This window comes from Primulina tabacum, chromosome 13 (genome assembly GCF_025594145.1).
Source record: "Primulina tabacum isolate GXHZ01 chromosome 13, ASM2559414v2, whole genome shotgun sequence".
In the NCBI taxonomy this organism is placed as follows: domain Eukaryota; kingdom Viridiplantae; phylum Streptophyta; class Magnoliopsida; order Lamiales; family Gesneriaceae; genus Primulina; species Primulina tabacum.
This window is the reverse complement of record NC_134562.1, coordinates 36468994-36578761: the sequence shown is the minus strand read 5'-3', so window position 1 is coordinate 36578761 and position 109768 is coordinate 36468994. Positions and strand designations below refer to the sequence as shown.

The window sequence follows — 109768 nt, the reverse complement described above, 5'->3', positions numbered from 1 at the left end:
AAATTTTAATTTGTGATATAATTTTTTCTTAAATATTATTAATATAAATTTAAAAGTAACTTCAATAATTTATTTATTTTAAAATAATTTTTTACCGTGTAGTGACTAATTTTTTTTAAAAAAAATTATTTTAGCGATGCAAAATCGTCAGATTGTCGTCTCTATCCTTAGTCACTAAAAAGAATAGTGATTATTCAAATTTCATTTAAAAAAATCAGTTTGATGTTGACTTCAAATTTCGTTTTTCTTTCTACTCAATTTAATTAGTTAGTTTATTTTGATTATTTAAAAATAATTATGATATTTTGGTAAATAAAAAAAAGTTATGGACGTTCTTATCATTTATTTATAGACACTGTTAATAATTCTGGGCAGACATCCATCCACATTTATTACAGATTCACAAAGATTCTTGGAATCAAAGACGCTTAGACGAGCGTAAAAAACCCGCCTCCGTTACTTGGGTGTTGGATAATGTCAGCATAATTGGTTCAGGAATACAAAACTGTATAAAAAAAAGGAAAGCCGAAAACCCATTTTCAGTCCCTTTTCTCCGATTGTCTTCTGGTATGTGTAGCTAAAATGTTATCTTTGCTTCTATCTTTCCTATTCTTTCTTTTTATCTGGTTTCCCCGTGTGATGTTGTGTTGATTACATCCTCTGATCATGATTACATGTAGTAATTTGTTATGTTGTTGCGGGGGTGCTCTTCTTTAATCGTGATTACTGGATTGCCTGAAAAGTTTCTTGGGTTTGTTTCTTTTGTCTTAATGAAGAGCATGCAATTCCCTCTTCTATTGATATTTGTATAATCTGTAACAAGGGATGCTTGACTTATCTTTGATTTTATTCTATGCTTCTAGTTTTGTTTTTAGTGCAAGGACGATGTTAATTGGGAGCCAATTTTGAGGAAACTTTAACAATAAAGCAACTATTGTGTTGAAGCAGGAACATATATTGACGCTGCCATTTTAAGAAACTAATATGGTGATCAGATCTACCCAAAGCATAGTTGAGCTGCTTCCACAGGACTATGTATTTACCGATTCCCTTGTTGTCTACTCTTCTGTCATCATTGGCATTATTGCTTGCAAAATGGTATGAACACATAAGTCCTTTCCATGAATCAAATCTCAGTATTTTTGGACCAATTATGTTCGTTGAACCACGTCCCTTTTTTGGTTAATGATCTCCTATTCTCCTTAGCTCTAGAATGCACGAAATCGTTCATACTTATCATAATGGGTTGTTTTGTTTTAAAATTCATTGATGTTTAGGTTTATGGTCTTAGCCGGCTGGTTGGTGCAGTTTACTTCAAAAGCTATTTTGGCCTTTCAGAATCTCCACAAATTGAATGGAATAACCGGTGACCTTTAGCCCCTGAACTTCACCTTAATTTCTTTGCTTGAATTTTAAATTATGTTTACCTATTTTGCAGAGCCATGTCGACACTTCATGCCATATTTATTACAAATGCATCACTGTACTTTGTATTCTGGTCGGATCTCTATTCAAACGACGAGTTTGTTGGTCCAATTACTCTTCGACGTTCGACATTGTCGTCATTTACTTTGGGAGTGAGTATATCTTTTCAAGATATTAAATTTTCAGTGTATTAGTATGCTGAGTTCAACTTTATGAGAGGAGAAGCATCCATTTCTGAAATATATCTGATACAACTCTAAGAGCTCCACTGCAGCAACACACAGAATTATGAAAAAAAAGAGACGGATCTCATGATTGAACTAAAAGAACAATGCTATGTTCAGTAGTCTTGCAGGACTAAGAAAAGAAAATACAATGAACTAAACTCTCCACACTCAAGAAGGAAATCCTCCTTGCCCTATCGAAGCTAGCTCTCACAAAACTAAATTCTCGTCTCTCTCTCAAACTCCCCCTCCCCCTCTTTTATGTCCCATGGCCATGCATAACCGTCTACTGCTCTCTCTTTCCCTTGTGCTTTTTTGGGCCCTCTTTGGTAGGCCCTATAGATTATGGCATCCTCTCTTGGGTTTCTGTTTCTCTTCCGGGCTTGAGCTCAATGATATTTCTTCCGGTAACAATATCTTTGACTATGATGGGAGGTTAGTGATTTGAACTTTGTTATACATGTTCCTTGAGTTCCATGTTTCCGGCGGGCTTGTGATATTTACACAATTACTTAATGAACTGAAAAAAATATTGCAGGCAAATGCCTTCAATCTCCAAAATTTGTCGTGTGTGAGATGCAATTTTAGACTTGAATATTCCGGGAATTCATTTTCATCTTTCTTTGATAGGTTTCTACCGGTTATTTCTTTTCTGATCTTGGCATGATATTTTGGTTTTATCCTTCTTTAGGTGGGATGGAATATGTAAGTGCCTTTGCTTCATTTAAGTACTCTGCTATGAACAGTCCACACAAAACTTTCAAAAATGGTATTGGCTTTCGATCATTCAGGTCATTCACCATCTTCTCTCTGTGGTGGGCTTGAGGTACGCCATGTTGACCGGTGAGGGACAGCTTTACAGTTACATGGTATTAATATCCGAGGCAACCACACCTTGGATCAATTTGAGATGGTAAAATTTCAGCTTTTGTGAGAAGTTTGGTCGCATCTGCAATCCTTTGATGTTCTTCGATTCTTTCTTTTGAACAGGTATCTAGATAAAGCTGGAATGAAGAATTGCAGTGTATATCTTAAGAATGGAATCATTATATTCATATCATGGCTGGTAAAAGAAGCAATTATGCCTTTTCTATTTTCCTTTTATGGATCAATTTCATTTGCAAAACCTTGTCTAGTTAGCATCTAAGCATGGTTTTTTAAACGCCATGTTAGCAGGTTGCAAGAATTTTATTGTCCGTTTACCTGTTTTATCATGTGTATGTGCATTATGGTCAGGTAATCCCGCCAACTTCATAATGCTGCCATAAATTTATTATGACATATTTGATTTTTTATGTTTCTTTACTCCATTTTTACATTGTATTAATCAACGGTGCATTTGGATCGAGACTGGAAATCTATGATTTAGAATGCATTTTCATTGTTTACATTACTTAAATAATGAAAATCAAATAGATCTCCTACTTATTTACAATACAATAGTATTATCACAATGAAAATGACACTGGTATTATATGAATATGAAATCTATCGTGATTAGTACAATTTATAGTATAATCAAGCCGGAGATGAATTTGAATTTCCTTTGTTTAAATTAACTGAACAATAAAAAAGCATTCGAAACTCGATCCAAATGCACTCTGAATGATAAACGAAGGATTCCATTCGTGTTATCCTCCTTGTTGGAATACAACAGGTGAAGCAAATGCATACAACTGGAGTGATGTATGCTACTTGTGGTTCCCTCTGCTTTATCTGTGATGAATTTGCTATGGTTTGGGAAAATATTCAAAGGGTTGAAGAAAACGTTAGCAAGAAGGAAGAAGAGCCCGTGAATAGGGATTGTGAATTTAATATTTTCTCAATAAATCTGTGAATAATTTGGAGAAGAAAAAAAAGAAAGAAGATGAGATAATAAATCATATATTTCTGTATATGTTACTTGAGACCTTTCATATATTTATAGATTCAGACAGTGACTTGCACTCACTTAATGGTTTTATTTCCCTAAATGGCCTTAAAGGAAATAACAGTATTTCCAAAGTTAAAATTGATCTGATAAACAAAAGTCTGATAAAAAAAAAAATCGACAAAACGTGTTCCCAGATTTTCAAATAATAGAGAAAATATTAGAACTATGCCTTATCTAATCTAATCTAAAAATATCTATTTATTATCTATATCTATACTAATATAAACGAATAATAGATATATGATTTTGAATTGTGAATTTTTTGCTTTAAATGTGACTAAATAATGTTCGGTCATTGATATACATTGAGTTATTGGTTTTTGTGTGGCTTAGCTTCTGTCTTGGATTGCTAATACTAAAATAATTTTCTTAGATAAATTTAATTAATTGTTATTATTGATACGGTTTTTGTGTCTTACTAATACTTAAAATATTAAAATTAAATTTGTCTTGCTAATAACGGTTTTGTCATGGCTCGATAATATATATTAAAATAATTTCCTTGGATTATTTTTATTAATTAATTATTAATTGAATTTTAATTATTAAAATTTCTGTTTTGTATGGCTTATTACTAATTATTGTATATTCTGCACGTGCAAAACACATATATATGATATAAGAAGTTTTATATTATAATATTTATTATATGGTGTTTTGTATGTGTGAGTTGAACCATTCATACATATTTTATTAATCATGTCAAACAGTACCTTGTCTATTTATTCAATTTTTAATAAGTTCATGAATTTCGAAAATTGATTTATTACATTAGAATATAATATCAAAATTGAGTAATTTAGCAGGATACAAAAAAAAAATATTTCTTCGCCGTTCATCTGTTCAGATATTGGCGACAAAACAGCCAATCCAAGAGCTTCTGGTTCAAAGAATCCAGACATCTTAATTCACGTATTGCATGTGCCATTACGCACACACGTATACACATATAGAAATAGTAATAAGGCGTGTATGATCCCTAAACATGTTTTGTGGTTGTTCACTCGTAGGAAACTATTTACTTGAGACAGATTGGTATTTGTCACTGACAAATCTTGTGTTCTTTGCGGTGCTGCGGAAGAATCGGCCGTACACTTGTTCTTTGATTGCCAAATTTCCAACCGATATGCGATGATATTCGCAACTGGTTAGGGATGAAGAAAAACATGGGTTCACCGAGTACCATTCTCAAGGCTTTTCGTAACCAGTACAATGGATCCTCCACTCTAGCTAGAATGAGAATTATGACTTTGGCAGGCTAATGTTTATCACGTTTAGAACATGCGCAAAAGAGTAACGTTTGAGAACATTCAACTGAACTATTAATGACATCATTAAGAGAATTAAGATTCACATCTTTAGGTGTATATCGAGTGCTACTAATATAGTTCTTGTAGGCGATGCTCGGTGTAGTTGTATTTATATTATTTTTTATCTAATTTAATAAAAGTAATTTCATTTAAAAAAAAAAGTAGTAATAATTCTATATTTGGTCAATCGTAATTAGACATGGAGAGAGAAAAGTTAAGGTTGGATTTGGTCAGCATAGCCCGTCTACTTGGAGCAAAGAAACAAACACAGCAGCTCCCCAATCCGACTCCTGATCCGTACGACCTTCACTGTCGTTTCCCAGAAACTCATTCATTAACATTTTTTACTCCATTTTTCTCAACTTTGAACGCAAGTAGTTATTGTATACGTGACCCTTTTACAGCAAAGTCAACTATCGCCACAACCCATGAACTTATTGGTTATTGAACAAATACTGCAGGTAACTTGGTAGAATTTTGCTACTTCTTTTCTGGGAAGTTCGGGAAGATTGTATTATATTCACCTTTCACGTTGGTTTAACTCTGTTGACTTGGGTTTTTATTTATTGAACTTTACAGGAAGCTTACTGTGACAATCAGGCGGGATCGTGATGAATAGTTTCATTCTTTAGAGGATAATTTGCTAGCTAGAAGAGCTGATCATGAGCCTATTTGTGGGCCCAAAAATTTAATTTTGTCTTTGCATATTGCTTGGCTTATCGGTGTGTAGCTTGTGATAATGAATAATTGAGGCGCTGACTTGCGGGCTGCCTGGGTTACTTTTGAGGTTTTGAGGAATTAGGAGTGCTGGAGCTTATAATATTGTACAATATTTTTTGCCTTATGTTATTAAAAAAAATCTAATTTTGGGTAAATAAAATCCAAGGAGCCTTAAATATGGAATATGACAGCGAGCTCAATTCATCATTGAGCTTTGCCTCCAACTCTCTCTTGTCAAATGGCTCAACTAGCAACAATATATCTTCCGCTGCTAGCTCCGAAGTGGGGACGAGTCTTGAATTACTGAGTTTGAGTAGACTAAGTACCGGCCTTGAGAAGCTCTTGCTTGGTGGTGACTTAGACTACAGTGATGCCGAAATAGAAGTTGAGGGGCACATTGTGGGTGTCCATCGCTGTATTTTAGCCTCCCAGAGTCAATTTTTTCACAAACTATTCAAAAATGTGAGTGTAGAATCTGTTAAGGAACAAAAACCGAAGTATGTTATGTCTGAATTGTTGCCTCATGGAAGAGTAGGATACGAAGCATTCATTGTTGTCTTGAATTATTTGTATACTGGAAAGATGAAGGCGAATCCAACCAAGGTATCAACCTGTGTTGATGAATCTTGTGCTCATGATTCCTGTGGCCCTGCCATCGATTATGCTGTGCAGATGATGTATGCTTCTGCTATATTTCAGATTAAAGAACTTGTGATGGTTGTTCAGGTCAGTTTGGCACTTGTCTCTGAATGCTGTGGTGACTATAATCTTGTCTCATATGCTTTTTTTCGGAGATGTGGATTCTGATAATTGTCTCTCTGTTTACTTGTAGCGTCGCCTTCTTAATTTTGTTGACAAAGCTTTTGTGGAAGACGTAATTCCAATTCTTGTGGTGGCATTTCATTGTGAGTCGAAGCAACTTCTTGCACATTGTGTCCAAAGATTAGCACGATCAGAACTCGACAACATTGCCATGGAGAAGGAGCTGCCCCGTGAGGTGTTGGCCGATGTCAAATCACTCTGCGTCCACTCTAAGAAAGAAGAAGAAGACTCGATCATAGCGGACTCGGTGAATGAGAAGAGAATCAGGAGAATTCACAGAGCACTTGATTCTGATGACGTTGTATTAGTGAAGTTACTTTTGGATGAATCCGATATCACCTTAGATGCAGCTTGTGCTCTTCATTATGCTGCTGCATATTGCAATCCTAAGCTTATGAATGAGGTTTTGAACTTGAAGAATGCTGATATTAACCTCAGAAATTCTCAAGGGTACACTGTACTTCATGTAGCTGCAAGACGCAAGGACCCATCCATAGTTCTTGGATTGCTTGCCGAGGGTGCATCTGTGTTTGATAGGACATGGGATGGACGTACAGCTGTGACGATATGCAGGATGTTGACGCGTCCTAAGGATTTTAACGAGGAGATGAAGCATGGCCAGGAGACGAATAAGGACCGATTGTGTGTAGAAATGCTGGCGAGAGAGATGTACAGGAATCCATTGGCTGGATATGTGTCAATGTCATGCATGATGGTGGCCGATGATCTGCACATGAGGCTTCTTCTTCTTGAGAATAGAGGTAATGATAAGTTATTAACTCAATATGCGTTGCCATGTCATATTTGTCCTTTTTTTTCCCGGGAAAACGATCGCAAACATGCATCAGGGACAGGGCTAGAAATTATAGTTAGGAAGTGAAATTATAAATAGTTGATCCTCACAAAAGTTGCTAGAATTGTGAGTTTGTTTGGAGCAGAAATTATCCGTGAATTTTGAAATGTTGGAGTCATATCATCATAACTTTGGACACAATGGCGGCAGTTTGATTCTATAACTGAACTCAGAGGCAATAATGATGAATTGTTAGTTGGGGGCAATTATGGGATATGGATAAGTAGAAATAGAAGTCCTATAGTCGTGTGTTGCTACCTATGTGCCTATGTGGTGTAATGATTGGTATATGATGATATGATTGTTGTACAGTTACAAATTTCTAAGCTGCAGCTTATACTTTATTCATCCAGCTCTAACGGATTCTTGCATGTATTCCGAGTCAATAGCCAACCAATTATCCAATATAGTTCTTTATAAAATTGGTGTTTACATAACAGTTGCAATGGCACGGACCTTATTTCCATTGGAAGCAAGATTAGCTATGCAGATAGCACATGCAGATTTGACACTGGAGTTTGCTGGGCTTTCGACATCCGAAGGTTCCTATGGGAACTTTAGGGAGGTAGATTTGAATGAAATACCGACTGAGCATGTTAAAAGGCTCCAGCAGAGGTTGCAAGCCCTGCAAAAAACCGGTAAGACACCGGCTCAAAAGTATTTCTTGAACTTAAAAGCATTCCACATTCACTTCCCTGTCGAATGCCACAAATTTTAGGATGCAAATTACATCTGAAAATTTATGTACGTTATAGCTCAGTGAATTAAGATTCAATTCTTGTTAAATGGCAGTGGAGACGGGGCGGCGATATTTCCCCTAACTGCTCGGAAGTTCTTGATAGACTGTTGGAGGACGACACTTTAGGGGCTCTATTACTGGAGAAGGGCACTCCAGAAGAACAAAGAACGAAAAAGATGCGCTTCATGGAACTCAAGGCGGATGTGATGAAAGCATTTGGCAAAGACATGGCTGAACATAAGCGGACAGGCTTTACAACTCGTTCCACTGTTTCATCTTCTCCAAAGGGTAGTGCAATAAATAATAAGGTTAGAAAAAGATACGAGAGAAAGAGAGTGTGAGTGTGTGTGTGTGTGTGTGTGAGAGAGAGCGTGCTTGAATTATCCAATCTTCTGAGTTGGCCTTAAATTGTAGAGCATAGAAATAATTCAAAGCTTAACAGGCATATAGCACTGGTGGATTTTTGTTATATGTACGTACACCTCTGTCTCAAGTTAGTAGGTATGTGAAGTGGAGCTGCACTCGATTGTGCAACTTATCTTTTGAATAGAACAAAATAATGAAGACTTAAATCAGTCGGATTAAATTAAACACAAGAAAAAGTTATATAAACATTCAAAGCATGTAAATAACATAAAGGTCCAACATCCGCATGGACTAATATCCATACTAATAAAATGTAATTTCAAACTGATGCAAGATCAGTTTTTTTTTATCAGTCTGTAATGAATCTCCTCTCTCGACAAAATGTGCCATCCAGATAAGGTAGATCCGATTTTTATCCTTCCTCTTGGGAATCACTCCATGACATTGCTTAGACTTTCATGATAACTCAAGCTTCAATTTCCAAGATCGTACGTCCCCAATATTTTTTTGTTATTAAAACTCCATCCATGGCAATATCAAAAGAATCTTTGATCCTCCCAAATTCACATTGGGCCTTGAATACAAGAATCCAAGAATGAAATCAATATTTTCCTCCCTCATTCTCTCCACCTCTTCTCTGTTATATTTCTCCAGAAACTTGAGTAGAAATCGAACGCTTGTTTAACTCTCAAATCATTGTTGATTTTTCAACGTGTCGCCTCACAAATGCAACCAAAAAAAAAAAAGAAAAAAGAGAAGGCCGAATCTTTCTCTTGACCTTACAGAACTCTTGCCATATACTGATATCGGATTTGGATTGGTAACAAGTAGGCCGAATCTTTCTCCTATAACTCATTACTATATTTGTTCGTTTTGTTCCAAGTGAATTTATTATCTAATATTTTTTTATGTAATAATTGATGTGTCATTACTGATTAATATAAATAATTATTTAAATACTCGATTAGTTCCTTTTCGTATATATCCTGCGTTTTTTAAAATGAAAAACAACTCTTCAAACTAAAAGGGAAAACATATAATTAAAGGCAAAAACTTGTGTGAGACGTTTTAAAAAGTCGTATTTTGTGAGACGAATCTCTTATTTGGGTCATCCATGAAAAAATATTACTCTTTATGTTAAGAGTATTACTTTTATTTATTTTTTTCATTTTGACTGTATATATTGTCATATAAAAAAACATTTATACTAAACCCATCATGGCACCAATGAAATTATCATCTCAGATAAATTATTTTACAAAAATATTTTTAACCATTTTTTTAAAATATATCTACTATATTAAGGGTGAGTAATGAGTATAAATAAATCACGAAATATATTGTATGTTCGTAAATAGACGAATAGGATATTAAATAATATGCATTGTTTTTAAAAATTATGAAGAATCGTCCAAGCGCACGCTTTCTATCTGGTATAATGAAGTAGAGGTAAATAATTAAAATACAGGTGAGAAATGTATGTGGTAAATGGCATCATATGGTTATTTTTTTAAATCACCATTAGCTTTGCTCCAAGAACTCTGGCAAATGAATGCCAAAAAATACATGAACAAACAAGTGAATAGACATCAAATATTTTTTCCCCTGAACAAATAATTTTCTATATTTGCGAAATTTGTTTTGAATTATCGATACATATGTGTGCGAGCGGGGTCTGTAAGTTTATATATTCCTATTACTAGGATTTTGTAATACTGTTGCCCATCACACAGAAGACGCATTAAGCAGAAAGTGGCTTCTATACCATTCAACTTTTTTTTTTAATACAGTTCAAACTTCAAGAACATGACTACACCGCCTGGAACTCGTGATTTCAGGACAGAACATTAAGGGAGAATTGGATCGATGATCTTACATGAATTTGAATTTTTTTTAAAAATAACCTGCGTCGTGTGTTTTTAGCAAGAGAAGATAATAATTAACTAATTGTGGAAAGAATGCTATAAATTTAAACTACCTGCTGCATTAATCAGTCTCAACTGCTAAATGTATTCAATCATATAGCTGAGTTCTATTGTGTATCAAGCGAAGTAACGCCAGTGTCAGACTAGCTGTCATGATATATGTTGAAGGCAGGAAAGTAAATTCAAAATGTAGAAGAGAGTAACCATGACATAAACCCCCAAGGCATCCGTCAATGTAGAACTAATAAGATGCCATTAAAGGCTGCCCATTCTTGGTTCAAAGATTCTGGCCCTGTAGTTGGTGAAGCAAGGAAAGCTGCTTCTAACTCCTTGTAAATGAGAAGATTTTGGTTCCCAGTTGATCATCTAAGTCCATTGCCACGCTGCCGCTTAGAACATTTTCCCTTTGAGGGAGTCTCATAAACGACTGATTCATGTGCAACCGCAGAGGAGCTTTGTGGCGCAAGCTTCTGACTTCTATTCATGCCACCTGTAGAGATAGAAGGTACCGGCATGATAACATTTAGATGGATTCTTACTATTCGCTAAGTTATAGTTACATGGGATTTACCTCCTTGATGAGAGGCAAAGTTCTGATGCCTGCCATGGTATGTGGAATTGTGTTTTGGCAACTGATTCATCCCCGTTTTCTTCCCATGATTTGGGTTACTGATATCAGTAGCACTAATCATCGAAGCGAGTGAGTCAACAGGCTCCAGTGGCAAAGTGATCCCTGACATACCATCATACGATAGGCTACAGGCTATTGCATACAAAGAGGCACCAAGATGTTCCGGAAGTAGTTTTCGAGGATGTCTGACCTACAAAGAACATGATAATCAACAAACTGTATCATGAAACATGAGCGATTCTATTAGTTCAGCCTCAAGAGGTCTGGGATTTGAAATGCAACGAAAAAAAAGTGAATTAGCAAGAAAATTACTTTGAACAAAATTGCAGAAGAAAGTCGCTCTCTCAGACAGTAAATTTGAGCAACATCAAGTGCTGTCGACTCAAAAGGAAGCCAACTATCAATGACAACTTTAACACCATTGTCGGGTGAGCTCATAAATTTCTCACCATGCTGAAAATTTGGTAAATCATAACTCCCTGTTTTATCTTCATCACTCTCAGCATCATCATCTTCATAGTCACTTTCATCATCTTCATCGTCATTTTCATTTGAGGGAGCCACTACAATCTCTTTGGCCAACAATAGTAATGGTAGTGGACCCACCACAGTACAGTTTCTAATGTGTAATCCACCGTCTCCACGGGTAATCTCATCAAATATGATCAGAGGTTGAGGAGTACATTTCCTCAGTGATAGCCTGAAATTGGTTGAATGGGGGTGCAACCTAACCTTATTGCCACCTGCAGTCTCCACGATAGCTCTCTTACAACTTTTGGTAGGAGCAAGCAGTCTTCCGACCAATGGATATAAACCAGCAACAACGATAGCGTGAATAATTCCAGGGTCCCGTGCATTTAAGCTACAACGAGACGCATCTTCAAGTATAAAACCAGATTGGACTAGTTCAGCCTCCAGTTGCTTGCGCATTCCTGATATCATTTTCATAGTGCTTGGAGATATGAAGTATCGAGAGCAAAATCTAGCTTCATCGCCGTTTTCACAGGCCATTTTCCAGCACTCAAAGGCTGCAATAATAGCTAGCTGGTCACCATGCCCACCATAAAATGAAGCCAGCTCCAATTTAGCAGCTGCAGCTCTCTTCCTTTCATTAGGTAATATGGGTAAAATGAATGGATCTCTATAATCAGAAGCACAAGCCAATGTCAGAGCCGGGTCAAGGCAGTTCAACAATATAGCGACAAATAGCATCTTGCTTGTTAATGGATGAACTGGCAGAGATCCAAGCTTCTCCCCAAGATCTGTGAGTTTTTCATCAGGCGTAAGTGCTCCGATATCTTGAAGAACAGTGATTGCATTATGTATTGTTTCATAAACTGGAGAATCTAATGTTTTCTGCAAAAAATCTTCTATTTTGCAAGATGGATCAACCAGCTTCACCTGTCAGGGAAAAACAAGAAAAATTGCAAGATTTCACATAAACTTGAGACTCGCTTATTTGGAAAACACAAGGAACCTGAGGCAGAAAAATTTGCAAAAGTCAGCCACTTTCTTTTTCTCCCTCTTTTTATTTAGCTTCATTTAACGGCACTAGTGAACGATAAAGAAGGAAAATCGCCAAGTGACTCTTCCCCAGGAAAATATTAAAGCCAGCAGTAATGAATTGCATCATACATTGATCTTTGAGAGATATTTTGCATTCCATCACATGTATGGATGGAATAAGTACCTGTAAACATAGCTCTTCTATTGGCATTCTCTTAATCTCCGGAACCTGAAAATCAGGCAGTGAAGAAGCACGGAGTTTTGAATAAAGATGATAACAAATTCCTGGTTGGCACCTTCCTGCGCGTCCCTCTCTTTGTTTTGCACTTGCTTTCGAAATCCAAGAAGAATGAAGAGTGGATACATTATTATAAGGGTCGTAACTTTTTTCTTTCATTCGTCCACTGTCTATAACATAAACAACATCCTCAATGGTGACAGATGTCTCAGCTATATTAGTTGACAGAACTATTTTGCGGCATCCTGGAGCAGGCCTTCTGAAGACTTTCTTTTGCTCCACTGCTGGCACCAAAGAATGAAGAGATATAATTACAAACTTGGACGAATCTTTGAAAAAATGACTAGCTAGTAACCTCTCTCTTGTTCTATTTATGTCATCCCAACCCGGAAGAAAAATGAGAATAGCTCCGTCCTTCGAGTCATCACATATTCTCCTCAGTAATTTTTCAATGAGCACAAAATCAATTAGCTCAGGGTCAACATTGGCCATGTACTTCTCAAGCAATATTTTATCCTTGTCTGAATAGGACAAGGGTTTCTCCATATGTTTTTTAATAATTTCGGCAGCCTCCCTATGATTATCTTGTTCAGCAAAATCTAGAGCAGTCTTATCAAACTTGGATCGTAAATGACAATCCACACCAAAAGAGAGAAGCATGCAAATATCTGCCACTCTTCCTTTCTGCGCAAATACCATTAGAGGTGTTTCTCCAGTTTTGGAGTGCTGGTAATTAAAGACTTTGGGATCTCCTTCTGATGATATAAACTCAAGGAGGGGATCAAACTCATCACTTGACAAAGCCAAGTCAACAGCCTCATCAAGAGCAATTTTGTATTCCTCGGTTAGTATTGAGCTCTCCGTGTCTTCGACATTTGTCAAGCATGCAACATCATTATTCCCAGTTGGTTGCACAATCGATAGTACATCCTCTAGGTAAAAAGCTTTTACCTGAAAGAGAACACTTATATATTAACATCATAAAAGTAAATAAAGACGAATTCTTAGAAAGAACAAACTTACAGGATAAGTAAACCCAGGGACTTGAACAATTGGGCAGCCACCAAAGTACTTTGAGAATCTCTCTGCATCAATTGTGGCACTCATTAATACCTGTTCAAAGTGAAAAAACTATCAGATCAGTTGAGCAAAAGCAACACCTGCAATAATGGAATGAACTTAGAAAAAAGGTAGACACTTTGCAAGTAAAATAAGATTTACCCTCATAAGGTACTAACCAGACGCAGATGAGGATATGAATGTAGCATGTCTCTGGAGAAAAAAGTATCAGAATCAGCAGAAATATTATTTAGCATAAGAGATAAAAAAAATTACATTTAATAGGTCTTTCAAATTAAGACCCGCCTATACAGTAACAATATTTAATTATAAAAATTAATCCTGATAGGATACCAAAATAAAATATTGTAAAACGATCCATCACAAGTCATTGGCAATTCAATCTAAAATGAAAATTTTGATAATCGATAGTAGGCAAGGCACCTGATTATTGCTAGCATAAAATCAGAGAAGCGGTCTCTTTCATGAATTTCATCCTACAAGTGAAAAGAAAAACAAATAAAGCCTGATTAATAGATCTGATAAACTCTTCTCATTTTTATGATTTATTAAGACAGCGTGAACACTGGTAGAGACATCCAATCTTAGAATTATATGAAACTTCAAAAAATTGAAGAAGGAAGGTATAATTGCTTCCAACAACACACTAGAGGCCATATAAACGAGTCAAAATCGGTCTAGATCATACTATAGTCAATTTGAATATAATCCGCCACAGAGGATTTCAGTGACTAAATTGGGTGAGGCCAGATCAATAAAATAATGGCAAGTCATACAGCAAGTTGTAAAAGCTTTAGAGCACTAGGATAATGGTAAACAATACATCTGCGATGACAATTTGTTTGGATGAATTTAGAGACACTGAAGAAAATAATTCAGAGAATTCCGCAAGAAAATTTGATGGTGTCAGAACTTTAAAAGAGAGTAATTATGCAATATGCGGCAGCTCATAAATTGAAGCATGAAACAGATATAGATTACAAGCAAATCCATGAAAAATAGTAGAAAGCAAAATAGTTCTGGTTTCAATAAACAGTTGCAGGGACAGAAGGTAAAAATAGAAATTTAGATGAGTTAAAAAAGAAGCAGTACCACAATAATGTGGGTTATGTCAGAGACCCCATTTGCCATTTTTTTGGAATCTTTTTTGTTTGTTCTGCCAATTCCTTTACCAATTAAAACCCTCAACAGCACCCCATTGGTGCAGAATACAAGAGATGAATGCCTCCCACCTTTGCTCTCCAGCCGTATCTAGCATGTTTCATGAAGTAGTCATTACGAATGTGCATGACTAGCATGACGATACAAAATTGGAAAATGTGATAAGATACAAGAGCATTAATAAACCAAGATGATGATGCTTGAAAGGAATAGATGGATCGTCACAATTTCCATATTTACCCCCTTTTTCCTAGCAACATATTTTCTAATAACATGCAATTCAGGCAACCTTCCGATTCTACCATCTATTAGCTAGAAATAACATATTTTTTCAATTCCTCTACTCTAAATCTTAATTTTCCTGCATCGAAAACCTAGGTAATAGATGAACATTATCTATTTGCTCAACTAATGTAATGACATGATTTGGTGTTCTTAGCAGTCGGGAATGTGTAAAATTACCACATCAGTAGATCATGTTTTGTTTAGTGCCATCCAAGTCCAAAAGGCATTTAAATAAGTAGTGTGCTCAGAAAGCACAAACAAGAAACATACAATCATATAGAATCAGAATATGGTAGATGTTCACAATCTTTGGTAAGCTAGGTAATTAAATGAAGTCAAGGAAATGGGAGTCATCTGGGTTGAGGGTCTGAGGCCTATTAAAACTAGGCATGTTGTTAATTTATCAGCAGTAACAAGACAGCAAATAGCCAGATCATGGAGTACCTTGTACCCCACGGAATTTCCAACATTTTCACCTCTTTCTGAAGCAATTCTTTCAGCCACTGCGCTTGGAAATAAGGTATTAGGCATTTACTAACAAGTGAAAATAAAAAGAACATAAAAGAGAACATTTGCATATTCAGGACATAGACAAATTTTAATATCAACCTGATGTGGCAGATATTCGCCTTGGCTGCGTACAAACTATTTTACATGTCTCTCCTTTACTCCATGCATGATCCAGAAGAAACTGTGGAACCTGAAATATTTTGACGGTGATGATATTCACTTGAACAATTACATAGGATATTTGAAGAGAAATAGTTAACGAAGTCCTATACAACCTCGGTTTGAGACAAGCAACAGGAGTACTTTTAGTCATAGAGAATGCACAACATGAAGCTTAAACTTTATTTCCAAGTAGATGACTATTTGTTTGAGAACCAATTGCATCCTTCCTTCTGCCTTATCTCACTCCCCCCGTACATACACAAGAGTATCAAGAAAAAGTTCTCCAGAAGAGGAAAATTTACAAGCTTTGAAACTTGAGAAGATAACACTTCTTGACCACTGTTACTACTACACTCTCTTATTCTATAACTTAAAAAACTCACGCCTCGTCCAAGAAGTAGTGCTATCTTTATACCATTTTCCTACAGTACTTACAGACCAGAGCAATGCACCAAATATACTGGATCACATGAACTTTTGGCATATAAAGTGAAGGGTTTTATGACTGCCTCAGAGAACAACAATTTAAACTGACTGATTCATCTAAAAAGGAATCTCTAGTGAGAGAATTTTTCAAAATGCTCTCTCCCACCGTTAGCCCATACCATTCGGATTCCTCTTCCATCAACCTAGATTCTTAACCCACTGAGCTTCAACTTTTCAATTTCCACTGTCGTCGGCGCCGGCTGACGGTCGTCGACGGGCCCCTTTTTCCGTTTTCAAATTTCAAATTTCAAAATCCAAAATTCGAATCTTGACGGTCCTATCTTGGAGTAACCAAGAGTTAATAGGCTGGGTTTCAAGATCTTCTCCGATCCGGCATTTTTCAGCAGCGGTCTACAATTTTTTCAGGATTTAATCTTTCGCCAGTGTCTACAGTGATAATGGCAACCAGATTCCAACAACGGGATAGAGAGGAAACAGTTAAGATCGAGTTTAAAGTGTTCTCGTTCGGGATGGTTAAAGGAGGCTCTTCCATTCGTTGTTTGGAAAGAACAAGGAATGCAAGCTATTTAATGGATTTAGATCGGGAGGAGGCTAGTTGGTTCAACTCAAAAATCAAGCAATTTATACTTAATTCCCAGTCTTCATCGGAGTTTTATCGATTCAGGGGTAGGAATGCGATAGTCACTTTACAGAAATTTGCTAATAGTAGAGGAAGATTCTTAGAGATCTCAAGATTTAATTCGTTGGGGAGGAAACAGATCATCATAGTGCCAAGCGGTCCCAACTCTCAAGGGTGGCTTAGAATCTCAATATTTTCAAAAAATTATTGGAAAGGAATGCTCAAAGGGGGGTTGATCCGACAACAGAACAAGCAACTAGTGAGCGTAGAAAAGGCCCATTCAGAGGTGATAATACTAAACAGGCAGCTCGGAATGAAGAAGGAAGGTACTGCCGAGAATTGACGAAGAATGATAAGGATAGTGGAACGAATACAACTCAAAGGAATTGGAAAGAGGCTCTGATTGTCACTAAAGGAAGGGCTAACCTATCATGGGAAAAGATTGCAGCGGTATTAGGCAAGGATGTCAAGAGAAGGGTCGTCATTTACCCGTTCAAAGAAAATAAAGCAGTTTGGTGGCCTGCAAATTTGAAGGAATTTTCCTACTTTGTTAATCTGCGACGAGGATTCTTTGAAGGTGGAATTTCATTATCTTTTGAAGAGTGGAGCCCTAATATCAACTCAGTTGATACGGTTTACAAGTGTTGTAATAGTTGGATCAGGATTTTTGGCTTATCATGGCATCTATGGACGATTGAAAATTTCAGAGTTATTGGAGAACGATGCGGGGGATTGTTGGAGATCAGCAAAGATACGTTAAATTTCAGACAACTAGGTGCAGCCAAGATAAAGGTTAAAGGAAATAGAGAAGGGTTTATTCAGAACAGAATGTCTATACTCTTGAATGGGGAACGTTCGGATGTTACAATTTTTGTTGACTCATTCGATATTAAGGCGTACGAAGCTTACACAAAACAAACTTACGCCCAAGCATTGATTAATGGCAAAAATACAGTGGCAGGGTGGGGAAATTCAAATGTCCCCAGGACTAGCAAGGATAAGGGGGAGCCTACTTGCTGTCACAAGGATAAGATGGGGGAAAAGCAAGGGATTTCGCATTCAACCTCAGCAAAAGCAGGGGTAGCAGTCAGCTCTGTGTCGGCTAATCATCGGATGGGAAGGAAGGTGGAGAAGATACTAAAAAGAATAGTACCAAAAGAGATACAGGACTTTACACATACTCCAATCCAATCAGTGTCAATTCAAGAAGTTGAAGAGACTAACCTACTAAATTTCAACGAGGTCGGAGGAAGGGTGAACATGGAGGAAGTTAACGAGGATGTTCTGAGCAAGACAGGGGAAATCGATCTCAATGATGAAGTTGATTTTAATTTCGATGATCAATAAGACGACATTAGGGAAGACAATCTTTATTTTTCGGAGGATGGAAGCGAAATATCATCATATTCAAACATCAAAACCAACACCGACACAGAGGATGTGGAGATTCATGAACTGTTCAAACAGGAAGATGAAATCCAAGAGCCACCTATTCTGGACAACACCAAACCTTTAGTGGGAAAGGTATTTTTCTGTTTCCCTTCATCGAGTCTTAATCATTCTTTCAAGCTTCACGTTCTTTTTCCCTCGTCTTTTCCTGCTTTGGGGTTTTCTAGTGGGTTGTTAAGAGGAGTGCAATCATACATACATGACAAGTCGGGTTCCGAGATTGAGGCTTCCAAAAGAATTGTGGTGGAGGTCAGTTGTAGGGCTAAAAAGGAAATTGGGAATGAGAGAACAGTGTACAATTCAAAAAATGGTGTTAAAAAGATTTCGGGCAGTTTAAGCAAAGAATTGAGCAGGCTTCAATGGGGGATCAATTATGAGAAAGGCTCGAATTCGAGGGGAGCAAACCGTTTGATATGAAAATATGCTCTTGGAACATTAGAGGGGGAGGGTCTTCCAGGAGAAGGGAACTAGTTCGAACAGTTATTAGAAAGGAAAATCCAGATATCGTTGTGGTTTTAGAGACCAAGAAAATGTTGGTTGATCGTTGCTTCGTGGCAAGTTTGTGGAAATCGAGATTCGTAGATTGGGTTACTTTACCGGCGGAAGGAAGATCAGGGGGAATATTGGTGATGTGGGATCCTAAAGTAGTCTTGGTAACTGACAATTTGATTGGGGATTTCTCACTCTCTATTGAAATCAAGTGGAAAGATGACTTCAAGTGGTGGTTCACTGCAGTGTACGGGCCATGTAAGCCAAGACTGAGAGATTTTTTCTGGGATGAATTAGCGGGTTTGCATTCCATTTGTGGAGAGAGGTGGTGCGTAGGAGGAGATTTTAATGTGGTTCGCAATTTGAGCGAAAAATTGAACAGCAATTCTTTTACCCCTAGTATGTATTGTTTTGACAATCTTATACAGGATTTGGAATTGTACGACCCTCCTCTATTGAATGCTAAGTTTACTTGGTCCAACTTCAGGACCAATCCAATCTGTTGCAGACTTGATAGGTTCTTCGTAACAGGGGGGTGGATGGATATATTTCCTTCATTCAGACATACGGTGCCACCAAGAATCACATCTGATCACAACCCTATTTTGTTAGACACGGCGAGACTGAGATGGGGTCCTACACCAGTTCAGGTTCGAGAATGCTTGGTTGTTGCACCACAAATTCAAAAAAGATGTCGAAGCATGGTGGAATACAGGTAACATACTGGGGTGGGAGGGTTTCAAGTTCATGAGCAAACTCAAAGAAATAAAATCAAAAGTCAAAAAATGGAACTTCGAGGTATTCGGTGATGTCAATGTAAGAATTTCGGAGTTGCAAAACAAAATTTCACAATTGGATGCGAGAGAGCAGGGGGGAAATTCGTATCCCAACTTACAAGAGCACCGAAGAGAGGCAAAATGTGAGCTGGAAACTTTAAACATCCGAAAATTTCAAATGGAGAGTCAAAAAGCAAAAGTCAAATGGCTACAAGAAGGGGACCAAAACACTAAGTTTTTCCACACATTGTTGACCGGCCGAAGGAATAGAGCAATTATCGAAAAGATAGAATTAGAGGATGGGTCGTTGGTTTCAGAAGAAGATGCAATTGAGAACACCATTGTTGGTTTTTACAAAAATCTGTATAGGGCATCGGAAGGAGACGGGACGGGTATTGAGGGGTTGGAGTGGAGTCCATTAGATTCGGTTGATGCTGAACATTTGGTGGTTAACTTTTCAGAGGATGAGATCAAAGGAGCAGTGTTTGAATGCGATGGAAACAAAGCACCGGGCCCGGATGGTTTCACGTTGGCCTTTTATCAGAAAAATTGGGATACAATTAAATCGGATCTTTTCAAAGTGTTCGCTGAATTTTTTGAGGGAGGAATTGTCAATGCATCTACGAATGAAACATATATCTGCCTTATTCCAAAGCTACAAGAGGCAATGAAGATTAAAGATTTCCGGCCAATCAGTCTAACAACAAGTTTATACAAAATCTTGGCAAAAGTATTGACTAACAGATTAAAGGCAGTGATGAGTAACACAGTAGCGGAAAATCAGTGTGCATTCATAAAAGGAAGACAAATAACGGATTGTTGTCTAATCGCAAACGAAGTTGTGGAGGAGTATAGAAGGAAAAAGAAGAAATGGTAGATTTTGAAAGTTGATTTGGAAAAAGCTTACGACAATGTAGACAGGAGATTTGTTGACTTTGTTCTTACAAAGAAAGGCTTCGGAGAAAAGCGGAGGAAGTGGATTAAGGGATGTATCTCTAATGTTGCTTTCTCGATATTTATCAACGGAAGGCCGAGAGGGAAATTTAAAGGGGAAAGGGGGCTCAGACAAGGAGACCCTTTATCTCCATTCCTGTTCAATCTGGTTATTGATGGTTTGGGGCGGTTGATCGACAAGGCCAAGCTGGAAAGTGTTGTAAGAGGACTTGTGATTGGGAGGGACAAAGTCGAAATTTCACGCATACAGTTTGCCGATGACACGCTCTTCCTTGTCCAATCCGAAAGTCATTTGATGGAAGCTGTGAGATTATTGAAATTGTTTTGCATGAAATCGGGGCTCAAAATCAACTTCGAAAAAACCTCAGTACTAGGCTTGAACTACTCGGATGAAGAGGTAGATGAGGTGGCAAGAAATATTGGGTGCAAGAAAGAGCAATGGCCAATCAAGTATCTTGGGGCACCTTTGGGAGGCAATCCAATGAAAATGGAATTCTGGGCACCCGTGATTTCCAGAATGTCAAAAAAATTGTCGAGTTGGAAAAAATCCTTCCTATCAAGAGGTGGAAGGTTGACATTAATTAAATCGGTCTTAAGTGCCATGCCAACTTACTTCATGTCCCTCTTCAAGGTACCTACTAGGGTGGCACAACTTATATAAAAAATGATGCGGGACTTTTTGTGGGATGGACCCGATGGGGAGGTTCAATCCCATGTTGTCGGTTGGGAGCAAGTGTGCAAGCCGAAAGAGAGAGGAGGACTTGGTTTGGGGAACATACGGATGAGAAACTTGGCGCTTTTAGGTAAATGGTGGTGGAGATGCGTGGTGGAACAGGAATCTTTGTGGAAAAAAGTCTTGGCAAGCATTTACGGGACTCAGGAAAATGGAAGCGATGGTGAAGAACTCGACTTTTAGAAGCCCATGGAAGTTTATTTCTCGTTCTTACTCGACTTGTCATCAGTTGATTGGCACGGTACTTAAGGAGGGGAATTTCTTACGTTTCTGGGAGGATATGTAGGTGGGTGTGGTGTCCTTTCAAGAGTTGTTTCCTAATCTGTTACGCATTTCTTTGTCGATTAACAAACCAATCAAACACTTCTATTATATTTTAGATTCTCAGGGTGTATCTAATATTCAATGGGATGTGAGGTTCAGAAGAGGGTTAAACGACGTAGAGTTGGGAGAGTTCACTGATCTTTTAGGTGTCTTAGATTCAGTTAGATTGAGCGTCAGGTTAGTGGACGTCCGGGTTTGGTTAGGAGATCCTTCTGGTGCTTTCTCTGTGTCATCTCTTTATAACTCTTTCTTTTCGAATAGTTCTATAGATGAGTTCCCATACTATTCTAATATCTGGCAAATACATGTACCACTAAAGGTAAAGGTGTTTTCTTGGATTGTGGCTTTGGGTAAATTGCAGACTTGTGATGCGGTGCAGAGACGAAGGCCTGTCTTTACATTATCACCACAGTGGTGTACTCTATGCAAGAAAGCTGAAGAAAACCAAGATCATATTTTAGTGCATTGTTCTTTTACGAATGGAATCTGGAACAAAGTCATGAACCACTTGGGATTCGAGTGGATTTTCCCAATGAGATCGAAAGAAATGTTCATCATGGAGTCAGGCTTCCTAAAGGGAAAGGGACTGAAGAAATTCTGGTACATAGTCGTACATTGCATCTTTTGGTCTATATGGTTGGAAAGAAACGGTAGAATCTTCAGGGATACAGAACAATCTTCGGAAGATTTATGGGAGACAATCAAATTTAGAGTGGCGACATGGACAATCAGTATACCACAATTTCAGCATATGTCGGTCTCGTACCTTGTTAGGGATTGGAATTTTGTCTATTGCTAGTTGTGTTTTCATAGGTGATACAAGGACTCTGTTGTATGCGCATTAAGCCTATGTAATGTGGAACACTCATCCACTGCACTTGTAACATTTTTACCAATATATTTAATCATAGTTTCTGATAAAAAAAAAACAATTTAAACTGACTGATTGGATTTTCTTTCAATTTTTTAAATCCATTATCTGCATTCTGTTCACTTATCCAACGGAACAATAGTAGACAAGGATTAAAGTGTGCTGTTCACAACTTTAACTTATCTAAGAAAAGTAACGTTCCATTAAGCAAATTCATAACAGCGAGAAAGGGAAAAAAGAACCAGAAAAAAAAAAGAATAAACCATGAAATTGCGTTATAACTCGTACTGGTCACTACCATGTCTTTTATGAGAGAAGGAGATGAAAAATAATAAAAAGTCAAGGGAAAAATGGCTGGCAACCTGTGTTGTTTTTCCACATCCAGTTTCGCCACAAATCAGCACAACCTGTTTCTCAAGATAAAGGCAAATATAATCTATCAGGGATAACAGGAACATAAGAGAACTCAAAAGGATTTCTAAGAGCATAGTGAACAAGTCGGCGTAGCAGAAAAAGTTCAAACCTAGCAGTGCCAGAAAACCAGCGGTCTCATCCAGCCAACAATTGAAATTTAAAAGTATATTTATTCTCTGTTTCTAGAGTATGTTGTGCACAGCTATTTCGACATTTGATTCTTTTCGTAATTGTAACTGTCATGATTGCATACTAACATGATTCACCACCCAGGAGAAGCATCAATGCATCATACACAAACATTTAAATTGCACAGAATTTAAGATTAACAAAGGACAACCTGATGAGACTCCACTGTGCGCGTAATAACATCCTTGAAAGGTACAATCGGAAGCTTGGACCTCTTTCCTGCAATCTGTGTAATGTAATTATAATAACTTGATATAATATTTGCAGCTAAACGTGATAATACTAGCACAACCACAAGATTAAAGAATCAAACGAACAAAGGAAAAAGAGACCTGTCTCAAGTTTGGGTCCTTCTCTATTCTGGAAGAAAGTGTTTCCAACTTATTTGCAATTTCAGAATTGGTCATCTGAGATTTAGCAAAGATATCGTCTCTCTTTCCTCTCACTTTATGGCTTGTTCCACTGCTTTCTACATGTTTATTATCAGCCACCTCCGCAGCATCAGGGGGATAGCGAGAGAAAAAATCCTGCAAAACATCTTTTGTATCTTTTGAAAATCTAAAAGAAACAACATTTTCTTTCCCTTTAACGGGGTCCAATCCCTTTTTGGTCTTATAAACAGACACACGTCGCTGCTCCCCCCGCCTACATTGAGCGTCATTCTTCAGAAAACGAAGAGGCTAGCCCCAAAAGTTTAGAGGCATAAGTCATAATAATCAGGACGCATATCAGCTTACTAACAGCCTTACCCAGAACTTTTGGAACTCATACCCATTTTCCTGCATAACATATGCACTGAAGCTCGCCCACGATTTGTCAGGTTTTCTTGAAATGTGTACACTGTACAAAAAACTTCAGATCTAAATCATTTTCTTCCAGAGAACTCACCAAGTTGCAGCTTTTAACGGTGGTAGAAAGAAGTAGCCCAAATAAGTTAATAATGTCATGCTTAAATATGAAATTTGGAAGTGATAAACCAAAGGTCAACTTTCTGAAGTGACAATCCAACTAGGAAAACTATAATCATGCTAACTGAGAAGAGACTTTCTAGCTAGCACTTAGCAGGCATGTGATGTTGGATAATGTCAATAATTTCATAAATTTCAACTACAAATCAATCATGCGCCAGATGATGCTATATTACAGAACATTCATTCGAAGAGGGATGATCATTCACTAGTTAATCATAATACATCAATGAACATAAACATACAGTCAATAACTCAAGAGGCCTCGATAGAATAAGAATATAGCAAATAGTAAAAGGTAAAAAAATTGCATCAAAAACACGCAGACAGAATTGACAAGCGCCCAACAGAAAAATGGAAACTAAAGAAGGGGTTTCGTCTCTTTGAAATCTGAAATATTACTCACCGTCATCGTTGGAAGTTCTAAAATTCTCAAGAATCTGGGCGATTTGAATGCGAGTGGATTCGGCCACGTTTGTGACCTCTTGGGGGTTTCTAGCTTTCTTCTGCCTCTTCTTACCTATTCCCCCGGCGGACGAACTAGTAGCCATTCTTTCTGATTCTGACAGACCTGTGTTTCTTGGGGTTGCTTCTTCTTCCCACTGCAGTCAGCTTCGGCTCTGATTGTGAGATTTTAGACATAACTCAATAAACGAGTAATCGACATTTAACCCTACTACTTTCAATAACTTTCATTCTACCAGTTTCGCAATTTTAACCAATTACCCCTTCAGAAATTTTACTAATTCCTCATGTTATATACCAAATTTTATGTAAAAGTTGAACTAATTCAATATATATATATATATATATATATATATAATTATCTGTGACGATTACGGAGCGCTAGTATATAGAATCTTTTTATTCATGTATATTAAATTCTTATATAAATTTAATTAAATATGATTTTATTATATTTACTTTAATTCATTTAGATAAAAAGAATTTACTTACCACTACAATATCTAATCTACTTTAAAAATTTAAAAATTCACATATTATCTCTACAATTACATATTTAATATAATTTCATTAATTATCAACTAAAAAAATTAATTTATTAATATCGTTATCCAAATAATAATCAAAACTAAAAAACAAAATGAAACAACTTGATCTATTAATGATAATAATTGATATAGTTAATATTTATTATTATTTTACGTACACATTGTATAAAGTAGTTCGATGTATCGTGTGTAAGGTGGTTCGCTGGTATGTATAATACATACCTTACTAGGGAGAAAATGGTCAAAATCTTTTTTATGAAAATGCTAGCTTCTGTCAAGGCAATCTGTACATTTCCTGTGGCATCCCTTTTGATTTGGGGGGTGGGGAAGAATACCGGTGCTCATGTTTCGAATGAGAATGACATTCGCCAAAATTCACAAAAAACAGCTCGTTTTTACTAGTAGCATCGCTAGAAATCAACAAATGAAAAATACATCGCTCAGATATAGGATTTCATATCCAAATTTCTATGCTCTCGATGTCGTTGCTTTTGGTAAAAAATGATTTACAAGTTTTCCCACGCGTTGAGGCGTTATGCCCCATATACGTATTGTATGGTCATCGCTTCCGGAAGCCAGCATTTGGGGATCTGCCGGATTCCAGCTAACGCAATTCACAACTCCAGTATGCCCAGCCAACTTAGAAATGGGGGTCGACCTCCTTTTGTGCCATATATAAACCTGGAAAAAGAGGCTTAACTTAACTATGTGACACGAGATGTATAGCAAGTGAGTCAGTGTAATAAAGAACAGTGATAAACCTGGGAGTCCTCACTTCCACTGGCAATAAACCTTTCCCTTACACCACCAAAACAAGACCGCACGACGAATCGAGAACGCTTGTGACCCCTAAAATCATTTAAGAAATGGATGGTAGCCATGGGGCCAGCTATATTCCAAAGTTGGAGTCTTTCATCCAGTAGGCTGACGAGCAAACTCTTGTTGTCTTGGGATAGTGTGCAAGAAACTATTGGTTGGTCCGATACAATGTATCTCGCGGACTTCGACATCAACTCGAACAAAAGTATCCTGCTTTGGTCGCAAACAGTTATAAGCTCTTTCCCATCGGACGTGACGCACAGGTCGGAAATCCTCATAGTTCTATGCCCTGGCAAATGTTCTACCTCCTTTCCTTCCGGATCCCACATGATGATCCTTTTGTCATCGACACCGGAATATATACTCTTCCCATCCGGAGCCCATTCACAGGAGACTAGACCAAGATTGGGTTCAGTATCAGTTACCCGATATATATGTTGGCATTCACCAGAGGCCACATCCCACCGTCTAACTGTCTCCTCCTCACCACATGTAAGAAGCCGATTATCGTCACGGCTCCATGAAATATACGAGACAGGTTTCTCATGACCAGATAATCTATGTTTCAAAGAAACTTGTCCATCAACTTCAACCTACAGAAAGTAACAAGACTATGAATAACATGAAGCCTTTGAACAGCATGCCCAAAATTTGTTTATATACTGGAAGAATGAACTTTTAGTTTCAAGACACAGAAAACAGTCTAGAGCAACTACTTGAATCTTTTTTATGTGTTTCCAAACGATTAATTTGGGATATGTATATGAAACAAGGCAGAAGAAGAGTCGGAAGAAAACTAATTACCGACAAGTTCACATATTTGGAGATTCAAGAGTGTGTTAAGCTCCAAGAAGAGCTTGCAGGTTTCAATCGACTAGCATAAAGATTCTTGACAAGTTCACTAATATTGGTAATTTCAATTAACTAGCATAAAGATGATATTAACTACTTCACGATTTTGTGCATTCCAGGTCATGTTTCAGGTTTTAACGTGATTGTGATTTCTGCTGTAGTGGACAGGACAAGGAAAGTGACAACAGCAGCGGCATCAACTATAACCAAGTAGATAGCGATAACAATTTGTAATGTGCAATGGCTTTTAGTATAATGGACTAAATGGAGTTGGAGAAATGATTTAGCATTCAACTCCATAAGCAATTGATTTTTTTTAAAATTTGCGGATAAACGTTTTTTGGATCTTTCAGTTCACATTGGTACACATAGTTACAATATTATTTGCATTTTCAACTACTTGTTCCGATTCATGAAACATTTGTGAAAAAATGCTGTGAAAGTGTATCATGTATGAGACCACAGGTCACCCCGAAGTCAATCGCATAAACAAATTAATATGAAACTAGACTGTGTACCTCCCATATAATCACCAGACAATCACTGCATGAAGAGGCTAAGTATTTCCCATTGTGTGAAAATTTCAAGAACCAGACTTCACCTTTATGCTCTTGTAATACCTGCATGGTTGAAAAAGTAAACGGGAAAACCGGTTATCACAATATTGAGAGAAGGTAATAGTTTTTTATTAAAAAAATAAAAGTTAAAACAATCAACGACTTCTAACAAGTGTCAAATTCAAAGATTGCACACTTTTTATAAAAAGAATCATATCAACACTAGAATGCCATGCATCACATAAAGCATGATGACATCCATTGCAACACATGATGCTAGCTAAGAGTTGAGTGTCGGTAAGGGAAGAATGTGTTAATAATTTTTATGAGTAAGGGAAGTGCCAAAGTTAAAATCTAAAGAATGAAAAATTTAGATGGAGGTCATGCATACGGAACAATAAGGGAAGAATGTGTCAATAATTCTTTTGCAATAGCACCCAAAAAGGAGTTTTATCTTTTTTTTGGCAAGCTCTTGCCAATGATAAAAAGGAAAAACCTGCACGGTACGATGGGGAATCTGGTCCATTTTACAATCTTGATGAGTAAGCAATGACATCTTTCCAATGGGTAAGTTGTGTAACCAACACCTCTTATTTTGGAAGTCAATACCCTGTTCAACAAGATGCACCAATCGGTTCTCAGGAAACAAAACCGATGGGGGAAGCAACATTTTAAATTCCTCCAGAAACTCTTTACGAGAAAAGAGCCAATACCCTTCACCAAAAGTTCCATTTAGTAATATCCGAGAGGGAGACACAATGAAGGAACATAGCTCACGAACTACGCCATCGTGCACACCAAGCGGTAGGATCCCATACCTCAGTGTGTGCAAAGCATCCATGAATTTTTCTCCAGCCAAAAGTTCAAAAAACTTACGCTGCAATATGATAACAGATGCCAACTTAATTCTAGTTTCATCCATTAGACCAAATTGACGTAAAGTTGCGACACTTTCATCCCATTGACCATCAAGGATTTGCTGCTTAAACAACCTCGCTTCACTGGAGTACAAACTTATTCCTGACTCGTCCTCTAGTTGCTTCCCTGTCTCTGAATAGCCAAGAGAGTACAATGCATCTGCTATTGCTCTGACAAATTCATTTTTCCTGACAACACCTTTTGAACCAACAAATTCGTGGTCTCCTTCCGATTCTTGCGGCCCAGCCATTCACCCTAAGAGAAAATATATAGTTTGAAACGCTGGCCGAGTAGCCAGATGATACTATCAAGTTAATTTCCTGGAAATATATTTACGCAGAGGAAGGACAGTTATAACCTATACAAGTACACAAATTAGCAGTCCTCAAAATTCATCGACCCACATATTCCCAAACCAAAATTCCGATGGGAGTCAAAATAGTATAATTCATCCCAAAAGTATTTTAATCAAGATTGATATACAAACTTTAGACCAAATATATATATGCACGAGAACTCGTTAATTTAATAATCAAGAATATCGGTGTAAGTACTTAAAATCTACCAACTCACAGAACCGCGGAGAAGAACGTCAGATTAAGAAACGCGCGAGGAAAAAATGGCCGCACCCAATCTTCAATGGCGAAGGCAGGAGAGCGATCAATCAGAGAGGAGAGGGATTTAGAGATTGGATCGTGGAGAATTTCAGTTTTTCTGTTCCAAAAGTGGTTATTATGGCGGGCATGCAACTACGTTTTGAATCTCATATTTATTGGCTAAAACTATATATATAATAAATCATAAGTATCGAAATGATTATAAATTAATATTTTTTTAAAATGCTGCAATCTTCTAAATAATATCTTGTAACTAAAATATAATTTAATTCAGTAATTAATTTTTCCATATTTTGAGAAATTAAATTTCATTATTATACTTCAACAATTATTTGTTTCTGTTAGAGTATTTTTATTGTTAAGAGTTTGTATAGAAAGTTATCGATAGATTTAACAAGACTCGTTCATTAATAAATGTAGAAATTATAATTCAATGTTTATGTATTCAATTCTTTCTGAGAAGCTGCTATGTTAGCCCAACGAGTTTGAACAGAAAGATAACCACAACGAAGTTTTCAAGTTATAAAAAAATAAAGACTAATGATTATAATTACAAATTTTAAAAGTAAGCAAAATATAGAAATATTATTACCAGAAGTTAGAAAATGTGATAACTGTAGCAATATATATCGAAGCACACAATTTGGAAAATTCACATGAACAGTTTAAAAAATGGTTGCCGAAATTCCGATCACCAAACAAGAACTCAAGCTCATCACAAACCAGCCACAGCGGATTCTTCCTCTGCCGTTGCTCGAAATTTTGTCCGCCGCCGCCTCGTCGTAGTCGGTGGACGGAGCTGGAGCTTCGGCGCTCTTCGATTTTGATAACGGATCCGCCTTGAACAGCTGCCTCGGCAATAAAACCCTGTCGATCTTAAAAACCGACAGAGGATCTGCAGTCGATTAGAGTTCCTTTTATCGTAGCCGTGTCGACTTTTGTTTCCAGTTTTACGTTGTCTCCGTCGTTTAGAACGGTGAGATCGTATTTGTTCGGTCCTTCAGTGGCTAAAGTGTTCACCACTCCGTTGCTCGATCTGAGCATTCCGAGTGAATTGTAGGTTGGGATGGCGTGATACAGGACCACCGAAGTTTTCCCGTCGGAGGTTAAATTTTTGTAGCTAGGCATGAATGATTTCAGGGCGTCGTCGGAAGGGCAGAAGACCGTTAATCCGCCTACGACACTTTGAAGAAAAGTTTCTTCGACCCCTTCCGCTCGGATCAAATCGGAAAACGCTTTGCAACCTTGCTTCACCATGAGCGAGGTTACGTTCACGTCAGTTGGTGCGGAAGACGGAGCTTCAGCTTCCGGCGACGTCAGAATGTGACTGATTTGGATAACCGAGATATCATACGGCAAATCTCCTATGGTCTTCACAAAGGTCGCCATCGGCTGATCTTCGCTGCTGTCGACAGGTAAGAAACCAACTTTCCCGCCTTTCATGTCAGTGATGTCGACGTATCCAGACGTCCCGGCCGCCTCTCCCGTTGCCTGAAACAGGGAGGATGTGGTGATGGATCCCTTTGGCATCTGGTGGAGCTTCTTGGAGCTGAAGTAATCAGCAAAGATGTGAAGGGAAAGAATGTTCTTGATGGTGTAGAGTGGATAGTTCTTGGAAAGGATGTCGGTCATGGCTGCATTATCAACAGCACACACCGTGATGGTGCGGCGGCGGTTGATCTCCGCCGCCAAGTGCGTGACGGTGAGGTAGTGGTTGAAGGTGGACAAGTCCGGGTCCCCGGCAAGTATATGGGTGATGTTGTGTGCATGCACGGTTGCCGAAAGGACTAGCACCAGTGGAAGAATCAAGATTCTTAGCTCCATGGTTTCCAATAATCTTCGCCCGTTGACGATTAAAAATGGTACCAAGGTATGTATATGCATTATATAATAATCACATAATTAAAGTTAATTTGGTTTTCAATTTGTCGGTAACTAAATTTTTTTCCCCAAATGGGTACTATGTTGTTGTCACAGCATTTAACCGAAGGTATTATGTAGTTTTCGTCATTTTATAATTTTCATCAGGCTCACTTTTTTTCTCCAAATTATGCGACCATAGATCCCAAATAATACAATACAATAATTTTTTAATTTTTTTTTTTACACACCCATTTAATTGTTTGGCCAATGTATCAAAATAGTAATTTCAATAAATTAATAAGAATATATTTTTTCGAAAGACCGTTATATAAAGACAAAAACTTGTGTGAGACGGTCTCACGGTTCGTATTTTGTTAGACGGATATCTTATTTGGGTGATCCATGAAAAAGTATTATTTTTTATGCTAAGAATATTACTTTTTATTGTGAATATCGGTAGAGTTTACCCGTCTCACAGATAAAGTTCCGTGAGTCTTAATTTTACTGTATATATCTTTAGAACAGACGGTTACGTACCATGAATTCAAAAATTGGTTTATATTTTAGTAATTTTTATAGCTATTAGATCCCAAAAGATTGTTTTGAATTGTTTTTTTTTCTGTTGATTAAATACTGAAAATTTCATAATTGTGGGAATCTTGATTCAAGCCAGATCAATCACCAATAATAATGAAAGGTCGTTTATATGATAAATATTCAACACCTAATTAACAATTTTTTTATTATTTTCTATTGAAAGAAAATAATTGTGAAGAAGAAAATGGTGAAATGGCAATCTAATTTTGTGGTGGTTTAGCAGTGGAAATCATCCGAGCTGTCATCTAGTTAAAACTTTTTGTCATTGTAACACTATACAATTATTATTTGAAAATAACACACTAATTAGGATGGGTGTATGATTTGTTCAATCAGTGATCGAGAAATTATCCATTTTGCAAGTTGGAAAGTACACTAAAAAAAACAGTCATTAGCGACGAATTTAATTCCTCGCTAAAATAACCGCGCTCATCTATCGATGTGTAGTTATGGTTTTTTAAAACCGTCCCTAGATTTAACAATGGTCATTTAACACAATAGCTAATTCTAAACGGTTTTGAAAAACTGTCGCTAAGTTTAGCCACGATTATAGAAAATCGATGCAAAATAGTTCAACAATTTGTCGAAAGTGTTGTTGATATCGATAACGTAGCTAATCTGAGCAACGATTAAAAAAAAACCGTATAAGAACATAGCTAATCGATAGAGCCATATTAGCTCATTCTTGTGAAGAAGAGATGAAGACTTTAGAATTTGACAAACAATTAGCTCATTCTTGTTATCTAGTTGTGTTCCACTTCGATAACATCGCATAGTACTGGGAAATTAAGGCAATGTACGTGACAAACAATTAGAGATATTCATATTAATATCATATATATCTAAGGATTAATAAATATTATTACGCTGCAAAATCATAATAATATGTTTTTAATGAAAATACAATGGCAATTCGTATAATAAAAACATTAATATACCTGATACATTATTTAAAATAATAATAACTATTATATATATATATATATACTATTTTAAAAAAATAAATGTATCGAATCGATATATGTTGTATCTATATATATATACACACACACAAAACAAAATGTTTAAATGCGTTTATCAGATGAAAAACGACAAAATCTCGATACCAATCAGAGCAAAGAGGTGACAAATGCTGGAGAAAATGAAGGGTTCGACGCCTATATAAATGGCATTAGGTCGCCATGAAGAACAATCAACGATGAAATTAACATATAAATTTCGTCGTTGATCAAAATTTGAAATCTAGATTCAGCTTCACGACAATTTTTTGAAAAACCGTTGCAAAACTGCAATGGTTTACTAAAAATCATCGCTAGATTGCGATGGTTTATTGGAATTTCGTTGCTGTGTGTTCTTTGTGAGCGACGTTATGCTTGAACCATCTCAACTTTTAGGTAATATTCATTTTGCGACAGTTCAAAATAAACTGATGTATCTAGCCAAGGTTTTACGCAACTATGGCTATGTTGCGGATATAGTAAACCGTTGCACATTTGTCACGGTTTTATTAAATGTGGCAAACTTTGGTGACAGTTTTTCAAACTGTAGCTATCTTTAGCAAAGGTTTCTCAAAATGTTGCTAAATTTAGCTACAATTTCTATTAAATTGTCTCTAGTAATCGTGGTTTAAACTGTTTTTAAATTTAGCTATGGTTTTTATAACCGTAGCAAATTTAGTCGTATTTAACAACAATTAGAATAACTCTGACTAGCAACGATCTTCAAAAACCGTAGTAGAACCTCCCATTTTTTTTGTGGTAATAAAACTTAAGAAAAATGTTGGATGGAATAAATATATGTAATCAAACAATACATGATCATTCACATCAAACAATACATAAAATGTCGTTCATTAGTACTCACCGTAGACAATTCTCATGTCAAGAGCCAATAATTAAAGTATTGTGGGTTTTTTTTTAAATTTAACTTTCCCTCGAAACAAGTATCACAGACACGCGCGCGCACATATATACCAGCCACAAGTAGGACAAAGTAGAGTGGAACACAGTTGAAAATTATTTCAAATACTTCAATTCTCAAACCACCTGCAAGCTTTTAGCATATTCATCAGTGTCATAATAGCCTAAAACATTTTATTCAAAAATAATGGATAATGTATTCCTCACTTCCTCCATCATCCTTCCCATCGTATGCAAAATTTCTAAGAGTTCAAATCGGGCATGGGCTCTAGTTATCAACAACCTCAACAAGGGTTGTCTCATAATCGCTAGGCGCCTCAAATCCATGCAAGTTCATTACAGTTGCAGCAACATTTGCTAGACCACCAGTGGGAACATCTTTGCGGAATTTCACACCGGGCGCCAGCCCAGGGCCACCAATAGCAATTGGAACCTACATAGAAGTTAAATATCCTGAATTTGGTTGAACCATAATGAGTATAATGTATTGGATTATTTCCTATATAGACTTCTAAATGATCGATATGCATGGTTCATACCCGACCCACCATAGAATATATCCATAAGAACATATCTTTCCAATTTTTTTTCTCAAGTCACATGCCAAGTTATGGTCAAGGCAACTGTTGTCAATAATGTGTGGCAGCCACCATCAGCAATTCACACGCAGCACAATTTTTTCTCCATAGTAGTTAAATCACAGCACGAAAATGTTCACAATGGAGATTTTACGAGAAGTATGAGGGCTTAAATCACTCACTGGTTCCAGAGTGTGAGAAGTAAGTATTTGAATCTTGCCATCTTTGTCAAGAAGTGGCTCGCCCTTCTTGTTTCTTTTCACCATGTCCTCAGCATTTCCATGATCAGCAGTAACAACATAGATTCCACCCACTTGCTCTATTGCGTCAAGGATCATCTAGCCAAATCAGAACAATTAACAGGTCATATAAATAAGTTCAAGAACAGAAATTTTCAACAGGTTGATCATGTAAGTTGTAACATGTTAAGTGCAGCATACAAGTAGGCAAGCCAGTAGTCTCTTCAAGTCACGTAACATCACATCAACATGAATTTTATATTTATCAAGCATTTTGGAGGAATTTAGAACAAAAGGTGATCAAATCATACTTTCTCAAAACTCCAGGAATATTTCAGTTTTCACGTGAAAAAAGTTATCTTGGACTCTTAAACCTCGGAAATACAATGTATGCAAAAGATTAGGACATTCAAACTACAAGTTCTGAGATACACCCTAAAGGTCAATTACTGCTACTCGTACAAAATTTACATGGGACCAGATGACTGTTATATGAGCCCACAAAAACTACATTAATAACAGTAATTAGGATTAGGCATGTATCATGCCACATGCAGCATAAAAGTCATATATACTCGCCAATGTGTAAAAATAGCATGGGAAACTATGTTTGAGGGCGGGGGGGGGTGGGCACCTCCATTAAATGTATGCTACTACAATAGCAGAATCAACATACCTTTACAGCTTCATCAGCAGCCTTGCAAGCCACAACTGTTGCTTCAATATCACCAGTATGTCCCACCATGTCACCATTAGGCAGGTTAACGCGTACCTTCGGAATAAATCACATTAGAACTTTTACCAACTTGCCAGCAAGATTCTTCCTCAACAAGCAATTGAAGAAAACCAAGAAGTTGATGGATTACCTGGTCAAATTTACGGCTAAGAATTGCATCCCTTGCCTTCTCAGCAATCTCCAAGGCCTTCATCTTCGGCTTGGCATTGAAGGTGATACCACTATCACTGGGAATTTCAACATATTCTTCCATTGCAGGGTTGAAGTATCCTGAGCGATTCCCATTCCAGAAAAAGGTGACATGACCAAATTTAACTGTTTCACTGTAAAAACCAAGGAAAACACCTAAATTGAATAGCAGGCAAAAATGGAATCTACTAGGCGACATACACGATGAACGTAAAGCATGAATCTGCATACAAAAGCTAGGCAGATATATCAATTATTAAGAATAAAATCTTCATAATTTTAGTGAGAGGGAGACATGAGGCCATTAGGTTTGTGCTTCTTTTTTTAAAGAGCTTTGTGTGTATTCTAAGGTAAATAAAACTTGGAAGTTTTAATCGTTACCAAATTACCTGCAAGCAAAAGTACGGATGCCATTATTCACCAAATATTCTCCAGATGTTCGTTCAATCTCTGGAGGAGAAACAAGGTAGCGATTTGGAAGTTTGAGCTCACCATCATATTGAAGCATTCCAGCGTAACGAATTTTAGGAAATCGAACTCGATCAAATTTATCGAAGTCCTCGTACTCAAGGGCCTTAGCTATCATTACCACACGATCAGCCCGAAAATTGAAAGTCACAACTGCGTCACCATCGACAATAGGCCCGACAGCTTTTCCACTGTCATTAACAATAACAAATGGAGGTAAATACTGATCATTTGTGTTAGGAATCTCTCTCAGCTTCTTGACAGCTTCAACAGCACTCTTAAACTTGTGTGGCGCTTCTCCAAGCACTTGGGCATCCCAACCTCGTTTTACAACATCCCAATCATTCTGCAAATGTTTAGAAAAATACGAGTGCATGAGAAACAGAACCAAAGACTTGGTAACCAACTAGATGGTATTATGTGTAATCAGACATATCTACAGCAGTCATCAAATAGAAATAAGTCAACAAGAGTCATATTAACTGTGACATCCTCTAATCCAAGCCTAATGGTCAAAAGATGAGGTATTATAAGATGAGGCATTATAAAACAGAGCAGGACAGACAACAATCACATGAAGCAGCATCCACGACAAGCATTGCAAAGAAATACAAAGTGGAGACGAAGGATGAGGTCGAAGTAGAAATAACTGCAAGTGATAACAAAGAGGCTAGTCCAGCAAACATGAACTTCGAGATAAATGTCACATGACCCTCAAAGTAAAACAAGACAAAGGAATTATGGGCCTAATAATTATCTTTTGCTTCTACGGTAAAAATAGGTGGGGTCGAGAATTTCTGCCCAATTAAACCTTCTCATAAACTCAAAAGGTGCAATTTTCGAGTGCAGGTTGGTTTGGTCATAGAAGTCAAGCAATTCTTAGATTCGTAAAGAATGATTAGGCCAAAACAGAAAACGAATGCTTCACCTCATAACGATCCATCGTAACATACATGCGACCTCCACCAGATGCAATCTGGGCATCAACACCTTTGTGACGCAGTTCTGCAAGATCTTTTTCAAGAGTTTCAGTGAAACCTACACTTGAACCATCCAAAACATCACGTCCGTCCGTGAGAATATGAACACGAATTCTTTTAGCACCACGCTCACTAACTCCTTTAAGCAGCAACTGCAAACCCAATAGTAAGTTCACATAAATTTTTTCTTACACATTAAAACGCTATGTCCGCATAAGGAGGGGGAAAAGGAAAAACAATCAAGGATTTAAGAAATTTGAAGCAATGAAAGCAGAGGAAGAAAATTACGATTTTCTAGATGGAACACAGAAGTGCGTAATATTTAAACTCGTGGAATACCTGCAACTGGTTGAGCCTAGAGTGGACGCCTCCATCACTTAATAATCCAATGAGGTGTAGAGTTCCTGTTGCAAATGATTCTTTGATGTACTTGAAACCGTCTCCTTCAAAGAGTTTGCCAGATTCCAGAGCAAGATCCACAAGCTTTGCTCTATATCGAGAAACACACAAACAAAGATTAATGCATGACAACCTTCATGTACACAAACTCGAGCAAGAAAGATTTTTCCATTCCCATTTGGTAAGATAAAAAGGCAATATTTATTGGGCAACTAAACCTTTCAAAAGCTGATGGAATAATTTCAGCAACTGTGCACAGAGGAAAAATAATGATCAAACAGTAACATATTTTTCTTCATTCCACTTAACTACCATGCTTTTCGATCTTGACCTAAGCATTCATATGCGTGAGAACATGAATCAAAAGAATCAACCAATCAGTGATTTGCATATCTAGTCTGCCTAACCAACTGACACTTGCGTGAGTGTGAAACATCTCCACATACAGAAATTTAACTTTCTAGCAGCTTTCATAATGTTTGTACTTGATCCAATTCTATAAAGATAGCAACTCCACTCACATAAAAAAAATAGAATTGCTCCCTTTTTTAGTCCAAGAACTTCTCTCGGTCAGCCATATAAACGATAATTTCACTGCAATTATACCCTCTCTTTTTTTTAAGAAAATCACATTATAGCGAAGCAAAACCAGCATAAGTCGATTGAGGACAAAGTCATAAAAGCATGATGTCTTAGACGTCAAACTTGTAAATACTATTGATTGGACTAACTATCTGTCATACGATCTGCAGATTAGAGAGATAAACATCCGAGAACAGTTAGTTTTCAATATCATTTTTTCCCGGTTGACTACAATAACTTCAATGAAGTAAAGAACAAGCAAAAGGAAGTTCACCCTTGGGCGTAAATCCGGCCAGCACCAAGAGCATTGTGACCAACTTCACTGTTACCCATGTCATCTTCTGTGGGAAGCCCCACAGCATTACCGTGCGCTTTCACCAATCTCCACTTCTCTGGGGCACCCTTCAACACATTTCGAATAAAACAAATAACTCGATCGGTCGATCCCATTCAGTATTTTAGGGGAAAATATTAAAAATTTCAACATATTGACATAATTAATATACCTAATTATCAAGTATTTCTCTTGTTCCAACAATCTAGATGACCAAAATTCAGAACCCAAAAAAAATTTAGATGCGAAATAGTGTAAAAAACCGAATAAAAAGTTGGATCTCAGAGCCCGAGTTTATATCTTCACCAATGCAGTACCGAGTCATTTAGTAAGAAAAATCCGGAACCCAGTATATTTAAGACGTCAAAAATACTAAAAAATAGAAAAAAAATTACATTTTTAAGTGAATCCATGGTTGGGGTCTCCGCGACGTGGATGCAGTTGTACTGATCGGGTTTGGCTTCACCCCACCCATCCAAAACAACCATCGCGATGGTCTTCCCCTTCGGAAGCTTGGGGTGATCCTTCAATTTCCATGAAAATCCAGAGCTGCCCATCCTCCTTTACTATTTTCAAGACCAAAAAACAATAAAAACTTGAGAAAACAGATCTCCGATTAGCAAACAGGCAAATAGAAAGACGAGAAACAGAGATCTATAGCGTAGAGAGAAACCTTGCGATTCCTGATGTAAAACGCAGAAAAATTGGGTGTGAATACCGATGAAAGTGGTTGGTCCAAGTGTGTGAAGAAAACAAATGGGAATTGAGAACCGAGATTGGAGGAAGATTTATTGAGGGCGAGACACGTGCCACATCCACGTGACTCGGAGCCTTTTTTCATTTTCTTGCTCTTTATACAGATTAATGTATGTATAAAAATAATAATAGAAGGAATCTTTTTGGTGGGTTTAGGGAATATGCTGATTATTCAATTGTAATCTTGATAATCAAGAAAAAAAATAGTTTTTATTTGATTCTCATATTTGATATATTATAATTATAATGTAAATTTTCTTTAAATTTTATTTTATATCCTATCTTTCAATTTATATTTTTAAAATTTTCAAAAAAAAAAACTACGTCATTTTTTTTTATTTTTTTACGAAATACATAGAGTACATTGTGTGAATTTCGCATTCATTTATTAATTTATGTAATTGTGATGGTAATTGCGACGAATTTGAAAAACACTCATTTAAATATCATCGAGTAAGGATCTTATCAAATTGTATGTTTAAATAGTTTTTTTTTCTTTTGTTTGGATATCATTTTGAAACAAAATATTTGATTATTGAATTAAATAAAGGGGCAAGATCATTAAATTATTGATCTTAATTAGTTGAATTTGTCTTGTCGTTAATATAAATAATAGATATATAAATAGAAGGCAGATAGCACGCATGAACAAGAGCGTCCCTTTTATGCGCCCGTGCTTGCTCACGCTACCAAGCACGGGTGTGACTGGAATATACTGCTTCGCTGTACAATTTATCGACCACAATAATTATTTATTATTGCATTATGTCGTTTTTATATATAATTATATTTTTTATATATATAATCAGGTTCTGCTTGAATGGATTGATTTCATTTGAAGTGATGGTATGTAATTTAAGTAAGATATGGAAAATTTATTTCTAATGACATTCATTTTTGGTATATTTTAATTGTTGGTATATGATTCCAAGTATCAATATAAAAAAAAAAAATTTGATGTTAGTGTTAAACACTGTTTCATTTAGAAAATTTTGTCTCACTTTAGATTTTATGGAAACAGGCAATATTCTCCCAAGTCCCAACATATAAAAATTTCAACTTGTGATAATAATATAGTAATTCACGAGTTCATTGACTATAAAATAATAAAACTTTCAATTTATTGTTTGCGGGAAGAACACACACCAATATGATGTGCAAATGTGTCAAAATCTGAATAATAATAATGTAGAATGAATTATATATGCTATTCTATTAGTATTGTTAATACATGGACATGTTGTTTCAACATATAGAGTATCTTTTGGTTCAGAAGGTTTGACGATATCACCAAATGACACAAATGAAATTAAATTCTATCAGAAAATTTACAGAATGTCCACATCATTTCATAAAACAATGTTACAAATGTCATTTTTCGGATACCTCCTGTATATTTGGGCAGATGCCCAAATATAGGCTCCCAAGAGGAGGTGCCCTAGCCCTCCAACGCCTTCTTCATTGTTGGATTCATCCATCCAATTCCATCAAAACATGAAGTCATTTCAATGATTTCGTCAGCTATTTAATCAAATCAAAATCCACATATCAAAACACAACTCCAATGAATTTGAAAATTCATCAATTCGATGACAACTTTAAGCAGAAGGTACACATCATTTCATGAAACAATGCTGCAAACGCCATTTTTTCGGTCGTCTATTGCATACTTAAGAAAATGCCCAAATAGCAGCGTGAGCTCCCAAAAGAAGGCGCCCTGGGCCCCCAATGCTTCCTTTGTTGTTGGATTCGTGCAGACAACACCATAAGCATTGGGGCATCCGTGCTGCTTGAGAATTTCTCATACAAGTTTTAGACACTGATTTTTCAATTTGTCAAGTTTAATCATCTTTTTTGCTTAATTTCAATTCACTAAACTTAAAATTTTCCAATTTAAATGTACTCAGCATTTTGTCTATCCAAGCAATTCAATGAAGCAATTGGATTTATGGTTGTAAAGTTAGAGATTTCAAATCCATAATAACTAATAAATTGGTTAGGCTCCAAACCCACTTGATAACGGATTTCAAATCTCAAATAATAATTATTTTAGTTATGGTAGTGAAAACCATATTCATCCCAACATGAAGTCACTTCAATGATTTATTCAAATATTTAATCAAATCAAAATATTTAGAGAAAACACAACTCTAATGAATTTGAAAATTTATCATCTCAAATTCACCAATTCAATCACAATTTCAAGTTAAACGCCAAAGTTTAATTTGGGTCGATCGCACATCGGTGACTTATTTGTTAGTCACATGTTGTAAAATTTTGTCTCGACTCCCAATTTTCATTTGCTTTTTATTCAACTACTTGAATTTCGAAAACCGATCATCAATAAGTAGTTCAAAAGCAGACGAATTGAAATATTTATTTATACAACTAAAAAAATATATTCAATTCTAAAATTATATATCATTATTTATACAACTAAAAAAATATATTCAATTCTAAAATTATATATCCAAAATAAAAAATTTTAATTTTTTTTTACCAGAGTCCAATGTTTAGCTAAATGTCGATGATACGAGGATGATAAACTGAAAAATATATAAAAGAAAATCAAATGATAGATAAAATAAGAACATATAATCTGATCACATATCAGTTGCAAGTCAAAGTGCCATGTGCGTACTAAATCAATCACAAGTCAAAAATGATTTGTTTGGGTGTTTTTGTCATTTCACATCGAATATATCCAACGGCCGAAGTGGTTTTATTTGCTTCGTCCTCGATAAGCCCTAGCAAAACCCTCCATAGGGTTTATTCATTCCTTTTTCCCGTGACAGCTTTAATAAATTCAAGAAATGGGTAGCCTCCTCTTGCTCAGGAAATCATCATCTTCTACTTCATCGAAGAGGTTGGCTCTCACCGCTCTCGGCCATTTCTTCGCGGAGAATCAAACACCGTTTTCGTCAAATGCCCTCATTTCTCCGCAGATTCCCGCTACCATAGCTCTCCCTAAGGCTTCGTCGTTTTTTCAGTTAATCCGTAGGGAAATTCATACTGGCCGGGCTTTGTGGGCTGAGTGTGCCATCGCTGACTTATCCGATTACGGTCCAGCTGATGATGGGCTTGAGATTTCCAAGCTCGGGATATCGCAGGAGATTGTCTCTGCCTTGGCTCGGAAGGCTATTAATAGGCTTTTCCCCATTCAGGTAAACTTGATAGTCTCAAGAAAAAATGTTGTTTCTTAATTTTTCTAACAAATTTCGTTCTTCGGGACCTTCAGGCCTTGGGTGCCCCCTAAAAATGAAGGGGATGTGCATACTTAAAGCACGATAAAAAAGAATAGAACTTTGCTGATAATGGAGAGAAGGGGCTGCTAGGAAGCAACAGATCTTACCCACTAGTTTGAGACTTTGAGCTGAAATGTAGTCTGTTTTCGTATTTCTTTTTCTTGTTTTTTTCCTTGAACTTTTGGGGTGATGAAATATGAACTAAATTGTTAGTGTGTTTGAATTCATAAATTGGAATTGAAACGAAGGGATTAGCATTTGAGTGGAAATAACCTAGTGGACAATAGATTTTACAGGTTATGTGTTTCTTTTGGGTTGCCCTTTCTTTTGTATGTCATCTCTTAAAGCGGTTGCTCTTTTCAATTTATGAATAAGATGATACTTTTTTATTCGTTGGCAATTGTAGAGGGCTGTTTTGGAACCTGCTATGCAGGGGCGCGACATGATTGGCCGAGCAAGGACGGGAACCGGGAAGACTCTAGCTTTCGGAATTCCCATCATGGATAAAATACTTCGATACAATGAGAAGCATGGGTCGGTTATATGTGATGAAAAGTTTGAGTGTTTCAGTTTGTGTTAGTTGATTTAGAATCATCAGTTGTTCTAGGCTAAATCTTCTGTTTATGCTTATTGTTATTCAGGCAGGGTCGGAATCCTCTGGCACTTGTATTGGCTCCTACCAGAGAACTTGCTCGTCAAGTGGACAAAGAGTTTTCCGAGTCTGCGCCAAAATTAGATACTCTATGCGTCTATGGTGGTGTGCCGATTTCTAGCCAAATGAGTTCTCTTGACCATGGTGTTGATGTGATTGTTGGCACTCCTGGCCGTGTCATTGATTTGATTAAGCGTGGTGCTTTAAATCTGTCAGAGGTGCAGTTTGTTGTCCTTGATGAAGCTGATCAAATGCTTAATGTGGGATTCGCGGACGACGTTGAGGTTATCTTGGGATATATTACGCAGAAGCATCAAACCTTGATGTTTTCAGCTACAATGCCAAATTGGATTTTGAGACTTACGCAGAAGTTTTTGAAAAACCCAGTTACCATTGATCTTGTGAGATGAAGACTGTTCTTTTGTATTGAATTTTTTTTGTTTGCTTTGAGCAAGTTCTACAGATAGCATATTTGGATTACTTCCAGCCCTTTTTTATATTATTATTATTATTATTATTTTAATTTTTTTTTTTATCTTCACTTGAATTTATTGATTGCAAATGTGTACAGGTGGGAGAATCTGATCAGAAATTAGCAGATGGCATTTCCTTGTATGCGATTACGGCCGACAATCGCGAGAAACCAGCTATCATTGGACCTTTAATAACAGTATGAAAATAGATCTTCAATCGACTGACCATGATTGACTGGATATTTATTCTGGCAACTTCATTTACTCTGGTGTTTATTAACTTTATTAAGAGGCTATTATCATCTGAAGTCAAAATCTTTTATTCTTGATATCGGCTTCCAGGAACATGCGAAGGGAGGTAAATGTATTGTTTTCACACAAACCAAGCGTGATGCTGATCAATTGGCATGTGCTATGCAAAGAAACTTTAAGTGTGAAGCATTGCATGGTGATATTTCACAGAACCAAAGGGAAAGAACTTTATCTGCTTTTCGAGATGGGCGCTTTAATACTTTAGTGGCTACTGATGTCGCTGCCCGTGGCCTTGATGTACCCAATGTTGATCTGGTGATTCTTCTTACTATACTTATATGTGCTTATTTACTTGTTTATGGTGCATTCTATTTGTAATCATAGGTTATTACACAGAGAAAATGGACGAAATACATTAGTTTCCATTTTCTACTGTCTACTTTTAACTTTTAATATCCATAGTTATAAATGAGCTCGATTAGATTTCAGTTGCAGTTGTGGTGTTCTTATACTATATGAATGTTTTTAATGCTTGAAAAGAGACCTTTAGCATGATTTTTGATAGGAATCATCATTAGTTTACGAGTGTTAACTGACTACAGTTTTGTGGCTCTTTTGGCAATTAATCAACTGAGTCTTCTATCTTCATTATATGAGGTAACTAATGTTTGTGATGCATCCTATAATTTCAATCCTGTATCATCTAAAGCATAATAATGGTTATACCCATAGTAGAGGCAGCTCAATGGGGATGTAATATTAGTGTTGCCTTTGTTGGAACTCTTGTCGTTTCCTTTCTTTGTTCCTAGAACTGGGGTTAAAATGATGGGTTATTCTGGTCAGGTGATACATTATGAACTCCCAAACTCTTCAGAGATTTTTGTTCATCGATCTGGGAGAACCGGTCGTGCTGGGAAGAAAGGTAGTGCAATTCTCATATATTCTTCACACCAATACAGGGAAATTAAGGGTATAGAGCGCGAAATTGGATGCCGGTTCGTTGAGGTAAGTTGTCAGTTATGTATACTTACAATTATAAGAGGCGTGTCTCATATGTGGTATCTGACACCCAAACTTTCAGATCAGCCGAAGAAGTCTAGTTATTAATCGCTTGCATGTTGGTTTGATCACATGACTAAATTCTTTACAATTTGCCCGTGTTAGCTTCCAAAAATAGCTGTTGATGCTGGAGCCTTGGACATGTGTGGTGGAATGGATCGTGGTGGTCGTTTTGGTAATATTGGAAGTAAGGGAGGTGGGCGACGTGATTCTGGATTTGGACGTTCTGGTGGTTTTGGCAATTCTGGCAGTTTTGGTAGTCCTGGTGGTGGCCGTTTTGGTGGGAACGCTGGTTCTTATGGTGGTGGTCGTGCTGGGGGATTTGATTCAGGACGTTCGGGAGGATCTGGATCTGGTGGACAGGGTTCTGGCCGCTCTGGCAATTTCGGCAGTTTTGGGTCTGGCCGTTCAAGTGGTTTTGGAGAGCTAGGCGGCTCAGTTCGTAACAGCGGATCTGGAAATTTTGGTGGTTTTAGTCGCTCAAGTGGTTTTGGGGATTTGGGTTCAGATCGATTCAGTGGATTTGGCAGTTCACAATCTGGGGAGAATCGGTCAAGCCGTGTCGGTGCTTTTTCTGAAGAAAATAACGATGATAATCAGAATACGGGGAGGAGATTCTTTTGATGCAATCGAAGGTAAGTTTTTAAATATCTACATATCATACGGCTTGCAAGATCTCTCAGGCTTGAGAGAGAATTTGTGTCAGCTTCAGTCACTTTTGACTCTTATTTTTTTTACAATTTATCAATGTGATTATTATTTAGTCATTTTTTTGTAATTTTGTATGTGGTTATATTATTGATTTGAATATCACCGTTGTTGTTTATATTTATGTGTTCTTGTTATTGTTTTTAATGAGATGGCATGTGTTCATGGAATTTTTGTAGACGGTGCAAACTCCATACTAGGAAAGACTAAAGGTTGCTTTTGAGGACTGGACTTTGTCTAGTGATTTGCCATCTCGAATCCACCTTCAGATGAGTCTTGCTTTGGATCCCACCAGTCATCCAACTACCTTGATGGTAATCGAAGAAAGTTGCTTCCATTGTGGTTTAGTAAGGGCTCTTACATGTAATTTTGTTATAACCTCCTAGGTTCTTGTTTTTAATCAACTATATCCGCTGGTGCCAGTCAAGCTTGGAATGACATCACAGGAAACAAAAATAGTCCATGCTTCAGAATATATAGGAAGAGAGAGTGATTGATGTAGGATGACATATCTAATGGTGTTATTATTCCAACACGTATGGGTTTTGCTGTGTTGGTTTTTGTTGTGCAAGCGTTTGCACTGAATCTTTATCAAGCTGTCATTTTCACTTCATATGGGATAGTTCACATAAGTAGGATATAAATATTTTCTATGGTATAAGATTTAATTTCTTGTTCATTTACCCGAATAATGAACCTGAAGATACAAGATTCCTTCGGTGACTCATTATGTGTCACCTTTGAAGATTACAAAGATGATTGTACAAAAGCAGACGTCTGAAATTGTATTGCACTGCAAATCCATAACAAATAAAAGGGGAAATCGAATTACAAATCTGCTCGAACTTGGTTCACTGGAAATAGGCTCTCTTTATGAACGATAACCTCCAATCTATCTCTTCTCCCTTGAAGTCCAAGATTCTTGATTTCTTTGTTACGAGGATTATAAAGAACCAACTCGCCACTACTACTTTCCAGGATCCATTCCCCATCATTCCAAAATCCCAATGGCCTATGAATTCTTGGAAGAGGGCCGATACTTGACACCTTAGTCCAAGAACTTGCAGCACCTGTTAAGTTATCCAGTACCCATATGTTTAAACTTTTGTCAACTTGCTTGATAGGATACACAATCAAAGCAATTGATTCTTTTAGGGGGAAAATTGCTCTTGTTATCCTGTCTTCTCCTCCCAAAGCGTCAATCCCCGACGGCAAAGGCACTGTTTCAAATATTTCTAGGCTCATATTGAACGAAAGTATCACTTCAGTACTCCTCTCTTGAGCCCACCAACAAAAGGTTTCATTCTTGTAAACCATACTCCATGTGTTATAGTACATAATATTTGCTGGCATGTTACTGCCATGTTTCTTCCATGAATTTGTCTTTGAAGAATATATCTCAACTTGATTAATTAGGCGACTCTCGTGAGACACACAGAATAAGATCTGTATGATTTTTAAATCGTTCGTGATGGGATCAAAACCTATTCCAAGATCACCACCACGTATTCTGGCATCAGAAGGACGTGATACTTGTGATGCAAACAATACTTTAGATCTCTAATAACTGGATTCCATAAAGCAATATTGTCATGAAAACCATATAAAGCAACAATTCCATTACAAGGGCCTATCAGTCTAACATGACCGAACGTGTTATTAAAAAATTTGGGAAAGTCTCGATCAGCTAAAGTCTCATCTCCATCATTTTTTAACAATGAGATGACTCTTTCATTTGTAGTATTGTCACGTTTAATGACAAGTAAATGATCTCCTTCTTTAGATGACAAATATTTATAGTGTTTAGTAATGAATATAGGATCTCTAACAAGGACATACCATGATTTGCACACACATCTGAATCTGATCAATGATTTTACCGGTAATCTTGATAAAATTTCTATGATTACATCTTCTGATAAGTTCATAGTCAAAATCTCTCTTACACAATCTTTCGACTTTTTCGAGATGTTATGTTCATTACTTTCACTTCATTTCCATTTTAATCCTTGGTGAAAGTATCCATTTTAATCCTTAGTGAAAGGATCGGTAGAGCGTAATTGAGAAACAAACCAAACTACCTTGCAAATTCTAAACCTTCCACGTATTTAGCATTTTCCTTGGAATATGGAGGACCTTGAAGCATGCGCACATCTCTAGAACTGAAAACGAGAAAAATGCGCAATCGTACCTTCACATCATTCATAATAAAAAGGTAATTGAGAAAAAAAAAAATAAAAAATAAAAAATCATTCGTCCACGTATCTTTAAAATCACAACAATTCAAAATAATAATATAGGGTCCATTTTTCACAAGCTACTGTTTTGTTCATTTTTTTAGTGTTTTATGTATTACTACTAATATTTACGGCAAAAACTTGTGTGAGAAGGTCTCACGTGTCGTATTTTGTGAGACAAGATCTCTTATTTAAGTTATCCATGAAAAAAATATTACTTTTTATGCTAATAGTATTACTTTTTATTGTTAATATCACTATGATTGATCTGTCTCACATATAAAAATTCGTGAAACTATTTCACAATAGACCTACACAATATTTACATTGCTGGTTGTTGGGGACATGCATATACGAACATGTGCTCATTTTTATGTAACCAATAGTTACTGGGAAAAATAAACATCGAGGAGCATTTGAATTAGGATTTGGATCATTTGGCAAATCTCAAATAGCCCAACACATGTCAACTACGACAGATTTGTTCAAAAACATTCTTGCTTCATCATCAACCTTAAAAAGATGCAATGGAATTGCAATAAAAGCTAAACTATTGTATTTGCATTCAATTACCTTATTAAAGCCTCGTATCCTTATTAAAGCCTCGTATTATAAATTCTTGTAATAATAGATCACTATCAAAATTAAGATAATTGAATGAACATTTATAGAACAAATTTTATTTTATCTGTCTTTCGTTCTATCTGATATAACTTGATCTGTACCATGTTACATAAACATAAAAATACTAGTAAAAGATGCACACACGTTGTATATATTATTATTATTATTATTAATTTAATCAAATAATTAAGATGAAATTATTTTCAATTTAGAAGAGTTGTTCAATTTAAAATGGAAGTTTTGTTTTATTTTGTTTTGTTTTTTATGTAAAATATGGAGTGATTTGATGATATTTTTAGTAGGGTAAGAAGAGTAATTATGAAACTAAATATTTTAATGTCTTTTAAAATAGTTATTCTAATAATCTCATACTTAATAATACAATATAGATGACTCGTATCGTTTGAAACTATGATTCGTGACCATTCGGATGTGGTGTAGATTCTATTTTTGAAATTAAAATACAGTTTTCTCAATAAAACTGTTAGATTATTCGATATTTATGTTAATTTTTTTTTATTAAAATACTGCGAGCTTATTCTTAACATTCCTAAATTTATGATTTTAGTTGACATGTTTTTATTACATAGAGATGGAATAAAACTTTTTATTTATTTCAAAGAAAACGATATATAAAATCTAAAAAAAGGACAAATTCCCATTTTTACCATGGACTGGACTCTGGAAGAGCATTTCAGACTTCATAAAGACTCGAGTTTCACCATGCCATGAAATCTTGTACAGATTAAAGTTAGATCTTGCGATGTCGAACAAGATTTCAATAATTGATATACTTTCCTAAATAAACTTCTCTACGGCATTTCGCTTCTTTGTGCTTTTCATTCTTCTTTGAGCACCTCCGCCTCATTGAAAAAAAAGATGGGTTGTAAAAAAAAGGGAGAATAGTTCGAAGATCTGAAGCTCATTTAAGCTATCAGCACACACAAAGATCTTGATAGTGGCGAAAAGCTACTCATTATCTTCTTCCTTTGCTCTTACTTACTTTAGTTCATTTATTCCTCGGACCGGTCCTCTTCTTTCCTTTTTCTCTTTTCTTGTACGAGTGTTTTTAAACTTGCTGTATAAACTTCAAGATCTGCTTTACTTTTTGTTTTCCTTGAAGCCCTGGTGAAGTTTTTGGTGGTTGTAATCTGCTTCATTTCTCCTTTTCCCATTGTTTGAGCTAAAAAAGGCAAATATTGTAGAGTGATGGGCGGCTCGTGTGAGTTTGGATGAAAAAGTTGACTCTTTTTGTTCGTTAAGGGAGCGAGGTGGGTGGGGGTGGGGGTGGGGTGGGGTGAGATGGGAGTTTCAGGTCCGATGCCTTTCGAAGTATGTGATTGTTGATGAAGCCCTTTTGTTTTTAGGGCTATTGTTTCTTGGGTTCTGGCAGTTGTCATTTTATTTGGAATATGAAGTTATCTTCTTCGTCTTTCACGTCGGGCTTTGATATGCAGCCGGGGGAAGGTGTGCTGGTTTCTCTATTTTTACTTTTTGTTTCGAGAATGTTCTTTTAGCATTTATTTGCAGTATTTTTTATACGTGTGCTTCTTATGTGAGTGGTAGAGGAGAAGAAATGCTTGAATTCGGAGCTGTGGCACGCATGCGCAGGTCCTCTGGTATCGCTTCCACAAATGGGGAGTCGGGTTGTGTATTTTCCTCAAGGACACAGCGAACAGGTTTCTTAAATTTCAGTCGCAAGTTCTCTGGTTCAATTTAGGATTAAATTTTTTGTAGTATTGGCGTATCAATGTGATTTTCATGGAATGAATCTATGGCTGGTTGGTAGTTTTTGTAGTTAGTTTATTTGATATGTCACCATGGTTCGGCAAAACTGGCACAATAACCACTGTTCCAATTCCCATAGCGATACCACGGAATGGTTGTGGTTGTTTTAACTTCCTTTCTGTTAAACTCTCCATATTTTTTAAATTTCAAAACATTTTTAAGCTGTTAGTAATGTTTAATTTTATTTTAACAGATTAACTACCAAGCATCAAAGGTAATGGAGTATGAGGGCATTCCAATCATTTAAAAACACATTTAAGCATCTTTGACCTCCTAAAAATAAAACTAGTGGTTTAGTAACATCAGTTACACTAAAGGCCTGGTGTCATAAATGTCTAGGCGATAGTTGACGAATTGGTCCACTACAAGAACGAGATTTCATTAGTCAAGGGACTTGAGAATGTAATAAAAAACGGGAAGACTCCACGGTGTTTGAAAGTGAGTTGTGGCTTTGTTGAAAAGACTGTAATTACTTGCAAACATATCCCAGCGGATTAAATATATGCCAGGGTTACCTGAGATTGTAATCATCATTGATCAACTTGTCAATTGATGAGCTAAAATTTTAAATTAAATTTTTTTATGTTGAAGTACTTATTAAGTCAATCAATACATATCAGTGAAAATGTAATAAAAATACAGAATATCCAAAAGAATGATGATGTTCATAAGACTAGAGGCAGCGCCTTTTAGAGCACAAGAATGATGATGTTCATAAGACTAAGGTGCCCGTAGTGTAATTTTGATCAGTGATTCGTGTACAGGTTACTGCCTCGACGAACAAGGAAGTAGATGCAACTATGCCTAACTATCCTGGCTTGTCACCGCAACTAATCTGCCAGCTTCACAATGTTACAATGCATGTATGTCACTTTTTTATATATGTTTCTTCTTTTGACCAAAACCATTTTTATTCATGGTCTAAATTCTCATGTTGCAGGCTGATGTTGAAACAGAAGGAAGTATACGCTCAGATGACTTTGCAACCACTTAGCCCTGTATTACACTTAACTTAGCATTTATGAATTCTATCTAGTCACTGTTGGTCAATAACTACTAACCTTTCAATTTTGGTTAGCAAGACCAAAAGGACATATGCCTGCTGCCGGCAGAACTTGGCTCGCCAAGCAAACAGCCAACCAACTATTTCTGTAAAACATTGACGGCTAGTGATACCAGCACTCATGGAGGATTCTCTGTTCCTCGCCGAGCAGCTGAGAAAGTTTTTCCTCCTCTTGTAGGTTCCATCAGAACTTATGTTTACTGGTTTTCCCTTGCAATTTTTATTAATTTCAGACTGTTGGTTCAATTTATAAATGTATTTTCAGGATTACTCTCTGACGCCTCCTGCACAAGAATTAATTGCAAAAGATCTTCATGGCAATGAATGGAAGTTCAGACATATCTTCCGAGGTTTGTTTCAAGAATAGTTTGTCCCAAATTGCTTCAATGCTTTTTAGTAACCGTTGTTAAAGAATTGATTTGGCACTTGTTGATTCACATTTCTTTATGATGTCATTAAACTTAAAGAGTTTTCTATGGCAAAATGAAATCCTAATTGCATTACTTAGTGATCGACATCTTAAAATTATGATTTTTGAGGTTGATGTGTGTTTGTATGTATGTTCCGAGTTTGATAAAGAGAGGGAATAGAGCTCAATCACAAGAAATATTGAACAGCTGATGAGTTGGTTGTACTTTGAATACTTTGAATAATTAACATATGATGTTGTGCATATTTGATTTGATAAGAACATCTGAGGAGATTTTAGCCACATTCACGTTTTGTGAATTGACATTGCTAATTTGTTGGTATGACACACATTTTGGACTTTCCTACAAGAGTAGATTTTTTTTATAGAATTGATTGATCGAGCAGGTTGTAGTGTTCTTTCAACATTTTATTCTGAGAGGTTTCATTTATGGGGGCTACTGATAGGATACTGAAATAATAGCACTTGCTTATCAAATATGTTGGCAAATTTTTTTAGGTGGAATTTTAGTTCTGTAGTTGTTTATAGATTGATTTACATATACAGGTCAGCCAAAAAGACATCTCCTTACTACAGGATGGAGTGTTTTTGTGAGTGCAAAAAGAATTGTTGCTGGAGATTCTGTTATATTCATTTGGTATGTTGTCTGGATTTTGTGCATCCTTCCTAGAGATAAGCTAAGGAGCTTTTTCATGATCGTGCTTTGTTCCTGATTCGACTTGGAGCTTTCTGTTTAGTTGTTAAATTTCAATAACCTAGATTAATATAACAAAGAGATTTAACATACAATTTTGGTCCCAATTCCCAAAATTATTTAGGAACGGAGTGGGATAATGTTGTTTTGAGGTTGAAATGACGATTTATCTTTTAATCATATTAACTGTCACAAGGCAAATCACCTGCACCAGACACAATATTATTATTCTCAAATCTCTCTCATCATATACAATAACTTAATCATCATGGCATGATTTCGTAATCATTAAATTCTTCTTCACTTTTGTTTTTGTTTTTGCTGTTTTAACTCTTTTATCAGGAATGAAAATAATCAGTTGCTCTTGGGGATTCGACATGCTAATCGTTCCCAGACTGTTATGCCTTCATCTGTCTTGTCAAGCGACAGTATGCACATTGGTCTTCTTGCAGCAGCTGCCCATGCTGCAGCAACAAATAGTCGTTTCACTATCTTTTACAATCCAAGGTGTGTTTCTAAATTTTATTATTTTAGGTAACTTTCTCCTTCACATGTTTGGTTATTCTATTCTCAGGGCTAGTCCATCTGAGTTTGTGATACCTCTGGCAAAGTATGCCAAAGCAGTTTATCATACCCGAGTTTCTGTGGGGATGCGCTTTCGGATGCTGTTTGAAACAGAGGAGTCCAGTGTCCGTCGGTATGTCTAAATGTTCCTGCATTTTAAATGCACGCAGCAAATGAGAAAGAAGTCCACTTTTTTAATCTTCATCCTCATTTTTTTTCGAACTTGTGCATTTTGAATTTGTGCAATTTTGTGTCTGGAACACTCTATTTTGTGTATAAACATAAATCCTGTAGCCTTTTATTGAGTGAAAGGATTTTAGTCTGGTTGCACTTAATTTTTTTTTTTTTACCTTTCGGATATATATTCCAGCGGACACAAGCAAGGTTGACACCTGTTCAAATGCACTTATCACGTCATCATATATTTTCCCTTTTTTTTTTGTAAAAAAAACAAGCTTGTACCTTATTTTCCAAAGCATATCAACTTTAAAAAAACATGCTATTTAAACCTTATTCTCATACTTTAGAAGCAAAGGCATCACCATGTCTTCAAGAATTTTACTTTGGAGAAGCAAAACCCGATAATGAATATAAAAAACTTATGAGAATATGTGCAAATATTTCTGCGGTCACTTGAAAATATTAATTATATGTATACTCATGGATGGATGAAGTGGCATGCACACTACTGAAATTTGTACATTTGAACATAGGTACATGGGTACAATCACCAGCATAAGCGATTTAGATCCTGTTCGTTGGCCGAATTCACATTGGCGCTCAGTAAAGGTATATCCGTCGCATTTTCTCATTTGTTGTTTCTGCTACTGAGAGGAAACCAAAATACCAAAACAAGACCCGCTATGTGAAGGCAGAAGTTACATCACAAAATGTGATGGCTCTAACGCTGCTGCTTCAGCTTCTGAATCCCTTTTTCAATCTTTTCAATGTCCTTGAATAAAGAATTCGCCTCTTTTTAATCTAGAATCCCTTTTAAAGCACGCCTGACTCCTGAACTGTATTTTGGTCCTTTTTGTCATTTTTTTGATATGTTTTCCCCCAATTGTGGAACTAGAAATACTGGTGATACTTAAACCAGTGATTGTTGTGGTGCTGTTTTATGGTTCTCATGAGTGGTGTACTCGTGTTCTTTTTATGTGAATGGCTCCTTGGGATGGTTTAGACTTAAAGTAGCCACAAAATCATGAACTTGCAAGAGTCCTTAGCCTCGAGCCGTTTATCTCCTTGAGATCCGCGCTCTGAGATGTTTGTCGAATCAACTTATCTTTTATTTGTGTCATATGTAGCTTTCCACAGGACACTTGTGCATCTTTTCTGTGTTGTCTTGAAAATTTTGAAAATTTTAATTTTGGACATATCCTGCATTTTCTTATTTCAGGTGGGGTGGGATGAATCAACTGCTGGGGAGAAGCAACCTAGAGTTTCTTTGTGGGAAGTTGAACCTCTGACGACTTTTCCCATGTACCCGTCCCCATTCTCCCTCAGATTGAAACGGCCATGGCCGTCTGGACTTCCTTTCTTCCCTGGTCTGGTTTATGATAGTTGACTGAAAAAATTGTTCATTTTTCTCATGTTTAATTTAGATTTTGATACGCTCGTTTTCAAGTGTTAATTTCATGCCATTCAGGACTTAGAGATGGTGATATGAGCATGAATACTTCACTTGCATGGCTTCGTGGGAACACTGGGAGATCAAGGGATTCACTCGCTAAATTTCCAGGGATTTGGTGCACCCCCCTGGATGCAACCAAGGCTCGATACTTCCATACTTGGTTTACAACCTGATGCCTACCAAGTGATGGCGGCAGCTCCACTTCAGGAGGCAGGGTCATTTGATCCCAGTAAACTTACCAATCAGCCGTTGCTGCAATTCCAGCAAAATATTCCAAATATTTCTGCTTCACTGATACCGAATCAAATGCAGCAACAGTCCCATTCTCAACAGAATTTCCTTCCTAACTTTCCAGAAAACAATGTTATTTCTCAGGCTCAAATTTTGCAGCAACAGTTGCGGCTCCGTCAGCCATTTAATGATCATCATCATCATCAGCAACAACTACTTCAGCAATCTCAGCAACTGCATCCACAATTTGAAGAGGAACAGACCAAAAAAACCATACCCAGTGGCTTGCAAATGGGATTGACCTCTGAGCCTCAGCTCTCACCTTTGCAGACCTTGTCGTCAACAAGCCAGCAACAGAACTTCACGGATATCATTGGTAACCATATGACTTCATCTAATAATTCTTCCACGCAGAGTTTTCTACGTTCATTTTCCCGTGAAGGAGCATCCCACCAAGTGAACCTGCTTGGTCCCAGTCCTATAGTCTCACCTTCCTCATCTTCAAAACGAGTAGCATTAGACCCTCATTTTCCTTCTAAGGTTTCTCAATTTGGAGTGCCCCATCCTGAAGAATTGATGATATCTCATCCCAAGGTCACTGACCTTTCAGCCTTGTTGCCACCGTTTCCTGGTAGAGAATTTCCAGATTTCCATGGCGCGACAGATAACCATAATAATTTGTTGTTTGGAGTTAGTACAGACACATCGGCGATAATGAGAAGTGACATGTCAACTCTTAGAAACTCCGGCAATGATAATGAATCACTATCATTGCCATATGCACCCCCTGTATTTGCAAGTGCTGCAGGCATCAACTTTCCTTTTAACTCCGACATTACAACCTCGAGTTGTGTCGTTGAATCAGGTTATTTACAATCAGAAAATGTGGATCAAACAACCCCATCACATGGAACTTTCGTGAAGGTGAATAAGCATGTTTTTTTCCCCACGTATTTCTCAACTATTTTGATAACCCCCGTTTCATGTGGATCTGGAGAAGCAACACTTGAACACTATAGGTGTGTGTACATTCTCTGATCATGATCTTTGTTTGGATTCGTCGCATTTCTCTGTTAGAAAATTTGAGAAGTGGATATGATTTTGGCTTCTCATAATGGCATGCACATGTTGAAGGATTGACATAATACCCTTGACCTGTTCTTGCATAGGCTCCTGTATGAATAATTTATTTTTGTTCCAACTCCATGTAACAGTGCCGTTTTACTGAGATATTGTTTCTTTAATGTTAAGGGAATCATGTCTTTAAGTTCGTGAACCCTTTGTGTTTCTTTATCTGATGAATCAACCTATGTTAGATATGTTTATAGGGTCATTTGACCACCATAAATTTTCTGATATAACATTCAGGGGTGCCTTTGGCATACATGGCTAATCCATGGTTTTTTGCTTTCAGAGTGCGATTGGTTTCTGGCCCTTTTAAACAATATATCACTTTTTTTGTAGCCAATACTACTATTGATTTTGATGCATAACTTTCAGGTTCACAAGTCAGGGACCTTCGGACGGTCATTTGATATCTCCAAATTTAGCAGCTACCATGAGCTGCGGATTGAGCTTGCTCGCATGTTTGGGCTTGAAGGCCTGTTGGAGGACCCTCATAGATCAGGCTGGCAGCTTGTATTTGTTGACCGAGAGCATGATGTTCTTCTTCTCGGTGATGACCCTTGGCAGTAAGCTTCTATCTTCTTGCATTCTCTAATGCCATTGAGATATTGACCTAAACGTTTGTCTTTTTGCATACTCATTCCTCAAACACATGCACCTTTGAGATGGACTCCAAAAATGTTATTTGATTACCATTTCCTGAACGTCATCAATAGAGTTCCTATTTTTACTCCAGGGAATTTGTGAACAACGTCTGGTATATCAAAATTCTCTCCCCTCTTGAAGTGCAGCAGATGGGTAAAGAGGGCCTTGATCTTACCAACTCTATCCAGACACACCAGCTCTCCAATAGCGGCAATAGCTTTGATGATCATATGAATCGTAACGACTCCAGAAGCATCTTAAATGGGATTCCAACTGCCAGTTCACTTCGTTACTGATGACTTGTAGCCAACTGTGATAACTACGTGGAATGTTTTTCGTAGACCAATATATTCTCCATTGGTCGTGGTCAGACAAATTTTTTACATATCATCTGTTTTAAGCCGATGATGGTATGTAATCTGTTTATCTAGCTAGTTTATGATCATTTGAAGCTTTCCGCCAGATGATTACCGTGTATATCATAAAATGGACCCTTATCCTTTAGAAATAATTTGACATTATTGGAACTGTAAGATGTATTCTGTTGTTTGTATCAAGAAATGCTGCCTCACCTTCTTGGCTGCGATCAGGGTTTTCCATAGCTTGTGGATTCCTATCCTAGTGATGCGTCGCATCATTCTCGATAATATTTATGTCAATGTGGAAAATACCAATAAGAAAACGAGATATTTTGGAAATCAAGAGAAGGGGCGTCAACCCGAAATTGCCTTCGGTTCTCAATGATAGTTGCTTCTTGGAACATTAGAGGTTTTCATAAACCTCTAAAACAAAAGCGTGTCCAAAATCTAGTGGCCACTCATAAGATTGATGTTTTTGGAATTTTGGAATCTAAGATGGATGAAAAAGCTTTATTGAAACTGCTTCGGATCCGTTTTCCAGGTATGCAAGCTGTTCACAACTTTGACATTAACAATAAAGGGCGTATTTTTGTTCTGTGGAATCCAAAGAAGGTTGGTTTGAATGTGGTGTTTCAGAACAAGTGATACATGTAAGTGTTCACTGCTTGATTACGAACAAAATGATTTGTGCATCTTTTGTCTATGGGTTTAATACTATCGTGCAACGTAGATCATTGTGGGAGGAGTTAAAACTGTTTGGCCCTACTTGTATGTTACCATGGATTTTAATGGGAGATTTTAACAGTGTGTTATCGCAGGAAGAAAAGAAAGGGGGCCTCAAAATTAAGAATTATGAAACTACTGACTTTGTGGATTGTGTTGCATCTCTTGATTTGGTTGATCTACATTACTTTGGTTGCTATTTCACATGGAGCAGCCCAATAGTATGCAGTAAGCTGGACCGCGCTCTTGTTAATAACCTGTGGATGACGTCGAATATGGAAGCGCATGCAGAATTTTTGACTCCAGGTTGCTCATCCGATCATTCGGCTTGTGTTGTCAATATTTTTCAGCAGCGAAGGCAAAAGCAAAAACCATTCAAATTCCTTAATATGTGGACTCTATGTGATAACTTTTCAGAGTTAATTTACAACAATTGGTGTTTCCTCGGTCATGATACAGCTCAATTCAGATTGAAACAATTGTTCAAAGGAATCAAGAAGCCGCTTCAACAACTTAACAGAAATCAATTTGGTAATATTTCTGTCCGTGCCAATGCAGCGAAACAGAAACTGGATCAATTGCAAATGAATATGTTAACATTGGGGATCATGGAGGAGAATTACAGAGAAATTAAAAAGAAAACCGAGTTGCTACTGGAGGCAGAAAGGATGTACATTGCTCAAAAAACAAAGATCAAATATCTTAAAGAAGGGGATAGATGTACCAAGTTCTTCCATGATCTAATCAAAAGAAATAATAAGAGGAATGCAATTGGTGCCATTACAAAACATGATGGGAGCACAACATTTGACACAGAAGAAATTTCTCGATGCTTTATTGATTACTACAAGGGGCTCTTGGGCAGCAAGGTGGATAGAATAAACATACAACATGACGTTGTTACTGAAGGGCCGTGCATACAAGAACAACAATGGAGTGCTCTTACAGCAGATATCTCAGAAGAAGAAATTGTTAAAGCTTTACATGGTATAGATAATGATAAAGCACCATGATCTGATGGATTCGGAGCGTTCTTCTTCAAGAATGCATGGAGCATTATTAAGAAAGATGTTTGCGATGCAGTGTTTGAATTCTTCTCATCAGGGAAACTTCTTAGACAATGAAACCATTCAGTGATTGCACTAGTACCAAAAAATCCAGCTGCTTCGAGAGTACATGAGTTTCGCCCCATTTCATGCTGTACAGTTTTTTACAAACTAATTTCTAAAATTCTTGTGGACAGGCTGCGAGGATTAATGGGAGATCTGATTGATGGGGCTCAAGCGGCATTTCTTCAAGGTCGTTCAATTGTTGATAACATCCATTTAGCCCAGGAATGATTGAGGAAATATGCAAGAAAAAGGGGTACACCGAGATGTATTTTGAAAGTAGATATCCAAAAGGCGTATGACACAGTTGATTGGGATTTCTTGAAAGAGGTACTAACAGCTATGAACTTTCCTACTAAATTTATTAACTGGATAATGGAATGTGTCACTACAGCTTCTTATTCGATTGCAATCAATGGCAACTATTATGGACGAGTTGATGGTGCAAGGGGATTGAGACAGGGTGATCCTTTATCACCATTGTTATTTTCATTATGTCTTGAAGTATTATCGAGGTCCCTCAAAAGAATGTCTAGATCCCCGGAATTCGGTTTTCATGCAAAATGTCGTAACTTGCGTATCACACATTTGGCATATGCTGATGATTTACTACTATTGTCATATGGGGATACTAGAAGTATATCGATGATTATGAGATGTTTGAATCGATTTGGTGACATGGCTGGTTTGAGAATCAATGCTCTGAAATCAAACATTTATATGGCTAGCATAGAAGAATCGGTGCGTAATGATATAGCACAGATCACGGGTTTTGGGGTTGGGGAGCTTCCATTTCGATATCTCGGGGTCCCATTAGCCGCAAGACAATTGAAAACTTCTGAGTACAGTGTCTTGGTTGACTCCATTGCAATGAAGGTTAGTGCTTGGCCCCGTCATTCTCTATCAAATGCAGGCAAAGTTGAATTGATTCGATCTGTTATTCAAGGAATTGAGTGTTTTTGGATGTCAATCTTCCCAATCCCGAATTCTGTTATTAATACAGTGGACTCAATTTGTCGCAAATTCATTTGGCCGACTAAACACCCTCCAATTACTTGGCAAGAGTTGTGCAAACCGTAGATGGATGGAGGGCTTGTGTTGAAAAACTTGAAAATGTGGAACCGTGCTTTGCTTGCAAAAACGTTATGGAAAATACATTCTAAACAAGACAGCCTTTGGATAAGATGGGTCAATCATGTGTACAGCTGCTTCGGGGGAGTATGGAATTGGCATTGGCACAAAGAGCAATCTGGTTTGATTAAACGGATTATTGAGATTCGGGATGAGTTGATATGCAAGTATGGCTCCAAAGAGACGGCTGCTGCACAGCTGGATTCTTGGTTTCACAATAAGGGAGGAGTATCACGTGCTTATGAATTCTTCGCACAGAAAAATGGAAATTGGCCATGGAAACCACTTTATCAAAACACTACATTCTCCCCAAACACCGATTTGTGCTGTGGCTGTTGGCTCACAGAAAACTACTCACTAGAGACAGATTGGGGCATCTTCAAGATAGTAAATGTGTTCTTTGTTTGCAGGAAGACGAATCTAATCTTCATCTATTTTTTCAATGCCGTATTACAATTCTTGTTTGGGATGAAATTAGAAGATGGCTTGGAATGAGGAAGCTTATGGGATCGCCATCAACTATCCTTCGTGCATTTAGGAGAACTTATAGAGGGAGCTCCACGCTAGCAAGGATGAGATTCACGGCTATGGCGGCTACGATTTACCATGTCTGGAACCTGCGAAATAGGGTAATGTTCGAAGATGAGAGCCCGAACGTTGACAGCATTGTGCGGAAAATACAGATACTTACATACCGATGTGTACCGGAAGCTATGGATATAATGACTTCTTCATTGACTAATACACATTACTAATGATTATGTTGAATCACTTTGATGCTTAGGATATATTGTATGATGTTTCGCATTTGATACATTGATCCTGGGTATGCCCAGTGTACTTGTACCTAATCCTTTTTACCTTTTAAATGAATTTACAGTTCATTTAAAAAAAAAAAAAAAAAACATATAGGAGCACACAAAGTACACATGATATGCTGCTATACATGAAAAATGCATCCTTATTAATAAAAAAAAATTCAAGTCTTTTGCACTGAAAGATCTTAGCTAATAATACTCTGAAATTGGACATACTATGCAATCAATATAACAGAATCCTAAAATAATTTATATGCATCATTCAATCAACAACAAAATCCTAAATATAGGTAAGAAGTCATGTTTCATTTGACATCTATCATTTGGAAATTTCATAGCAGCTAAGAACCCCCCTTCTAGATTTTTGGCTCTTGAAATTTCGCTCTTAAAAGTGTTACAAGTACCCTAAGCAATCCTCTTGCACGATCATTTGAAACAAGACATTCTTTCCTGATTCATTAAGGATTTACAAAGAACACTAACCAATTATCAAACTCCAAGTCACGTTTTTTAATTTAAAAAAAAAGGGAGAGATGTCAGGTAGCAGAACACAAAGTGTGAATCTTGGTCAATATTAAACCAGCATCCTCTAGTAAGCATGCCACATCAATAGATGACCATAAATTGAGAATCCTACAGTTCAAAAATTTCTTACAGCTTTCAGTCGAACTAATAGTTACTTGCTGTAAAGCAGCAAGATCATTCTTCATGTTCTGAAGCTTCACGTCAGCAGTAACAAATTATAATATATAACTGAATCCATTCATTTCAATAATATAATGTTTTCGAAACTGGTCATGATCCGAATCCGACGGTTCGATTGGGAACCCATTATGATCGAGTACGAATATCACTTAAAAACCATTTGATTAGTCAAACTGGTCAAGAACCAGTCGAGGATCGATACTGAATCGGAAAACAGCTCAAGAGATTTTGTACTTTTTTTTTTTTTGAAAATTATTATTTTTATTTTTAAAATCTAAAATTTAATATTTTGTGTTATATATATTTATTTGGAATTTAAATTTAATAAAAATATTTTATTAAATATTTTTTTTGTCTAGTTACATAATATGTTTTAAATTTAAAATATATTATTTATTATATTATATTAATATTTATTTTTTTTAAAAAAATAGTATTTTGGTTCGATCGATTAGACTATTTTTTTTGAAATTAAACCGATTCGGTCGAATTTGACGTCATCAGTCTTGCATTAGAATCAACTCAAATATGTACGGCAAGCACCACACACCAAGTAAATCCGACGTCGACATGTGTTCTTCTGTCGACGTGTATTGTCACCATTCGTCACAACTCTTGCAAAAACCCCCGCTTCCAATCGAAAACCCCCACTGATAATATTATCGGCTGAGGCTCCTCCTGTCTCTGTTCATGCGCTCCTGAGAACATTGCATTCGCTCTCCGACGATGGCGACCGCGAGTTATTTTCGCGTGCTGCTCTTCCTGTCGATCTTGTTCTTGAATTCGATTCGATCTGAATCGGCGGTGGCGAGCATAGATCTCGGCTCGGAATCGCTGAAAGTTGCCGTGGTCAATCTCAAACCCGGCCAAGCTCCGATCTCTATCGCTATTAACGAAATGTCGAAGCGAAAGACCCCAAATCTCATCTCTTTCCACGCGGATACGAGGTTAATCGGTGAGGAATCGCTTAACCTTCAAGCACGTTACCCCAACAAAGTGTATTCTCATCTACCCTCACTACTCGCCAAACCGTATATTTTTACTCGAGATTTTATTCGATCACTCTATTTGAGTTACGAGATTAAGCCGGATGAAACAAGGGATGTGGCGGTTTTTCAGACCGATGGCCCAGGGGAATTCGGAAATTTCACGGCGGAGGAGATGGTGGCGATGATCTTGAAGTATGCAGTGGGATTGGTGGAGACGCAAGCGAGGACGAGCATCAAGGACGTGGTGATCACTGTGCCCCCATACATGGGGGTGGCGGAAAGAACGAGTCTACTGACAGCGGCTGGCTTGGCTGGGATAAATGTGCTAGCTTTGGTGAACGAGCATTCTGGTGCTGCATTGCAGTACGGGATTGATAAGGATTTTTCGAATGGGTCGAGGCAAGTTTTGTTTTACGACATGGGCGCCAGCAGTACTTATGCTGCGTTGGTGGAATTCTCCGCTTATAATGCTAAGGAATTCGGCAAGACTGTATCCGTTAATCAATTTCAGGTGAATTTTTTGGTCCAGTGGACTTTAATTATCGCCATTTCTTGTTCCTGATGCTGGTTGAGAGATTGACTAATTCACTGTTTTAACTTCTTGTCATTGTCTTTGTGATAATAGCACGGCATATTTTTGAATTTTTTCTATGGCATCAATCTTTAAAAATTTGTTATACTGTCCATCAACCGTGCCACCTTTGTGAGGTGCACCTCAATCACCTGTTGCATCTAATAGATTAGTGTCATCTCATAGGACATAAAGTTGAACAACATAGCAAAATTGCTTTAAAAATAATGCTAAACCCTAAGTACTCATACGCACCTTATGACCTTTTGTGAAGATAAATTGCTGTAGCCCTCAGATATTTTTGCCTGTCTTCAAAATGTAGAGCTGTTTATGGAAAATATTACCACCGGGACTCCTTTTTTTACTTATGAATATGGATATGTATGCGGTATGTCACAGAGCATCTGGCATATTTGCTGTCCTTAGTTTATACAGACAGAAAGAACAATTTTTTCATGCATCAAGCTAATTTCAAGAACTTTATGTATGCAAGTGGTACCTCGAATAGCGTGACATTGTGGAAGTTGTTCCAGGTGAAGGATGTCAAATGGGATGAAAAACTTGGTGGTCAGCACATGGAACTGAGGTTGGTGGAGTATTTGGCAGATGAATTCAGCAAACAGCTTGGAAATGGAGTTGACGTTAGAAACTCTCCCAAGGCAATGGCCAAATTGAAGAAACAAGTCAAGCGCACAAAAGAAATTTTAAGTGCCAATCTGATGGCTCCGGTTTCTGTAGAATCCCTATACGATGATCTGGACTTTAGGTTAGTCTCAAGCTTGAAAGATTTCTCTTTTCTTCTATTCGTTTCTATTTTGTTTTTTACTTGATTCATCTTACATTTTCAAAGTACTTCCATGAAAATCGACAGCGGGAGATACCAACTTTGAGCTGGTTTGAGTTCATGGATTAACATGCTCGTGTCGGAACCTGAGTTGTGTGGTGTAAACTGGAATATCACCACACTCCTACAAATTTTTTGAGCTAGAGATTCCAGTTCACTCTTGTTCAATGAATGAACTCTTGCTAGTTACCTTGACAAGCCTCTCTGTAATGTATTTTCCTTTAGGAGCACAATAACTCGTGAGAAGTTTGAAGAGCTTTGTGAAGATATTTGGGAAAAAGCCCTTGTACCTGTTAAAAAAGTTCTCGACTATTCAGGACTGAAGGTGGATGATCTTTATGCAGTGGAGTTAATTGGAGGTGCCACTCGAGTGCCAAAGTTGCAGGTCTTTCTCAGATCAAACCAATAGAGCTCTATGATTTAATGACAGAGCTAATGCAAATATTTTTTTTAAGGACTAGTGAAAAAGTTTTTCATATTTAGAATATATTAGGTTTGCATTTAGATATCGGAAATTGGAATGATGCTTTATCTTTATACCCTTCAGGTTTAAACCAATTAAGTAAAACAAATATTTATCAATTCATGCTTTTATCATTAATCGACTTGCATATCTGGTCATAGATGCTGTCATGCTCTTTAAAGTAGTGTAAGGAAAATATGACCAGCCATTTACGGCATTTTTCATATCCATTCGTACTTGATAATTCGAATGAACCAAGCCAAACTTTTTTCCTCTGCAGGCTAAACTTCAGGAATTTCTTGGTAGGAAAGAGTTGAGCAAGCATCTTGATGCTGATGAAGCTATTGTTCTGGGTGCCTCATTGCTTGCTGCAAATTTAAGTGATGGAATCAAGTTAAACCGTAAGCTAGGAATGATTGATGGTTCTACTTATGGATTTGTGCTTGAGTTGGATGGTGATGGCCTTTTGAAAGATGAAAACACCAGGCAGCTGATCGTACCAAGAATGAAGAAGTTACCCAGTAAAGTAAGATTTTTTTTCAAAGCAAAGTGGTGTATTTGTTCTATGGTACTAAGTTGATATGATTCACTTTTACCACAGATGTTCAGATCTGTTGTTCACAACAAAGATTTTGAAGTTTCACTTGCTTATGAAAGTGAAGATATGATACCACCTGGCACACCCTATCTTACATTTGCAGAATATGATGTCCAAGGTCTCACAGATGTCAGTGACAAGTAAGAACTTTGTTGGTTAGAAACTTGATTTCATCGGACTATGAATTGTCGTTATGAATTAATAATTTCAAATATCTGCTTTGTCTCCAGGTACTCAACACGGAACCTTTCCTCCCCAATTAAAGCCAGTTTACATTTCTCTCTCAGTAGAAGTGGTATATTTACCTTGGATCGAGCAGATGCTGTAATTGAAATAACTGAATGGGTAGAAGTTCCACGCAAGAATCTCACATTGGACAACTCAACGTCTGCTATTGTCAACATTACAGATGCTGGTTCTAAGAATGCTTCAGATGAGAGCAGTGACAAGTTGGAAATGAATAATGGTGACTGGTAACAACTCAGATTCTAGTGTTGACAATTCCAACACGTTGGATCTAGGCACTGAAAAGAAGCTGAAGAAGCGAACTTTTCGTGTTGCTCTTAATGTATGAAATTATACCAGTACCGTGGTTTTCTTATATAACGTTTTAAACAATTTTTATTTGATCTGTAGTACAGTAATTTTACTTTCTAGAATTCTTTTTTTTTTAATAAAAACTTTCTAGAATTCTGCTTGTATGTTTCTTGTAGGTTGTTGAGAAGACAAAAGGGGCTGGAATGCTCTCGAAAGAATCTTTTGCTCTGGCTAAGCACAAGTTAGAAGCTTTGGACAAGAAGGATGCTGAAAGGAAAAGAACTGCTGAATTGAAAAACAACTTGGAAGGATACATTTATTCTACTAAAGACAAGGTGATAACTTTAATCTGTTAGACTGTTCATGCCCATCGATTTTATCTTATTATTATAATATTTTAGCGTTTTGATGGATGTTATTTTAGAACAGCCCCATTGATTATCTTAACCTGTTTATTTCCGGCTTTTATCCATCTATATGCATAATTTGTGTGATTGATTCATGACTGGGGCATATTAACGTGTATGCTGGTTCTACCATTGTTCATTATTTGAGATGCTACTGAAAGTTTCTTTGCGTGCACCTGCTCATTGACACCTCGGAGTGCTGAATTGATTTAGGTGGCTTTCCCTTCATCACTGTCATACTGATAGCTACTTTTACTTTCATAATCTGGCATATTCTCTGTATAGATTTTTTTTTTCAGTTAAAGTGGGAATATTACTATTTACTATCCTATATGCTATTTATGTTTGTCATTTGTTTTAAGATTGCCTCTTATTTGTCATTTGAGTACCTGATAGACACGTGTTCTTTTGATATAGCTTGAATCTGAGGAGTTTGTGAAAGTATCTTCAGACAAAGAACGACGGTCCTTCTTGGAGAAACTAGCTGAGGTTTGTTGTCTCTCTCTCTCTCTCTCTCCCCATACTTGCTTTCTATGAATTTTGAGGCACATGTTTGAGTTAAGTGCTGTTTAAAAATAATGCTTTAAATGATCTACCGATTCCAGGTGGAAGATTGGTTGTATATGGATGGAGAAGATGCTTCTGCAAATGAATTTAAAGAACGCCTAGATATGTTGAAAGCTATTGGAGACCCCATATTCTTAAGGTCTGCCCCTGTGGTTAGTTTAAACAGATCAGCAAAAAAAGATACATGTTACGATTGTAGCTGTTATATATAATCAGTGTGATGCAGGTATAATGAGCTTACAGCACGACCTGCTGCCTCAGAACATGCACTGAAGTACCTTACTGAGCTGCAACAGGTGTAATACATTTGTTGATTTGATGTTTTCTGAAGTAAATGTCTCTTTCTAATATAGCTGAACAGTGCTAATTGGCAAACACTTAAATATTTTTCCTATAAGTGATGTAGATACTGAGGAAACTGTTTTTAGTTTCGGTTTACTAATTCAATGCAAACTGGAGAACAATTTTGGGACACGGTAAAGTTTTTCATTGATTCAATTTCCATTTTAGGAAATAAAATTTGACAGAAACTGGACTTGCACGAAGATATAAAAAACTGAATTTTATAGCCTCCCAAAGTTATTAATATTTTTGTCTGCGAACACATATTTTAGGTTGTGAAGGGATGGGAAAAAGACAAATCATGGCTACCAAGAGAGAGAATAGATGAGGTTCTTGTGACTTTATTTTAATAAAAATTCATGCATATTGCGAAGGACTCTACCAATTGAGTATGAGCATGAGTCTTTTTAAACACAAATAAGTTTGTTTAATCTGTGGTCTTTCAGGTTATACGAGAAGCTGAAAAGTTAAAGAATTGGTTAAATGCCAAGGAGGCTGAACAGAGGAAGTAGGTCACCTTTTATTATTAGTTATTTTCTATTTTACGATTGTTTCTCCACCTTCCCTTAGGTTTTGAAGATTGCTGGTTTTTTTATGTTTGTTTGTTGCTGACTCCAGAATTTTTTTTTCCTCCTAATGTTTTCTGTTTCTTATCACCTTTTTGGAAAAGTTTGGTACTTTGGTTGTTTGTTGTTCTTGGAGCGTATGATTACTATTTTGTGCTCAATGTTTATAAGAAAAATAATTTTTTTAATCTTTTGGGCCGATAGGTCTTCATAAAATCCCCTTATTCCAAACTGACCTATAATGAAATCAGGCCCATAGGAACAAGAGGGTAGAAAATTTCCAACTTACTGATGTAGTGATGAGAACTAATTGTGTTGCTTTAGGAGATCAAAGTTGGGAATCACAATTGTCATTCATTGACGTAGTTGAATGGAGGTTGTTTCTGAGGTGTCATCCTAGATGCCTTCTCTTAACTGGCCAAAAACCTGAGTCCCTCTTATAGTTGCTTTTTAATGAAGTTTGTTTGTTATTTAAGTGACATTTTACAAAAATTAAATATTCAAAGTTGAACATTAAACGTAAAATTAACTACCCGATTAATTTATGCATAAAATTTGTCATTTATTTGTTAGATTTAAGAAGTTTTTACTGCAATAAATAACATGAAACCCATGGGTAGCTCTTATTTTATCCAATATTTATTGAAATAAAGAAGTGAAGTAGTTTGATAAGAATATGTGATGACCAAGTTGCACTTGACCTTAACTGTCTATGTGGTGGGTAAGTTGGTCCACTGATGTTATTGATTGAATAATTGTCAAATTTGTGGTAGTGGATTGTTTGATTTTCTTATTCCTATGGATCATACTATTTGTTGAATCATTTTCATGATCAAGCCCTCAACGACGTCTTCAACAGGACTTCTGTATTTGGAACCCCCGCATTCACATCCCATGAAGTATATTCAAAGGTTTTCGATCTACAGGACAAGGTATCCATGTGTGTTTTGGGCCTTTTCTTTGCTTAATGTCTGTAACTAATCCATGTTTTTTATTAGTCCCCCGTAACTTGACATTATTTCCTCGTTACAAATGGTAGTCCTTCCGAGTCCTTGTTATATGTTAAAATAATTAAATCTCACATCATTTTTCCTAGTTAATTTTCTACTCATCCGTGCTAAAAAAAAGGCCATTTTCATTGTAAATTTCGTTCTCACCACCTGAAAATCACTCAGCTGGCGAAGTGATGCTTTCAAGTATGAAGTGATATAGTATAGTACTTGTGATCATGGCAGTTGAGTTCCTTATTAATGTTTATTCTCGCTTATGTTGATTTGTATAGGTTGGAAGTGTCAACAGAATTCCCAAGCCAAAGCCAAAAGTTGAGAAACCTGTGAAGATAGAAACCCCAAGTTCTGCTGATAAAGAAAATGCCACAGACTCGGCATCTGAAGAGACAACCACTTCAAATGGCCAAGCAGCAGGAGATTCAAATGCTGTCGGCGATGACAAAGTGGATTCTGAGCCCGTGGCACATGATGAGTTGTAACAACCATTTAGAGATACAAAACGTTTGAGCTAGTAATTCTGCAATACAACAACAGATATAACCCGGCTCCGATATCAAACGGTAGCATAGACAAGAATTGTTAATAAATCAAGAATCGAACCCATTTTTGGTGAGTGGATCTTGCTTCTGATCCATCAGATTATTAGACACATCACCCTGGGCTCAAACCATACTCTGTCCAAGGCACCTTTTGCTTTTCTTATTTATGATCTTTATACTTGTAACATTAAGATGCTTTTAGGATCATGGCCAGGCATATCATTTATGAGACTTTGTTTGGCCATGGAAAGAAATTTGGTCTGACATTCGAGGAAAAGAAGGTTGAATCCACATAGTAATATTGGAACTCTGTTGTACCAGTTATGTGGAATTCTTTTAAGAAAATAACATGAAATTCATATTTGACTTTAATGTCGTATTATTCTCCACCCTGCTTTATTGAGATATTATTGACTTACAAGCTCTAGTTAGAGGATGATTGAAGCCAAGCTGATTTCACTTCATTAGCATTTATAACAACACTGTGAACTTCAAGCCCTTGTATTTTATTACCTCATTTCCAAGGAACCAGATTTTAGTTTATATTGCTGGAGAACAACTCAATAGTTTAGTAAGCATGTATAACTGATCTAATAAAAAATGAGTTTTTTGCATTTCACCAAACTTTTATTTTATGTATTTGACTCTCACCTTCATTGACATATGATAACTTTACACTTGATAGGGAAGGTGAGCGTTAAATACATGAAGTATATGAGAGGTGAATGAAAATAACCCATTACAAAACTAAAACAGATGTCTGGCCTAAGTTGTATATATGTATGTATTTGCGACTGATGAAAACCACTCTCTCCTTGAGAAAACTTTCCTTATTAAATGAGAGACCGCAACATTACCTTCAAAAGCTAAGAATAATTATTATTATCATATCCGTTTCTGTGTGCCTTCTGCCATCTCCATGCTACACTCAAACTTCGTTCAAGATTTGTATATTTGGCTGTCCAGTTAAGTTTATTCTTGATCTTGGAAGGATCACTATAAACTTCTGCATAATCCCCTGGTCGTCGGCTTAGGTAATCCACTTTTATGTCCACACCTGTCGCCTTTTTACATGCTTCCACGAATTCTTTAACTGAACTACCTGTAATTATTGCAATGACATCAGTTTATAACAATGTAAATAAAATAGAAATTTTGTTTCAAATTTTTTTCGTTATTTTCGTCTGTGTTTTTAAGTGTAGATGGAATGATTGACCTTTCCCTGTTCCGACATTGTAGATACCAACTTCTCCTGGTACGGCGTGAGCTAAAGCTTTCACATGTGCGTCTATCAAATCAGTGACATCAATGTAGTCTCTCACACAAGTTCCATCGGGCGTGTTATAATCTGTTCCTCTTATCTGCAATCAGGGAACAACGTGAGCTTTTCTCGCATACTACCTTCCCCACATTTTTGAGGCATAAAACATGAAAATTTAATGAATATTAATTTGTTTTATGCATCTGTTGCCAATTGGTCCGTATGACCAAAATAAGCCATCTATAAAACATTTACAAGAAAAGTAGAACCTTCAACCCTGGAATAATTCCTCTTGCTGCATCGAAACAAGCACCCGATATTCTTCCTTGTTCTCGCAATTCTGGTCGTGGAGATTCTCCTAGACGTCCCTCAGGGTCTGAGCCAATCACATTGAAGTACCTGATCACAAGACCACGCCATGTAAAACTTCTTGCGAACACATGATGGATAGTTTGTACATTAAAAATGTCATTTTGCAACTGTTATTTCAGGGAATGAGAAACATGTTTAGTTCTTGAGACAAGAATTTTATTTTCAAAACATAATATTTTTGCGTTAATAAATTTTTTCCCATTGTCTTCACTCTCGGTTATAATTGTCTAAAGTCGGACAAAGAGAGGCACAGACCTTAAGATCATGACAGCCATGTTTGATGTCCTCGAGAAGTCCCGTATAATATCTTCTGACATTTTCTTGGCTTTTCCGTATGGATTAATAGGTACCTGAATTTTGAAATAACTAATATCAGTCTAAATTCTTAGTTCTCCCTATTTTCAGTGTGCAAGAGCAATATTCTCGAGTCTTTAAGTACTTCATAACGTTATTTTAGCAATGGTGGGAATGTGGGATAACTGATCACAGCTCGAGGAAAAGGATCCATATTGTTTATAGGTGACTCACTTGAGTAGTGGTCTCTGTTATTGGCATCTTGTCCGGCTCTCCATATGTTGCACAAGTACTCGAATATATCAAAGTTTTTATACCATGTGTAGCCATTGCCTTCAGAACCAGTAACGTATTTGATGTAATGTTATGATAATATCTGCAAAATTAGGAAAACAAAGATGTGGGAAAAAATTATTGCAATTACCAAAACACAAGTCTTGTAATCCTGAGAGTGAAATATGTACCTTAGAGGTTCAGCTGTACTTTCTCCAACATAAGCAACAGCAGCAAAATGCATAACAGCATCAAACGCATTCTCTGAAAATATTTTGTTCACCTAATACAAAGCTAAGGAAAAAGATGATCATATCAGAGAAGGTAGTGGGAAACAAGACCTGGTCAAGTGCATATCAAAGAACTGTTAAGGATACAGCCGTTGCATCTCCAAGATCAGCATATATAAATTGAAGTCTCCCTGGTTCTGGATAAAGTTCTTGAAGGATTTTAACGGCTCCAATGTTGCCACGAGAAAGGTTGTCCTGTCGAAATTTACATCATAAATACATTCTGAGCAAAAATGTCTTTACTTATATAAAAAATAATGCATGTTTTAACTTTTCTATATTAGCTGAAAATCAAGTCCTTTCAGTAATGAAATGAGACTAAAAGGAGATATACCACAATGGTTACACGATACGAATCTTTAAGAAGTCGAAGAACTGCATGAGAACCTATATAGCCTGCCCCTCCAGTCACCAAGACATGTGTTACACCTTGCTCGTGCTGAGAGAACTGAACACAATCAATACATACAAGTCAGATAACTTCATTTTTATTCGCAAGAACAACTTCTGAGTACTAAGAAAGTATTTATTATAGCCTAAGAAAAATTAGATTTATAAACATGATTAGGAAATGCATAAAACATAGTACCAGAAAAACACAAAATGTATGATGTAACAGGAAAGGGGCAGTTGGGTAGAGTAACCGATACAATGCCTGCTCCAAAACATGCTCACACAAAAATAATGACATGATTATGATGCACTTAAGCTTCTGTGCAAGGCACAACCTTCTCCAACAAATCTTAAGTATTAATCTCACAAAAAAAAAACACGGAGTATAAGAAATAAGTGTATATCACTATCAATCACCAGTTACCTTGGTTGAGCTACTTTTAGCAGGTGACCGATTGAGCATAAAAAGAAGAAGTGCAGTGATTCCAGCAACCAAGAGAATTTTCCTTGTGAGGTTGCTCGTGCGCTGCTTCTCCATATAATCCATTCCTAGAAGCACTGTAAGATCCTCAAGCACATCACCAGGAGATAAAAATACGAACTTTTAATGCAGAGTACTTATTTTCAAAACATTCTGATGTTAGATAACAATTTTCTTCGGTTACTGGTGTAATCTTCCAGATACCGAGACTCATCAAGGACCAAACCTTTAGTTCATCACAGTCAGACTATATAAGTCTCTATTATCTGTTCTTAGCAATTCTGCAACAATTTCTTGGAACCACAACGAATTTTCTAAGATCAATGAGTATACAACGCATTACCCATCCTAAAAGAAGAGCTGAATTGCAACAGTCGAGCAAGCAAGGGGGAATGAATTTGCACCTTAAATTGCTATTAACAAACTCGAATCAATCAGACTATTGCGGATGTCCTAAGTTGCAACCTAATGCTGTCTTGAATCGTTCCAAACAGGATCATGCAAAATCAATATTCCATGCTAACAATTGGTGAAACAACAAATTCACGTAAACAAAATAATAAAATCTATTTTTTAAAAAGAAAAAAAAAATAAACAAAATCCAATGACAAGGAAATAAATAAAAGTTTGAGAAATATAAAACAAGGTGGCAAATGGAATCATTGATCTATGAAAGAACATAGTGATCCATCCAAGCAAAGAAAAAAACACTAAACTTTTGCTCTTGCCCACAAATTTTTTCAACCAAAACAAGAAATCTATCAAAAATCATACGCACAATTCAAACTTTTATCATCTGTTTGATCCCTTCAACTGCATCCCAATCACCATGCATTCAAAGAGAAGAAAAATAAGCAAACAAGAGAAGAAGAAAAAAAAACAGAAACGATTTGAATAAGTCTTACCTGAAAAGACAGAGAAGAAAAATAAACGCAGAAAATATGGTAAGTAGATGCTGGACTGGATATTAATACATACATATACAGGAAAAGAAGACCAATAGACAGTGATTATTTGGCCTAACTGTCAAAGGGCTGCTGGAAAATATGTAAGTTACAAACATATATACATACACACACATATATATCTATATATAATAAATGTAAAGAAAGAAGGAAGGAAGACGTTTAGAATGCGAGAGATTTCGAACATTTCAAAATTTGTAATGAAAGAAAAGTGGACAATTATCGTTCTTCATTCCGCGTGTAAGACTACATAACCAACGATCCATGAATAAAGCAACCTCAAAACCAGGCGATTTTAAATATTAACCTTCGATATAGTATAAGTATGTGTATATTGAACTTTGATCGGTGTTCTTTTTTCTTGATTTGTCATTATTCATTAAGGCCAACTAGTTCATATATACCTACGGACACTCTTCGTTGCATGTTTATAGATGTTACTTTTGCATTATAGGTTAAATATGTGATCCAATTAATATTATTTCAAGAGAATTTAATTGCAAAAAGAATGGTTATTTCATATATTATATCTTATTTCTAATAACAATAACATATATATTAGCTAGTATTTATTAGAAACATTTGTTCCGACCGAATAATTAACTAATAATAGGTTTCTTGTGAGACAGTCTCATAGATCTATATATTCAAGACAAATCGATCAGATTCATATCCAAGAGAATTTAATTGCAAATCCGTAGTTGCCACTTCTTCAACTTATTGCGTAAATGGAGAAAGTTGACTTGACAATTTCTTTCAATCTACTGTAATGTAATTAAATTACTTGCATGTTAGATAAGGCGCAACGCTTAATTAATCTATTTGTTTATATTATTTACATGTTTGACGTGTTGAGCATCAAGTCTACATTTTCCACGTTCATTTGTAATTTGTTAGGCTGTCGAGTCAACGGGTCGGCAAAGAAGCAACAACCGTATCATATGTATATACATATTAAGTATATTGTGAGATGGTCTCACGAATCTTTATATATAAGACGGATCAACCCTATCGATATTCACAATAAAAAGTAATATTCTTAATATAAAAAATAATATTTTTTCATGGATGACTCGAATAAGAAATATGTCTCACAAAATAAAATTTTTGCCATATAATGATCTTATGGGATATGAACATCTATTAAGTAACGTAACGTCAATTTATTAAATATATAAGTTCATCACATTCAAAAAATAAATGTTACTTCATTTTTACTCACATAAAAAGTCTATAACAGATGTCCAAGAGATCAATTCTTTTGTATACATGTGTGTGTATTTCAATCAATCTACTTGGTTCCATTTTCTAAAAGACATCCAACGCATTTAGATAAGAGTGGTGTTCGTAAGAAAAGTTGGGAAAAAAAGTAAAGAAAAGAGAGAGGGTGTGTGGTTGAAAGAGCTTAAAAAAAACAAATGCCTGGTTTTTGGACACGACTACTTGATTTTTAAAAAATAAAACACATTATTATTTTTTTTTCCAAAACGATTGTTTCCCTTTAAAAAATATCAACTTGGAAAGCTTTCGCATTGAACACACTTTTTTTCATTTTTTTTTTCCATTTTTTTTTTCGCCCTAAAAAAATTACTTTAGTTGTGTTTTAATTGATGGATTTCAAATTTCTTGATTTGTTTGATAAAATTAAGTTAATTTGAAATCTATTTGATATAAACGAATTTAATTCCAATAATAATTTGATGGATTTCAAATATACTAATGAAGAATATCATTTAAAATCCATAACTCATATTCTTATTTCCCCAAATCAAATTCATCTCATCAAATTAATTCGTAAGATTGCTTCATAAAAGTTTTTGTTATCATCAAATCAAATCGTTCAATCTAAAACAACCTTAATTGTCTGCTTTAAACATGAAATCGATTATATTCTTTTTGAAAAAAAGGGGCTAAAAACTCGATTAATAAAATAAATTTTTAAGAAAAAGGGTTTGTATATCCCAAAGTTTCCAGCAAACTATTACAACAAAGCATCGTACATGTTTCTTTTTCTTGAATTGGTTTACCGAGGGAAATTTGGCAAATTGTTGGTATGTATTTTAAAATTTTGGAGAGACTAAAATATTTGAAGCAGACGAAATGTCCGCCGGATGGGTAAAGGCACACCGAGCATAAATTTTGAGGATAATTGACTAAAACACTACACTGCATCAAACTTATATTTCACAAATTAGACTTAGGATCTACAATGTTAGGAATTTGAGCTTAAGATTTTGGGCCTAATCAGCCATGGGCCTTTTCTTAATTAAAACAAGCAAGTGGGCCATGGTTTTGACTGGGGCTGCCAACCGTCTAAAATACAAACAGACTCTAATGGGACAAGCCAGTCCGTCATTTTGAAATTTTCGAACCAAGCCCGCATATTTTATGTGGTAGAACGAGTTGACCCGACTTAAATTTAGAAATCGATTTTTAGACTAATTCAATAATTTGTTGGCAACAAAATTACTTGAACAATGTCAAATGCAAGGTTGTAAATGGCGGGAGGCGGTGCCCAGAGAGTGCCAAAGAGGTTGAATTTTTTTATAGATAATTGTAGATAATTATGCAATATAACCACAAATAGTCATATTTTTTTTATGTAAAATGTGCAATTAAATAATGTTTAAGCACAAAATATAATATCATCTAGATAATGTGCAATTAATAAAGATTAATCATCATATTAGTGTTATTATGCTAACAAAGTAATATAATTATTTTTACCAAAAAACTAAGTTTAAATTTAAAGGTTTCAATCAATTATCCATAATTAGAACAAGTAGTAGACTAAACATAACTAATCTTTCAAATCATCTACATATGCAGTCAATGGCAGCGGTCGGCGGCGGGCGGTGGATTGTCTGTAGTGGTTGAGACTTGAGAGCGAAAACCAAAAATAAAATAAAGAAAGTTATGTGTGCTAGGGTTTTGATATTTAAAATTAGTTGATTTTGATTATGTTTTTAAAATTGTTGACCAAGTTTTTAAAATGGTTGACTACAACTTAAAAATCTTGACTGCCTATCTAGTCCGCCTCCTCGCCCCGCCTCGACCCACCTGCTCGCCGCCTCGCCCGCCTCGACCCTCCTCCCCAACGCCGTATAGCTTGGGCTGCCTAAAACACCTGCCTCATGCATAGGTGGTCGTCTCGACCGCCATTTAGAACAAGACGACCGCCATTTAAAACACTGGTCAAATGTAATGAAAATTTCGATTTCGCAGTTGCGCTGCCTTGTGCTGTTGTTGTGCATTGGATGCTTGTTTCTGAGGAGCACAACATTCTCTAGTCAGATTTATTACGACTTCGTTGTACATTTATTTTTAGGTTTTAAGGAGTTTATTTTGTTTTGGAATTTCGAGTAATATATTGTTTCTTATGTGATGATATCCATTGGCGGAGCCAGTTAAGGCCCAGTGCCGGCACTTGCCTACACTGGGACAAAAAAAAACTATGTATATATTATAATTTTTAGGGGAAAAAATTAAGTATATATATATATATATTATAAGTTTTAAATCAAAAATTTTAAATTTTGATCTTCTAATATTGTGTAATTCCCCAAACTTAGCTTAAAAAACAACAAAAAAATTTCTTTAATAATTTACAGACCCAAATTTTAAATTTTTTACTTGATAGTACTATTATGATTGACAATATGTAATATTCTATACAATTTTTTTCTACATAAGCCCCATATTTCATATGATTTGATTAATGATCATTCCAATTCATATTACCTAATGTCTCATTTTTTTATATTCCGAACAAAATCCAGAATTTTATGAAATCTAATATCGTTTTTATCATTCAATATTATTCGATCATTCAACTGTTGTATTTTTTGCAATTGAGAATGAATTCATGCATATTTTTCGTCTGTAAAATTTATATTTTCTATCAGATTTTGTTTTGATTGTTGGTTTTGTACGCAATGTTTTTTGTCATTTTTCTTACGTTTTTCATCAAGTAACAGATGCTTCTGGCTTTGTGTAGCTTGTGTTCTAACCTTAGAACACATTATTTATGATTTTTGTTTAACCGGTCCTTTTTTTTTTTTTTGCTTTATTAATTGTAGTATATTATTGCCTACACTGAATAATGATCCTGACTCTGCCCCTGATGATATCATATATATTTATTCTTAAAACTAATCATATTTGTTCATATTTAATAAGTAATATTTTTGACATAAATAAGTAATTTTTTTCATTAATGACTCGAATAGAAGATTTGTTTTACAAAATTGACTCAAGATATCTTCTCTGAATTTTTTTTTTTTTAATGAATTTTGTTTGAGACGTGATGTTCAATTATGACAATAAGGGGATTGTTTTTTTTTTTTTTTTAATGAATTGTCTTTCATTAAAAATGGGTAAAAAGTTGATCAAATTACAAATATACTGGGCATACCCAGGCTAACAACACAACATATCAATATCGAAAATAAAAACAACGTAATCGCAAATTACATCAGAAGATTTGTTACGTCAGCAGTACACCCGACGGTTCTGAACACGTGAATTTTGATCTTCGTAATCAGACCCTCAATATTCAGCACTTCATTTTCAAAAATTTTCTTGTTTCTAAAATTCCAGATCAAATACACCGTTGCTGCCAGAGCAACGCAACACATCTTATTCAAATTCGAAGTTCCACGGTAGGTGCCTCTAAACGCATTAAGAACAGCCGATGGAGATCCCATGAGCTTACTCATGCCCAGCCAAGAACGAATTCTATCCCAGATAGACCTTGAAATCGGACAAGCAAAGAACAAGTGATTAACAGATTCCTCAGATGTATTACAAAGTACACACGACTTATCCGAGAGAAATCCCAATCTGTCTCGAGTTAATAATTTCCGATGTGCAAGAAGCCATAGTGTGAATCGGTGTTTCGGTAGTAAGCAAGTCTTGGAGATCAGAGGCTTCCAAGGCTAATGATCTCTTGTGCCAAGAAAAAAGTCATAAGCTTTAGCGATGCCCTTTGAATTACCAAACCAGCTGTGAAGTGCTGTGATCGAAGCTGAAACCGAACCATGCACTGAAATAATCTCATCACGAATGGCAATGATCTGTTTGATGAGTGGCGATTGTTCTTTAACCCATTCCCAATTCCAAACGCTCGACATATGACTATACACTGTTGGAATTTTGATGCTTAATGAATGAAAATTAAGCAAATAAATCAATGTGTTTGATTGGAAAAATTCGAAACGAAGAACGAAGCTTAATGAACGAATATTAAGTTCGATGGTTCTGAATAAAACTCGAGAACAAGTTCATCAAATGTTGAACGAACTTAAAACGAGTAGTCGGAACATGTAAGGAACGAAAATCGAAAAAAAAAAAACTCTGCATGAACAGTAGCCGGCGCGCACCCGCGCGCAGGCTGGCAGGCGCGCACCTGCGCGAGGGACGGCGCGCGCCTGACAGTGTCTGGCGCGCGGAGCGGCGCGCATGTGCGCGCGCCTGCCGAGTGCTCTCGGCTAGGGGTGTAAACGAACCGAACACGTTCACGAACTTTTCGAGCCGGTTCGAATAATATTTGGTTCGAATTCGAAATTATCGAATTCGAGCCGAACTCGAACATGTTCGAATATTTTTCGAATCGAATTCGAGCTAAAATTATATTGTTCGATTGTTCGCGAACTTTAGCATTATATTTAAAAAATAAATAAAATAATATTAAGTATAATATATAATATATTATATATAATATTATAATATATAATATATATAATATTATTCGAGTTCGAATCGGATTCGAACTCGATTCGAACTCGAGCCTCAGTTCGAATCGAGTTCGAATTGAAAATAATAAAAGTTCGAGTTTCGAATCGAGCTTCGAATATGTTTATTCGAATTCGAGCTCGAGCCCGAATACTGAAAATTTCATAAAATTCGATTCAATTCGATTCGTTTACAACCCTACTCTCGGCAGGCGCTGCCGAGCGCTGCTCAGGCAGCGGGCGTACGCCCCTGCGCGCACAGACGCGTCCCTTCGGATTTTTTCGAATTTTCTGATGGTTTTTCAATTCCTTTGGCATTGTTTGATGCTTGTGATCAGTTACAATGGCCAAGAGACACCCCCTATGAATTAAAGATCATGTCTTTTCATTTGAAAAACATTAAATGCATGATTATTTAAAATCAAACACATATAACATATTTTTGCATTTTCTTCTTCTTCCTTCTTCTTCAAGAGAGAGTTCATCCATTTCTTTGTGAAAGAACTTGAATATTTGAGTGCTCATTATTCAAGTGTTGTAGTTGTATCTTGGGAGAAGATTGCCACAAACTCTAGCACATTGTGAGTGCAAATTCTTCTTAAGGACAAAGTGTTCAACACTTGCCTCTACAAAGCCATTTTCATTGTTTTCTTCTTGTTTTCCCTCATATTTGAATACCACATACAACAATCTTAAGAAGAATTTGGATTTTGATCATTTGCAAGAAGAATATCAATGGCATCATCTTCTACAACAACACATGCAACCATTGCTCAAGGAGAGAAACCAGAAAAATTTTCTGGTGCGGATTTCAAGAGATGGCAACAAAAGATGCTTTTCTATCTCACAACCTTGAGTTTGTCAAGGTTCTTGAAGGAAGATCCTCCCACTGTTGCTGAAAACGAGACAGACACCAACATGAGGGCCGCTTTGGATGCATGGAACCAAAGTGACTTCTTGTGCAAGAACTACATCCTAAATGGACTTGACAATGCATTATACAATGTGTGCATTGTCAAGTCAAGACCGCCAAAGAACTTTGGGATATGCTTGATAAGAAATACATGGCGGAGGATGCGGGCTTGAAGAAGTTTATTGTTGGGAGATTTTTGGACTTCAAGATGGTGGACTCAAAATCTGTGATGAGTCAAGTGCAAGAACTACAACTTCTCTTGCACGAGATTCATGCGGAAGGAATGAGTCTAAGCGAATCTTTTCAAGTTGCTGCAATGATCGAGAAACTCCCTCCGTTGTGGAAGGATTTCAAGAATTACTTGAAGCATGAAAGAAAGGAGATGGGATTGGAGGATCTCATTGTGAGATTGAGGATAGAAGAAGACAACAAGAGCACCGAGGCCAAGGCAAATAAAATGACAGCAAGGGTGAACATTGTTGAATCAAGTTCTCAAGGGAAGAAGAGGAAGTTTGAAAATCAACCACAACAAGACCAACAACCACCAAACAAGAAGAAGTTCAAAGGCACTTGTTATAACTGCGGAAAACCAAATCACATGGCCAAGGATTGTAGGAAGCCAAAAAAGGGAAATCCTCAAGCCAACGTTGTTCAAGAAAGGTCGGTACCATTTGATTTTTCTCAACTTGATTTGACTGCAGTTATTTTGGAAGCAAATTTGGTGGAAAACTCCAATGAATGGTGGGTTGATACGGGAGCAACTCGACACATATGCTCCAACAAGGGGATGTTCTTCACATATACTCCATCGACCGGGAGAAAACTTTACATGGGGAACTCCGCTACGTCTGAGGTGGTGGGCACCGGCAATGTAGTACTGAAGATGATATCGGGTTTGGAAGTAACCCTTGTTGATGCACTTCATGTACCGGACATAAGAAAGAACCTCGTGTCGGGGTCTCTGTTGGTCAAACATGGGTTTAGACTAGTATTTGAGTCTAACAAAGTTGTATTGACCAAGAATGGTCATTTTATTGGAAAAGGATATCTCGATGAGAACCTTTTCAAGTTGAATGTAATGACTATACGCCAAAGTGTTGTTGAAAGTAATAAAGGAAAAAGTTCTATTTACTTGCTTGAGTGTTCTCATTTATGACATGTTCGTTTAGGACACGTAAATTTTAATACCTTGCAAGGTTTAATGAAACTTGAATTATTGCCTAAACACAACGTCGATCCAACACAAAAATGCGAGATATGTGTTGAAGCAAAAATGACCAAAGCGCCTTACCACTCGATTGAAAGATGTACAACTCCTCTAGAATTAATACACACCGATCTTGGTGATTTAAAGTTTGTACAAACCAGATGAGGGAAAAGATACTACGTGACATTCATTGATGATAATACAAGATACTGTTACGTATATCTTTTGAGGTCGAAAGATGAAGCTCTTGAAGCATTCAAATGTTATAAGACCAAAGTTGAGAATCAACTAGGCAAACAAATAAAAAGAGTTCGAAGCGATAGAGGGGGCGAATACAGAGCACCGTTTGATGAATTCTGCACATCTGTGGGTATAATTCATGAAACGACTGCTCCTTATTCACCACAATCGAATGGAATTGCCGAAAGAAAGAATCAAACTCTTAAAGATATGATGAATGCTATGTTAATAAGTTCAGGACTACCCCAAAACTTGTGGGGGGAAGCAATACTATCGGCTAATCACATCCTGAACAAGATACCCCACAAGAAAAATGACAAGTCACCTTATGAATTGTGGAAAGGTCACAAACCCTCCTACAAGTACCTTAAAGTGTGGGGGTGTCTAGCTAAGGTTGAAATACCAAAGCCTAAACAAGAGCGGATTGGACCAAAGACGATCGACTGCATATTCATCGGATATGCACATAATAGTAGTGCCTATAGGTTTATAGTGCACAAATCTGAAAATGCAGAAATGAATACGGGCATGACAATTGAGTCAAGAAATGTAGTATTTTTTGAAAATATATTTCCTTGTAAAGAGAGGAAAGAAAATGGTTCTAGCAAGAGGAAACTTGAAACGGAGAATGAAGGTCAAGTACCTACACATGATCCAACTCTAAATGAAAATGCTATACCATTGGAAGGTTCTTCAAAAGAGCAAGAGGCAAGAAGAAGCAAAAGGGCTAGAATCTCAAAGTCCTTTGGTCCAGACTTCCATACTTTTATGTTGGAGAATGAACCAAAGAACATACAAGATGCTCTGGCTAGCCCTGAAGCTCCTTACTGGAAAGAAGCCATCAACTCTGAAATGGATTCTATTTTGCAAAACCATACTTGGGAACTAGTGGATCTTCCACCAGGTACCAAGCCATTGGGATGCAAATGAATATTGAAAAGGAAAATGAGAGTTGATGGAAGTATTGAAAAATACAAAGCCAAGCTTGTGGCCAAAGGCTATAAACAAAGAGAAGGTCATGATTTCTTCGACACGTATTCACCAGTTTCAAGAATAACATCCATTCGTGTGCTCATTGCTATTGCAGCTTTGCATAACCTTGAGATACATCAAATGGATGTAAAGACAACATTCTTAAATGGTGAACTTGAAGAAGAAATATATATGGAGCAACCTGAAGGCTTCATAGTTAAAGGACAAGAAAGAAAAGTATGTCGTTTAATTAAGTCACTATATGGACTTAAACAAGCGCCCAAGCAGTGGCACGAAAAATTTGACAAGGTACTATTATCAAATGGATTTAAGATTAATGAGTGTGACAAATGTGTTTACATTAAAGGCACTCGAGAATCTTATGTGATAGTATGTCTATATGTGGATGACATGCTAATAATGGGGAATAGCCAAGAGTTGATTAAGGGTACAAAGAAAATGTTGACAAACCATTTTGATATGAAAGATATGGGTATTGCTGATGTAATTCTAGGGATTAAAATATTTAGAACTACAGAAGCAATAGTCTTATCTCAGTCTCATTATGTAGAAACAGTGTTGAAAAAGTTCAACGCTTATGACTCTACCCCAGTAAAAACGCCTTTAGACGTAAATGTCCATTTGGCGAAGAATCGTGGAGAACCAGTTTCCCAACTGGAATACTCCAGAATAATTGGAAGCCTTATGTACATCACTAATTGTACTAAACCTGACATCGCTTGTGCAGTTAACAAGTTAAGTCAGTTTACAAGTAATCCTAGTGATGCACACTGGAAGGCGTTGACAAGGATGCTTAGATATTTAAAGCACATCTTAGAATATGGACTAAATTACACAAGGTATCCTGCAGTACTTGAAGAATATTGTGATGCAAATTGGATTTCTGATACCAATGACTCCAAATCCACCAGTGGCTATGTATTTAGCATTGGTGGAGGAGCCGTCTCTTGGAGGTCATCGAAACAAACTTGCATTGCTAGGTCTACTATGGAATCGGAGTTCATAGCGCTAGATAAAGCTGCAGAAGAAGCTGAATGGCTTCGCAACTTTCTAGAGGACATTCCATGTTGGACAAGTCCAGTTCCAGCAATCTTGATACATTGCGACAGTCAGTCGGCAATTGCAAGGGCACAAAACAGTATGTACAATGGCAAGTCTCGACACATTCGTCGAAGACATAATACTTTGCGACAGTTGATCTCTAATGAAGTTATATCTGTTGATTATATTAAATCAAAGGATAACTTAGCGGATCCGCTTACAAAAGCATTAAATAGAGATCAAATGTACTGTCTGTCAAGAGGAATGGGTTTAAAACCTACCAAATAAAGTTTTCATAGTGGCAACCCAACCTTGTAGATTGGAGATCCCAAGATCTTGGTTCAATAGGACAACTAAGTTATGAGAACTTGATGAATCACTCCCCATTCCTAAGACGTTGAGTGAAGTTGCCTACAAAGGTAGTGAGGTTAAGTATTGTACTTTTAATGATTCCGTAGCTTTCAAAAGCAGGGTAAGTAGGATACCCTTTTTACAAGGAGATCACCTATGTACGTGTGAGGATGGGTCGCCTCGATGAAACACGTATGAAGCCAAGTTGTGTTCCATGGCCAATACGGACACAACCGATAACACAAAATGGAAATGGAAGAAAGGTTATCTTGTGGATACAGTTGTCTGGTTTTACATGAACCGCCAAGAAGTTCAAGACATCACGTTCACTTCGTGGCCTAGTAAATCCGATCGTATTCCACTAGGGAAGGTTCAAAGCCAAAAGCCACCTCTCCTGATGAGATAATTTTTCGTATATACTCTCTCTTATGCATCACAAGCATTCATGCATTAATTTCATTCATGTGGGGGATTGTTGGAATTTTGATGCTTAATGAATGAAAATTAAGCAAATAAATCAATGTGTTTGATTGAAAAAATTCGAAACGAAGAACGAAGCTTAATGAACGGATATTAAGTTCGATGGTTCTGAATAAAACTCGAGAACAAGTTCATCAAATGTTGAACGAACTTAAAACGAGTAGTCGGAACATGTAAGGACCGAAAATCGAAAAAAAAGGAAAAAAGGAAAAAAAAACTCGGCATGAACAGTAGCCGGCGCGCACCTGCGAGAGGGACGGCGCGCTGGTGCGCGCGCCTGACAGTGTCTGGCGCGCACATGCGCGCGGAGCGGCGCGCATGTGCGCGCGCCTGCCGAGAGCTGCTCGGCAGCGTGCGAGCGGGCGTGCGCCCTTGCGCACACAGACGCGTCCCTTCGGATTTTTTCGAATTTTCTGATGTTTTTCATTTCCTTTGGCATTGTTTGATGCTTGTGATCAGTTACAATGGCCAAGAGACACCCCCTATGAATTAAAGATCATGTCTTTTCATTTGACAAACATTAAATGCATAATTATTTAAAATCAAACACATATAACATATTTTTGCATCTTCTTCTTCTTCCTTCTTCTTCAAGAGAGAGTTCATCCATTTCTTTGTGAAAGAACTTGAATATTTGAGTGCTCATTATTCAAGTGTTGTAGTTGTATCTTGGGAGAAGATTGCCACAAACTCTAGCACATTGTGAGGGCAAATTCTTCTTAAGGACAAAGTGTTCAACATTTGCCTCTACAAAACCATTTTCATTGTTTTCTTCTTGTTTTCCCTCATATTTGAATACCCCATACAACATACACGTGATTAATCCAGCTGATCCACAAACAATCCTTCTTATGATGAATGTTCCACAGTGTTTTTGCTATTAGAGCTTTGTTCCAAGCCTTCAAGTTCTTTAAACCCAAACCCCCTGCTTCAATCGGTTTACAAAGAGACGTCCAAGCAATCGGAGGATGCTTGCTCGGCCATACGAAATTACGACACAAAGAATTAATTTTGTCAATAATGCACGACGGTAATGGAAGGATGGATAACCAGAAGCATTCAATACCCTGTACAACTGACCTGATAAGCTCCAGTTTCCCTGCATATGACAAGGATTGTCTAGGCCAAGCTCTGATTTTGTTCGAGATTGCGTCCACGAGAATGCTGTAATCAGAAGCTCTAAGCTGTTTAGACGAAAGTGGTACTCCCAAGTAACGAAATGGAAGAGTTCCAGGCGCAAAGCCAGTGATATCAATGATCTCCTGCCTAACCATATCTGAAACACTGGCCAAGAAGACATTAGATTTTAAGATGTTAATCCGCAGCCCAGCCATATCCCCGAATGTTTTCAGACAGCCCATCAACAGAGAGACACTACAAGCATCACCCCGAGATAATAGCAGTAGATCATCCGCATAAGCCAAGTGTGTAATTCCTAGATTCTGACATTTTGGATGGAAGCCAAAATTCGGATCACGAGCCATTCTCTTTAATTGTCTCGAAAGCACTTCAATGCACAAGGTAAAAAGATAAGGTGAGAGGGGGTCACCTTGTCGTAGACCTCTTTTGCCTTGAAAGTGTTCATTAAAATGACCATTGATCACAATAGAGTAAAAAGTTGTGGAAACACATTCCATTATCCAGTTGATAAACTTTATTGGGAAGTTCAAGTAAGTCAATACTCCTTCCAAGAATCTCCAATCCAATGTGTCGTACGCCGTTTGTAGATCAATTTTCAAATTACATCTTGGAGACCCACGTTTCCTAGCATATTTCCGTAGTAATTCTTGTGCCAAATGAATGTTATCAACAATTGATCGGCCTTCTATAAAAGCCGTTTGCGCGCCATCAACCAAGTCCCCAATCACCGTCCTCAATCTATTAACTAGCAATTTCGAAAGAATCTTGTAGAACACAGTACAACAAGAAATTGGTCTATAATCATTCACCGATGAGGCACCCGAGATTTTTGGAATTAAAGCAATAATGGAGTGATTCCATTGTTTCAATAATCGACCATTTTTGAAGAACTCAACTACAGCATTGAAAACATCAGTTCCTATAATATGCCAAGCAGATTTGAAGAAAAAAGACCCATACCCGTCGGCTCCCGGAGCTTTATCATATCAATGTCGAAAAGTGCCTTCATCAACTTCTGCTCGAAGAGGGTGCTTGATCAATTCCTGCCAACAATCATTGGAAACAATAGAACTTGCTAGGATGGAATCACCCTCAATAGGTATAGTTGCAACTTTGGATCCCAGCAGCTGCTTGTATTAGGTAACAAACTCTTGTGCAATCTGATTCGGCTCAGTGGTTGTGCTCCCATCAGATTTTTGAATGGCTACAATGGCACTTATTATTTCTCTTTATAAGATCATGAAAGAATTTTGTGCATCGATCTCCTTGTTGTGTGTAAGCAATTTTGGATTTCTGAGCAATGAACAATCTTTCTGCTTCCAACAATCTCTCTGCCTTTCTTTTAATTTCTTTATACCCATCTTGCACGGTCCCATCAATAAGTAATAACTCCTGAAGATTAATAAGTTCTTTTTTAGCTTTGCTCGCTCGGGCCGAGATGTGACTAAATTGGTTTCGGTTGAGCAATTGTAATGGCTTCTTGATGCGCGAGAACATCTGTTTCAATCTAAACTGGGCTGTACCACTGCTACTACACTTCCAATTAGACCTCACCAATGAATCAAAATTATCACTTAAAGCCCACATATTAAAGAACTTGAAGGGTCTGTTCTTACGAGGAGACATGTCAAGAAAAGATACTAATGCAAGAGCATGATCCGAGACACTACCTGGAGCAAGGAACTCAGCCAATCCATGAACATTAGAGGTAAGCCAAGCATTGTTGACAAGAACCCTATCCAATTTGCTCCGCACATTAGGACTCAACCACGTGTAGAAGCAACCAATATATGTTTTTTTTTTTTTTTGAAATAGCAACCAACCAATATATGTTAAATCTGATAAATCGATGGAGTTAACACAATTCTCAAAATCATTGGTTTCATAATTTTTAACCTGCAATCCCCCCAACTTTTCTTCCGGAGACAAAACATTGTTAAAATCACCCAATAATATCCAAGGATCTTGAACATTGGTGCCAAGAGTCATCAGGTCATTCCACAGCAAGCGTCTTTGACAAATAGTGTTCAACCCATAAACAAAAGACGCACAAAAGCAGTACTTTGTCTTGGAGCAAGTGATTCTCACATGAATATATTGATCACTCATAGCAATGACGGACAAATCTACCACACACGGATTCCATAACACAAAAATTCTCCCTCTAGGAGATAAGTGGAAGTTATGAACTACATTCATACCTCGAAAGTGCACACGGAGCATGTTATTAAGAGTCTTATCATCCATTTTCGATTCTAGAATACCAAAAACATCAATACAGAGACTGCTCAAAAGAGTTTGGACACTCTTTTGTTTTAGAGGTTTATGAAAACCTCTAACATTCCAACAAGCCACTTTCATTGAGAACCGGAGGCAGTTGTGGGTTGCCGTCCCTTATCAGTATTACCAAATGACCGAGACGAAGCATTCATATTGTTTGTATCAACATATTCAGTATCACAAGAACTTGGATCATCCATATCCTGAAAGAACTCTGTCATTTCCTTATTTATTCCTTGACTTAGTGCTTCTCCTTTATTCTTCTTCTTATTTTTCTTGTTATTCTTCTTGTTGGTTACAGGTTGAAAATCCTCTACTGCCATAGCAGCTGGGCAGCTTGTTGTTTGCACACACTTTCCAAGCTGACTGGTTTCTTACCTTTGTCAAGTTTAGCACAATGTTGAGTATCAATTGAATTATCAGAAGGAGCCAACACAACAGGGACCGAAGATGAATCAGGACCAAGATTGACAGATTTATCAGAATTGTTCGCAGATTTGCCAGTTGATTGTGTCGGATTTGACATTTAATTAAATGGTATTGGTATGTATTTTTTACATGGTGAGATGAGATTGGAACGCATCCAACAGCTTGTTGTACTATTTGGACAACTTACCTTTACAGCTTTTGGTTGGCTGGAGTTTTAATGGATATTTTGAACCTAAGTCGAAATCCAGCTGGGAAATATTTATGGTGGCTGCTACAGTTTAAATTAGTATTTAATATTTTTTAAAATTGTTTTTATTTGGAATAGTTAAACATTTTCGAACATCTCGAAATTTTTTTAAAAAAATGTTGTACCTCGTTATTCTATACTTATAACTCAACAATTTTAAAAAAATGTTGTACCTCGTTATTCTATACTTATAACTCAACAATTGTAAATGACAAAAACTTGTGTGAGACGGTCTCACATGTCTTATTTTGTGATACGGATGTCTTATTTGGGTCATCCATGAAAAAGTATTACTTTTTATGCTAAGAATATTCTTTTTTATTGTGAATGTCGATAAAATTGACATATCTCACAGATAAAGATTTGTAAGACCCTCTCACAAAAGACACACTAATTGTAAATATGATTATGTTGTGTTAGGTATTATTTCATATCCTCAAAAATTGAATATGAAGGTTGTATTGTAAAAAAAAAAAAAAAAAACTCATTGAATTTTCTTAATAAATATATTTCACAAGGCGGCAAAGAAACAACTTTTATAAAGTAACATCAACATCTTATCTTATATCTACTCTGTAATCTTTGATATTCCCAAAAACCAGCCAACCGGGCAACAATAACAATGCTCATCTCTAACCACCGATGATCCAAAACATGACCTTTGACTAGGGTTGTCTTAGTTTCCCAAAACGAAAAAAAAAATGTAAACCTTTCAAGCATTTTCTTATCACAATTTTGATCATAAATATGATTTAATTGGTATGGATCCATCAATTATTGGTAGAGCAGCCACAGACAAAAAAAAAAGGTTAAAATTTAAGAAATGGTGTTTTGGTTCCACCACATGGACTCGAGACTAGAAACAAAACTCCCTTTCAATGAATGTCCCACAATCCTCGATACCTCCAAGCAACACACAACTTCTCTCTAATATCGCCATTATTGATTCATAATCATCAAATTCCACAAGTAATAATTCTGAATCATCACGCATCCAACTTCCGATTTCCAACAAGATGTGCAAATTCCACTCGGCCAATCACTTGTCAATCTCTGCATAACTTTTCTTGTCATTTCTTGCTTGAATCCTTTCTTCCAAAAGTACATATCCTTTTGATTCCTTTTCACTTTTCTCCGATCATGCTTCATAGTTTACTGCCAACCCTTCAACACAATCCCAAAGCCTCCTCTTCCGCCATGACCTCCGCCGGGAAGCGTGCCGTTGACGTTGCTAGCCCTTCTGTTGCCGAGCCCAGCAAGCGCCATCGAACCCATCTCTCCCCAGTCGAGAAGGACTTGCAATCCGAGGAAGAGGGGGAGGATCAGCTGCAGGCTGTCGCTGCTGGAGCCTCCGCCCGGGAGGATGATGACTCGACCGGGCTCCGGCTCCTCGGGTTACTTCTGCAATGCGCCGAGTGTGTAGCCATGGATAACCTCGACGACGCCGGCCAGCTCCTGCCTGAAATAGCTGAGCTTTCTTCCCCATTCGGCTCCTCCGCCCAAAGGGTCGGTGCGTACTTTGCTGACGCGCTTTCAGCGCGCATCATCAGCTCATATCTAAGCATCTACTCACCTTTCAGTCCTCTATGCAAAACCCATCACCAAAAACTCCTCAACGCACTACAAATCTTTAACTCTGTCACCCCTTTAATCAAATTCTCACACTTCACAGCCAACCAAGCGATCCAGCAAGCATTGGACGGTGCTGATCATGTCCACATAATCGACCTGGACATCATGCAGGGCCTCCAATGGCCAGGATTGTTTCACATCCTCGCTTCCAAATCAAGAAAGGTCAAGTCTTTTAGAATCACAGGGTTTGGATCCTCAGCAGACTTACTCAAATCAACTGGTCAGCGTTTAGCTGAATTTGCTACTGCACTCAACATTCCTTTCGAGTTTCAGCCCATCGAAGGGAAGATTGGAAACATAAAAGATTTAAATCAATTAAATATCAAAGCGGGAGAAACCATTGTGGTGCATTGGATGCATCATTGCTTGTATGATGTATCAGGGAGTGACTTGGGAGCTTCAAGAATACTAACTATGTTGAGGCCGAAACTGATAACCATTGTTGAACAGGATTTAAGCCATGGAGGGAGTTTCTTGGGGCGGTTCGTGGAGGCGTTGCATTATTACTCAGCGTTATTTGATGCATTAGGGGACGGACTGGAGACAGAGAGTGTGGAAAGGCACACAGTAGAGCAGCAGCTATTTGGTTGTGAAATTCGGAACATTGTGGCTGTGGGTGGACCCAAGCGGACAGGGGAAGTGAAGGTGGAGAGGTGGGAAGATGAGTTGGTTCGAGGCGGATTTCGACCAGTTTCCCTTGCAGGTAACCCTGCTGCTCAAGCCAACTTATTGCTTGGGATGTTTCCTTGGCAGGGGTATACATTGGTAGAAGAAGGTGGATGCCTGAAGTTGGGATGGAAAGATTTGCCATTGCTCACAGCCTCGGCTTGGCAGCCATGTGAATAGTCAATCGGGTTTTCACAGTCCATGTGAGAAAGGAAATGGATCTCGATATTAATGTTGGTATGTATTTTAATGATGGGATTATGGACACAAAATCCCCAAGTTCATTTTTAAGGTGGAACAGAGGATAGATTTAGATGTTCTTTGCATGATAATTTGGAATCTAGCCTCTACAATCACACTGAGATGGCGAGACATTGTATTTGTTCATTTTGTTATATATATATATTATTCTTTGATGTCGGAATAAAGAAATGTGCCAACCTTCATAGAGATTCAATCATGGTTTCATGGGACTTATTCCAAGTCTATTTGTGAGATTTCGCGTTCAATAATATGTAATTTTATTGTTTATTTTAGCACTTCACCGACACCTTAGATACAAAAATCACCTTTTTATTCACTTTACTCAACTCTCTCTCTGTACCCAATGTTTACAAAATCTGAAATTGGTTGACTTAGCATGATGGTGTCTCGTAAAAAGAAATCTTAAATCTACCGATTTTGCTTGGCCAGAATTTATACTACCGTTGGTTTTTAAATTGTGATAGAATCTTCATCGATGTATTCAGTCCAACCAAGTAATAATCAACTCCGATGCGAGAAAGCAGCCTCAAAAATTGCATTCTTGATAAGATAGTTCCTCAAAAGAAACAGATTATTTAATAAGAATGAATAGCAACTGCTGAACATTTGAAATGAGAATAACCTTATTAAACACCGTGCGCTGCAGCTGGAGCCCTGTAGTCAGAACCAATTGCAAGTACATAAGCTTTTTAAGTTAGAGAAACATCCTCAGCATAAGATCAATACCCCAAAAATCTAGAACCAAAGCATCTCAGGGATACCAAATTGATAATCGCATGATTCCATTTAAAAGACCCAATTTATCTAGGAAAGCAAATAGATTCACCTTAAATGAGAAAAAAATTAAGTGCTAGATAAATATTAAATCGGATGCTAAGCACTCCATAACCTATCCACAACAATAATGATTTATGATTCATAAAAAGAAAAAAAAAAAACCAACAAAACTTAGTTAGGTGCATAATTAAACTGCAAAAACAAATACAGTAGTAGCTAAACACAAACTAGATTACAGCATGAAAAACACTTTTCGAATATGATCCACATTTAGTACTTTTTCCCAAGAATAATTCCGATAACAACTGAAACCAAAGCCACGCCAAAAACGAACTTAAGTGTGGTCATCATTTGAGATACCTCAGTACCATGAATTGGTGTATTTGTTGATAATGCTCGAGTTGACATCTTGTTACCTTCACCCTCCATTCTAGCCTTTGAGGCATATTTGTTTGATTTTTTTTCTTTCAAGTGTTCTTTGAGATGATCGATCACGGTATGTAGATCCTTATTGGAACTTTTACATGTTTTGTGAAGTAAATTAATCTCTTCCAAAACGGCAGATATCTGCATGATTAAGATACTAGGCATAAATTCATCAGAAAGTTGACAAAACTAAAAAGATCTCAGAATTTTGGAAAACAAGTCAACATAGAGTACTAACTTGAGACTGTAGCTTCTGGCCTTCAGAAGCAAACCTCTGTGTCAGCTCTTCTATTACTTTTCCAGTGATATTTTTTTCCTCAAGTGTGACAACTTCGAGAGTTTTCAGTTTCTGTTCTAGTTCTTTGCTGTTCGCCATTGCTTGGGAAAAACGATAATCAGTTTTGCAGAATTTCGCGTCTGACTGCCGCAATTTATCCTCAAGGTCATCATAAAACTCTTTAATCTGAGCTATGCTACTGGCCTGATCAGTCACAGCATCTTCCAGTTCTACTTCTATATTAGATTTAGCTAGTTCTTCCTGCATGATTTTCATCTTTGTTTCATGGTTTTTCAAATGTTCTTCCAGCTGTTTCGCATAACTTTCCTTCTCCTTCAGCTTCAATTCAACATCTTCAAGATGAGATACCTTCTCTTGAAGGGATTCCTTCGTAGATGACATTAAATTCTCAAATGATGAAATGTCTTCATTAGCCTTAAATTCAGCAACACTTGCGAGTTCCAATCCTTGAGTCAATTCACAGATAAGAACTTCCTTTGAAGCTAGCGTCCGTTTCAAATCTTGCACCTGTGATTGTGAAAGCTCCAATCCCCCTTGAACAGTAGAAAGTTCAGCAGAGGTCCTCTTCAGTATCTCTTCTACATTCTGATTTTCAGCAATACTTTCATACAAATTCTTCAGCTCATCTTGTAAGGTCACCATCTGATTTTGCATTTCTATTGCACTAGATTTTGCCAGCTTGAGCAACGTCTCTAACTCCAAGGCTTTTTTCGTTTCTAATGCAGCAAACAAACTGCTTTGCTGGTGCAACTCCTCAAATCTCCCAGCTTCATCAACAGAAATTTGCAAATCTAACTTGAGATCTTCCATATCCTTTCTCGAGGTCCTCAGATCAAGACTGAGACAATCAAATGCTTCCTTCACATCTGTCAGTTCCTTGTTCTTCCTTTCTTGAGCTTTTAGCGCATCTTGCATAATTTTAAGCTCTAGTTTGTGTCTCACCTCTGCTTTTGAGTTGTGCTTAAGCATTCTTTCACGCTCAAGGAAAATCTCTTCATGTTTATCTACACTTTCTTGATAACATTTATTTGACAGCAAGAGTTCCTTCTTCAGGTTCATGTTCTCAAATTCAGAATCCTTCAATAAATCAGACATTGTCACCAAATCATCTTCTAGCTCCTTAACCTTTTCTTCTGATTCTAGCAACTCTCTAGTTGCCTCGGGATTCCAGTCAGTATGTTCAACAACAGTTGGTCTTTTGTCTGCAAAAGATATTGTCTCGGCATTGTGGTTGCAATGCTTCACATCAAACAATTCCTTCTCTTTTTGTATGAATCCACCTTCCAGGGTAATTTATTTTGAATCTTCCGCTTCTTTTTCTTCCTTCTCTGTTCCGTCAATCTCCGCCTCTATTTTCTGAAACTTAAAATATCATGGAAGAAAAGGAACCTCGATTGAGCAAAAGTACAAACATTCTTTTGTAAAAAATTACTTTTCTTAAAGCATGGTCGAATAAACATCTTTGAGGACAGTACTAATTAATTTCTATCCTCTTGACAAGTTAAGTTTAGAAATTTAAGTTAGCATCTGAGACAGAAAACAAGATTTGAGATTAAGTCTAGAGCTATCCCCATGTATAAGATTTGGCATGCTTGACAAGGATATCATAAACATTAACATGATGGAGCTTTTCAAAGGAACTACATAGATAGGTTATTTTGTTCGTATAGAACAGAAATTGACAGGACATGAGAGTCTCCCTTAGGACAGTAAGTAATCAACGCCTTTTTAAAACAATAAAAAGAACACGTAGGCATTAAGTAAATTAACACCTTGTTAAAACAAGAAAAAGAACATAAAGACATTAAGTAAATTAACAGCTTTTTAAAACCAGAAAAAGAACATAAAGGCACTAGGTGCATCAACGCCTTTTTAGATCAAGGTAAAGAACAAAAACAACAATCCATCTCATCTATTTTCACATCTTTTCATTCCATGCATACTAGAGAAAAAATATGCATATATATATATATATATATATGGAGAAAGAACGAGATTTTTTATTTGGGCACCTTCAGAGATCAGAGTGTTGACAAATTATTTATTTTATAAAATGTGATTAAAACAGGATTCACTAAAACTAATCACAACAAATATCTCTGGCAACCTTTGTTCACAACATCCAGACAAAATCTTGACCTTAGTGGGAGCTTCAATTCTCTCAACGTCGTCAGCAACATTCACCATAGGTCTGAGACTTTTAAGAATCTCGTCTTCCATGACTGTATCTTATATAATTTCGATGGATAATGGTAAGATATATCTGATATTTCTACAGCATAAATATCATACTATTTTCCAAAAAGCAAATGACACTGTTAGTAAAAACCACGACTGGTAATAGTATCATATAGCATTCCAAAAACAGCAAGACAAAGAAGAAACATGGAAAATTAACATGCTTTGAATGTTAAAATGCTATCAGTAGATGTCATTATCCCTTTTGGAGAGTATGACTAACACAGGTGATATTTCGGCCAAGCAATGAAAAATGTGTATAAGCAGCAGTTCAACCTAAAAGATAAAAATAAAAATAAATCCATGGGTTTAAGCATAAAATTATAAACATGTTCTCATTATGATGACTTTACAGTTAGCTTTGTCTGTCTAAAATATAGCAACAAACTCAAAACAAATCTCATGTCAAAAGACAGAAGAAATTGACGTTTGATTTCATTTCTTCCCAGCCGTAGCCTGGATACGCATATCAACTCATAAATTAGTAAGAATAACATTATCGAAACACACGTAGCATGACTGTATGAATAAAATATGAATCAAATCAATTAAACTTGAAGAAGCTTCAGTTTCTGGTGAAAAAATCGATAGTCAAAAACAACTTCAGTTGATTTTACTTGCACCAGATTAACCGATCAAAGCAAAGCAAAAATCATTAGTGCTACGCACGAAACGAAACATCATAATCGCAGAAGCATATTCATACACGCTTGAAATCGACTGAAATACATACTTGCCTGGATGGGAGATTCCGATTCAGTGAAGTGAAGTTTTGATGGAGAGAATATTAGCTATGGAAAGCAGATGCCTGGTTTATTTAGAATTTGAAACTGTCTGAATAATTTTTTATTATAAATTTTGAAATATAAAGAATCATTAACATAATTATTAATTTTAAATAAATACACAAGTTAGCACTGAGATTTTATCGATTGATTTAATTTAGAGAAATATATTTAATTTGAGATGATATTATAAATACATTTCAAATGAATAATATATTAATTTGAAATCAATCATAATTATTATTAAATTTCACATGAGTTTTATCTTGAAATTGAAATTCATTAATGTTCATACACAACTTTAAGTAACTTACAATTATTATTATTATTATTATTACAATTATTATATTATTATTATTATTCTTTAACAAATTGGATAAGAAATTTTTATACAGATAGAGAGAGGATATAAATTTTATTTATTCAAAACATTTGAGTTAATCAATGCATTAAATCTATAAGAGTAAGTTTTACAATTAATACTTAAATTTTTTTAATAATTTTTCAATTTTGTCATACATGTGATTAATATATTTCACTTTATATATTAAATAATATCATATAAAATCAAAAAAATTATGTTGATAATAATTCTAACAAAAAATGTAAAAATAATATAATATTTCAAAATAAAATGACTTCTCAATTAAAATTTATTACATTTAAAGGCAAAAAAAAAAGAACAAGAAATGATACTCAAAGATTAGTTTTAAAAAAACGAGTACTTACTATTTCTACCATATAAAATTATTATATCCAACTATTTTTGCAATTTTAACAAATTATTAATTTACAGTATAAATATAAGCGATACAGGTTACAAAAAATTTTTATCTTATGATTATTTTTTAAAAAAAAAAATCGCCTAAATTAGGATCAAGATCAATAATTTATCAAGTATCAATGTACAAAATAATCAACACTATCAATCAGTCATGAACATATATATCAGACATGCATATACACACAAGAAAAGAGAAGCAACGTCCACAGACGGTCTGCCTTACACAAGTCATTCACTACTTTTCAACGGATCTTCCTGGAAATAACGAGCCACCGGACGAGAAGGAACAGTCGTCGCCCAAATGAACCACAAGCCTAATGAAGTAAGTTCAGAAACACTTCTCTTACAAAGGTTTCATTCCAATCAGACGTGTTAAGTTATGCACCGGGTAGGTTTTGAGACAACCCGAGGTAAATTACTTGAGTCCTGATCCAGATGTCGTGTTATAGTCAAAATCCCCAGGAATAAAGACAGGAAGCTGGTTTGAAACCACATCTCTCTTATATCTAGGGGGTAAAGTCAATGGCAGTTTATCTTGGCTGTCTCTTGAGCCAGAAAGCCTTTCTGATTTTAGGCCATCGCGATTTGGAGCACTTAAAAGTGGACCACCGAAGAAGATAGATTCTCCGGTGTATGTTAGTTTCTCTGGCTGCTGGACTGATGGTTTTGCTGAATGAAGTAAAGGTTCTTGGGTTAGAACGGCAGGCTGCTTCTCACGATTAATAGATGCTGCATTGGCATGTGAAGATGGTTTTTTACGGGCTTCTGAAGCAGATACTGGGACAGATACATACCTTCCGGCTTCTTGATTCCAAACAACGGATGTTCTTTTTATGTCTCTGAGCAAGGAAGATGCATGAGGAGCAGCAGAAATCAGTGAAGGGTCTGAAGTGCTACTCTTTTGTACAATCCTCCCATCCAATCCGGAGGTGTTGAGTGACGCTAAGCTAGTTTTAACAGGGGATGCTACTCGAGAAATTAGGGGCTGATCTGGGATAAGTCCAGGTACCGAGCTAGATGCTACAAAAGGGTTTGACCCATGAGCTTGCGGAAGAGGGCTTAATGTTACGGACTCATGGATGTGGCTTGGACTGCTGAAACTGCTTACACTTTGAGTGCCAGTTTCATATTCATCCCTGCTACCTTGACTGGGAGCAAAAGTGTTTCTCAAAGGAGAAAGTGTGAGTTCATTTCTGACATCTTTGTTTCCTCCTGTTTCAGTGCTCATACTGCTTCTAACGCTCACATTCTCGCTGGAACTTAGTTCAGAATTTGGCAATTGACGATTATCGACAGGTCGTAATATGGAAGAAGATGCCCTTGCCTTTGCAGCAGCTTTCACAGCCTCACTTGAATCTAGTTTAGCAAGCTTCCACGCACTGATGCGCACACCCTTTTTCTGTGTCTTGTTCCTCGCATCGCCAACCCCAGTTGCATCCGGATCAACAGTTGATGGAACCATACCAGGTCCTAGCTGCGGTGCAACTTCTTCCTGATATCCAAATTTCAAAAATTGAATGAACTTTGGATTCGCCCACGAACATTCAATAAAGAGAATTCAAGATTGAAAGAGCTTCTCAATTGCCGACAAGATTTAAGAAACCTTAACGCTAAGAAACTTTTTAAGAAACCTTAACGCTAAAAAAAAAAAAAAAACTTTTTATATTTAATTTCATCCCCTAAATAAAAGATTCTTCCTTCTGCTAATGAATCAAGGAAGATGGAATCAAATGTTTACCCCAAGCAAATAAACTTCATACAAGGTTCAAAATATGCAGCCATACAATTTAAACACCACAAAAAGAATTTATACCTGGTAATCTACAAACACCCTAGGAGGAGTGCACCATGCCCCTTTATATTGCAGTCCCAAAGAGCTTCCACCGCTTAAACCAGTCGTAGCAGTTCCCGACGGAGAATAAAGAATATTTGGGGGCTCCTCATCCACAGGAGCCTCACTCATGGCCCTCATTGCCACAACATATTCATAAGTTGTAATGCCCTAGTGTACGAAGACAAATGTTGACAAGTCAGTCAACGACAAGTTATGATTATTCGAGAATGCAAATCATACTAGAAAATATCCTTTAGAGTTGCACATAAAAAACTTCATTAGAGCTCCAAACAAACGAAGTCTGTAATGGTTGTTGGCAGCTTTAGTAGTTACTAGGGAAAATGAAAAATACAGAGAAAAATAAGACACTGGTGCTGACCTTTCTCACAAGTATCATATGGAAAAAGAAAAGTTCCCCCAAGGGTACACAGGCCAGTAAAGAGAGAGCTGTACACACAGCCTGCAGCATAACATGCACACCATGATATGAATACTTGTTAGCTTTATTTGGATCAAAGGATTAGAAAATGAATTCATATCAACACTGGTCAACTATCACTTCAACGCAGAAAAGATCAACAAAATGAAAACTATCAATTTCATTATCTTAAGCCACAACAACTTCATGATTTTCATTTTGATACATGCCGTGCATTGAGTTCAAAATAAAGAAACAAAAACTGAGGATTCACATGTTTCAAAACACCCATCAATTCAAACAAAACAAGGTTAATCACCAAACACTAGAGTTCCCATAAGCCTCATTGAGAATAGCATTACCACTACAGTTGCAAATGGGGCACGAGAGAAACCATTTCCAAGCCTATCGATTATTTCTGTCTCCATGTGCTTCTTCTTCACAAAGCAACGAACTAGAACAGCAATCCCGACTAAAACTTCAAGAGCAAGCTGGAAAGAGAGTGAAATTAGTCATCTAAAACCTTCCTGTCACGAAGCAGATAGTTTGCACAAACTTACCCAAACTAGACTGATGGCCATTAGTGAAATAAATGTAATATAATTTTTCCTCCCAACACAGTTATTGAGCCACTGCAATATCAATTAATGATGTTAACTTCCTCAACAGAGATACAACTATAAACATCTTGCATCAAAATTCCATTAAATGCATCAAGAAGAATCTGTGTCAAGGACCATACCCGACAATGGTGATCAAATCCATCCACACACTTGTCGCAACTTCTACAATGTTTACTGAACTTGCGAACCTATGGAGACATACATGCAGCAGTCACCGCATGTAAAAGTGATAGGACACAGAGAAAGCATAACATAAAACAGAAGCCTGATAATCAAAAAAGTGATAGGACACAGAGAAAGCATAGCATAAAACAGAAACCTGATAATCAACAGTAACATCAACAGATACGGCTAAAAAGATAGCTATACTTCAAGAATAAGAATCATAGAGAACAAAATGTAAATAACTCTTTTTATCATTATAATTCCTATAATAACATTGTAAAAAAACACTTAACGATGATTTTTCCAAGGTTTTCATCATATATATATAAAAAAAGGAACTGCCAGTTTTCCTAGTTGTGACAAATGTTCCAAGTGATCTTGCCTTGCAGAGGTGATAAAGTTAAAAGCATATACTAAGTAATCCCCCAAATTTCTTACAGTGAACATGTTTACGACTATGGATCAGATTTCTCTTTTGTTTTGTAACGGGTAGTCAACATATAGCATCTCATTTTACTATTGCCAGCATATAACATCTCGATTCACTGTTGTCCACATATAGCATCTCGATTTACTGTCACAACATAAAGCATGTAGAACTATGAAACAATTACCCACCTCAGCATTGCACAACGTGCAAAACAAGGCATCTTCACCTGTACCTTCCTGATCGGCCACCTCATCAGGTTTCCGGTAATCCTCGTGAACAAAGATTGCACAAAAAATTCCTCCAAAAATATTGCATAACGACCTACTCCTTGGTGAGAGAACTTGACCATTGTTTTTCGCAGATTCAACCGAACCTTTTCTGCTGGAGTTAGCACCTCCAAAGGAACTTCGTGAAGCTGAAGATGCAGAAGAATGTGTACCATCGCCAACTTCATCAAACTTTCTGTTCTGGCCACATGCAGTTGATTCATGATTTTCATTTGTGTTGTTCATTAACTCGGGTTCAAATTTAGACATGATACCAGGATCTGCTGGGTTAATTGCAGTGCTTCGAACATAGAGGATGAAAACCGACAAAGCCTGCATTTGGTGGAATCACTGGATTTAAACATACTTTTTATATGCAATTAAGAGAGTCGTGAAGTCTCGATATAAAATGTCGATTGTCATGTGAACAATGTATAAATTGAGAAACAGTAAATAGAAATGTCAAACGAGTGTTAAAAACACTAAAAATGTCAATAGAAGGAAAAAAGATTCGAGAAAATTTGAGAAAAATGTCAATCCAGCCATCCTTGTAACAAATATAAATTTATGACAGGACATTATGTGTCACGAGCTTACTAAATCCCCAATTTCATTCAAAATAATAGCAATATAATGTTCATCGAGAAAAACGATAGGTTGTCGAGACTGGGGCTAGAGTCATCCACTAAGTCCTCTGATGTGTAAATTTCTTGCCCATGATTTCTAATTATCAATGTCATCCCATTCAGTTCCGAGGATGGTCTATTACAAGTTAAATCTGTATTTTTTTACTTAGACAATACTTCGTATTTGTACATGATTCGATGTCATAAATTAATCATCGGTGGGCATTCCTTCTTTGTACACTTATTTCCATTATCTTCAAGGTTAAAAGGTTGATGATTGATATCACAAAGTTACCATATCATTCAATAGGCGGAAAAGTTTGGAGTTCAAATTCAATTAAGGTCCCTTTTCAATATGATTTTAAGTCCCAATATTTCTACTCCATTGCTTACAACATTTGCTTTCAGAAATTAAAAAGGAGCCTAGCAGTAATGACTTCATTATCAATTAAACTATTTGAGAATCCAAAATTCCGGTTAAAGGGGCATTTTTCATTGCTTAATCTGCCATTGAATATTTTATTCTCATATTTGCTGTGTACTGTAACAAAGTTCTGTATAAATTGACATCGATAGTGGCACCTGTTTTGGTTGGCAACAAACAATATATGATTGGCATGCATAAGCCATATCTGCAATACGTACCGCAGGGGAATACACAGCAATGAGAACATACTCCCATATTTGGCCACCAAGGAAAGGAGCAAAGAAAGCATAAAACGCCACCACTAACAAGAAAAACACAGTAATAGCGACCACCTGTAAAAGATAGAATTCAAGTGTTCCTCTATGAGCTGGCATATATAAACATACTTTTTTTATAGAAACCAAACATTTGTTAGTACAAAGTCACACCAACGCAATGTAACATGAAAGCGTATGAACAAGTCAGACAAAGGTCAGGTGACACAAAATACAACTCCCTCAAAAACAATTACCTTAAAAATCACATATCGATATACGCAAAAGCACAAAGTAAAACCACATGGCCTACACTAGAAGAGATGAGGATTATGTAATGGTAAATAATTTCTTTTAAGTTTTAATTATTAAATATCAAGTGATACAAAGCACCTTTAGATTCAAATGGAGACAAGCCTATGTCGTCTCTTAAATGTCTCCAGTTACGAAGCTGAATCAAATGAGTGGGAACATTAGCCAGCTCCACCTTTACCACGCATATTCAAAACACATAACAACTTTGGTAAGAAATGAACTCAAGTGCGGGTTGAAATCACAAACAAGCTTTCGAGTTGTTCATATTATCCTTCAAACTGATTTTGACTGTACTCTCTTCTCAGTCAAACAGGACAACATTTGGTAAATTTAACACTTCATTTCGTAAGTATTATTCGTTTGAGCTTGAACTAAAAGACATTCGTAACTCAAAAAAGGTCCAAGCTTGTTATGCTACAAAATCGACGATCGAGCAAGTTTAACACAACCTAAGCTCCTGCAACCTTCAGCAGATATTTTGACCTTGAGCACCAAAGGATGAACTCATGTATCCTGGAAACTCCTATTTTAATATACAGTATCCAAATGTTGTCACAAATATGAAAGCACGCGAGAAGGCAGCCTACTTCTTATACTCTACTTAACTTCAGAAATACCAAAAGCAGTCTCGCAAAATCCATATAAGCCTATAGTTTTCAGGTAGAACAGAGATAATACAACTAACATATCTGCAAATTTACCATTACGAAATCATAATGCTGCAACCCATGACAGTCATTCAACAAGCTAAAAGAAAATAGTCAAGCTTACGGACCCACGCCACAGAGCAATAAAAAGATAGGAAAAAACACAGATGTTAACCCAAATTCATGGCTGAAACCATTAAAAATCTTTCAGAAATCAAAATCCCGCAAATTTCCTCAAATATAAATCATAACCTCCATCAATTGCACACCAACTCAATGGTGTAACAATAAAACAAATAAAAATTTCCATAGGAAAAAAAATTAATGACGGGCAGCGCTAGAAATAAGCTGAAACAGAACCTGCAAGGTGTGCGCTGGTAACTGCCACCCATGTTTTCTCACCATTACTTTATACTCCACGGCTCCACCCTAAAATCCTCAATTCCTCCCCAGCATCCTTTCACAATACCAACGCACCACCCTGCCCTCCAGCGTGCGTGTTGTTTTCTCCACCTTTTTCCTCTGTCCAATCCTGAAAACTAACTTTACTAATTGGGGTTTTGCTAAAAGAAGTAAAATACAAAGTTACACGGTGTAACGTAAATAGTCCCCCAGGAAAAAATATTTTTTAACAGAAAGACTTCTCCTTTTTTCCCCAAGAATCAGAGTAGTTCATAAATTTCATTAACTGCTGAGAGGAAAAGAAATTACTTACAAAAAGAAAGAGACGTCAGAGTTAATTCGTTTGATTGCGTTGAAGTTGGGAGAAAAGATAGCACCAAGCGCTAGCAGAGAAAGCGACGGCCGGGAGTTGAGGGCGGTGCGTGCGCGCCCGGTGTTCATTAGGCGAGTGCAGTTCACCTGCTTTACATGCTGGATAAACATATTTACACAAATAAAAATTAATTATAATTCCTTAAAATAGATATAATTATAATTCAAAAAAAAATTAATCATTATATAAATTATAATTAAATAATATTGAATCAATGTCCCCAGGATATATACAATATATATAATTAAAAGAGTATGTCTCTTGTGAGATCGTCTCAAATATATATAATTAAAAGAGTATGTCTCTTGTGAGATCGTCTCAAAGTCTCTGCAAAGACTCTTATGAAATCATCTTACGACTTAATTTTGTGAAACAGATTTCGACTTGTTGAACTTATGAAGAAATATCATTATTCATACAAAAAATATTATTTTTGATGATAATTATTGCACGGAACAACTCGTCTTACAAATAAAAATATATGAGACGCGGGCTACTCTCATCCTTAATTCATTATAAAGTTAATTTATTCTCTCGTGTATATTTAGGACACCCGCATTGGTGGGTGTTATAACACCCACCACCTCATCAAAAATCGTGGGATCCACATGCCACATACACATTACATTAACACATCTATTCTCTCATATTCATTTTAACATTCACACTCATTATTTGTAGGTTCCGCTATCAACTCATTCATCTTATTCTTATTTTACATTAAATAAATTCAATTTCAAAATTTTTAAGAAATTTAAATTATTATTTTATATTAATAATAATTATATATATATATATAACAACTTTAACGACGGTTTTGAAGCAAATAGCGACGGTGTTTTCAAAGCCATCGCTAAATGTCCAATTTTCATAAATAATTCAAAATACATGGGGTCCGCATGTCAGCAAATCGGCGACGGTTTCTATAAAGCCGTCGCTAATAGCGACGGTTTTTTAAAAACCGTCGTTAAATGTGTAATTTTTTAAGAAAAATAAACTGACACAGGGGCGTTCATCTGTATGAACGCCCCACACTCTCTCTCATGTAAGTGGGCGTTACAATGCCCACTCACATTGGAGAGTGGGTGTTATGGGTGCCTTTATGAATATTCTCCAACAATAATAATAAGAGAATAATTTTAAAAATTTACTTACAATAATTGTAGTTAATAATAATTATTAACTTTTTTTTTTAACAGAGAGTCACGGATTTCAAAAAAACAGACAGTCACGCGTGAGGTTAAAATCGTCGAAGCGATTGAAATATCGAAAACCCTAAAGAGTCCAATCGATTTGGGGAAGAGCAGTCATCCACTCGCCCAAACCCTCGCGTGGATTTGCAGATCTGGAGATCGAAATTTTTTACAGAAAAATAAAATTACAGGTATGACCATCCTCCTGCCACCCTCTGTCCTTTTAGCCCTTTCGTTTGTTTCAACTATAATTTTTCGCCATTGCCTAAGCTAAGTCACCGAATTCTGCCGTTTTGGAGTTGTAGTTTTCTCTACGTTAGTGTTGTTGTATCACTGGACGCTTTGGGATTCAATATTTTATCAATTTTCGATAGCTGCGATTCTAATTGTCAGCTATCTAACAGGAGTCTGTTTAAAATTACTATCTATGTTTGATGGTGGGTAAGGGACCGGAAAAGGTTCCTTTTGAACTTCGTGTGGAAAGCTGTAGTTTTGAACTTTATGTTTTGATACACTATAGTTGTCGTGGAATGCTTGGCTGGAAAATGCCATAATGGGTTTTTGTATTTCCAGAAAGGTTGCCACTTTTGCGTTTTCTGCTTTGGATCAATTCCGTTAAGAAAGATCAGCTACAGTGGACGATTCTGGTTTGAATTATTTCGAGTTTGAAAAAGATTGGTGACTTCTGATACTGAAGTTAGAAGCCATCATAATTAAGTTAGCTATGAGCACCATGGTGTTGTTACTTTTGTGTCTGGAGTCCTATTCATCAAAATATTGACCGGGAAAATGAAAATGGTTAGCCATACCATGTATGAGAAGTTTGAGATTGGTAAATGCACGTGAATATATTCTGCGGATGAGTCACGGTGCGATATGAGTGGTGGGTGAGGGGAACATACTTGAGATTTACAGGAAAGAAGATTGTGATTTCCCCACTTAGCTGATGGCCTTTCTTTTATGGAATGGAGAGAGAGATCAATAACTGGTAGTTATGGGAGCTAATGACAGTCTTAATGGCAAATGTTTTATGCCTGTCCCCCGTTCTCGTCATCCCATTTAGGCCTCCCTGATAGATAAAGGGTTTATATAGGCAGTGACAGTCTTCATAGCAAATGATTGCTGCCTATACCCAGTTCTTCTGGTCCCATATAGGCTTCCCTGATAGATAAATGAGATTTAATAGTATAACTCCAAAAGGTCTTCTTTTGTTTTTGTAAAGCCAATTTGTTGGAGAAATAAGAGGATCTGAATGTGCTGTAAAAACTGGATAGTATATGAGATTGCAGTTAAATACATGGCGTCTATATGTTCTTTGCACTGAATTTGAGGCTATCCAGCATATCATATATTTCATTTTGCGTATGCTAGAAAATCATTGGCTTCTATTAGTTTTGTGTGACACACAAGTATCTATAGGGTTGGAGTTCTTGGTGAAAATTTTAATATTTTGGGTATTAAATCAGACAGGAAATATGATATATACTCATTTTGTGTTTACATGGTCAAAGTTCACTAGTCCAATTATCAACTGCGATAATTGATTTTTGTCATGCAAGTTTTCGGAGGATACATTGTTTTTCTAGTGAATCTTGAGATTTTCCAGTGCTTCAATGTAGAAGTAATTATTAAGTTTTCAAGTCTTTTGTACTATTCCTCCAGAAGCATGATTCATTGTCTTTTGCAATGTTATAGAGTATTTTGATAATTGGAAATTGAACCCAGCTCTCTTCAATTTGTTGCATTTGTTGAAAAGTTGATAACACTTGAGTGCATACTTTTTATTTTTGTTGAATGTGTCGCTGAAATAACCTTTTTTCCTATGTGGCTACAGGAAAACTTGAATTATAAGGAAACTGGTTGTCATGGATATAGATCTTAGGTTACCTTCTGGAGAAACTGATAGAGAAGAGCACAATGGAATTGTTGATATGCTAGATGGAGATGAGAAACCCCTCAATTTAGATGGTGTTGGTGGAAGTATGGTGGATGTTGAGGAAAAGTTGCATATTAAAGATGGGGAGATTGAAATAGATTTTAAAGATTTGACAATTCTTGAGCCTCTACCTGGTATGGAATTTGGTTCACATGGAGATGCGTATGCTTTCTATCAGGAATATTCTAGGTCTGTGGGATTCAATACCGCAATTCAGAATAGTCGCCGTTCAAAGACATCAAGGGAATTCATTGATGCAAAATTTGCATGCTCTAGATATGGAACTAAGCGTGAATACGAGAAATCTTTAAACCGACCACGCAGTAGACAAGGAAGCAAGCAGGACCCAGAGATTGCCACAGGTAGGCGAGCATGTGCAAAGACAGATTGCAAGGCAAGCATGCATGTTAAGAGAAGGCAAGATGGAAAATGGATAATACATAGATTCGAGAAAGAGCACAACCACGAATTATTACCGGCCCAAGCTGTAAGCGAACAAACTAGAAGGATGTATGCTGCAATGGCTAAACAGTTTGCTGAATATAAAAGTGCAGTTGGCCTCAAACATGACTCCAGAAGCTCATTTGAGAAGAATAGGAACATGACAATGGTTGCAGAAGAGGTGAACATTATGCTTGAGTTTTTTATCCAGATGCAGTGTCAGAATTCGAACTTCTTTTATGCAGTAGATGTTGGTGAAGACCAACGCCTGAAGAGTATGTTGTGGATTGATGCTAAAAGCAGGCATGATTACATCTATTTTAGTGACGTTGTGTCTTTTGATACAAGCTACGTCAGAAGCAAGTATAAAATGCCTCTGATTCTGTTTGTTGGGGTCAATCAGTACTATCAGTTCATGCTTCTTGGATGTGCTTTGATATCAGATGAAACCGCAGCCACATTTACATGGGTCATGCAAACATGGTTGAAAGCAATGGGTGGTCAAGTTCCAAAAATAGTGATTACAGATCAAGATATGGTTTTGAAGTCGGTAGTTTCCGAGATATTCACTTCCACTCTCCATGTTTTTTGTTTGTGGAACATAATGGGAAAGGTTTCCGAGATCCTGAATCATGTAATTAAACAGAATGAAAATTTTACATCTAAATTTGAAAAGTGCATTTATAGATCAGTGACAGATGAGGAGTTTGAGAAGAGGTGGCATAAATTGGTGGACAGGTTTGGGCTAAAAGAAAATGAACTGTTCCAATCATTCTTTGAAGACCGTAAAAAATGGGTGACAAGCCTTTTGAAAGATGGAATTTTAGCTGGTATGTCCACTGTTCAACGATCAGAGAGCGTGAACTCTTTCTTTGACAAGTATGTACATAAGAAGACGACTGTGCTAGAGTTTGTGAAACAATATGAGTCAATTCTACAAGATAGATATGAAGAGGAAGCAAAGGCATATTCGGATACGTGGAACAAACAACCAGCTTTGAAGTCTCCGTCACCATTTGAGAAGCAGATGGCTGGGGTGTATACCCATGCAGTGTTTAAAAAGTTTCAAGTTGAGGTATTAGGTGCTGTAGCATGTGCCCCCAAGAAAGAGGAAAAGGTTGATGCCACCATTAAATTTAAAGTTCAAGATTTTGAAAGGAATCAAGAATTTGCCGTCACTTTGAATGAAATGAGATCAGAAATATCGTGCATATGCCACTTATTTGAATTCAAAGGTTTTCTTTGTAGACATGCAATGATTGTCCTTCAAATTTGTGGAATTTCTGCCATTCCTTCCCAATATATTTTGAAACGGTGGACTAAGGATGCCAGGAGTGGATATTTAACTGGAGATTCATCTGAACAGGTTCAGTCAAGGGTGCAGCGGTATAATGAACTTTATGAGCGAGCTGTGAAATTAGGTGAAGAAGCATCATTATCTCAAGAGAGTTATAATATGACTGTACGTGCACTTGATGGTGTTTTTGAGAATTGTTTGAATGTTAACAACTCAGATAAGAATTTAGTAGAAACTGGCGCATCCGCCTCACCAGGTCTTCTCTGCATTGAAGAAGACTTTAAAGGGAGCAAGACAAATAAGAGGAAAAATGCTACCAAGAAAAGGAAGGTTGTTGTGAATAAGTTATCTGTTCTATTTTTATTTAATGTTCCATTCTGTTTAAAGGCTGTATTACCTGTATTGCAGTTAAATGTGGAGCCAGATATTACGACAGTTGGGACGCCGGAAAGCTTGCAACAAATGGTATCTCGTTTTGAATTTCTTTGCCTCTAAGTTGTACAGGATATCGAATCTGGATGAGTTGTGAATTTCAACCTAAAGGAAGCTTGGCTGAATAATTATTAATTAAAAATAGAAATGCACGTCAAATTTACGAAACCATGGCATAGAGTGTAGCACAAAGTAGGGATAAAAATTTTGGAGTTCTTGTAGGCCATGAATACTCGGCTGTTTTCACTTTATGTATGAATTAGAAAGTGCATTTTGAAACTACTAATCTCGACAGTAATGATAGGTTTTGCGGTTTCCTCCAACCTTCGTTTTTTTATTTATTCTTGATGCATTGTTTCTTTTCTATGTCAAGGAGAAATTGAGTTCTCGACCGGTCAATCTTGATGGATTTTTTGGACACCAACCAGGGGTGCAAGGAATGGTAGGTATTTTTGTCAAGTTGATGCCACAAATTGATCTTCGCATGCACTATTCCTAACTGAAATTGTTTTGGAAGGTACAGTTGAACCTAATGGCTCCTTCACGTGATAATTACTATGGGAACCAGCAGACCATTCAGGGACTGGTATGTCATTTATTTGCCTATAAGATGAGAAATAAGTTTTGGTGTTAGGATAATTTGTTTGGGATAATTAATTTCTGTGTCAACTTCTTTTGAAGGGCCAGCTGAATTCTATAGCACCTGCCCATGATGGTTATTATGGAACTCATCCTACCATGCATGGATTGGTACTTAATTATCCTACGTATTTTTTTTTTAATATTTTCTTGGCGGATAGCATCTAACATATAACAAAATTACCATGGATGTCTTTCTTCAGGGACAAATGGATTTTTTCCGCACTCCAAATTTCAACTATGGTCTTCGGGTTAGTCTTTCCAGTATCCTGATGGCAAAAGTTAACAAATCTCTCATATCACCTCATCAATATGTGGTTCGATAATTCATATATAGCCTTTGCAGGAGGAACCAAACGTAAGATCTGCCCAGTTGCATGATGATGCCCAAAGACATGCTTGAGAGTCATCTTTTTCACGGCTAAACGAAGCGTTCAAGTCTCCTAATGAGAACTGCATAATGTGGCAGCAGTGTCTGGAGTGGTGGCACAAAATCCGGATGACAGTTTCATGTTGTAAAGTGTGTTGTAGCTTATGCATCAGTGGCCGATTTTACATAAGTAGGATGATTAATCTGAAAATGGCGGATTCTTTTAGCTGTTATCATGATATAGTTGTATCCTCTTGCAGTTGTGAACCATTAAATATTTGTAAATTATGCAATAAAAAGAAGGCTTGGAGACAAGTTTAGGCTCGGAGTTCCTGTTGGGCTTAGGAGATATGAACTTGTGCTATATTACAAGCAAATTTCTGAAGTCATTTCTCACCTCTTTGTCCTAAATTGTGACTCATATTAGAGTACTCTATTTCAATATAACATCTCTCTATTTGATTTATTTAAAACTTTCGTAGATTGTTCAAATTCTCCATTGTTCGAACGTTTTTGGCACTGTAAATTCCTTAACAAAATTAATCATTTAAGTTTGAATGAATCGCAAGTGTACGAGTTAAGTTGTAATATAGTGTACACAATAACAGTATCGATATCACATAGATTTATTAGACAAATTTACCTCAACTCAAATTTTTTAGTTAATTAAAACAATAATTGAATTAATTAATAAACTAAAGTAATAATGAAGTAAAAGGATGAAACAAACGTAACATAAATAATTAGATTGAAAACAATGAATAAACAATTATTAGGATCTCGGCTCATCTACCTCTAAATCTTCTCTAATGATTGAATTTCAATTCATGAGTCATGTTTTTGCGGGATTCTCTAATTTATCAATATACTATGTAGAGTTATATTAATTCAATTAACGAAATGTAATAATCAAGTGTCATCGTGTTATTTAACAATTACAATCGCATTAACAAATTGTTTTCGGTTTCTGGTCTATGACTATCAACATGTTTTCAACTCCATATGTCTATGCAACTTTTAAATCCATAATTTATATTTATCATATGATATTATAAAATCTACTCTTGTCAATTATAACATATAAATGATTATGATTTAAAGATGCAATCAAAACAATAACATAATCAATAATGCTTAAAAACAAAAATTCAATTTTCAAAAATAATTCACAATATAAATGTTTGAGGG

General features: G+C 36.6%; 12 protein-coding genes and 3 pseudogenes across 36 annotated transcripts; 7 read left to right on the top strand and 8 right to left on the bottom strand.

Moving 5' to 3' along the window:
• Nucleotides 1-366: 366 nt before the first annotated feature.
• Nucleotides 367-3585, top strand: LOC142523187 (uncharacterized; annotated as a pseudogene).
• A 1507-nt stretch (nt 3586-5092) lies between these two features.
• On the top strand, nt 5093-8471 carry LOC142522816 (BTB/POZ domain and ankyrin repeat-containing protein NPR1-like; annotated as a pseudogene).
• Nucleotides 8472-10189: 1718 nt separating this feature from the next.
• On the bottom strand, nt 10190-24778 carry LOC142522754 (DExH-box ATP-dependent RNA helicase DExH6). 2 transcript variants are annotated; one of them, XR_012814521.1, is made up of 15 exons: nt 24530-24778; nt 23905-23995; nt 23488-23800; nt 23307-23381; nt 22915-22959; nt 15828-15918; nt 15663-15721; nt 14865-15023; nt 14196-14248; nt 13931-13964; nt 13716-13805; nt 12639-13643; nt 11261-12349; nt 10889-11133; nt 10190-10807 (listed from the first exon to the last, which is right to left on the bottom strand). XR_012814521.1 is itself a non-coding variant. In XM_075626283.1 (15 exons), the coding sequence occupies exons 1-15, from the start codon at nt 24672-24674 to the stop codon at nt 10680-10682; spliced, it is 3627 nt and encodes a 1208-aa protein (XP_075482398.1). In that variant the 5' UTR covers nt 24675-24776; the 3' UTR covers nt 10190-10679. The 2 variants fall into 2 exon arrangements, 1 of the variants encoding a protein (XP_075482398.1); XM_075626283.1 differs by having other exon boundaries at nt 10889-11138; nt 24530-24776.
• Nucleotides 24779-25510: 732 nt separating this feature from the next.
• LOC142522735 (WD repeat-containing protein 26 homolog) lies at nt 25511-28996 on the bottom strand. Its single transcript, XM_075626269.1, has 5 exons — nt 28856-28996; nt 27861-28602; nt 27326-27427; nt 25898-26548; nt 25511-25817 (listed from the first exon to the last, which is right to left on the bottom strand). The coding sequence occupies exons 2-5, from the start codon at nt 28530-28532 to the stop codon at nt 25605-25607; spliced, it is 1638 nt and encodes a 545-aa protein (XP_075482384.1). The 5' UTR covers nt 28533-28602; nt 28856-28996; the 3' UTR covers nt 25511-25604.
• A 489-nt stretch (nt 28997-29485) lies between these two features.
• Nucleotides 29486-30763, bottom strand: LOC142522741 (fasciclin-like arabinogalactan protein 2). The gene is given in 2 exon segments (XM_075626275.1): nt 29486-29798; nt 29800-30763. Coding segments are annotated over 2 exon segments (1158 nt in total). The 5' UTR covers nt 30724-30763; the 3' UTR covers nt 29486-29564.
• Nucleotides 30764-33367: 2604 nt separating this feature from the next.
• LOC142522174 (2,3-bisphosphoglycerate-independent phosphoglycerate mutase) lies at nt 33368-38628 on the bottom strand. 2 transcript variants are annotated; one of them, XM_075625327.1, is made up of 10 exons: nt 38457-38628; nt 38179-38349; nt 37724-37851; nt 36808-36958; nt 36417-36620; nt 35410-35834; nt 34962-35154; nt 34772-34867; nt 34039-34194; nt 33368-33711 (listed from the first exon to the last, which is right to left on the bottom strand). In XM_075625327.1, the coding sequence occupies exons 2-10, from the start codon at nt 38338-38340 to the stop codon at nt 33547-33549; spliced, it is 1680 nt and encodes a 559-aa protein (XP_075481442.1). In that variant the 5' UTR covers nt 38341-38349; nt 38457-38628; the 3' UTR covers nt 33368-33546. The 2 variants fall into 2 exon arrangements, with proteins under 2 accessions (XP_075481442.1, XP_075481443.1); XM_075625328.1 differs by having other exon boundaries at nt 38179-38344; nt 38457-38611.
• Nucleotides 38629-41272: 2644 nt separating this feature from the next.
• Nucleotides 41273-45519, top strand: LOC142521731 (DEAD-box ATP-dependent RNA helicase 53, mitochondrial-like). Of its 2 annotated transcripts, XR_012814371.1 has the most exons (9): nt 41273-41703; nt 42191-42318; nt 42426-42837; nt 43008-43106; nt 43252-43476; nt 44005-44166; nt 44326-44855; nt 45108-45242; nt 45352-45519. XR_012814371.1 is itself a non-coding variant. In XM_075624888.1 (8 exons), exons 1-7 carry the CDS (start codon nt 41353-41355, stop codon nt 44842-44844), a joined length of 1896 nt encoding a protein of 631 aa, XP_075481003.1. In that variant the 5' UTR covers nt 41273-41352; the 3' UTR covers nt 44845-44855; nt 45108-45519. The 2 variants fall into 2 exon arrangements, 1 of the variants encoding a protein (XP_075481003.1); XM_075624888.1 differs by having other exon boundaries at nt 45108-45519.
• A 237-nt stretch (nt 45520-45756) lies between these two features.
• Nucleotides 45757-47134, bottom strand: LOC142522093 (F-box/kelch-repeat protein At3g06240-like). The gene is made up of 2 exons (XM_075625251.1): nt 47010-47134; nt 45757-46438 (listed from the first exon to the last, which is right to left on the bottom strand). Exons 1-2 carry the CDS (start codon nt 47132-47134, stop codon nt 45757-45759), a joined length of 807 nt encoding a protein of 268 aa, XP_075481366.1.
• A 1335-nt stretch (nt 47135-48469) lies between these two features.
• On the top strand, nt 48470-56546 carry LOC142521730 (auxin response factor 6-like; annotated as a pseudogene).
• Nucleotides 56547-61393: 4847 nt separating this feature from the next.
• On the top strand, nt 61394-68612 carry LOC142523226 (heat shock 70 kDa protein 17-like). Its single transcript, XM_075626909.1, is given in 15 exon segments — nt 61394-62307; nt 62901-63133; nt 63437-63596; nt 63955-64200; nt 64276-64412; nt 64503-64746; nt 64748-64840; nt 64986-65144; nt 65634-65705; nt 65822-65922; nt 66010-66079; nt 66398-66454; nt 66572-66633; nt 67551-67623; nt 67974-68612. Coding segments are annotated over 15 exon segments (2688 nt in total). The 5' UTR covers nt 61394-61533; the 3' UTR covers nt 68181-68612.
• A 365-nt stretch (nt 68613-68977) lies between these two features.
• Nucleotides 68978-72779, bottom strand: LOC142523227 (UDP-arabinose 4-epimerase 1-like). 7 transcript variants are annotated; one of them, XM_075626914.1, is made up of 11 exons: nt 72510-72694; nt 72383-72417; nt 71548-71681; nt 71065-71178; nt 70818-70925; nt 70632-70723; nt 70402-70543; nt 70129-70223; nt 69771-69900; nt 69457-69601; nt 68978-69342 (listed from the first exon to the last, which is right to left on the bottom strand). In XM_075626914.1, the coding sequence occupies exons 3-11, from the start codon at nt 71668-71670 to the stop codon at nt 69107-69109; spliced, it is 1185 nt and encodes a 394-aa protein (XP_075483029.1). In that variant the 5' UTR covers nt 71671-71681; nt 72383-72417; nt 72510-72694; the 3' UTR covers nt 68978-69106. The 7 variants fall into 7 exon arrangements, with proteins under 7 accessions (XP_075483029.1, XP_075483031.1, XP_075483028.1 ...); XM_075626916.1 differs by lacking the exons at nt 72383-72417; nt 72510-72694 and adding an exon at nt 72755-72779; XM_075626913.1 differs by lacking the exon at nt 72383-72417 and having other exon boundaries at nt 72510-72720.
• A 15687-nt stretch (nt 72780-88466) lies between these two features.
• Nucleotides 88467-90456, top strand: LOC142521723 (scarecrow-like protein 23). Its single transcript, XM_075624871.1, has one exon. The coding sequence runs from the start codon at nt 88505-88507 to the stop codon at nt 90098-90100; it is 1596 nt and encodes a 531-aa protein (XP_075480986.1). The 5' UTR covers nt 88467-88504; the 3' UTR covers nt 90101-90456.
• Nucleotides 90038-94743, bottom strand: LOC142521724 (uncharacterized). 9 transcript variants are annotated; one of them, XM_075624880.1, is made up of 5 exons: nt 94661-94741; nt 93793-93913; nt 91626-93047; nt 91322-91528; nt 90038-90838 (listed from the first exon to the last, which is right to left on the bottom strand). In XM_075624880.1, the coding sequence occupies exons 3-5, from the start codon at nt 92778-92780 to the stop codon at nt 90686-90688; spliced, it is 1515 nt and encodes a 504-aa protein (XP_075480995.1). In that variant the 5' UTR covers nt 92781-93047; nt 93793-93913; nt 94661-94741; the 3' UTR covers nt 90038-90685. The 9 variants fall into 9 exon arrangements, with proteins under 9 accessions (XP_075480995.1, XP_075480992.1, XP_075480990.1 ...); XM_075624877.1 differs by having other exon boundaries at nt 91626-93041; nt 93825-93913; XM_075624875.1 differs by having other exon boundaries at nt 91626-93041; nt 93825-93913; nt 94657-94731.
• An 821-nt stretch (nt 94744-95564) lies between these two features.
• Nucleotides 95565-102368, bottom strand: LOC142522306 (putative protein S-acyltransferase 19). Of its 3 annotated transcripts, none has more exons than XM_075625597.1 (10): nt 102213-102368; nt 101858-102029; nt 100500-100613; nt 99151-99561; nt 98487-98555; nt 98305-98376; nt 98107-98235; nt 97706-97786; nt 97306-97494; nt 95565-96984 (listed from the first exon to the last, which is right to left on the bottom strand). In XM_075625597.1, the coding sequence occupies exons 2-10, from the start codon at nt 101900-101902 to the stop codon at nt 95908-95910; spliced, it is 2187 nt and encodes a 728-aa protein (XP_075481712.1). In that variant the 5' UTR covers nt 101903-102029; nt 102213-102368; the 3' UTR covers nt 95565-95907. The 3 variants fall into 3 exon arrangements, with proteins under 3 accessions (XP_075481712.1, XP_075481714.1, XP_075481713.1); XM_075625599.1 differs by having other exon boundaries at nt 101858-102019; XM_075625598.1 differs by lacking the exon at nt 102213-102368 and having other exon boundaries at nt 101858-102184.
• Nucleotides 102369-103509: 1141 nt separating this feature from the next.
• On the top strand, nt 103510-108965 carry LOC142521752 (protein FAR-RED ELONGATED HYPOCOTYL 3-like). Of its 6 annotated transcripts, none has more exons than XM_075624927.1 (8): nt 103510-103656; nt 105300-107469; nt 107548-107604; nt 107945-108013; nt 108095-108157; nt 108253-108321; nt 108414-108461; nt 108557-108965. In XM_075624927.1, exons 2-8 carry the CDS (start codon nt 105331-105333, stop codon nt 108611-108613), a joined length of 2502 nt encoding a protein of 833 aa, XP_075481042.1. In that variant the 5' UTR covers nt 103510-103656; nt 105300-105330; the 3' UTR covers nt 108614-108965. The 6 variants fall into 6 exon arrangements, with proteins under 6 accessions (XP_075481042.1, XP_075481040.1, XP_075481041.1 ...); XM_075624925.1 differs by having other exon boundaries at nt 108548-108965; XM_075624926.1 differs by having other exon boundaries at nt 108089-108157.
• The last annotated feature ends 803 nt before the right edge of the window (nt 108966-109768 follow it).

Excerpts from the sequence above, each read along its gene's own strand:
- LOC142522754 (XM_075626283.1), bottom strand. The coding sequence starts at position 24,674 with ATGGCTACTAGTTCGTCCGCCGGGGGAATAGGTAAGAAGAGGCAGAAG. Across the intron at positions 23,801-23,904 it reads ATGAGTTCCAAAAGTTCTGG|GCGGGGGGAGCAGCGACGTG; the intron begins GTAAGGCTGTTA and ends CGCTCAATGTAG. Across the intron at positions 22,960-23,306 it reads GCACAGTGGAGTCTCATCAG|GTTGTGCTGATTTGTGGCGA; the intron begins GTTGTCCTTTGT and ends CTTGAGAAACAG.
- LOC142522735 (XM_075626269.1), bottom strand. The coding sequence starts at position 28,532 with ATGGCTGGGCCGCAAGAATCGGAAGGAGACCACGAATTTGTTGGTTCA. Across the intron at positions 26,549-27,325 it reads GTCTGGTGATTATATGGGAG|GTTGAAGTTGATGGACAAGT; the intron begins GTACACAGTCTA and ends TACTTTCTGTAG. Across the intron at positions 25,818-25,897 it reads GTGGAAGTGAGGACTCCCAG|GTTTATATATGGCACAAAAG; the intron begins GTTTATCACTGT and ends CTCTTTTTCCAG.
- LOC142522174 (XM_075625327.1), bottom strand. The coding sequence starts at position 38,340 with ATGGGCAGCTCTGGATTTTCATGGAAATTGAAGGATCACCCCAAGCTT. Across the intron at positions 37,852-38,178 it reads CCATGGATTCACTTAAAAAT|GGTGCCCCAGAGAAGTGGAG; the intron begins GTAATTTTTTTT and ends AATGTGTTGAAG. Across the intron at positions 36,959-37,723 it reads GGCCGGATTTACGCCCAAGG|AGCAAAGCTTGTGGATCTTG; the intron begins GTGAACTTCCTT and ends TTCTCGATATAG.
- LOC142521731 (XM_075624888.1), top strand. The coding sequence starts at position 41,353 with ATGGGTAGCCTCCTCTTGCTCAGGAAATCATCATCTTCTACTTCATCG. Across the intron at positions 41,704-42,190 it reads ATAGGCTTTTCCCCATTCAG|AGGGCTGTTTTGGAACCTGC; the intron begins GTAAACTTGATA and ends TGGCAATTGTAG. Across the intron at positions 42,838-43,007 it reads ACCCAGTTACCATTGATCTT|GTGGGAGAATCTGATCAGAA; the intron begins GTGAGATGAAGA and ends AAATGTGTACAG.
- LOC142522093 (XM_075625251.1), bottom strand. The coding sequence starts at position 47,134 with ATGAATGATGTGAAGGTACGATTGCGCATTTTTCTCGTTTTCAGTTCT. Across the intron at positions 46,439-47,009 it reads GAAGGTTTAGAATTTGCAAG|AATACGTGGTGGTGATCTTG; the intron begins GTAGTTTGGTTT and ends TTCTGATGCCAG.
- LOC142523227 (XM_075626910.1), bottom strand. The coding sequence starts at position 72,667 with ATGTTTGTAACTTACATATTTTCCAGCAGCCCTTTGACAGTTAGGCCA. Across the intron at positions 70,724-70,817 it reads ATCTTGGAGATGCAACGGCT|GTGAACAAAATATTTTCAGA; the intron begins GTATCCTTAACA and ends GCTTTGTATTAG. Across the intron at positions 70,224-70,401 it reads TAACAGAGACCACTACTCAA|GTACCTATTAATCCATACGG; the intron begins GTGAGTCACCTA and ends TTCAAAATTCAG.
- LOC142521723 (XM_075624871.1), top strand. The coding sequence starts at position 88,505 with ATGTCCCACAATCCTCGATACCTCCAAGCAACACACAACTTCTCTCTA.
- LOC142521724 (XM_075624872.1), bottom strand. The coding sequence starts at position 92,780 with ATGTCTGATTTATTGAAGGATTCTGAATTTGAGAACATGAACCTGAAG. Across the intron at positions 91,529-91,625 it reads GCCAGAAGCTACAGTCTCAA|ATATCTGCCGTTTTGGAAGA; the intron begins GTTAGTACTCTA and ends TTAATCATGCAG. Across the intron at positions 90,839-91,321 it reads CACCAATTCATGGTACTGAG|GGCTCCAGCTGCAGCGCACG; the intron begins GTATCTCAAATG and ends TTCTGACTACAG.
- LOC142522306 (XM_075625597.1), bottom strand. The coding sequence starts at position 101,902 with ATGGTGAGAAAACATGGGTGGCAGTTACCAGCGCACACCTTGCAG. Across the intron at positions 98,377-98,486 it reads GATTTGATCACCATTGTCGG|TGGCTCAATAACTGTGTTGG; the intron begins GTATGGTCCTTG and ends TTGATATTGCAG. Across the intron at positions 96,985-97,305 it reads GGGTGTTTGTAGATTACCAG|GAAGAAGTTGCACCGCAGCT; the intron begins GTATAAATTCTT and ends TTTGGATATCAG.
- LOC142521752 (XM_075624922.1), top strand. The coding sequence starts at position 105,331 with ATGGATATAGATCTTAGGTTACCTTCTGGAGAAACTGATAGAGAAGAG. Across the intron at positions 107,605-107,944 it reads CGGAAAGCTTGCAACAAATG|GAGAAATTGAGTTCTCGACC; the intron begins GTATCTCGTTTT and ends TTCTATGTCAAG. Across the intron at positions 108,014-108,088 it reads AACCAGGGGTGCAAGGAATG|GTACAGTTGAACCTAATGGC; the intron begins GTAGGTATTTTT and ends TTGTTTTGGAAG.